Source organism: Ciconia boyciana, chromosome 3 (genome assembly GCF_034638445.1).
Source record: "Ciconia boyciana chromosome 3, ASM3463844v1, whole genome shotgun sequence".
Lineage (NCBI taxonomy): Eukaryota > Metazoa > Chordata > Aves > Ciconiiformes > Ciconiidae > Ciconia > Ciconia boyciana.
The window spans coordinates 114,330,496-114,474,674 of record NC_132936.1 but is presented as its reverse complement, the minus strand read 5'-3'; the positions used below and the strand labels follow the sequence as shown (position 1 = coordinate 114,474,674).

At 47.3% G+C, this 144,179-nt stretch overlaps 1 protein-coding gene across 3 annotated transcripts; it reads right to left on the bottom strand.

Annotated features, from left to right (window-relative positions):
• Window positions 1-38,717: 38,717 nt before the first annotated feature.
• On the bottom strand, window positions 38,718-122,056 carry SYNDIG1 (synapse differentiation inducing 1). Of its 3 annotated transcripts, XR_012041921.1 has the most exons (5): window positions 121,934-122,056; window positions 105,826-106,395; window positions 92,501-92,638; window positions 39,364-39,636; window positions 38,718-38,923 (listed from the first exon to the last, which is right to left on the bottom strand). XR_012041921.1 is itself a non-coding variant. In XM_072858487.1 (4 exons), the coding sequence occupies exons 2-4, from the start codon at window positions 106,303-106,305 to the stop codon at window positions 39,478-39,480; spliced, it is 777 nt and encodes a 258-aa protein (XP_072714588.1). In that variant the 5' UTR covers window positions 106,306-106,395; window positions 121,934-122,056; the 3' UTR covers window positions 39,335-39,477. The 3 variants fall into 3 exon arrangements, 2 of the variants coding, with proteins under 2 accessions (XP_072714588.1, XP_072714589.1); XM_072858487.1 differs by lacking the exon at window positions 38,718-38,923 and having other exon boundaries at window positions 39,335-39,636; XM_072858488.1 differs by lacking the exons at window positions 38,718-38,923; window positions 121,934-122,056 and adding an exon at window positions 106,573-106,616 and having other exon boundaries at window positions 39,335-39,636.
• Window positions 122,057-144,179: the final 22,123 nt, after the last annotated feature.

Here is a 144,179-nt window from a genome sequence, read left to right as displayed (position 1 = left end):
ATGTGCTCAAACAAACAAACTATCTGCAAAAAGGCAGAGGGGAGTAGCTGCCAACTTCAGAGGGGTTTTGCTCAGGTCCTACTTTGTCAGAGCTTCCTCAGCTCTATTTCGGGGGGGCGGGCTGTGCAAAATGTGGCTGATGCAAAGCAGCCAAAGGGATCTCCTCTGGAGAGCTAAGGTAGCAATTTGCCAAACAGTCGCTTACTACTCCGGGGCGTCCCTTGCCACCTGCTAACTCTGACATTTCTGTTGTAGGCACCTCCTGCTTTGGCTCCAACTACCCCTGAGAGCGCGGCACAAGAGCGCCCAGAAGAGCTGGGGAGCCCTTCGGAGGAAAGAAGGTAAGATGAGCTCACTTTGGTCAAAGCCAGAACTGACTCCAGCGGATCGATGCTTTCCCTCTCTAAACGCACTGTGGGACGGAAAGGTTTGCAGGCTCTCCCCGGGACAAGAACAAGAGAAACAGAAAGAGAAAAGAGGCCTGGGGAGAGGAGAGGGAAAGGCAGGCAGAGAAGAAGAGGAGGAAGAGAGAAACCGTTTCTGGCAAAGGACCAACGAAAAGATGCAGGAAGGTGCAGAAGGTGAAGAAGCCCAGGTGTGTACCAGGCTCTGCTGCCCATCTTCCCCAACTCTGAACACTGCTCTCAGCCCGTGCAACTCGCTGGCAAGGGACGGGGAGGGAGGGTGCTGCGCAGGGTTTGGCAATAACTCCGCGGCAGCTCCCCAGGGGCTCCCCATGGAGCCCTGCTGCGTGGCACAGGGGCACCGCGCATCTCTGCACGCTCACCCGTCTCTAAGGGCATTACCCGTGGGGGTGAGGCGGCAGGGCCCTGCCGTAGGCACTGCCAGCAATAGCTCTCTCCTCTGGGCCATCGACAATTCCTCGTCAACGGTGTTCCCCAAAGACAGGGGAACAACATCCTGCCTCTTCCTGCCTTTAGGGACTGAGCCCAGCTTTCTGACTCTGGCCTTGCAGGTGCTGATCTCCTGGTACTGCCTGAAGCGCTGCGACTCCTGCTGGGCTCCCGCACTTGATGTCCACAATAAAAGGATCTTTTCTCTCTTCTGACCGTGTCTGCCATATGCTGTTGTGGGCTAGGTAGACGTTGTTTTGTGATGAATCCTCGGGGAGGAGTTTGGGATCCTCCCTTGTCCCAGCATCCCTTCCAGCGGGCATCAGGGCTGGGCTGAGGTGCTTTAGGAGTCAAAGCAAAGCTCAGAGTGACACAGGAGGGTGCAGGTTGGAAGGGACCTGTGGAGGTCCTGTGGTCCAAGCCCTCTGCTCAAGCAGGCTTACCTAGGGCATTTTGCCCAGGACCATGTCCCAATGGGTTTTGAATATCTCCAAGGACAGATACTCATAACCTCCCTGGGCAATATGTGACAGCTTGTGACCCCCCCCAGCTGCAGAAAGTTGTTTTGTCATGTGCAGCTGGAATGTCATGTGCTTTAATTTGTGCCCATTTCCTCTGGTCCTCTCAGTTGGCACTCTTGAGAAGAGCCTGGCTCCCTCATCTTCATTCCCTCCCAGCTGATTTATATATATATATTGAGAAGACACACACTGCACATGCACACCCAGGTTTTCTCTTCTCCCAGCTGAAGTGTGCCAGTTTAAAAGCACCAGGGAAAATCGGGCTTCCTTGAGGCTCGTTGTCTTTTGTGTAATGTATGTGTCAGTGGTGTGTCCACCATCTTACATAGTGCCTGCAGTGCTGCTCCCCTCTCTGGAAATGGCTCAGAAGGGAAACGAAGCTAGAGAGCAACTTGTGCACAAAGAAGCAGCTAACTGGCCTAGATTTCTTCAGCTGGGAAAGGAATGGCTGAGGGAAGACATGCCAGAGATATGAGGAATGGTGAATGGCCAGGAGAGGCCATAAAGGGACTGCCTTGCATTTCTACTTCCAGCAAAAGCCCTAGCTGTTGTCTAGGTCAGAGGGAACACAAAGAGGTGGTTCTTCATAGACCATGTAGTTAAACTATTTGCTGCTAGACACTGTAGAAGTTAAATGTTGTACAATCCCAGCTTTTCTTGTTAAAAATCCTTGCAGACAGAAATTCTTCTTAAAGGTAACCACACTTGGGAACTGTGAGCCCCATTCATCCACCTGATTTAGGAGAACTGCCCACCTCTCACTGCGCAACAGCCTGGAGCCACAGCTTTTTTCTCCTCCAAGCTTGGCAGCTCATACAACTGAAAATAGAAAATGGCTCATATTAAAACCTGAACATTTTAATTTATGCGTCCGATTGATATTATGCTGTAATTAAATTATATTCCCATGGTGCGTATAACATCAGGGTTGTAGTAATACAAATAATTAGTAATTAACTCTAATCAGACCAGTTAGCAAATGGCAGATTCCAGATGAATAAGCTGCCCAACAGTGTGTGTGGTGAGGAAAGCCAAGGAAGAACGAAGAAAAGCTAATTTGCGCTGATGGATAAGGGCAGAATTGAAAATAACAGGAAATTCATTTCCAAGAGAACTCCCTGCCAAAGAAAACAAGGATGCAAACTTAAAAGATCCTTTAGGCAACAGTCATCACCTTGCAGCTCATTTCTTGGAAGTTACTCCACTTTGATCTGTCACACTCTGCCCTTAGTCCCTCCCAAATGCTCATGCTTCTTACTATGCTTTGGGGCTGCAGTAAATGAAAGGCCAGTACAGCAGCATGCAGGGAGTACCTGCAGCCAAAGGGACCTTTCTGAGCCGCCTCTCAGCTGACAATCCCTTGATGATGACAAGTGATGATGGCGCTTCAGTGCCTTCCTCAGCGTGCCAGTGCCACCTTGGCATGGGAATTTGGGAATGGGCTCCGAAGCAGTTGCTCCCACTCATCTCCAGGTAACTGCAGTGCCGCAGTGGCAACTTTGAGCTGCAGAAATGGCTGGAATAGGAAGGCCCAAGCATATGCGGTGGGAAGAGCAGTCTGAAAACGCACCTGGGCATGGGGCTTAGCAAGGACTACAGCACAGGTCACAGGAAATGAGAGTAAGTATCTTGATCGTGCCGCAGACACACAGAGCCCAACTTGAGCACACTAGAGTATGTCTCCCAAGGCTTCCTCTAGCCAGCAGAGGATCACAGCCCTCCAACATGTAATGCAGAGCATTAACCTCTTGCTCTGAATTGCCCTCAGGAGGCACTGATTTCTCTCTGTTAACTACTGCAGGAGTCAGCAGAGACTAGCCCTCCTGGGCTAATCCCTTCCCCTGAATGAGTCCAACAGGAGTTCAATGTTCTGATGCAGTACAGGCCCCAGAGATACAGGCATGATCTTCATCTCAGCTCTAAGAATGCTGAACTAGCTCCTGAGCAACACGAGAGCTTAGCAAATAGTTGCAAGTGTTTGGAGTTCAGGGTCTGGCAAGATCCCAAAGGCAGCAAAAATGCTGCTGCCTGTTGACCTTGCAGAGCCAGATCAGCTGAGGGCATTGTGTCCAATCTTCAGAAGAAGATTGATGCTAGGACTGGATAGGAACCAGGGGCCTGGCCAGGGTGAGCTGCAAAGAGGGAGTGTGTGTCTTGGTGCCTGCACCTTCTCTTCTGAGAACACCAGTGTGGAGCTGCCCCGCTGTGTCCTCGGTGCCACGAGGCCCCAGCTCTGTCCAGCGCGAGCCTCATCGACCAGCATTGAGGTCTCGTTTCTCGGAGCTTTTGTTTTTGCTCCAGACGTGTGGGAGCAGCCCCTGTGAGGGGAGGCCAGGGAATAAGAAGAGTAGATGAGGAGAAGGACATAATCAAAGGATTCCGCTTGGAGCCTTTTCCCCAGACAGATTGCTCTCAGGCCGCCCTGGCAGGGCTAGGTCCTCCTCTTCAAACCTGGGGAGCCTTTAGGGTAGGGAAAATTTGTGGAAGGTATATGATAGCAAGCAAAGAGGCCCTACCACTGCACGCACTGGGGAGTCTTTCCCAGGCAGAAGTAAATACTCCTGGAGACATAGGTAGCAGAGGTCAAATCCTGGCACGGGGAGCCTTCTCAGTGCTTCCCTCACACTGTTGCTGAATGGGTCAGCTGATGATACCTCAAGATGTGTCTTGGGTCGGAAGCAGCCTGATGCCCCCTTTACATCTTCCACTGGCCAAGAAGCTCATCCCATTGCTCCTTCTTTCCCTCCCGAGTCCCTGCCCCTCTCTCTACCAGGTGCAGACTGACCCTGGGCAACGTGGCTTGGCCCCACTGCCAGCTGTGCTGTCTTTGCTTCCCTTTCACAGTTTAACACACAACACAAGGTGTTAGGAGACCATCCTGCGGTCCACACCACGGTGGCACAAGGAGGGTGAAAGCAGCCAGGTCTGCCTCTGCAGCTAGCCATAGCAGAAGTCCAGCTCCACGTCCCTGCTCAACAGGGGCACGCAGCACACCCAGGATCTGACACAGATGACTTGGGATAGCCTCTGCTTTCTTCTTGGTGCAACAATGTCTGTGCTGGTTCAACATGTTTTACCTGTCCTCTTTCTGCCTGACTATATCTGGAGGGCATCAGTGCATCAGTCTGCTAGAGTCTAAGCCTTCAGCTCCAGGATCAGGATCTTCACTGCAGGAAAAGAGGAGTACGTGCTTCCAAGGATAGACTATTCAACACAGAGAGCTTAGGACAGCTATTCTTCACGGGGCCAGGGAGAATTTCTCTACACACCAATGAAGTATAAAAGATCTGGGGATGGGACTTCCTATGTGATAGGTAATACTACAGTCTGAACATCTGCTTCTGGCTCAAAACAGCAAAAGATTGCATTTTGGCAGTGCCCTCAAAAAAAGTAAACAAACAAAAGATTTTTAACAATTTCAGTTTGGATCTGTCAAACAAAGTCTCAATTGAAAGAAAATTCAAGATGTGCTCTTGCCAGCTGGACTGCAGTTTGACCAGTATCAAATATTTGAGAGACAAATACTTCCAAAGGAAAATAGTCTGTGGTCCATCTCAAACAGGTCACTGTGAAATATTCTACCATTGTGAAAGGGTTTCACTTTTTGTTTTCTCAATTATAACATGTCCTTGAAACCGACATCTTCCTGCAGCCAAGCTTTCCTTTTGATTAAATGGCATTTTCTGATGGAAAATGTTCTAAGCAAACATCAAATTATTAGAAAATGTGACCAGCTCTCATCGCTGCTGTGTGCCAAGAGTACGCCAACAGGTCCTTTCTTGGAGGGCAGCAGGAAAAGGGAGGTTCCCTGGGCTTTTTTTAATTTGATGATTCAGCAACCCACTGGCTGCTCAAAAGTTACTGGTAAGAGTTCACAGGCAAGGCGCCAGAAGTGGTCAAAGGAAGTAATTAATCAAATGAAATAATAAAGGAAAGTGAGGACAGGTCATAACGCGTAGACTCATTTCAGTTCCTTTCCAGAATCCTACAAAAATAGGAAGAAATGGGAGAAACATAGATTTGTGTGTAGCATTTAGGGCGGGAGCAATGCTCTACAGGCCCATATAACATAATAGACAGTGGTTTGCGGAGGCGTTTGCTGACACTCCAGAACGGAAAGGAGCCTTGCAACAATGTCTATAGGTACATCTCTCTACCTGAACGTGCAAAAGTTCATTGAGCGATTTGCAGAACCCAGGACCGCCTGCATTTTCAGGTCTGTCTCCCTTCTTGGGTAGAGAGGGTCTCCACAGCTTTGATGTGATGAGGGAAGCTGGCGTAACAAGAAATTGCAGTACCCCAGCCTGCTACCAGAGTCAATGTCAATCACTGTTCTCAAGGTTCAGGTCACCTAATTACTTTCAGATACGACTTTTTCTGCAGCTTCTACTTAACCGACTGTTTCCACAAGGGCCACTGTTAGGTGTCATCTTAAAAGTTCTTTTCCTCTTGCATGCAAGCAAGTGTTCAGCCTTCATGAGACGTTTTGGGTTACTTATTTCATGGTTCAGTTTTGTGGGTTGCCATTGGCTACCAACAACATTTGTCCGTTGCATCCCTGTGGCATGGGAGTTTCTGGGGGCTACCGGAGCCCATCGTCCCTGGGACCACTCCTCAGGGGCACAGGGAACTGGGACTTGGGATTCCCAGCCTTCTGACTGAAATCCAACAGGTCAACCCCTTCTGGCTTTCCAGTGTTTCACAAAGGAGTAGAAACCAACAGCAGTGACAGAAAATTCCTGGGATCATCCTTCCCACAGGGATGCTGGTAGAATTCTGCCTTAACCCCACATGCCAGAAGATCCTGAGGGAAGAGAATGGTGCAGTAGTTCATACTCGCTTTTTCCTCGGGCATGGGCCACCAAGCACTGGAATAAAAGTTTTGCTCCCATCCCTAATCTACACGAGAGTTGCATCTGTCACCCAGGGGATAGAGTGGGACACAGCAGCTGGTGGGGTCCCAGAGACATGCCATGGGGTTTGGCTATGGGCGACCCCGGTGACCCGGGCTCTAGGATGCTTCTCGTCACACCCAGATTGGCAGGTTAGCGTCTGCAGCTGATGATATTCACTGTTCCTCAAAAGGGCTTGGCAGCAGGAGGGAAATGCCCTTTTTACTGTGCCATGGACCGAGGAATTTGCAGCTTCCATGACAGCAACAGAGCATTGCGCAGCTGGGGACCAGCCTGCGACCTGCAGCCAACCCAAATGAAGACGCAGCTAAAGAAGGAGGGAGGGATGCGCAGAGTCAGCCCTTCACCGTGGGACACAAGAGGATAATTTTCTACCAACCCCAAGGGACTGTACAGACCTTGCTGCAACAGGGAAAGCTGTTGGAGGGAGGCTAAGGGGAAGAGGAAGGTCCTGCCCTACCTAGACATTGGGAACGGGGTGATTTTTCTACAGACCATTTTATTTTAATTTCTCATGTGAGCTTTTCTTGTTTGACTGTCCACCTCTGCTAGTCGCAGCGGGGACACCCCCAAAACTGCGTGTTGTGCCCCAAGGAGGTGGTCGAACACAATGCTGTGTGACCATATCCACGCTTTAGAGACTTTTGAGAGAGCCTCTTTGAGAGCCGGTTGCTTGATGACTGTCCAGCAGTATTTTTGCAAGCATGCTACTTCCTTTATGTCAGCGTAGCAGTTGTACCTATGTCCTTTCTGGTCTCCAGCATGGCTCACTTCCTTGATGAGGCTGTTATTCTGTCACAGCTGTTAAGCTGCTCATAACCAACGCACTTTAGTTATAATACAAGCTGTTGCTTCATGAGTGTGTTTTTGAAAGAAAATCTATATTACTTAGCGTGCATATTGGCTCATTTGAGCATTTCTTTATTTATTGTGATCAATCTTGCCTCTTGGGTATGTCTCAAATGAGTAGAAAATAATGAATATGCCAAAACTATAGTAGGTGTTCTTAAAATATAATGGATTCTAGGACAGAATGAAGAAATGTGGCCCCAGTTCTAAATGTGAGTCAATCACAGTCCCCTGGGTGCTGAAATTGTCCTTCAGCTTGGGGGAACTTCAAAGAGAAGAGTTGCAACGGTTTGCGGAAGAGCACCTGCAAAAATGGTGGTCAGCCCACATGCTTTTTGTCTTTTTCCTCTGATTTACGCAGGGAAAATGCCGTTTCTGTGGGCCATGCAGCAGGTTCGTGGAAGAGGGTGGGGGAGCAGGCAGTACACTGGAGGGCAGAGCTGCCTTTCAAAGGGACCTGGACAGGCTGGAGAAATGGGCTGATACGAACAGAGTGAAGGTCAGGGAAAGCAAATGTGAAGTCCCGCCTCTGGGACATGATGGCCCAGTCTGGTGAAGTGTGTGAGGGAGTTAACCAGGGGTCAGCAGGTGGCCCTGCAACACAGGAGGTCAACTGGCTGTGTCCGCAAGAGTGCAGCCAGCAATGTGAGGGGAGCAATTCGAGTGATTATAGTGATAACGCTGATTGCAGTGCCCTCTACTTGGGACCGGTGGGATCCCGCCCAGTCTGAGGCTCCCCAGTACAAGAGACAGAGGGACAAACTGGAGTGAGTCCAGTGGAGGCCACCAAGCTGGTTGGGGGCTGAAGCACAGGGCATATGTGGAGAGGCTGAGGAAACGGATCTGTTCAGCCAGAGGATGAGCAGGTGAAGGGTAGGTCTTACCACTGCCTATGGCTACTTGGGCAGTGCTGACGAGACAGAGCTAGAGTCTTCTCAGAGGTGCACGGTGGAAGGACAAGATGCAACAGCAACAACTGACATCAAAGGAAATTCTGATTAGATGTAAGGAAAACTTTTCTCACCATGGGGGTGGTCAAAGAGTGTGGGATCTCTGTCCCTGGAAATATTCAAAACTCAGCGGGACAACCTGCTCTATTTGGCCCCGCCTTGAACAGCCGTCTGGAGTGGAGACCTTCAGAAGTCCCTGACAAGCCGAGTTATTCTATGGTCCTAGATGCAGACCACCATCTCTCATTCCTAGAGATTTCAGATGGCAGGATGACTCCAGAGAGTCAGTAGACAGCTCAGGTGAGCTGCCAGTCCCTGGAGGGTAGTACAGACTCTGTTAAGGCTTATCTAAACACACAGAGGAAATCCATGGCGAAGCTGGATCCAGACGTGCCTTCCTAGGGGACGGGTCCTTTCTGCTGCAAACTAGTGGGCAGCGTGCTGCTAAGGATGTGTCAGTACCACTTCCATGCACGACCATCTGCTTGCCCCCACCCAATGCTAGCAAAAGATGCGTCGGGCAAAGGTGGCAGGGAGAAAAAGCAGCAAACAGCTGACTCAAAGGCATATAGCAGGGAAGCAGCAAAGCCTAGCTCTCATGATCTGTTGCCCATTTTGTAGATGCTTATTGATCAGTATTGTTGGGGTTTTTTCTGTTGAAATCCATTGCAGCATTCTCCTTGATGGAGAACAAGTCCATCGATTTCTCTGTGCCTTTCTGTTCGGTATCTCACATAGACATATCTGTCAGAGAGCTATATGTGTATTTGTATGTACGTATACATGTATATACGTATGTATATGTATGTATAGACGTGTATGTGTACGTATATGGCACTGACTAGGAAATGGCATGAGTCTGAAAGAGGGGAACATCTCTGAGTTTCCTGGAAGGAGAAATTGAATCTGAGAGGTATGCAAATACCTGACCTTGGGTTGGGAAGGGAAGGCTGCTGTAACCCACCTGGTGCATCACTTTAGATGCTTTACCTTCGCACAAGCACAGTCTGTTACTGGTCAGAAAGCCTGTAGAGGGAGGGTTTTGACCACAGAAAAACAGCCCACTGTAGAATTATCGGCCAAGAGAAGGTGGCTTTCTCCCCACGCACAAGGATGTAGGAAATTACAGACCCTCTCCTACCTACCACCTCATAAAATCTGTCTCGCAGAGCCCTTTCTCACCCCTCGCTTCCTTCCACAGACAGCTCTACCCTGAGAAAGCTAGAGCAGCCTGTCACAAGTACACTTGGACGTGTCCACAGAAGGAAATGTGATGGCACAAAGGACTAGCACCTACCTTCTGACCACTGAATGCAGCAGGAGCACCAGAGCCGGATCACGATCAATAAATGTGAGATATATGTTGTCCTCACCATATCACCATAAACTACAACAGTGTTGGCAGCTCCTGCTTTCATTCCCTTGGCATGCCTGTGATCCTGGTGTCTGCAACACTTAGTCCTGTCCACGATGTCTGAAGCAAAACCCAATGTTCTGTATTGCGCAAGAGACGTTGGACCGTGGGCTGTGGTGACCAGACTGCCTGAGGAACCCTGCTGTGTTGGTAATGCAGCTATGAGCAAAGCCACGCAGCTGGCAAAGAGCATCCTTTGTGCTGGACTGATACAGAAAGCAAAGCCGGTGCAGGATGTTGAAAAGGGCCAGGTTTGTTTAGTTGAGAAAACCGACACTGCTCGTCGTCCATCTCCATTTCTGCCTCTTGCCTTGGACTTGAAGTTGTTGGAGCCCCGGATTAGCTACTTGGATTAGCTACTCAGGACTGCATCTTGCCCTGAAGAAATCAGGCCCAATAACAAGGTCTCCTAGGTACAGCCCTTCTGCAGATATTCACCCTGTGGTCTTGCGTTGCTAGCAGGCAAGTGTAATGAACTCTGAGACTAATGAAACCTCTTCTCCTACAGACTCTATGTATCATGGCCTGTTGTGCACTCTGACAGAAACTCTACCACTGGCTGGGGCTTTTAGCAGCCTGAGTATGTGTTCTCTGATGTCTAGTACACAGTGCACTCTCTCTTTGTGCCCTTTCTCTGGGGGCAATGATTGGGTGCATCTCTTCTGTTGCATTGCTCCTTCTTGTGAAGTTTATAGGCACTTAATTGTACTAAAGATGTCCACACCCTCTGCCAAGTTCCATTGAAAATGGTTACTAAGTTAAAAAGTCCCCAAGCCCACAGGTCCCTCAGGTTAGAAACACCCCCTGGCCAGCCATCATTGTATGGACTGACGCAGGAAGAAATTAAGGGGAGATTACAGAGGACTCGCTGGTTGCTGGCTGCCTGTGAATTTCCTTTGCAGCTCACCAGGTGGCATTTCCCAAGCTGTGATGGGTGCATGGCAGCCAGCCCAGAGAAGGTGGTTGCCACTGCCACGGGCAGGGCAGGCTGGTCTCTGCCCCCCATCTGTTCCAGCCTCGCTGTACAGGGATACTCCCAAACAGCCTCGCTACGCCCTCTTCTTGCCTCAGCAGGGAGCTCCTGCAAGCTAGCCCTATGGTGGGTGTTGTGTGGAAGGTGGGACAAACTCATTGCAGACTGACAGAGCAATAAAAAATGCTCAAGGCTAGCAAGATTCCCAAATGAAGGCACCGAGAATCAATGTAGGTATCAGGGGGTTACGAAATCCCGTCAGATGGCAGACGTAATGTGTAATTAGTCTCTGACCCAGCACGTTATTTGCTGAGAGTCTCTCTGTCCCCTTGAGCTCTGAGACTTTCACAAAGAGGATTTTTTTTTCTTCCCTCTCAGTAAGTCTCCAGCACTCCCCATGCATCTTTTGAGGTTCATCCACAATGACATCCTACATTATACAATTAAGCTGGAGCCTTCCGACCCTGGACTTTACAGCTTGATATTTTTCCTTGTAGCAAATCTTAGCTATCACTACAGCTTTTCATCTGGTTAAGATATCAGTGTCACTTCTTTGACACCTCCTGATTGAGCCAACATGGATGAAGATCTCACTTCAGAAGGGGAAGGAAGCAATGAGGCAGCTGTAGTCTTTGGGAGACTGGCTTCTCTCCTGTCTCTCTGGGGTGGCAGAGCTCTTTCATAAAGTAAACAGGATCTTCCTGTGTCCAAACACAGGAGGGCAGAGCACTCCGCTACCACAGCAGTGATGTTTATTAAAAATAAAGTTGTCTTTAAGCCTGGAGAGAGCATGAAAGGAGCAATGGCTTCTGAATAACAGGTAAGTTTAAGGGGCAAGTTCAAGCTGAACTTAACGACAAGTACGTTAACTCAGTTCCAAAAAGCTGCTTTGAAAAAGGAAAGCACCCAGAGTCATTTTGGCGTCCCTCTATAGATAAGTAAACTTTCAAGGGTCTATCTTTGCCTGTCAGTAATTCCTCCTGACTTCTTCCAATTCATCATTCACAGCAGATTTAGGATCCCTGTCTCTCCTCCCTGGTCACACAACCCTTCCTTTCCCAAAGGAGGGGTTACAAACAGAGAATAACCATCAGCAACAAGCAGCCAACAACGAATAATGATCGTTTGCGGAGTGCTTTCTTAGTTCAACAGTTGCTGACAGCATTTCATAGCCAGTCTTGAATAGTATGGCTCTAAACAGCAGGAGTAATTGCTATAGCAATTTATGAACTGTGATTTCCCAGTTCATACAGTTTTGTACACTGTGGCATCACCTAGAAATACCAACCTCATCTGGGTAAGGCAGATGCACATACCGGTCTTTCTGCCAAATTTGCCTGAGCGCACAATAGGAAGTTCATGCCAGATTTATTCTGGCTGGGGGAAGACAGGTGGGACCTGCTCTGACACAGAGCTTATATGTGGAAAGATAACGGGACAGCTTATTTTTTCATACAGCTGAACCAGTGGAGCGCTTGTCAGCCACGGCCTGTCGCAGTCTGGAGCTGGTACTCAGAAAGCAAAAGCTGGTGTGTGGTTTCAGGTGCAGTGTGCGTCACACAGGCTGTTCTCTGTGAATAAAAGGACATGAATCTCACGTGGCTGCCCAGCTTCAGAGCTGTGTTTCCAGCTTAAGCAACAGGGACTTGTGATTTCATTTGCACACAGACCCTCCTAGCTTCTGCTGCTAAAAAAGACTAGAAATCCCCCATGTGTGTTTGAAAAGCTGTTTCCTCACTTTGCCATCCTAAGGTTTTCATCAACATCAAACCACATCAGAGGCAGCCCAAGGCATCACTTTTACCCTTGGTTCTTGCTGTTCCTCTTGCTCTCAGATATCTTACGAGAGCCCAAAGCACGTTTCTCTCAGCTCTTTGTATCTGGGCCCATCAAGATGGTAGGACTTTACACATCTCCCAAGCTGATGTGGAAAGAGGTATTGGTATGCAGTAGAAAAATTTATTTCCACAGCTGGCATCTTCCAGGAGTATCACTGCAGATAGTGAGATATATAGCACACCCAAAATCAGGGTAAGCCTCTCTTTCTTCAGAGAGGCCACGTATGCATGCAAACCTGAAAGCGTTTGATGTTCCCTGTGTGTGCGAATGTGCACTGACTTCTTGTGAAACCATATGTCTGCAAGGTCACCCCAGTCACCTGCCCTGCTCCTCCAGCTCTCTGAGGGTCAAGCCCCTTGCTGCCAGGATGGCCCCACCAGCGTGCTGGCCCGAGGCTGGCCTGAGGCCCAGGAGACACCACAAACCTACAAGAAAGTTTGTTTCAGGGGCACAGGGAAAGCAAAGATAGATCCTAAAGTCTGTCTCTGCAACAGGCTGCTTCAGTGTCTCAGATGGGAGATAGTTTATAGCTTCCTTCTCAGTCCGGTGCGCTGAGGTGATGTGGACAGCGTTTTGAGAACCAACGTTTAGAAAGGCAGCAGCTGAAATGCTGTATCAGCTCCTCACAGCCCGCTGCAGACTGAGCAGAAGAAGATACTCTTGCAGGAAGAGAATCCTCCGAGGCAAATGCATCCTCCTGCAAGCTGTGAGAAAGCACCAGCGCATCCCATGCGGTCCTTCTCGCATGGTCCTTCTTGCTCTTCCACCAGCTGCCCCTGCTCAGAGGTGGTTCCTCTGCTTCAGCCACATCACAGCATGTGGCAACCCTAAAGCCTGAGCTGAGGAAACCCTGACTCAGATGCTACCTCTGCAGCATTTCCTTCAAACTCCTCCTTCCTTCATCAGAACCTGCCCAACATTGAGGAGCAAACTTTCCCCACCCAGCTTCAGAGGTCCTTGCTCAGCAGAAGCTCAGGCTGTAGCACTGGTGTCAGTGGCTAGTCTTAAGGCCATAGATTTTTCTTTAGAGGATTGTATCTGTTCTGCTGGGCAGAGATGCTGCAGCGCACCATGCCATCATCACTTACCTTAAGAAGCAACAGGTGCCTGTTCAGCTCCTGGCTGACCCACAGCCCTGGCTCAGCCATACTCAGTGCTGCAGATATTCAGCGAAGAGGACCCATACTAAGGCATGAAAGCTATCAATGGGAGCTTTATCCCCACTTCGGGCTTCAGTGAGGCCCAGGTCTACCTCCTCGGGATGCAAGCCCCCTTTATGTTCCCTGCCCACCCCCCTGGACTGCCATGCCAAGTGCCAGCCCCATGTAGCATGGTGGGTTGCTCCAGCATGTGCAGCCCAGAGGCACATCCTCAACTTCCAGCCAGGGGATGCTCTCAGGAGTGCTCTTGCTAGGCAGGTCTTTCCCACAGTGCTGATCCTGTTTACTGTCTCTTGGGGGTTCCTGGAGACATGCAAGCCTGCACTCCTCAGTTTGGGATGCTATTTTTAAGGCTAGGTGCAAAGGCTTCTAAGGCATTTTTCAGACTGCCCATCTGGGAAGGTTTCTTCTAGCTCCAGAGCTGGCTTTTGCTTCTCAGGTCAATATTCAGCCTGCACAACCACCATCAAAAATCATAAGGCAGATCCCTCAACCACAAGATTGGTTTAAAAATGACATTATTATTATTATTTTGGGGCATGTATAATGACCTTGGAGTCTCTGTATTTGCTTTTTTATTTTTTTAACTCCAGGTTAAATTCAGATTGGGGCCAGGAAATATCAGTTCCTTTCTTTTTAAATGAAAAATCTGAGTTTATTCTTCAATACCATGTGCCCTAAAGTTCAGACTTTGAGAGAAAGAGCTAATTCCCCACAAATCATGCTGACATAAGGGAAGAGCATGTTACACATGGCAATGCACTTCCTTGGCTGCATGGTTCTTCAGGCTGACCTGTGTGTCAGGGGGAAAGCACAGGAGCCTGTGGTGAAAGCCAAGTCCTAACTGAAATGTGTTACCTTGCCCAAATTCAAGCTCACTGGGCACCTGCGTGTTGCAAAAGCGAACGTGTGTGCTCACTGCATATCTCGCACGCTGCAGCATTTAGGGCCTTCACACAGGGGTAGGGTGGTGTTCTGGGCGTGCTATCTTGAACCCCAATCATCATTCTCCTTTCTTGTGATAAACCACACCCAAACACACCTAAATCTGAGTTATTTAGCAAATGGATTAGTTGTTGACATGTGGTGCTCAGCTTTGGCATCTTGGATGGGGCTTATATGCCCCCCAAAGACTCCCAAGGTGGTGATGGATGAACAGGAGCCCGTGCTCCCCCGCCTGGATGTCACCTGTGGGCTGAGTGAGACAAGAGCTCTGCTGGCAAAGCATGGGGCTTTTGCTGCGAGTTGATCCCTCACGCTGATATGTAGCTCCCAAGGACCTCCAGCCATGCACGTCACCTACCCAGCTGACTAGCACAGGAGTCACCACGTGGAAGGGCTGCGTCTCTGCCCTGTAACAGTGCGACACCTTGGCCTGGCTGCTGAGGAGCATGAGGCAGAGGGAGATACCCACACCTGAATGCACAGGACCAGACAGCTCTGCTGAAGCATGCAGGACCCTGAAGGGCTCCTGTGCTGTACCTCAGATGAGACAGCCATGGCAGTACTGCTAGGGGTGCAGCTGAGGGTGATGTGCCCCATACTGCTGCACCTCCTTTTCACCCCAGTCTTCATGCTTATTTTAGATTAAAAACAAATGGGAAAAGGCCCAGATGGAAATCTCTTCATTTAAGTTAAATAAATAATCAGTATTTCCAGTCCTTGTCTTTGCTTGTTAAATAAGGGCTTTCCTAGCCTCAGACAAGGTGCTACTACATTATGAACTGAGGCAAAATAAGATCTGAGCTGAGATATATGTTTGACATAAGTCCAGGCTTAGGGTACGTGTGACCTTGTTGTCATCCAAGTCTAGCAATACTTCACGCCACCCTTAAAAACAACCAAGAAAGAAACTTCCCATTCTTTCTGAATGGGAAGAATAGTTTGAAATGGGGCAAATGTGAACCAAAGCGGTCACAGCCACCTTATTTCCAGGGGTAAGTGAGGCAAGGACTACAACACATTTCCCAGGTTGGTTTTTAAAGCCATGACACACTGCTTTGGAGAGCCTGCTGCAAGCACTGTAACTGGAAACCCTGTGCATTCTCCTGGAAGAATAAGGAGGCAGCAAATTGTGCCCTTGTCCCTCACCTACCCAAACCCAGATACTGCCCATTGGAACAAATACAGAGTGGGGACTCTAACTTGCCCAGTCACTACTGCCTTGCTTCAAAGGGAAGGGGCCTCCATGGAAGTTGCTAGAAAAAAAACAGTTGAAGGGGAAGAACCACAGAACTGACTTTACCCTAATAGGGCAACCTGGCCAAAGACCTGCATTTACTGGGCCCTCAGCTTTAGCGCTGGCTCAGAACTGACAAAGATGACAATGAGTACATTGCTAGTCTCCCGGCTTAGTTTGAAGCCCAACAAATCAATGCAAAAGAAGAATTGTCAGTGACTGCAATACGCTTTTGGGTCCAGGTACAGTATGGAATGGTCCATATGGGTACTTCTCCAGGTAGCTGAACTCAGGGTACTGGGGCAATTTTCACTCAGTCTAACACTTCACATCCGTCCAAAGAAAGTGTCACACGGAGCATCAGCAGCTGTATACCATGTGTTTTAATAAACTGTATAACTAGCAGAAAAATAGTTTTGGATGTGTTTGTCCTCCTCCCCCTAAAATAAAAAAACTCAAGTTAAAACCAAAATAGCGCCAACCCCAAAACAGAAGAAAAAAATTGTCCCAGAGCAAAGCTGACACACAATACAGAGTTGGAAAAAAAGGTCCTTGACGACATTCTTGGGTAAAGAAATTCTGTTTGTAAAACACAAGGTAGTGAATAATAAAATGCTTACTGTTTTGATCAGTTTCTCTCTCTCTCTCTCTGTGTATATATATGTAGATCCATATATATCTATGCTGATACACCCTTGGGGATGTATGGGATGAAATGGTACATCTGTAAGACAAAAAAATAAAAGGGTGACTATGGGGAAGGAGTAAAGAAGAAAATAAATGTATCATTTCAGCTCTGCAGACACCTGGGGTCATGGTGGAGCCCAAGGTGACCACCTTGGAGCTGGGAAAGCAGCTCTGCAGACCCCTGGCGTCATGGCGGGGCCCCAGGTGCCTACCTTGGAGCTGCAAAAGCTGCTGTGCAGACACCTGGCGTCATGGTTGAGCCCATGGTGACCACCTTGGAGCTGGGAAAGCAGCTGTGCAGACACCTGGGGTCATGGTGGAGCCCAAGGTGACCACCTTGGAGCTGGCAAAGTGCCCTTGGGGCAAAGAAGGCTAACTGCATGCTGGGCTGCGGTAGGGAAAGCACGGGCAGCAGGTGGAGGGAGGTGGTCCTTCCCCTCTGCTGGGTCCTGCTCTTCTGGGCTCCCCAGCGCAAGGCAGACATGGCCATACTGGAGAGAACCCCCAGCCCAGTGCCCCCCCACTGCCCCTCCCACTTTCCGTTGGCCTCGGAATGTTGGGCACTTGGAGCCAACGGCCACCAGAGACAGCAGGACGGAGCTGTGCTGGCACGGAGCAGCGCCGGGAGGAGGCAGGCTCTGGCCCCGCAGCGCTGCCCCGCCACCACCACCAGCACCCCGCTTCCCATCCTCGCTGTCGCCGTCCGGGCCGTGTCCTTGCTGCCCGGCGAGGGTCCTCCTGTCCCGGGCGGGATGGGCCAGGCCAGCTGCTGCTGCGGCTCCAGGTGGGCTCCCCCCGCGCCTCGGGGACACGCGGGCACAGCCGGGCCCGCAGCCGGGCCCTTGCTCACGCCCGCCGCTCTCTGCTCCGCAGGGAGGCTCTCACCGATATCGAGCCGGTGCTGAGCACGGACGTGCGGCTGACCCGGGGCCGCAAGAGGAGCGAGAGGCGCCTTCTCCTCCTCCAAGAGGAACTGGCCATCGCCAAGTTGCAGTAAGAGCCTCAGAGCCCAGCTGCCTCTCCCCCAGCCCTGGCCCTGGCCCCAGGGCAGGGACAGCCTGGCCCCAGCCCCAGGCCCCGCGACCTTGGTGCTGGATGCACCCATGTCCGTCCCAGTGGCAGCTGGGGGACAGGGCTCTGCCCGGGGGGACCCCAAGGAGGCCACCTCCAGCCCACCGCCTGCCTCTCCTCTCTGCAGAGGTGGCACCAGCCTGCGCCCACAGCTCCGCCTGGCCCTGGACCAGCTGTGGGTGCTGAGCGGCGGGAAGGAGGCGGCGGGGGAGGAAGAAGAGGAGGCAGGCAGCGATGAGGACAGCACCTCCCTCATCCTCACCTGGCCCACCGGCTCCTGCCTTGCCACTTTCAGGTGAGTCGTGCTGCCAGGTCCCTCGGCAGGGCAGGAGAGCTTCCCAAGCACGCCCAGGCGGCCATCCTGCGAATGGCCTCTGCCCTCCGTGCAGAGCCCGGGCAGGGAGCAGGCAGCACGCCGGCAGGGACGCATGGGGGGGCATTTCCACCTGCTGCATCCCCTGCTCACCTTTGGGTCCCCAGAAGGGAAGGGCACAAGCGGCTGCTCTGGCAGGACAGAGGGAGCCAGGGCTTGGGCAGCGCCTCTGTCCTGCTCCACGGGGCTTCGTCCTGCCCCTGCGTCCTTCCTTCCCCACGGGGCAGGGCTGTGCAGGCGCCCGCCCCTGCCCACGGGCTGGGCGGCAGCGGGGCCTGAGGCTGTTGCTCCTCTCTTTCTGCAGCTCCCGGGCGCTGAAGGAGCTGTGGCTGGGCACACTGCTGGGGTAAGCCGGGGGGATGCTCCAGGCGCAGCCAGATGGGGGAACACAGCTCCCCAGCTGGGGAGAGATGCCCGCGCAGCTGCGGGCAGCTGTCGGGCAGAGCTGCCCGGCAGGAGAGTAGAGGCAGCTTGGGGCTCAGCCGGCTCCCTCCCTGTCCCTTCCCGCTGCACAGGACACCAGAAGGAGCCAAGAGAGCCCGGGTCACCCGCCTCCCTTCCATCAAGTTCCTGCAGAAGGAGCTGAGCCGCCGCCGTGCCGTGAGTGTCTCTCTGCTCTGGGCTCTGTCCCCGAGCGCTGGGCCTCCAGCCCAGCAGCAGGGGCATCGCTGCTCACCTTCTTGCACTCCTTCTCTCTCGCCCAGTGGAGGACATTCAGCGCCAGGAGCCTGGAGAGGCTGATGGAGGGCCAGGCAGAGGTGAGAATGGCTGCCTGTCACCTGCTGGGCTGTGCTGTGCTGGGGTGCCAGGGGCGTGCGGCAAGTGGGGTGAGCTTGTGTGGGAGGGAGGGAGGGAGGGTGCCACGGAGGGTGCCACTCGGGCAGCGGAGAAGCTTGAGGAGCCAGCAGGAACGCCAGCACGTCCTGGCTGGCGGCGCTGGGAGGAAAGCTGCCGTGTGGGGCAGAGAGCCCGGGAGGGCAGAGGGTCCCAGCTCTGCCGCGCTCAGGCTGCTGGTGCCGGCTGGCAGCTGGCCGCTGGCCCCTTCTGCTGCAGGGCTGCTCTCTAAGCGCAGCCCGGTTCTTGCAGGATGCTCCCAAGCAAGGGCCTGCACCGGCCCCATCTGGCCACGGAGGGGGACTTGGCCGCTTCCCAGGTGAGTTTGGGTCAGAAAAGCAGGGAGGGCCGCCTTTTCTCCTGCCAGCGGCACGCCTGCAGAACTGAGGATGCTGCTGCTGCTGCTGCTGCCCTTGGCCCAGAGGAAGTGGGTGCCCATCACGCTGCAGCGGAAGAGAGCTGAGCCCTCGGGAGCCTTCGACAGTGCTGAGCGCTCGAGGTGCTGCCTGCCTCAGCTCCGTCCCCAGAGCCGAATGGAGCTGGATGGGTGCCCGCTCCTTGGCCCAGAGGAAGTGGGTGCCCATCACGCTGCAGCGGAAGAGAGCTGAGCCCTCGGGAGCCTTCGACAGTGCTGAGCGCTCGAGGTGCTGCCTGCCTCAGCTCCGTCCCCAGAGCCGAATGGAGCTGGATGGGTGCCCGCTCCTCGGCCAGAGCCGGGAGGAGCTGTGCTCACTTGTCCCTTGAGTGTCGCCAGGCAGGTGTGGCAGCCCGAGGGAGGACGTCAGCCGGAGGAGCGAGGACACCCGCTGGGCAGCGGCCGCTGGACGTGGTGCTGTGGGGACACGGAGCCTCTGCTGCTGCCCACAGCGTGGAGGAGGGCAGGGCGAGGGCTGGCCCAGGCTGTCCTGGTGGCACGCCGGCTCTCAGGAGCCTGCCAGCCGGAGCCGCTGAGCTGGAGCCGCGCTTCCAGCTGCCGCCTCCCTGCCCGTCCTGCCGCACCGCTCAGCACCGCGCTGCAGGCAGGGCCGGGCAGGGCAGGGCAGGGCAGGGCCGGCTAGGGCAGGCTCCGGGAGCGCTGGCCTGGTGCTCTCCATTGACGAGCTCTTGCTCTGTTTTCCTTTGCAGCAGGAGGGAGCAGCGGGAGGAGGAGGAGGGGGCTGCCCTGGCCCTTTGCTCTGCGGCGGAGCCCGCACGCTGCCCAGGCACCCGGGCAGGCGGGCTCCGGCTGCAGCAGGGCGCTCTTCGGCCAGCCCCTGGCAGCCCTCTGCGGGGAGGACGGCACGCTGCCCCGGCCCATCCAGGTAAGCCAGGCTGCACAGGGGGTCCCCAGCCAGCCCTCCCTCGGGCTGCTCCGCAGAGGCGGTGGGTGTCCCCAGGAGCTCCATGGACGGGGGATTGGGCTCTTCACCCCCAGAACACGCTTCTGGTCCCAGCCCCTTTGGGGGGCAAGGAGCCGCAGGCGGGGCAGTGCTCTGGCCACCGCTGTTGCAAGGCAGCTCCTCAGCCAAGCAACTCTCCTCCTGCCTCTCCTGCAGGAGCTGCTGGCTGTCCTAGAGAGGGAAGGGCCGTGGACGGAGGGGATATTCCGCAGAGCTGCCGGCGGGACAGCGTTTCGGGAGCTGCGGGAGGACCTGGATGGCGGCGCAGACGTCGACCTGGGAAGCCAGCCTGCACTGCTGCTGGCTGTCGTCTTGAAGGTGAGCGCTTCTGACCTGCAGCTGGAAGAGCTCCTGGCTGGCCGGGAGTGAACACTGGAGGCTCACCTGGAGCCCTTGGCATTGCAGGACTTCCTCCGAAGCATCCCCGCCAAGCTCCTCGTGACAGACCTCTACGAGGACTGGATGGCAGCGCTGCAGAGCACCAGCAAGGAGGAGAAGATCACAGAGCTGCAAGCGTGAGTGTGGGCAGCAGCCTGCCTGTTGAGCAGGAGCCCTGACCGCCGGCTGAGAGCACCTGCAAAGCCGCGCAACACAGCCGCTGCCTCCCACCTGCCTTGGGCAAGCCTGGGGGACGGCGGTGGGCAACACCTGCTTCATTCACCTTCCTGCCTTCCTGTTCCCTCAGGGTGGCCGAGAAGTTGCCCGCAGCCAATCTCCTCCTCCTGAAGCGGCTGCTGTCCCTCCTGCAGCGCATCGGCCACAACGCCTCCACCAGCAGGATGACCCCCAGCAACCTGGCCATCTGCGTTGGGCCAAACCTCCTGAGCCCAGCCAACGAGGACCTGCTCCCGCTCGAGGCCATGCTGGAGGTGACGGAGAAGGTACGCTCTATGGAGCAGCCAGCTGCAGCCTTCCCGCCCCATCAGAGCCTGGCTCTTCACAGGTCCCTGCCTGCCTCCTGTCTTGAGCCAACGCTGGTGGGCTGGCTGCCTGCAAGAGCAGCCCCACAGCCACAGCCTTCTGCACAGAGGCAGGGCTCAGGAGTGGGAGAGGCTGCTTGCTCCATTTCCAGGCAGCTGGCTTGAGAGCAAGGCTTTGATGTGCGCAGGTGAACGTGCTGGTGGCGTTCCTGATTGACAACTGCAGGGAACTCTTTGCGGAGGAGGCAGCGGACCTCTCCCGCCCAGCAGCGGAGGAGTCGCCAGCACCCGCGGAGAGATCCAGAGGTAACAGGCGGCATTGAGGGTTGTCACAGACTGGGGATGGGGACAGCAGGAACCTCAGCGTGGTTTCTGGCGGGGCCGGGCAGCGAGTGTTGTTTTCTCAGCCCCGCTTGTCCCGTGGCCTCTGTTTGGCCACTGCCTATTCCGGGCACGAAGGCTTTGCTCTGCCAGATGAGCTGAAGCCTGCGGACAGGTCATCAGAGGGCTGAAAACATAAGTGGTGTAGGGCTTTGGGTGGGTTTTGCTTTAGCTGCTTTTGACTTCCAAGAAGTCACTTTGCTGCACATGCTTTTGCTTTCCAGAACGGCGGTTGGAAGAACAAAGTGTTCCTGCAGCCACAGCAGCCACCGAGCATCAAGCAGAAGCCTTGCTGCATGCACCCCCCTCTCTGCTCGGTGTCCTCCAAGAAGCTGGGGAGATAGGCTGGTGGAGCGGGAGACGGGAGAGGTATGTCAGGTCCCCAAACACCCTGACAGCGTGCCTGGCGTAGGAGGCGAGTTTCTGCTGCGGCCGAGTCGCTGCTGTGCCTCTTCCTGGCAGCAGCGCTGGTGTGTGCCTGGGTTATTCCTCCACCCGCCGGGACCATCCGTAGTAAGGAAAACTGGCAGGGTTGTTTTGCAACTGCAGGAGGCATGTGCTCAAACAAACAAACTATCTGCAAAAAGGCAGAGGGGAGTAGCTGCCAACTTCAGAGGGGTTTTGCTCAGGTCCTACTTTGTCAGAGCTTCCTCAGCTCTATTTCGGGGGGGCGGGCTGTGCAAAATGTGGCTGATGCAAAGCAGCCAAAGGGATCTCCTCTGGAGAGCTAAGGTAGCAATTTGCCAAACAGTCGCTTACTACTCCGGGGCGTCCCTTGCCACCTGCTAACTCTGACATTTCTGTTGTAGGCACCTCCTGCTTTGGCTCCAACTACCCCTGAGAGCGCGGCACAAGAGCGCCCAGAAGAGCTGGGGAGCCCTTCGGAGGAAAGAAGGTAAGATGAGCTCACTTTGGTCAAAGCCAGAACTGACTCCAGCGGATCGATGCTTTCCCTCTCTAAACGCACTGTGGGACGGAAAGGTTTGCAGGCTCTCCCCGGGACAAGAACAAGAGAAACAGAAAGAGAAAAGAGGCCTGGGGAGAGGAGAGGGAAAGGCAGGCAGAGAAGAAGAGGAGGAAGAGAGAAACCGTTTCTGGCAAAGGACCAACGAAAAGATGCAGGAAGGTGCAGAAGGTGAAGAAGCCCAGGTGTGTACCAGGCTCTGCTGCCCATCTTCCCCAACTCTGAACACTGCTCTCAGCCCGTGCAACTCGCTGGCAAGGGACGGGAGGGAGGGTGCTGCGCAGGGTTTGGCAATAACTCCGCGGCAGCTCCCCAGGGGCTCCCCATGGAGCCCTGCTGCGTGGCACAGGGGCACCGCGCATCTCTGCACGCTCACCCGTCTCTAAGGGCATTACCCGTGGGGGTGAGGCGGCAGGGCCCTGCCGTAGGCACTGCCAGCAATAGCTCTCTCCTCTGGGCCATCGACAATTCCTCGTCAACGGTGTTCCCCAAAGACAGGGGAACAACATCCTGCCTCTTCCTGCCTTTAGGGACTGAGCCCAGCTTTCTGACTCTGGCCTTGCAGGTGCTGATCTCCTGGTCCTGCCTGAAGCGCTGCGACTCCTGCTGGGCTCCCGCACTTGATGTCCACAATAAAAGGATCTTTTCTCTCTTCTGACCGTGTCTGCCATATGCTGTTGTGGGCTAGGTAGACGTTGTTTTGTGATGAATCCTCGGGGAGGAGTTTGGGATCCTCCCTTGTCCCAGCATCCCTTCCAGCGGGCAGCAGGGCTGGGCTGAGGTGCTTTAGGAGTCAAAGCAAAGCTCAGAGTGACACAGGAGGGTGCAGGTTGGAAGGGACCTGTGGAGGTCCTGTGGTCCAAGGCCTCTGCTCAAGCAGGCTTACCTAGGGCATTTTGCCCAGGACCATGTCCCATTGGGTTTTGAATATCTCCAAGGACAGATACTCATAACCTCCCTGGGCAATATGTGACAGCTTTTGACCCCCCCCCAACTGCAGAAAGTTGTTTTGTCATGTGCAGCTGGAATGTCATGTGCTTTAATTTGTGCCCATTTCCTCTGGTCCTCTCAGTTGGCACTCTTGAGAAGAGCCTGGCTCCCTCATCTTCATTCCCTCCCAGCTGATTTATATATATATATTGAGAAGACACACACTGCACATGCACACCCAGGTTTTCTCTTCTCCCAGCTGAAGTGTGCCAGTTTAAAAGCACCAGGGAAAATCGGGCTTCCTTGAGGCTCGTTGTCTTTTGTGTAATGTATGTGTCAGTGGTGTGTCCACCATCTTACATAGTGCCTGCAGTGCTGCTCCCCTCTCTGGAAATGGCTCAGAAGGGAAACGAAGCTAGAGAGCAACTTGTGCACAAAGAAGCAGCTAACTGGCCTAGATTTCTTCAGCTGGGAAAGGAATGGCTGAGGGAAGACATGCCAGAGATATGAGGAATGGTGAATGGCCAGGAGAGGCCATAAAGGGACTGCCTTGCATTTCTACTTCCAGCAAAAGCCCTAGCTGTTGTCTAGGTCAGAGGGAACACAAAGAGGTGGTTCTTCATAGACCATGTAGTTAAACTATTTGCTGCTAGACACTGTAGAAGTTAAATGTTGTACAATCCCAGCTTTTCTTGTTAAAAATCCTTGCAGACAGAAATTCTTCTTAAAGGTAACCACACTTGGGAACTGTGAGCCCCATTCATCCACCTGATTTAGGAGAACTGCCCACCTCTCACTGCGCAACAGCCTGGAGCCACAGCTTTTTTCTCCTCCAAGCTTGGCAGCTCATACAACTGAAAATAGAAAATGGCTCATATTAAAACCTGAACATTTTAATTTATGCGTCCGATTGATATTATGCTGTAATTAAATTATATTCCCATGGTGCGTATAACATCAGGGTTGTAGTAATACAAATAATTAGTAATTAACTCTAATCAGACCAGTTAGCAAATGGCAGATTCCAGATGAATAAGCTGCCCAACAGTGTGTGTGGTGAGGAAAGCCAAGGAAGAACGAAGAAAAGCTAATTTGCGCTGATGGATAAGGGGAGAATTGAAAATAACAGGAAATTCATTTCCAAGAGAACTCCCCTGCCAAAGAAAACAAGGATGCAAACTTAAAAGATCCTTTAGGCAACAGTCATCACCTTGCAGCTCATTTCTTGGAAGTTACTCCACTTTGATCTGTCACACTCTGCCCTTAGTCCCTCCCAAATGCTCATGCTTCTTACTATGCTTTGGGGCTGCAGTAAATGAAAGGCCAGTACAGCAGCATGCAGGGAGTACCTGCAGCCAAAGGGACCTTTCTGAGCCGCCTCTCAGCTGACAATCCCTTGATGATGACAAGTGATGATGGCGCTTCAGTGCCTTCCTCAGCGTGCCAGTGCCACCTTGGCATGGGAATTTGGGAATGGGCTCCGAAGCAGTTGCTCCCACTCATCTCCAGGTAACTGCAGTGCCGCAGTGGCAACTTTGAGCTGCAGAAATGGCTGGAATAGGAAGGCCCAAGCATATGCGGTGGGAAGAGCAGTCTGAAAACGCACCTGGGCATGGGGCTTAGCAAGGACTACAGCACAGGTCACAGGAAATGAGAGTAAGTATCTTGATCGTGCCGCAGACACACAGAGCCCAACTTGAGCACACTAGAGTATGTCTCCCAAGGCTTCCTCTAGCCAGCAGAGGATCACAGCCCTCCAACATGTAATGCAGAGCATTAACCTCTTGCTCTGAATTGCCCTCAGGAGGCACTGATTTCTCTCTGTTAACTACTGCAGGAGTCAGCAGAGACTAGCCCTCCTGGGCTAATCCCTTCCCCTGAATGAGTCCAACAGGAGTTCAATGTTCTGATGCAGTACAGGCCCCAGAGATACAGGCATGATCTTCATCTCAGCTCTAAGAATGCTGAACTAGCTCCTGAGCAACACGAGAGCTTAGCAAATAGTTGCAAGTGTTTGGAGTTCAGGGTCTGGCAAGATCCCAAAGGCAGCAAAAATGCTGCTGCCTGTTGACCTTGCAGAGCCAGATCAGCTGAGGGCATTGTGTCCAATCTTCAGAAGGAGATTGATGCTAGGACTGGATAGGAACCAGGGGCCTGGCCAGGGTGAGCTGCAAAGAGGGAGTGTGTGTCTTGGTGCCTGCACCTTCTCTTCTGAGAACACCAGTGTGGAGCTGCCCCGCTGTGTCCTCGGTGCCACGAGGCCCCAGCTCTGTCCAGCGCGAGCCTCATCGACCAGCATTGAGGTCTCGTTTCTCGGAGCTTTTGTTTTTGCTCCAGACGTGTGGGAGCAGCCCCTGTGAGGGGAGGCCAGGGAATAAGAAGAGTAGATGAGGAGAAGGACATAATCAAAGGATTCCGCTTGGAGCCTTTTCCCCAGACAGATTGCTCTCAGGCCGCCCTGGCAGGGCTAGGTCCTCCTCTTCAAACCCGGGGAGTCTTTAGGGTAGGGAAAATTTGTGGAAGGTATATGATAGCAAGCAAAGAGGCCCTACCACTGCACGCACTGGGGAGTCTTTCCCAGGCAGAAGTAAATACTCCTGGAGACATAGGTAGCAGAGGTCAAATCCTGGCACGGGGAGCCTTCTCAGTGCTTCCCTCACACTGTTGCTGAATGGGTCAGCTGATGATACCTCAAGATGTGTCTTGGGTCGGAAGCAGCCTGATGCCCCCTTTACATCTTCCACTGGCCAAGAAGCTCATCCCATTGCTCCTTCTTTCCCTCCCGAGTCCCTGCCCCTCTCTCTACCAGGTGCAGACTGACCCTGGGCAACGTGGCTTGGCCCCACTGCCAGCTGTGCTGTCTTTGCTTCCCTTTCACAGTTTAACACACAACACAAGGTGTTAGGAGACCATCCTGCGGTCCACACCACGGTGGCACAAGGAGGGTGAAAGCAGCCAGGTCTGCCTCTGCAGCTAGCCATAGCAGAAGTCCAGCTCCACGTCCCTGCTCAACAGGGGCACGCAGCACACCCAGGATCTGACACAGATGACTTGGGATAGCCTCTGCTTTCTTCTTGGTGCAACAATGTCTGTGCTGGTTCAACATGTTTTACCTGTCCTCTTTCTGCCTGACTATATCTGGAGGGCATCAGTGCATCAGTCTGCTAGAGTCTAAGCCTTCAGCTCCAGGATCAGGATCTTCACTGCAGGAAAAGAGGAGTACGTGCTTCCAAGGATAGACTATTCAACACAGAGAGCTTAGGACAGCTATTCTTCACGGGGCCAGGGAGAATTTCTCTACACACCAATGAAGTATAAAAGATCTGGGGATGGGACTTCCTATGTGATAGGTAATACTACAGTCTGAACATCTGCTTCTGGCTCAAAACAGCAAAAGATTGCATTTTGGCAGTGCCCTCAAAAAAGTAAACAAACAAAAGATTTTTAACAATTTCAGTTTGGATCTGTCAAACAAAGTCTCAATTGAAAGAAAATTCAAGATGTGCTCTTGCCAGCTGGACTGCAGTTTGACCAGTATCAAATATTTGAGAGACAAATACTTCCAAAGGAAAATAGTCTGTGGTCCATCTCAAACAGGTCACTGTGAAATATTCTACCATTGTGAAAGGGTTTCACTTTTTGTTTTCTCAATTATAACATGTCCTTGAAACCGACATCTTCCTGCAGCCAAGCTTTCCTTTTGATTAAATGGCATTTTCTGATGGAAAATGTTCTAAGCAAACATCAAATTATTAGAAAATGTGACCAGCTCTCATCGCTGCTGTGTGCCAAGAGTACGCCAACAGGTCCTTTCTTGGAGGGCAGCAGGAAAAGGGAGGTTCCCTGGGCTTTTTTTAATTTGATGATTCAGCAACCCACTGGCTGCTCAAAAGTTACTGGTAAGAGTTCACAGGCAAGGCGCCAGAAGTGGTCAAAGGAAGTAATTAATCAAATGAAATAATAAAGGAAAGTGAGGACAGGTCATAACGCGTAGACTCATTTCAGTTCCTTTCCAGAATCCTACAAAAATAGGAAGAAATGGGAGAAACATAGATTTGTGTGTAGCATTTAGGGCGGGAGCAATGCTCTACAGGCCCATATAACATAATAGACAGTGGTTTGCGGAGGCGTTTGCTGACACTCCAGAACGGAAAGGAGCCTTGCAACAATGTCTATAGGTACATCTCTCTACCTGAACGTGCAAAAGTTCATTGAGCGATTTGCAGAACCCAGGACCGCCTGCATTTTCAGGTCTGTCTCCCTTCTTGGGTAGAGAGGGTCTCCACAGCTTTGATGTGATGAGGGAAGCTGGCGTAACAAGAAATTGCAGTACCCCAGCCTGCTACCAGAGTCAATGTCAATCACTGTTCTCAAGGTTCAGGTCACCTAATTACTTTCAGATACGACTTTTTCTGCAGCTTCTACTTAACCGACTGTTTCCACAAGGGCCACTGTTAGGTGTCATCTTAAAAGTTCTTTTCCTCTTGCATGCAAGCAAGTGTTCAGCCTTCATGAGACGTTTTGGGTTACTTATTTCATGGTTCAGTTTTGTGGGTTGCCATTGGCTACCAACAACATTTGTCCGTTGCATCCCTGTGGCATGGGAGTTTCTGGGGCTACCGGAGCCCATCGTCCCTGGGACCACTCCTCAGGGGCACAGGGAACTGGGACTTGGGATTCCCAGCCTTCTGACTGAAATCCAACAGGTCAACCCCTTCTGGCTTTCCAGTGTTTCACAAAGGAGTAGAAACCAACAGCAGTGACAGAAAATTCCTGGGATCATCCTTCCCACAGGGATGCTGGTAGAATTCTGCCTTAACCCCACATGCCAGAAGATCCTGAGGGAAGAGAATGGTGCAGTAGTTCATACTCGCTTTTTCCTCGGGCATGGGCCACCAAGCACTGGAATAAAAGTTTTGCTCCCATCCCTAATCTACACGAGAGTTGCATCTGTCACCCAGGGGATAGAGTGGGACACAGCAGCTGGTGGGGTCCCAGAGACATGCCATGGGGTTTGGCTATGGGCGACCCCGGTGACCCGGGCTCTAGGATGCTTCTCGTCACACCCAGATTGGCAGGTTAGCGTCTGCAGCTGATGATATTCACTGTTCCTCAAAAGGGCTTGGCAGCAGGAGGGAAATGCCCTTTTTACTGTGCCATGGACCGAGGAATTTGCAGCTTCCATGACAGCAACAGAGCATTGCGCAGCTGGGGACCAGCCTGCGACCTGCAGCCAACCCAAATGAAGACGCAGCTAAAGAAGGAGGGAGGGATGCGCAGAGTCAGCCCTTCACCGTGGGACACAAGAGGATAATTTTCTACCAACCCCAAGGGACTGTACAGACCTTGCTGCAACAGGGAAAGCTGTTGGAGGGAGGCTAAGGGGAAGAGGAAGGTCCTGCCCTACCTAGACATTGGGAACGGGGGTGATTTTTCTACAGACCATTTTATTTTAATTTCTCATGTGAGCTTTTCTTGTTTGACTGTCCACCTCTGCTAGTCGCAGCGGGGACACCCCCAAAACTGCGTGTTGTGCCCCAAGGAGGTGGTCGAACACAATGCTGTGTGACCATATCCACGCTTTAGAGACTTTTGAGAGAGCCTCTTTGAGAGCCGGTTGCTTGATGACTGTCCAGCAGTATTTTTGCAAGCATGCTACTTCCTTTATGTCAGCGTAGCAGTTGTACCTATGTCCTTTCTGGTCTCCAGCATGGCTCACTTCCTTGATGAGGCTGTTATTCTGTCACAGCTGTTAAGCTGCTCATAACCAACGCACTTTAGTTATAATACAAGCTGTTGCTTCATGAGTGTGTTTTTGAAAGAAAATCTATATTACTTAGCGTGCATATTGGCTCATTTGAGCATTTCTTTATTTATTGTGATCAATCTTGCCTCTTGGGTATGTCTCAAATGAGTAGAAAATAATGAATATGCCAAAACTATAGTAGGTGTTCTTAAAATATAATGGATTCTAGGACAGAATGAAGAAATGTGGCCCCAGTTCTAAATGTGAGTCAATCACAGTCCCCTGGGTGCTGAAATTGTCCTTCAGCTTGGGGGAACTTCAAAGAGAAGAGTTGCAACGGTTTGCGGAAGAGCACCTGCAAAAATGGTGGTCAGCCCACATGCTTTTTGTCTTTTTCCTCTGATTTACGCAGGGAAAATGCCGTTTCTGTGGGCCATGCAGCAGGTTCGTGGAAGAGGGTGGGGGAGCAGGCAGTACACTGGAGGGCAGAGCTGCCTTTCAAAGGGACCTGGACAGGCTGGAGAAATGGGCTGATACGAACAGAGTGAAGGTCAGGGAAAGCAAATGTGAAGTCCCGCCTCTGGGACATGATGGCCCAGTCTGGTGAAGTGTGTGAGGGAGTTAACCAGGGGTCAGCAGGTGGCCCTGCAACACAGGAGGTCAACTGGCTGTGTCCGCAAGAGTGCAGCCAGCAATGTGAGGGGAGCAATTCGAGTGATTATAGTGATAACGCTGATTGCAGTGCCCTCTACTTGGGACCGGTGGGATCCCGCCCAGTCTGAGGCTCCCCAGTACAAGAGACAGAGGGACAAACTGGAGTGAGTCCAGTGGAGGCCACCAAGCTGGTTGGGGGCTGAAGCACAGGGCATATGTGGAGAGGCTGAGGAAACGGATCTGTTCAGCCAGAGGATGAGCAGGTGAAGGGTAGGTCTTACCACTGCCTATGGCTACTTGGGCAGTGCTGACGAGACAGAGCTAGAGTCTTCTCAGAGGTGCACGGTGGAAGGACAAGATGCAACAGCAACAACTGACATCAAAGGAAATTCTGATTAGATGTAAGGAAAACTTTTCTCACCATGGGGGTGGTCAAAGAGTGTGGGATCTCTGTCCCTGGAAATATTCAAAACTCAGCGGGACAACCTGCTCTATTTGGCCCCGCCTTGAACAGCCGTCTGGAGTGGAGACCTTCAGAAGTCCCTGACAAGCCGAGTTATTCTATGGTCCTAGATGCAGACCACCATCTCTCATTCCTAGAGATTTCAGATGGCAGGATGACTCCAGAGAGTCAGTAGACAGCTCAGGTGAGCTGCCAGTCCCTGGAGGGTAGTACAGACTCTGTTAAGGCTTATCTAAACACACAGAGGAAATCCATGGCGAAGCTGGATCCAGACGTGCCTTCCTAGGGGACGGGTCCTTTCTGCTGCAAACTAGTGGGCAGCGTGCTGCTAAGGATGTGTCAGTACCACTTCCATGCACGACCATCTGCTTGCCCCCACCCAATGCTAGCAAAAGATGCGTCGGGCAAAGGTGGCAGGGAGAAAAAAGCAGCAAACAGCTGACTCAAAGGCATATAGCAGGGAAGCAGCAAAGCCTAGCTCTCATGATCTGTTGCCCATTTTGTAGATGCTTATTGATCAGTATTGTTGGGGTTTTTTCTGTTGAAATCCATTGCAGCATTCTCCTTGATGGAGAACAAGTCCATCGATTTCTCTGTGCCTTTCTGTTCGGTATCTCACATAGACATATCTGTCAGAGAGCTATATGTGTATTTGTATGTACGTATACATGTATATACGTATGTATATGTATGTATAGACGTGTATGTGTACGTATATGGCACTGACTAGGAAATGGCATGAGTCTGAAAGAGGGCGGACATCTCTGAGTTTCCTGGAAGGAGAAATTGAATCTGAGAGGTATGCAAATACCTGACCTTGGGTTGGGAAGGGAAGGCTGCTGTAACCCACCTGGTGCATCACTTTAGATGCTTTACCTTCGCACAAGCACAGTCTGTTACTGGTCAGAAAGCCTGTAGAGGGAGGGTTTTGACCACAGAAAAACAGCCCACTGTAGAATTATCGGCCAAGAGAAGGTGGCTTTCTCCCCACGCACAAGGATGTAGGAAATTACAGACCCTCTCCTACCTACCACCTCATAAAATCTGTCTCGCAGAGCCCTTTCTCACCACTCGCTTCCTTCCACAGACAGCTCTACCCTGAGAAAGCTAGAGCAGCCTGTCACAAGTACACTTGGACGTGTCCACAGAAGGAAATGTGATGGCACAAAGGACTAGCACCTACCTTCTGACCACTGAATGCAGCAGGAGCACCAGAGCCGGATCACGATCAATAAATGTGAGATATATGTTGTCCTCACCATATCACCATAAACTACAACAGTGTTGGCAGCTCCTGCTTTCATTCCCTTGGCATGCCTGTGATCCTGGTGTCTGCAACACTTAGTCCTGTCCACGATGTCTGAAGCAAAACCCAATGTTCTGTATTGCGCAAGAGACGTTGGACCGTGGGCTGTGGTGACCAGACTGCCTGAGGAACCCTGCTGTGTTGGTAATGCAGCTATGAGCAAAGCCACGCAGCTGGCAAAGAGCATCCTTTGTGCTGGACTGATACAGAAAGCAAAGCCGGTGCAGGATGTTGAAAAGGGCCAGGTTTGTTTAGTTGAGAAAACCGACACTGCTCGTCGTCCATCTCCATTTCTGCCTCTTGCCTTGGACTTGAAGTTGTTGGAGCCCCGGATTAGCTACTTGGATTAGCTACTCAGGACTGCATCTTGCCCTGAAGAAATCAGGCCCAATAACAAGGTCTCCTAGGTACAGCCCTTCTGCAGATATTCACCCTGTGGTCTTGCGTTGCTAGCAGGCAAGTGTAATGAACTCTGAGACTAATGAAACCTCTTCTCCTACAGACTCTATGTATCATGGCCTGTTGTGCAACCTGACAGAAACTCTACCACTGGCTGGGGCTTTTAGCAGCCTGAGTATGTGTTCTCTGATGTCTAGTACACAGTGCACTCTCTCTTTGTGCCCTTTCTCTGGGGGCAATGATTGGGTGCATCTCTTCTGTTGCATTGCTCCTTCTTGTGAAGTTTATAGGCACTTAATTGTACTAAAGATGTCCACACCCTCTGCCAAGTTCCATTGAAAATGGTTACTAAGTTAAAAAGTCCCCAATCCCACAGGTCCCTCAGGTTAGAAACACCCCCTGGCCAGCCATCATTGCATGGACTGACGCAGGAAGAAATTAAGGGGAGATTACAGAGGACTCGCTGGTTGCTGGCTGCCTGTGAATTTCCTTTGCAGCTCACCAGGTGGCATTTCCCAAGCTGTGATGGGTGCATGGCAGCCAGCCCAGAGAAGGTGGTTGCCACTGCCACGGGCAGGGCAGGCTGGTCTCTGCCCCCCATCTGTTCCAGCCTCGCTGTACAGGGATACTCCCAAACAGCCTCGCTACGCCCTCTTCTTGCCTCAGCAGGGAGCTCCTGCAAGCTAGCCCTATGGTGGGTGTTGTGTGGAAGGTGGGCCAAACTCATTGCAGACTGACAGAGCAATAAAAAATGCTCAAGGCTAGCAAGATTCCCAAATGAAGGCACCGAGAATCAATGTAGGTATCAGGGGGTTACGAAATCCCGTCAGATGGCAGACGTAATGTGTAATTAGTCTCTGACCCAGCACGTTATTTGCTGAGAGTCTCTCTGTCCCCTTGAGCTCTGAGACTTTCACAAAGAGGATTTGTTCTTCCCTCTCAGTAAGTCTCCAGCACTCCCCATGCATCTTTTGAGGTTCATCCACAATGACATCCTACATTATACAATTAAGCTGGAGCCTTCCGACCCTGGACTTTACAGCTTGATATTTTTCCTTGTAGCAAATCTTAGCTATCACTACAGCTTTTCATCTGGTTAAGATATCAGTGTCACTTCTTTGACACCTCCTGATTGAGCCAACATGGATGAAGATCTCACTTCAGAAGGGGAAGGAAGCAATGAGGCAGCTGTAGTCTTTGGGAGACTGGCTTCTCTCCTGTCTCTCTGGGGTGGCAGAGCTCTTTCATAAAGTAAACAGGATCTTCCTGTGTCCAAACACAGGAGGGCAGAGCACTCCGCTACCACAGCAGTGATGTTTATTAAAAATAAAGTTGTCTTTAAGCCTGGAGAGAGCATGAAAGGAGCAATGGCTTCTGAATAACAGGTAAGTTTAAGGGGCAAGTTCAAGCTGAACTTAACGACAAGTACGTTAACTCAGTTCCAAAAAGCTGCTTTGAAAAAGGAAAGCACCCAGAGTCATTTTGGCGTCCCTCTATAGATAAGTAAACTTTCAAGGGTCTATCTTTGCCTGTCAGTAATTCCTCCTGACTTCTTCCAATTCATCATTCACAGCAGATTTAGGATCCCTGTCTCTCCTCCCTGGTCACACAACCCTTCCTTTCCCAAAGGAGGGGTTACAAACAGAGAATAACCATCAGCAACAAGCAGCCAACAACGAATAATGATCGTTTGCGGAGTGCTTTCTTAGTTCAACAGTTGCTGACAGCATTTCATAGCCAGTCTTGAATAGTATGGCTCTAAACAGCAGGAGTAATTGCTATAGCAATTTATGAAGATATTCCTCTGACTGTGATTTCCCAGTTCATACAGTTTTGTACACTGTGGCATCACCTAGAAATACCAACCTCATCTGGGTAAGGCAGATGCACATACCGGTCTTTCTGCCAAATTTGCCTGAGCGCACAATAGGAAGTTCATGCCAGATTTATTCTGGCTGGGGAAGACAGGTGGGACCTGCTCTGACACAGAGCTTATATGTGGAAAGATAACGGGACAGCTTATTTTTTCATACAGCTGAACCAGTGGAGCGCTTGTCAGCCACGGCCTGTCGCAGTCTGGAGCTGGTACTCAGAAAGCAAAAGCTGGTGTGTGGTTTCAGGTGCAGTGTGCGTCACACAGGCTGTTCTCTGTGAATAAAAGGACATGAATCTCACGTGGCTGCCCAGCTTCAGAGCTGTGTTTCCAGCTTAAGCAACAGGGACTTGTGATTTCATTTGCACACAGACCCTCCTAGCTTCTGCTGCTAAAAAAGACTAGAAATCCCCCATGTGTGTTTGAAAAGCTGTTTCCTGACTTTGCCATCCTAAGGTTTTCATCAACATCAAACCACATCAGAGGCAGCCCAAGGCATCACTTTTACCCTTGGTTCTTGCTGTTCCTCTTGCTCTCAGATATCTTACGAGAGCCCAAAGCACGTTTCTCTCAGCTCTTTGTATCTGGGCCCATCAAGATGGTAGGACTTTACACATCTCCCAAGCTGATGTGGAAAGAGGTATTGGTATGCAGTAGAAAAATTTATTTCCACAGCTGGCATCTTCCAGGAGTATCACTGCAGATAGTGAGATATATAGCACACCCAAAATCAGGGTAAGCCTCTCTTTCTTCAGAGAGGCCACGTATGCATGCAAACCTGAAAGCGTTTGATGTTCCCTGTGTGTGCGAATGTGCACTGACTTCTTGTGAAACCATATGTCTGCAAGGTCACCCCAGTCACCTGCCCTGCTCCTCCAGCTCTCTGAGGGTCAAGCCCCTTGCTGCCAGGATGGCCCCACCAGCGTGCTGGCCCGAGGCTGGCCTGAGGCCCAGGAGACACCACAAACCTACAAGAAAGTTTGTTTCAGGGGCACAGGGAAAGCAAAGATAGATCCTAAAGTCTGTCTCTGCAACAGGCTGCTTCAGTGTCTCAGATGGGAGATAGTTTATAGCTTCCTTCTCAGTCCGGTGCGCTGAGGTGATGTGGACAGCGTTTTGAGAACCAACGTTTAGAAAGGCAGCAGCTGAAATGCTGTATCAGCTCCTCACAGCCCGCTGCAGACTGAGCAGAAGAAGATACTCTTGCAGGAAGAGAATCCTCCGAGGCAAATGCATCCTCCTGCAAGCTGTGAGAAAGCACCAGCGCATCCCATGCGGTCCTTCTCGCATGGTCCTTCTTGCTCTTCCACCAGCTGCCCCTGCTCAGAGGTGGTTCCTCTGCTTCAGCCACATCACAGCATGTGGCAACCCTAAAGCCTGAGCTGAGGAAACCCTGACTCAGATGCTACCTCTGCAGCATTTCCTTCAAACTCCTCCTTCCTTCATCAGAACCTGCCCAACATTGAGGAGCAAACTTTCCCCACCCAGCTTCAGAGGTCCTTGCTCAGCAGAAGCTCAGGCTGTAGCACTGGTGTCAGTGGCTAGTCTTAAGGCCATAGATTTTTCTTTAGAGGATTGTATCTGTTCTGCTGGGCAGAGATGCTGCAGCGCACCATGCCATCATCACTTACCTTAAGAAGCAACAGGTGCCTGTTCAGCTCCTGGCTGACCCACAGCCCTGGCTCAGCCATACTCAGTGCTGCAGATATTCAGCGAAGAGGACCCATACTAAGGCATGAAAGCTATCAATGGGAGCTTTATCCCCACTTCGGGCTTCAGTGAGGCCCAGGTCTACCTCCTCGGGATGCAAGCCCCCTTTATGTTCCCTGCCCACCCCCCTGGACTGCCATGCCAAGTGCCAGCCCCATGTAGCATGGTGGGTTGCTCCAGCATGTGCAGCCCAGAGGCACATCCTCAACTTCCAGCCAGGGGATGCTCTCAGGAGTGCTCTTGCTAGGCAGGTCTTTCCCACAGTGCTGATCCTGTTTACTGTCTCTTGGGGGTTCCTGGAGACATGCAAGCCTGCACTCCTCAGTTTGGGATGCTATTTTTAAGGCTAGGTGCAAAGGCTTCTAAGGCATTTTTCAGACTGCCCATCTGGGAAGGTTTCTTCTAGCTCCAGAGCTGGCTTTTGCTTCTCAGGTCAATATTCAGCCTGCACAACCACCATCAAAAATCATAAGGCAGATCCCTCAACCACAAGATTGGTTTAAAAATGACATTATTATTATTATTTTGGGGCATGTATAATGACCTTGGAGTCTCTGTATTTGCTTTTTTATTTTTTTAACTCCAGGTTAAATTCAGATTGGGGCCAGGAAATATCAGTTCCTTTCTTTTTAAATGAAAAATCTGAGTTTATTCTTCAATACCATGTGCCCTAAAGTTCAGACTTTGAGAGAAAGAGCTAATTCCCCACAAATCATGCTGACATAAGGGAAGAGCATGTTACACATGGCAATGCACTTCCTTGGCTGCATGGTTCTTCAGGCTGACCTGTGTGTCAGGGGGAAAGCACAGGAGCCTGTGGTGAAAGCCAAGTCCTAACTGAAATGTGTTACCTTGCCCAAATTCAAGCTCACTGGGCACCTGCGTGTTGCAAAGCGAACGTGTGTGCTCACTGCATATCTCGCACGCTGCAGCATTTAGGGCCTTCACACAGGGGTAGGGTGGTGTTCTGGGCGTGCTATCTTGAACCCCAATCATCATTCTCCTTTCTTGTGATAAACCACACCCAAACACACCTAAATCTGAGTTATTTAGCAAATGGATTAGTTGTTGACATGTGGTGCTCAGCTTTGGCATCTTGGATGGGGCTTATATGCCCCCCAAAGACTCCCAAGGTGGTGATGGATGAACAGGAGCCCGTGCTCCCCCGCCTGGATGTCACCTGTGGGCTGAGTGAGACAAGAGCTCTGCTGGCAAAGCATGGGGCTTTTGCTGCGAGTTGATCCCTCACGCTGATATGTAGCTCCCAAGGACCTCCAGCCATGCACGTCACCTACCCAGCTGACTAGCACAGGAGTCACCACGTGGAAGGGCTGCGTCTCTGCCCTGTAACAGTGCGACACCTTGGCCTGGCTGCTGAGGAGCATGAGGCAGAGGGAGATACCCACACCTGAATGCACAGGACCAGACAGCTCTGCTGAAGCATGCAGGACCCTGAAGGGCTCCTGTGCTGTACCTCAGATGAGACAGCCATGGCAGTACTGCTAGGGGTGCAGCTGAGGGTGATGTGCCCCATACTGCTGCACCTCCTTTTCACCCCAGTCTTCATGCTTATTTTAGATTAAAAACAAATGGGAAAAGGCCCAGATGGAAATCTCTTCATTTAAGTTAAATAAATAATCAGTATTTCCAGTCCTTGTCTTTGCTTGTTAAATAAGGGCTTTCCTAGCCTCAGACAAGGTGCTACTACATTATGAACTGAGGCAAAATAAGATCTGAGCTGAGATATATGTTTGACATAAGTCCAGGCTTAGGGTACGTGTGACCTTGTTGTCATCCAAGTCTAGCAATACTTCACGCCACCCTTAAAAACAACCAAGAAAGAAACTTCCCATTCTTTCTGAATGGGAAGAATAGTTTGAAATGGGGCAAATGTGAACCAAAGCGGTCACAGCCACCTTATTTCCAGGGGTAAGTGAGGCAAGGACTACAACACATTTCCCAGGTTGGTTTTTAAAGCCATGACACACTGCTTTGGAGAGCCTGCTGCAAGCACTGTAACTGGAAACCCTGTGCATTCTCCTGGAAGAATAAGGAGGCAGCAAATTGTGCCCTTGTCCCTCACCTACCCAAACCCAGATACTGCCCATTGGAACAAATACAGAGTGGGGACTCTAACTTGCCCAGTCACTACTGCCTTGCTTCAAAGGGAAGGGGCCTCCATGGAAGTTGCTAGAAAAAAAACAGTTGAAGGGGAAGAACCACAGAACTGACTTTACCCTAATAGGGCAACCTGGCCAAAGACCTGCATTTACTGGGCCCTCAGCTTTAGCGCTGGCTCAGAACTGACAAAGATGACAATGAGTACATTGCTAGTCTCCCGGCTTAGTTTGAAGCCCAACAAATCAATGCAAAAGAAGAATTGTCAGTGACTGCAATACGCTTTTGGGTCCAGGTACAGTATGGAATGGTCCATATGGGTACTTCTCCAGGTAGCTGAACTCAGGGTACTGGGGCAATTTTCACTCAGTCTAACACTTCACATCCGTCCAAAGAAAGTGTCACACGGAGCATCAGCAGCTGTATACCATGTGTTTTAATAAACTGTATAACTAGCAGAAAAATAGTTTTGGATGTGTTTGTCCTCCTCCCCCTAAAATAAAAAAACTCAAGTTAAAACCAAAATAGCGCCAACCCCAAAACAGAAGAAAAAAATTGTCCCAGAGCAAAGCTGACACACAATACAGAGTTGGAAAAAAAGGTCCTTGACGACATTCTTGGGTAAAGAAATTCTGTTTGTAAAACACAAGGTAGTGAATAATAAAATGCTTATTGTTTTGATCAGTTTCTCTCTCTCTCTCTGTGTATATATATGTAGATCCATATATATCTATGCTGATACACCCTTGGGGATGTATGGGATGAAATGGTACATCTGTAAGACAAAAAAATAAAAGGGTGACTATGGGGAAGGAGTAAAGAAGAAAATAAATGTATCATTTCAGTCAGTGAAGTAAGGACAATGCTCAATTCCCTTACAATGTACCATTGCACTGCTTATCGAGGGACATGCTTGTCTCTCCATGGCTATACTGTGTCCCTGGTCCACGATGAGCTGTGAGCTTGTAATCTGAGTGGTCTCCTTCACTGCTCTGTGTATGAGCAGTACCTCAGAAATGTATGAAGCATTCTTTCCCCTGGTTAATTCCCATGCTTTACCATGATTTTTAATTTAAAATTGATTAGTATTTCAGTTTGCATTTTTTACCCCAGGTTTCTTGCATTGACTGCAGGTCTCCACAGTAAGGCCGAGCAACCCAGACGAGCAATACACCACAGGAATGTGCCATTATCACGATGTGACTGGATGGAGGAATTCATTTTACAACGGATCCCATGCTACTTTGACCTCACACTCAGTCTGCAGAGCCAAGTCATGCAGTAACCTCAGCTGTTCTGCATTGTGTGGGCCTGTGGGTCACATCTTAATCCAAAAACAAGGATAGGAAAGAAAAAATATTTTTTATTTCCTTTTCTCTTTCCATGGAAACCTACCCACACAAGAAGAGTAGGCAATACCATTCTATGCTGAGGTCTCTGCTTCGCTCTTAGGCAAATGAGTCCTGCATTCAAAAAACAGAAAACATATTCTTCCTCCTGTTGTTATATTGCTCTTTCAGAGAACCAGCCACTGTCCATGCTTTCCCAGATCTCAGTGCCGTGCTTAACAAGCAAACTAAGCACAAGCTCATGCTGGCTGCAAAGTTCAGGTGACCAAGAAGGTATTAAGAGAACAGCTCAGTTTGCCAGCTTCTTGTAAACACCATATTGCAAAGAAGACAAAGGCAAAACACCCCTCTCCACACCTCCCCCAACTGCCTTCCTTATGTTTTTTTTTTTCTCTCTCTCTTTTCTTTTTCTTTCTCTCTTTCTTTCCTTCTTTCTTTCTTGTATGGGGGTTCATGAAGAGAAGCAAGACTTGTGCATCACAAATGATGGAACTATCCCCCCCCCAGCCAGCTTCCCACCCTACAATAATGCACAAGCCCATCTTATCCTGTACCTGCCCCCAGAAGGTGTTTGTCTCTTGATCTTTTTGGAAAATCATGCAGTCTGATCTGCTGGGGAGTTCTGCAGCGCAGGTGCTGGGTGGCTGGTTCTCCCCCTTTCCTGAGGCTCATAAGTGATTGTTTTTGGACAGATAGGCAATAAGAGCCACGGCCACCCCAACGTAGATGCCAGTTCCGATTGTGATGGACAGGACAGCCAGGAAGAGTGCTCGCCGGGAGCTGGAGCTTGCATGGTGGAAGTCCCCCTTGGCTACTGCTTTGTTTGTCTGCAAGATATACAACAACAACAATGCAATATATTTATTTGTTTCATCTGGAAAGGAAGATGTGATGCTCATTTGTTGGCTGAAACATGATCCTGGGATATGACAGTAAACTGGTTGGAAATCAAATACTTTTTTAGTCGAATGAGGTTATTTGCACAATTAGGATGATGGAACCACTGGCATGTCAAGTGGTACTTTTAAGTGCCTTTAAGCTTAAACATATCCTAGGATTTAATACTATGCATCACGATGACTCCTGAGATGGTTCAGCCTCCCCTAAGAATGTGGACAGATGGGCTGTGAGCCAAGGGTCTGCCATGTCCCCTCCAGACAGAGCTACAATCCTGCTTCTGTGAGGTGGCTGGATTCCAGCCTGGCTGGGAAAGGTAACAAGGGAAAAGCCCTTTAAATGTGCCACTTGCACAAAATCATTCTTCCAAGTCAGCTGAAATGGTCAATCTGTTCTTACCTGGACAAGGACAAGAGAGGCCGAATTCTCCCTTCCAGTGCAGTGCTTTTGAGCATAGTGACTAGGTGGAACAACTGGCCCAGGGTTCACCACCACAGAGAGGCCAGACACCACCAGTTACCTTGCATCCACCTTAGGCCTGAGCTTCAGTGCAGGACAAACACCTAGGAAGCCAGAGCTAGTAGACACTCTTTCAGCCTTGATTCAGATGAACACTTACGCATACAAGCAGGGCAGTTCCCTTCATTATCAGAAGAATGACGCACATGCTTACTGGGGCCATTGGTGTTGCAGCCATGGTCTTCTCTCTTGGGGGTGGTGCATTCAGCTGGATGGTGTTAAAGTGGCTTTCATGTCTTTTGCTATGGTTCCCAGTATCTCAGAAGACTAATCCAAAGCTCTGGTAATTGTATCACATCTTCTATATAGCTCTGAGTACCCAAGCAGGTGCCTTGAATTCAACCTGATCAGCTGGAGTTCCCAAAGTTATATGCAAGGCATTTAGGCTTGAGCACAGTGAACCTCACAAAGTTACAGCTTGTTAGTACAGCTGTCAATAATGAACACAGAAAGCGGAATCACAGCTGAGTGGGGACTGTCTCCTGTGATGATCCCACAGTCACACTGACATCAACAGGATGGCCACTGCAGAAAGCTACATCTGGAGTTTGAGAAGTATACAAATACCAGTTCTTCTAACACACCTTCCAGGCACCTTCGAGCCCAGGAGCCAAGACAAAGCAAAATCCCTGCACAAAACAGGCAAAGGAAAGCTAAAATTGGACTGGACTGATCTACCCATTGACAAGACCACCTAACGCCATTTCAGTGGGTCTCAGTCTTGCAGCATGATGAAAGGAGGACATCATTTTTATAGACCATGGTGTGATATCAGCAGGGTCACCTGGCAGCCAGTAACAGATCTGTCACCTACAAGAAAGGTCTTGTAGAAGCATATGAGCTCCATAAGTTCTGAGATAGCTTTTGTTCCCTTGTTACAATGAGCAAGGAATTTGTAATGCTTTAATTGTATGTCTCCACAAATGCTCGATTTGCTGGGACACTTTCTGCTTCAGTGTCATCTATTGCTCTATTTTTGTCTTTTTTTTACTATCTTGCTATTCGGAGCAATTTACAGCAGCCAAATGACAAGCTTCCACACTGAAAAAAAGCCTTCTGGCCTTTCTGTCAATGACTTTATTAGGAGAACCGTCTCTTCTCATTCATCAACCTAATTTTTTAAGCATAATGCCTTATAAATATTTCAGGCAGAAACAATGTCAAACAATACACATGAAAAGAGAGGGAGACTAGGCTGCATGCAGGAGGAAAACAATCATTTCAAAACAGTAATATATAAACAACTCTCAGGTTTACACCTAGTGTCATGTCCTTTAGTTTAGATGGGGAAGGCATCCTACCCACGTTGCAAAGGACGTCCGGCCAGGTCTCTCAGCAGGGTGACCAGGAATTTCATGAGCTTCTTGTCTGGGACCTCAACAAACACTCAAAAGAAGAGCCCTTTCCGGAAGAATGCCAGGGGCTTTGGGGATGATGGAAATATTTCTTAGGGTTGCTTAAAAGTCTTGGCAAGGAAAGCAGAGAAAGCTTTAGAAAGAGTTGGTCATTCAGCTCTCCTCAAAGATTTTCTTCAGGCATCTGCTACCCATCACAGCATTAATAAAAGGCTTGAACAGAGAGGTTCCTATTCACAGAAGTTAGGTCAGATTTGTCAGGTGAAGGTAAATGCACAGCACTGAAGCTATTTGAGCCTTTGGATAAACTGAGGTAAACAGTTTCAACCCACAAAATGGAGGGAAAGTTTGAAAATGCTGGAACATTTCAATTTGACATTTCTGAAATGTCACATTATGTTATGGAAAATTCTGCAACACTTTGGGCTGACCTCTTTGAAATGAAACTTTGTACAGTTTCAAAACAGTATTTTTTCACTTAAAAATAGATGAAAACTCAAAGGGAAAAGAAACCATTAACCAAAATGTCAAATAATCTGAAAACCTGACAGTATATCTGGATTGGTTTCAATAAAAGAGGTCAGATCTACCCAAAATGATGTGTTAAGCGACCCAAAGGGATTCAGAAGACTGATTTGTTGAGCACTAATAGCCTTTTTTCTGATAGGATCTTCAACCTAGCGACAAACCTGCTCACAAAGAACAGCTTTTTTTCTTGATGAGCTCTTTGAGGACAGCCCTGACCTTTGTAAAAGGATTGCACCTATGGTGAAAATCCAACTTCCCATTAAAATTTTCAGCCCAGCCAAAACCAGATGTCTTGTATTAGTCACGTGCTGCCATAGAGTTGCTGAATTTTGCAGCTCCTGTCATTATGATATAGCTTGATTTTGCTTGGGGAATAGGCATGCACTTTCACAGAAGTTCTAGTTTCCCACAAATTACCTAATCCAAGTGGGTTTTGTTCTTTTAACCTAATGCATACTTTGTGACTTAGCAAAATCAATTCCCTCCTATGTCAAATTCTGAATGTAGAGTGCATAGGTAAGGGCACACGGGAAAGACAATTTTATATTCCTCCTTTAATCCATTCAGAAAGGTTTCCATTGAGATGGAGAAATCACAAACACAGAAACTATCCTCCATCGGTGTACAACCAGTCTGAAAGGATTTGCTTATCACTAAGAAAATTCTTTGTTGCTATTTCCTAATTAGCAAAACAATCCCATTACTCCCCGATGTCACTATATGCAAATTACAGCATTTCTGCAGGTTTAAGCTAAACAGATCTGGAAAACAGTTAGTACACAAAATGCAATTGAGGCCAATTTTAATATGTTAGCATCTGGCAACTAATAGGCAGTTTTTCTTGAACTTTCTTTTAAAACATGGATCAGATCTTTGGTATCTCTGTGCATTTTGAGGAACTCCCTTGGTTTTGGTACTCATCCAACAGCTTATGACCCAGACCCTTTGATGCCTGACACAGAGAAGTGACACTCTGTTTGGGGGCTTCCACACCAGGGATGCCTGTGGTCTAGCAAACTCCACGAGGGAAATGAGGACAAGAAATGTCTTGTGTATATCAGAGAGCCCAGTCAGACCCCGTTTCACCAGCTTTTCCTTGTTGTGGTAGAAAAGGTGAAAACAATGGTCATTAAACCTAAAAAGAAACCAAGACATCTAAATGCAGACAGTGGTCAGGCTGTTCACTTGTCTTCACAGTGTCTGTATCTTGGGTACTGCTAGCTGAAAGATAAAACTTCCCTATTTAGACAAGTCCAGTTCTCTACTTAGGACTGGCCACCTAAGCCCATGATCAAATACCACAGACAGAGAAGCAGATGCAGCAATTCAAGTCTCCAGAGCCAAAATAGGTGCAAGTGCAGAGAGCAAAATCTGTTGCGGACCCTTCTTGGTAATTGCTGCCAGCCACAAGACTTGGGACGTCAGGCATCAAAACAAACTCAGACTTCCTTTCTGACACATGTTTTTGGGTCAAACGATAAATGTTTTCACAATGCCACTGTGGTTAAAAGTGCTCAGAAAAAGAAAAAAAAAAATCCATTTTAGCTAATTTAAAAAAAAAAGTATTTTAGATAAAAATATTAAGTAAGGAACCAAATTTTGGTTAAAAATGAAGTCACATTTATGGCATGCTAGTCTGCAAACTAGTGCAAGGCAGGATGTGTTAGACTGATGCTGTCTCCGTTTTCACTAAACAGCCCCATCCTGGATGCCCACAGTGCCCGTGATGGACATGCTATGTGCACCCCTGGGTGCCACAGGTGCCCCAGTCTACTCAGAAGCCGGGCGGGAAATGACAAAGCCCTGCATCCATCCAGGTGTTTCTACTCAATTAGAGGTGGGGATGGGGTAACATGCACCACCAGGGCCCTTGCCAAGCCCCTGGGGCTGATGTGCCAAATGGTACAAAGGCACTGTTTGTCCAGCCATTCATACCCAGCCTGGAAATGGGTTTCTGTGAGCTCCTCTTGGCAGACTCAGCTCCAGCCTCACTAAAGCAATATTTGCTTTTGTTACTTCTTTCCCCTGAAAAGCAAGCCCCAGCTATGAATATTACTGTGCTGAATACTTGGCTGGTATTAATTCATCCATCATGCTTGACTCTGAGGGTAATGCAGCCACGACTGGTGCAAGAATGAAGATCCAAATGCCCTACGAACAAAGGGCTTGATTCACTACAGCCTCTTCAAGCTAAGTGCCTTAATTTAAGTAGTAAGGAATACAAACAGCTATTCCAATGGGCTTAAAAGTGGCTGCAGAAGTAAGCACTTTTCCTAATCAGAATTATATTACCTGTGGAGTTTTACAGTACTTCTATCCATTCGTTTCTTCCCTTCCCTGGCAAGACTGTGGCTGGCAGCCAGATGATTGATGAACCAATTTAATACAGTCTTTGGGCAGCAGCAGGACCAACAGGTTTGATAAACAGAGCAGGGGACGAGTGCAAGACATGGGATGAGTTATGAGTGGGGGATATTCATCACATAGCACCAGGCAAGTTCCCTCACTGCACAGCCAGAAGATGAGATACTTTTCTTGCAAAGGGTTTGTATCACTGGACTACCCCTGCGTCTTGGTTTTCCCTTGGTTTGTGTCCTCTGGATGCCCAGATATGACTATCAACTTGCCAGCTACTGGCACAGGTTGTGATGAAGGCTTGGTACTCCAAAGCTGAAAATAGAGGCTTGAGCAAATACCAGCCCCCAATCAATCCTCTCTTTAGAGGCTTTGGAAGTAAGCCAGGAAAGTGCAGAGGGGTGGGGGAAGAAGAGTTAAGGAGATCTGGAAGGTTTATCTTACTTTGTTTAACTAACAAAATGAATGTCTTGTTGTTTAGAAACACTTTCAAGGAACTTCCCTGGAGTTTCCACTTGAGCTTCTGCAAAACATATTCATCATGTCTCTGGGCTGCATGTTTTATAGGCTGAGAGAAGATGAATACTGTACCTCCACAGCTGCAAGGCCAAAAAATTCTGCTGCATTACACAGTGACTCATATATCATACTCACAAAATACCTTCTGGTATGCTGTATCTGAAAACAAGAAACACATTGGTCACAATTATTAATCCTGCCTCATCTGCCTGAGGCTGGATAGCAGGAATGGCTCCTGGAGAAGAGGGTATCCTGACCCCTTTGATCAGGTGATGGGAGGATTTCTTTTCACTTCATGGGAAGAAATGGCCAGCAGGGAGCAGGGGTGCACAGTCTCTGTGCAGCCACTGGCCAGACCCTGACTCTTAATTCTTCAAGTGGCATGCAAAAAAATGCCACAGAATAAGGAGTAACTCATACAGAAAATGCTTCTGCTCCCATATCTTCTCCTATATCTCTTCTAGTCAAAAGCTCTGGCTGCTGTTTTTAACTTGCCCAATTTCTACTTCTGCTGATCTCAAATTTCTGGGCAATATCTTTCACCTTCAGGCTTACACCACTTATTTTCACTGGTGGTGAGAAAAAGACTCCAGAGTCTTTGCTAAGCATACAGATGGGAAAAGGGTGAAGTCAGGATTTGCCTCTGAACCATGAATGACAGCAGGGAGGTGCCAGTCAGCAGGAGAAAGCGTGGGGCTGGCACACACCCGGCGTAGGGGTTGGGACGTGGCAGGAGAGTTTTCAGTCCTGAGGAGAGCATCAAAGGGACTATGGAGTCCCATCAAACAGCTCCACAGGCAGAAATTATGAACTAAATAAATCACAAATGGTTCTTTGCTCTGTCAAGCATTTGCAAATTCCATTATGCCCATAGTATAATAGAATCTTCAGCCTGTGGCAACTTGCCTTTTAGGTACCAAAGAGCTCTTCTGGAGGTTTCCATCATTTCTGCTGGGAAGCTGGCCAGGAAATGGACATAAGTCTCAAGCAGCCATTCCCTGTCTGGAACTTACTGTGGAAACAGTGGGAGCAGGTGTCACCTGAAATGCAGACACTTCTAAACAGATAGGCACTTCTAAACACAAACCTCCTAGACTCAATGTTGGACTTAATCTCTACTGATGCTTAAGTTTCTTTTCCTCTTCAAAGGAAGGCATCCAATCTAGTCTAATCTAGCCTTCAGACTGCAGTGTCCAAAACCAATTGCTGGATTATCTTCAGGAAATTCCCATCCACACTCCAGTGTTGATAGGTAGAGACTAGATAACTTGCTTGGGATTGATGTCCTTCCTTCAGTGAGGGATCAACCCCACCTTGAGCATTTAGAAGAGAAAGAGCATAAGATCTTGACCATAACCTGCTCTCTCACTGTCTGGTAGCACTGAGATCCAGTTGAGATGGCTGATAAGGACCTTGAGACAGTAAATGCCTAGCCTACATGGAACTTCCCCTGGGGCAATGCTGAGATACTATGAGTCCTTGGGTAGCAGTGACAAAAGGATGATACAGGGATGTCACCAGAGTGTCATTAACACACGGAGAGGGGATAAACTGGCATATGCAGCTGCTGCTGCTGCTTTGCTCGAGGCTTTGCCAGATGTCTTAAGTGCTCTGCTGCACCTCAGAGTGACAAAACAAAATCCAGTGTGAAAACTTACCCCTGAAGGATTTCTTTCAACAATTAATCCTCATTCTAGTAAATAGGCTTGTGCCCTCAGTGGCCAGAGCATAGCACTGTGCAATGTGAGTGCCTTACAGCAGACACTTGCTGCTTCCCATCAGCAGCCCCTCTGACCTGCCTCACCCCCTTCCTTACAATGACTGTTCAGCAACGCAATGAAACAAACAACAGGAATCCACAGTGGAGGCATGAACAGCCACCTGTGTGCGGGCAGTGAAAAGGACAGGCTGGTGGTCATCCTGTGCCTGGAGTAGTCTCTTGTATTGCACTTCAAGGACAAGTGTAGTTTAACCAAATGTTACTCCAGCAAGCCCTTCAAGTGGCATTTCCTTCTTTGTAAGCATCACCTTCTTTGCTCTCCAAGAGCATAGGAACTTCCAGACTGGCCAAAATCTCACCAAGCTCCTGAACGGTGATGGGGCAGATGAAAACAAGTGGCGTGAGTAAAGGGATTTCTACTGCCACCAAATTAAATGATGCTGTGTTGGTGGAAGGAGATGTATTGGGAGCAATATTTATCCCTGGAAACCCATGAAAGGCTCAGGAGAAGAGAGTGTGAATGGGGAGAAGAGGGTGTAAATGGAGACCAGCATGAGTCTGCCTCTTCTGCATGATCAACTTTCGTAACATCTGGGGTTGAGCCATGAGATCATTTTGGTATCAGTGTTTTCTGCTGGAATTTGAAAATATGACATAGATGAGGACATGATTCAGCTCCCGGCTGGTGCTGCCTGTGGCGTTTGATTGTGTATTCAAGTGCAGATAAAACTATAAATGTTCAAGTGAGATTTTGGCACTCAGAAAAACAAGAGCATAATAATGAGAACAGCAGGCGTAAAAGGCCTGAATGAGCAGAATGCAGAGAGATGTTTTTAGACAAGTTCCACAGCGACAGCAGTTCATTTGATTGCACTTGAGAGAATGAGACCTCAGCCTGCGATATGAGGGCAATTCTGTTTTCCTGGCATATACACGAATTTGGATGTTTATGGTAAAGAAGATGATTTTGCCCCTCCACTTTCCTTCTAGCCCTCAAGCAGATGCTACCATTTTGTAATGAAAGAGGAGAAGAAAACTTGAGAAAGGTGACATGTGATGAAGCCTAGTTTACACACACAGAGACATGTGCCCACACAGCCTTACACACCGCTGACATGGGTTTGTGTCCACACACATAGACATATACATGATCTGCCTAGAGGTTGGATGCAGCTACCTACGTACCACTTAAGTTTATCAACCAATTATTAGTGACCAATTCAGTCCCAAGGGGCTCCTTTCTTTTTCCCATTTAGATGGCTGTTTGTTTCTTCATTGTTTGAAGACAGAGAGTTTAAAATGTGAGCATTACTCAGGAAGGGAAATCTGGAAGCAATTCCTAGTTTTCAGATTCCATTTTGTGAGTGGCAAGAAGTTGCCCTCAGCTCAGGGGACATCACAAGGTACATTTGGCCCGTGGTGCCCCTACCCCTGTCACAGGGTCTGGATTGAGATGAACTGGACAGTGCCATAGATGAGTCTGCACTTCAGGACTGTCAGAGTCTCTTTATATTGCATCTGGTGTGTGGTCAGCAACAGAGGTCACCAAGAGGCTGTGGAGTCTCAATTCTTGGAGATATCCCACTGGACATAGTCCTGAGCAACCTGCTCTACCTGACCCTGGTTGAGCAGGGAGGATGGTCTAGATGACCTCCAGAGGTCACTTCCAATCTCAACCATTCTGTGATTTTGTGAAGACTTGATAGTTGTACAAAGTTGTGCAAGGTGTTATTCAACTGTCAATTTGTTTATACACAAATATGTCTGGAGAAATTTCTTGCTCTGTTTCACAGGCAAAAGCAGGGCTTTTAGAGCCCTGTGATGACTTTGTCAGGGCTCTGCTGAAGGACCTGCTGGAGATAGGTTTTGGAAAAAGCTGCATTCATATCTTTCTACCTCTATCTTGTTATATAAGGTTGGTGTAGAGAGTGGATTCCCTCTGTCCACATCCAAGCCTTCTGCTCCGTGACCCTCCAACTCCATTTGTATCAAGATGCAGTGCATGATCCCAACCTGGGTAGTTGTGGATCTTAGACTTCACCATTGGGACCTTTTCTGTCCATAAGGATGGCCACGTGACCCCACACCAAGCCATGTGTCTCGTGTGGAGCAGTGGCATCAATCCCCAGTTCCAAGTTGGGGGCTCATCATTTTGGCCCAATTTGCCATCCCTTGGGGTAGGTGAGCAGCCCATTATGTGGTATCGTTGCAATTCAAAATGTCCACAGTACCAAGCGAGAGGAACACGGTGAGGCACCAGCTCTGTGCCATTTGGCATGACCTGTCTTTGTTTTGCTCTGGTTCCTTCTATCTGCCTCTGGTCCTCTTCCCCATTTGTGATGGAAGGAAGACCATGTCAGTGGGTACTTTACATTCACTGCAGTGGCCCCAAGCTCTCTTCCCTCCAACATGAGTCACACAGCAGAGGAAAGGGTAGAAGATGCTGCATAGTGCTGCCGGAGAGGATCTCAGCCCTGGACCCCCACCTCCCACCCTGGGAACAGACAAGAAAGGGGTGGTGGGATAGGGAGGTGATGGGGGTTTCTGTCTTGGGCACCCTGAGCCACAGCTGGGGGAGGACAAGAATAGGGAAAAAGAGTCAGAGACCCTGCAGGTTTCAAAGTGTCTCTGGGGTAGTTTCTCCACCTGACAGGAACAGATTTGATCAGAGAATGAGTTCCACCAGTTATGAACTCTCAATTTTCTCACCTGCAGGTGCCCCTATTTGAGTTGAAACTAAATCTCTGCATTTTAAGTAAGTGAATTATACAATCTCCTATCTAATAGGTCATTAATGACATTTTGGGGCAAGATTAAGAATTCTTGAGCTAAGATTCACCCTTGTTGGTTGATATCAGTAGCTTTCTCAGCTTTGTGTCACAATCACCCATGATTTCTCTATATGTAATCTGTGTTACACTGTTCTTTATCTACTCCCAATTTCATGTGCTGAGAACATTCAGAGTAGCTCTTTCTGATCTGTTGTTTGCAGAGCCTGGTTTCCTTAGGACAGTTTTTTTTCCCAGCATGTGGGGTGGGTACCACATCAGTTATATGAAAGTGTCTCCAGAGGATTGTTCCTTGGGGTACCATTTGCCAGACCAGCCTGCAAGGTCTGCAATCCTCTGATCCCCACTGATGCTGTGGTGGCACCTTTCTAGGCAGGAGACTCAACCCAAGCCATTTCTGAGAAACATTTTGTCATTTGATATGTTAATTAGTAGGGTAAGAAGTTATCAGGCACTGTGGACTCTGCAGCATCTGACAGTGACTGTGAGGTAACTTACTCCTCTTTCTCCAAGGAGCAGATTTACCTTGAAAGAACTCAACTTTTTGATAGGGTACTTAAGGCATGTCCATAAAGTCACCAGAGATCAAATGATGAAGACTACCTCTTTCATGTGACAAGACCCTTTCTCCCCTTTCCATTCTTTCTACTTTCTTGAAGCCCACAAGAAAAACAGTATTGAGAACAAAACCCAAAAAATATATTTTTTCTTGTATCACTTCTTTGTTCTCTTTAAACCTTAATGCTCTTTTCTCCCCCTCTCCTGGAGAGGCAACATAAGTGATGCAACTGGCTTTAGCAGACAGACATAAGGGACCACATGACCAGAGGGGTGATTAATATGGAGCAACAACCCTGCTGCTCCAAGGTGCTCCATGTATTGTGTTGAGTGGGATATGAGGAAAATGCCTGACAAGCACTTGCTGGGAGAAAGCTCTTCTTGGGTTCCCAACACATTTAATCCAACAGAAAAAATCCTGGCGGCAACCAGGGTCACAGGCTGTGTGTGTTTTAACATACCATCTCTTCAGTATGTCAGAAAGTTCAGTGGATTTGCTTTATAACTGGAGACAACAGCAAGTAATTAAGAGCCTGATGATCCTGCAGCACTCTTGCAAGGAGAATAACTTGTGGGGATATACTCCTCTTCGAGTCCAGCCTGAGTAAAGCATCAGGAGTTTGCCTTTCATTTCCATGTGGACAGGAATGAGGCCAAACTGAAAGAAAGTTTCCTGCCAATGCCAGTAGGCCAGGTTCTCAGTCCTTTGGAGACACTGGAAAGATCCATGTTGATCCAATGCGGCTACAGAACAGGGCTCGAAATTACAGTGTTTCTGAGCTTGCAAGATCCTCTGGAGAGATATCCGTGTCTTTTATATACTTCTCATTGGAAAATGCTATTACATCCCTAGGACCAAATTCCCACCAAGATCAGCTGCTGCGACCTGTGGTGGCTGAGGATTTGCATCTCAGTAGGTAGATGGTAAGGCTTGATGTTGCAGTAGTCACTTTCTAGCTCAAACGGCATCGAATACATAGCATTAGTAGCAAGGCTTGCTAAAGCCTTAGGCTGCAAGCTGTGAACTTTCACCTAGATATGCTGACCATATACTGAACTTTTACTTAGCTACATGAAGGAAGGCCCCCAAACTGGTGAAAACCAGAGAGATAAGGAAGCTACAATTGTCAGCAGAAGCTGCAGCCTTAGAGATAAGAAAAGAAACAGCCCACCTAGAGACAATGAAAGGACCCAATGAAGAACGGGAAGACCCCAGACCCTAATATTACTATTGGTCCGAACTGTCGCGTGAGGGAACTTAGATTGTAAGGGTATAATTGCCCAGGGATTTCTTCGCTCAGGGTCCCTCTCCGGAGGCATCCAGCTTGAGCTGTTTTTACCGCTGTACCACTCAATGAATTTATCTGGCGCACGTTGTATCAGGGATTCTGCTCTGGGGAAATCTAGGGTCGAGCCAGAGGGGAGAAAGTGCCCGAGAGTGAGTGTGTGTGTGAGCGAGGAGTTGAAAAGGGGCACCCATCAGCTCAGTGGAGCTGCCCACTGCGAAGGGACTCTGGTCCCAGCAGTTAAAGTCTCGGGTGGTGTGTGCATGCTTGGGCAGCAGCTTCTCCTTTAACATTGATATCAAGGAGACTTGGAAGTCTAGCCTTGCTTGCGCTGGGGAGTGCTCCAGATGAGCAGAGACAGAGCATACTGCTGCACGGAGCCTGGATCACTTGCTGGCATTAACCAATGTCTCTCCAGCCTCTCCATTCTTCACTCTGGTCCCTTGGTTTCATTTAAATTAAAGAATAATGCCCAGTTTTTATTCAGATTTTTAAATCAGCCAGACCACCTTCATGTAAAAACAGGGAAACGGAGGCAGGGAGTGAGAAGTGGTGTGATCCTGCAAGGAAAGGCAGAAGCTGCAGCAAACTCAGGCTTCTGAAAGATATCCCGAGGCCACTAAACTTCTTTTATTTTAACATCAATCAGAAAGAAATCTAACTAAATTGCAAAGGTTTCAGAGAGTGTCTACACAGAATATTTGCTGGTTTAATTGTATTGCTTTAAGAGGGAAATCAGTTTACAGTCCCAGAGCTTTTTGTATCAGCCAGCTCTGCAATAAGTTAACCTCCAAAGTATGAACGAGGCTGTTCTTCCCTGTGAAGACAGACTGTTTTTGAAAAGAGGCAAGGAGCTTTGCTGAGGAGCACCCAGAGGAAAATGACTCTGAATTAATTTGGGGTCTGCTGTTAGAAGGGTGCATCTGACACAGTGGGAAACCCTGAAGGGACCCCCCCTTGCAGGAATGCCAGATAGCTAGTGTGTCCATGCAGCTTGGATGGTGGGGGAGAGCTGCCCAGCACGAGGAATGGGATGGGCTGAGCATCCCTCACCTTGCCCCCTGCTTATCTGGACAACAAATGGACTTCTTCATCTATGGAAGCCCTACTGTTCTGCTTACCTGATGAGCAAAATTGGCCAATGGATTGAAAAGTTATCAGTGAGGGCTGATGGACAGATGGACAGGCAGACAGACGATTACAAAGGCCACAAAAAATTAATACAAGCTGCAAATTTCCCAAGTGTATGGGTTATGAGTGTATGGTACCAGCAAGGAAATGCCTAGCCTTGATTTGCTATTGATTGCATCGGGAATGCCCTTACAGATGATAGAGCTGCAAGATAGCTGAATAGCAGCGAGCTGTAAATTCAATTCCTGCAAATCACTGATGGTCTGCTTTCCCAAGGGCAAGTAGGAAGCGCCAGGCATGGCCCTACAGAGCCCAAGGGAAAAAAGCAGGACCCTGCTCCAGTCCCTTCTCTTTCTACCCACCACCATTGCCCGGCACCAGCAGCAGCTCCCTGCTCTCATAGTCAGCACTTTCCTGTCTCTTGACTTTGGTGTCAAGCCCAGATGACAGCAGCAAACCCAGCAGGGTGTCATGAAAGGCTTGTTTCAGGTGTCTCAAAGCTCTGGGATCCCCTATGAGCAGTAACAGAGAACAGCCCTGGGCAAAATTAACTCTTTCTGGCAGACACTTAGGTGTCTTGCTTTGATTTTAAAAATTTGATGTGTTTACCTTTCTCTTCTGTTTAAAATGATTAACATCTCCTCCCTACATAAAACAAAATGTCTTGGTTTGGTCGAGTAAAACATTTCATTTAACTGCATATACTTTTTTTTTCTTATGCATGATTCCCTGAAAAATATTGAAGAAGTGCATAAAGGACTCTGTTATCTCCATATACTGCTGCCTCTGACAACGGAGATGTGAAACTGTATTTTTTTTTGCCTTTCGAACTCAGCAGCAAAGTGTTTTCTTTCAAGGGACTGTCTCAAAGGGGAAGTTCTATTAGAAGCTGTACTTCTGAATTCATCATTGAAAATTTACCAGTGCACATATCGTGGATATTATTTGGAACAACATCATGAAAGTATTACAGAAGTATATGCTTGCTCTGTTCTTAAAACCCTCTCTTCCTATCTGCTTATGGCACCACCAGAGACAGGTTATTGGGTTGGATAGACTGCTGGTCTGACCCAGAATTTTCATGTATTCTTAGGAGGGTTCAGCATTGTTGGTTTATAATGCAGGGTGATACGCTGAGTTAATCTGTTATGCTAATATGCTATTCCTATATTTATTTAACAAAGGACTGTTGATTTTGCTAACATAAAAATTGCACCTATTGAGTGTAAGAGCTAAAGTCACCACATTTTGATCAAAAAACCCTGTCTATTCTTGATTGAAGTACACAAAAAGCACTGTGAACTACTGGCTCCCTTAAGCTTTCTGCTCAGATTTCTGTTCCCATTTTTACCGGAAACTTCTGAGCTGGTAACAAGTATGGGAATAAGGCAGTGGATTTTTGCCTTTCTGATAGACATACTTATTTTAAAACAAAAAGTAATTAATTTTCTCTCTCTTTCTCTTCTCTCCTCCATTTTTTAAATGTTATCACTGCTTTTACAATAGGTTCTATATTTACATGGCAAAAAATTATTGACCCAAGTCCCGTGAAAAATACAACTGTGACATTCCAGAAGATAGAAACTCAGGAGGAAGGTTTTAAAAGCTCTAGAAGAGAAGAAAAGAAGAAGGAGGAGATCTTTTAATAATCTTAAAACAACTCAAACTGCATTCAAGATTAAACAGAGATACAGACAAGGGACTGAGCACGAAAAGTGACATTTCTTTCTGACCAAAGGCAAGAGACAGTGTCAAAAAATGTGTGGAACACAAACGTGTGCTACCAGAATTTTTTAAAAGTCATGGAAATTAATTTAAGCAGTTTATATAGATAGCTTTTAAATACTTCATGTTGCTTTTGAGCTTTTGTGTTTTTTTCCTATATATACACATTGACCAAACCTTTCGGATGAAAAATTTCTTTCCAAATGAAAAAAGCAGAACTGTTTTGTTCTGCTTGAAAAATGTGTTGATATGGGGTGCTCCAACCTTTTCAAAATGTTTTTGAAAACCTTCTGAGACAAGAAATTTCTCAAAACAACTCTTTTCTGAAATGCATGCGAGAGATATATATATATGCGCACACACAATCTTAACAGATCAACACAACTTTGGTGCATAAATTCTCATTTGGCTCAAATATTTGGCTCCAATTGTGCATTCAATTTTTAATTGCTTTTCAGTAACCAACACATGTGCTTCTTCATAAATGTGACCCTTTCTGAGGAAGCTGCTCGTCTTGTCGGGGCTGGGAACAAACCAAGTCAAGTGAACAAACTCCTGTGGAGTAGCAACCCTCCTGAGGTGGTCTGGACCTATGGGGTATTTTGCAACTGCTGCTGGATGCAGACCTGAAGCTACCTTGGAAAACACCTAGAAAGGGGATACTAAGGAAATTATTTCTGGCTAGGCTGCTTGTATTGTGGGAGAGACCTGGAAACTGCCGTTGGTAGGTGGTGTGATCACTGCAGTACAAAGAAGATATTCTCCATCCTTCATGCCTAGCCCCCAAAACCGTCCTTGGATGGGAAAAGAATGAATAAGGAGAAAAAAATGTGCTGTAAGACAGGCATCCTCCCCAGACACCTACCAGCATCTACTAATGCCAGCAACACCTCTGCGCAGGCTGAATAAACTGGAAGGCACGCTCATATCTTGACTCAACTCCATACGCAGTAGAGGAGGACTCAACAAGATCTCATTTTTCACTACGGGGAAAGTTCATCAGCTGACCTGGAACAATTCATTTGTATTTGTCACCGTTGCTGTTGGCATGGAAATGGAAGGTCTAACCTTGTATTAAGCTGTCAACACCCTGAAATGACTGCTCTGTCTTTCCTGTGACTCAGCGTCTGCAAGACAAGAACTCCATGTTCTCCAGCAATAGCACATCGCAGTGTTGTCATGCCAGCAGATACCAGCCCCTGATCTCTTGTGTACAAAAGTCCTCTCTCCTACAACTACAGTACTCCCAGGCAGATGGTCCTGTTTTTCAGTGGTGCAGGGCTTGCATGTGTGGTGAGTCTATCAAAGGGCTTTATCTCAGCCCTTGCTCTTGCCTGGTATACTTCTTCCCCTTTGATCTCCTGTAACTCATTTCTGCTCCTCTTGTTGCCCTTCTGCTCCTAGTTCACCCTCTCTTTCTTCTATCCAAACAGCAACCCTACCTTTGCCTTTGCGTTTTGTGGACATTATCTCCACCCTTTAAAAGGGTGCATTCTTATGCTGAGTGTTTCAGCAATAAAAGAGCTCTCTGCAGAGCTGGGGCGTGGGTGTATAGAAGACATCCAGGAAGCAGCACTACTTTCCCAGAGGTGGGCAGCTGGAAGGAGCCCAGCAGCAGCCAGAGTGAGCTGGAAAGGCTTTGCTCATCCTTCTGCTGCACGGTGAGCAGGGCAGAAAGAGAGATCAGGGGAGCTCTCTAGAAAAGCTGCTGGTGAGGAGCAAGTGACCTGCCCAAGCACTAATAACAGCCTCTCCCAACCCAGCTTGTCTGCTGGCATCACAGAAAGACCAGCGAGCCTCCACACTTGCAGTGCCTTAAGCAAAAGAGTAAGTGAGGGACCCCTGCAGGTCTTGCAGAACAGAGCTGCTGGTTTCACCTCCATGATGGCAAGAACATCCTGCTAATGTGCCTCCATCGTGCCTGAGTGAGCTCTTATTCCTGCCCTCAGGAAGAAAGCAAACTGGCTTGAGCCATGTATCCCCAAGGATTCTCTAGCTTTGGTACTCTCTCTTCATCCAGCATCTTACTAATGCCTGCAATAACCACCTTGTAATACTGTTTTCTTGCTGCAGGCTTGCTCCCTGAATCTCCTAGAAAGGAGAAGGATGGAGCAAAGCTGCAGCAATTCTTACATTGGTGTGCTGGGACCATTTTATTTTTGATTCATGGGGCCCCCAGTCAGAATATTTGCTGCTTTGATGATAACTGGTGGAAGGAAGAGGCCATCCCAAAGGCCTCTTCTCCCTTTAACAAACTGCTCCACAGGAGTAGAGCTCTTCCTCAGTGGAAAACCATTAGCATACAAACATAAGTTCTGATTGTCCAACAGGGAGAGCACAGATTGCTAATAAGGCTCCTTCTTAGTGGCTCTGAGGGGTCATCAACAACCTGGCCAAGTTTTTTAATATCAAATTATTCCAGAGTGTACAAACAAGAACATGAAGTCTGTTTCTTTTCTCTTTCCCTCTCCTTCATTCTGTTGCATACATACAGCAAGTATCTCACTCCGCACGATTTAATTGGCATTGCTGTGTCTGCCAAAAGTAATGAAAAATGAAAATCAAAAGCTCCCCTCTCCAGCCGGTTGGCTTGTCCAGCAGCAGACAGGTCAAGCCTGAACAGTGGCGGCTGGAGACGCCAGGTCCCTGTCAGCAGGAGGGCGGTGTATTTGTGTGCATGTCCCTGTCTGCACGTCCTGCGCTGAGTGGGACTGCTGCGGAGAGGCAGGGAATGCACAAACACACTCACTGCGGGAGGATGCGACCAATATGCCACACTTTCTGTGAAGAGGGATAAAAGCCTCGGCAGGATACCCAGGTTGAACAGAGGCCTCGTTCTGTGAAATGCAAACCTCAGGAGTCAGAGCAGGCTCCCTTTGATTTGAAAGGACTTTGCTTCTTGCCCTCCAGTCCCTTCCCTTTAAGGTACTGGGAGCAGAGTGTGCTACGCTGGGCATCTGGCAGGATGACAGCCACTACAGAGAAAATCCCTTTCACATATAAGTCCCTTTAGTTTGGCCATCTCATGTCCAGGACTACTCCATCACATACAGGCAGGCAGAGGAATGCTATAAGGCTGCATTTGCTTTTCCTGCAAAACCCAGTTGAATGGGTTGAATGGGTTGAACAGTTTTGAAAACCCTTCAGGCCTGTTAAATGCAGGATGCCACTTTTTGTGGTAGGGGTCAGCATGCCACACTACTGCAGCATGAGTTCCCATCCATCAGCTGAGCTGCTGACAGTACACAAGTCAGTGCCCTCTGCCTGCCCCAGCTTGCAATAACGAGTGCACAGGGACAACGGCCTGCATTGGTGGGCTCAGCTAATGGGCTTTATCTCAGCCCCGGGCAAGCTAGGAACCAGTGTGCCTTGGGATCTGACAGCTCACGGACCACGTATCTTGAGTTTACTCGTGCCAGGGTTTTCCCAAGAGCTCAGCCAGCTGGGGACAGAGGGAGGATGCAGGCAATGCCAGACTGTTGTTAAAACCTGCCTCCTAGGTGGGTCCCTGAGTAAGAGTAGAGTAGCGAAAAAGATCTGGTCTGCCCCGGGACCAAGTCTTCAGAGCTCGCTCAGAGAGATTTCAACCGTGTGGTGAGGGGAGACGAGGAGCAACAGACCCATCTCATTCACGCAGCAGCAGGTTTACACAAAGGATATGGGAGAGGATGGGCCACATCCAGAGGTGGTGGCAAGTGAGGAGGGTGAAAGTCTGCATGCAGATATAAACCGGGTGGATTCTTAAACATCTTCCACACTGCAACAGTGGAGCTACAAAAGGAAGGCTGCACTAGTGAGGCACAAAGCCTATCCTGGTCTGATATCTCTGTTGCATTTGTCCATCAGAAGAATTCAGCAAGAAGACATTCACATAGGGAGGCGCTTGATAACTAATTATTTCAGAGTTGCTCGCTCTCCTCTCCTCCTCCCCCTTCTCTCTCTCTCTCTCTTTCAACTCTCTGCCCACTAGGCTAATAGATGCTTCATGATTGAAATACATACTTTCTGAAAATATTCCACTAAAATATTAATGAACTGTTTTCATTATTTACTCAGTGCTAAATGACTTCATGATAGCTATGCAGCCAGAGGTCTAAAGCAACTGTCTGCCATGGTGACCAGTGCTCCCCCACTGTCTCCTTCTGCTCCCTCTCTGTCTCTCTCACACTTTTTCTAAGCTGTAAGCCCTTGGGGACAGGGTCATGCATTTTTCTTATCATTTCCAAGGTGTTAGCTTTGATTTGTAGAGCACCTAGCACAATAGGGATCCTTGTCCTGGACAAGTGCTGGTGGCAGTAAAAAAGATACTGATGTTATCAAGGGCATCCTAGCGACACTAAGTTAATTGTCCACACTTTTCTCCTCCACTAGAAAACAGCACAAGGCCAGGCTCTAACCCTTTTTGGAACAGGATACAAATGTTATTACAAGGTGCTCTCTAAGTCTTTGTTCCCTTTCAGTTCAGAGACGAGGTTCTCACAGTAGCAAGGATGCTAACTGCAAAAACACTCTGAGTATCAGGTAAGATATATTGCACTTTTGCTTACATTTCTATCTCCCACTACAGAAAAGTTCTCTGCTGATGGAGGAAATATTTCTTTCTAGTATAAATATAGGTAGAGCTATTCCTGCTCAGTGGAGTTACCTTGTGGTTCCTCATGCAAACAGCAGCACCATATGCAAAACTTTCAGAGACGGGAAATCACTCTCCCAGGGCACAGCTGCACCACTCCTGATGGGAGTGAATGCTGCATGACTTTGTCCATGACTCCCTCAGCAAATGTCTCCGTGACATTTCAAACGTCCAGCTGATACAGATTTAAGACGTGGTCTGTGGTGTCTGCATGCCGGAGGGTGAACAGCAGTTAGTATCCAGTTGAAGGAACCCTTTCAAGGAATGTGAACAAATATGTCCCACAGGCTGGTACTGGGCAGAAAGAGGGACTTCAAGTGTCCAGAGACATCTGGGATGATGGGGAAGGACTGGAGTGCCAGGAAATGGAAGGGTTGGAAGCCAGAAGGCCTCCTGACATCTTTGTAAGGTGGTGTGGAACAGCCACAACTGTCTGCAATTTTGGCAGCCTTGGGCAGCAGGACAGATTGCTAGTGAGTGGTGTGCACACCACTAGAGATGCCTTGGTCTGTGTGTGACTCCAGAGTGGACTGGATGTGTCCCCTACCTCGCCACTGTGCTGCCTCCCCTCTTGGGCAGGACCGCAGATTGAAACTTCCCTTCTGCAGTTCAGTGTTAGGTAACACGGCAAAGAGCCCTGGGCAGGAGAAAGGGGAGGTTGCGGAGACTGGTGACAGCAACTTGCAGAAAAAAATATTCTGTATGGCTGTCTCTTCAGTGCCTAACACAAGGGGGTCCTAAGCCCAGCAGTGAGATCTCAGTGAGGTCAGGTCCCTACTGCCAGCAGATGACTTTCATGTGCCCATACTTGGCCCAGGTACACAAGGATGATGAGGGGCCACCAGTTCATTTGATGGGAAATGAACAATCACAGTTAAGCAGGGGCTGCCCTGCTCACCCCTGAGGAGGGAGGTATGTGTCTGCGAATGTGGTTTCCCTGCACAGTGCAGGAGGAGCTGGGTAAAGGAGCACAGCATCGTGCTTTGGGGCACACCTTTGCAAGGAAGGGAACTTGGTCTCTCTCCCAGCGCTGTCCTGACTCAGACCCACCAAAACTCCTCGCTGAAGTTCTGTGGTGCTTTTAACTCGGGCTAGCTGCTGGAGTTGCCGAACTATCCATGGGAGGCTGCTAACAACACTTCTATTGTTTCTTCTCCTGAGAAGGCCCGGCGGGCAATATGTTCCCCTGGTGGGAAAGACACTCCTGGAGGTTCACCTTAGTGGAGCACAAAGGACTGGAGGAAGTGCTCTCCAGGCTCCTGGGAATGCAGATAGGAGACTTGGCCCCAGACAAGGCCAGGGATGTAGCAATGAGCATGAGTGATCAAGGTTCATACAATAATGTCTTCTGCTGGATGAAAAACTGGATGAGATATTGCGCGTGCAGGATCTTCACGGCGAATGAGAGAACATGTGCATGGTTTTGTGGATCAGCCAGGCGGCAAAGGTACATTGCTAAGCTGTTCACTGGGTAATGAGAACAGGGTACCTTTAACCCCACATATGTACCAAAGCAGGGGAGCTGCTTTCTGGCACATCTACATGGGCACTTCTCTGGCCATCACCGCTTTTGGGCTGGACAGTGTGTGACCTGTGAACCGGATGAGACACAGGCAGTGACATGGCTCCACAGAAAGAAAAACATCAATAGTGGAAATAGAAGCAGCTGTGTCACCAGGCTGGAATGAGTCCCTTTTCAAATGAGCCCTTCACTAGGGAGAAAGAGTGGTTTTATTATTTGCAAGCATGTGGCTTGGAGCAAAGCACCAGGTCACGACAGCAATCTCAAGCATGTTTCAGTTGCCATCGCTGCTGTTGGAACAATTAGGCTGAGTCACTTCAGCGCTCTTTAAAAATCATCTTGCTTTCTCTTTAACTTCATGTGAGAGAGAACAAAGGTTGGCCCTTGCCCACAGTAAGGAAAGTAATGAAAGGGATGTCTACAGCAATTTGAGGCTACCTTACTCTCTGCTTTCAGATTCCCAGTGCTTTTGGAAAGCCTTAAATTATTTCCAGAGGAAAACACTGGCTTTCTGAAACACTGGAGTGCTAGTACAAGGGCATATCTTCTCAGACAGTTATTTGCTTTCTTTCTCCCTCTCTCTTTGGTCCCTAAAGGTTTCAGTTTTGCAGAAATGCCATTGGGAGGCTAAAGCAAGGGAGCTGTGCTTATTTGAGTGGAACAAGGCTGATTTACATTCATCATTGTGTTGTCTCCCTGCCTTTCATGCAGCAGCATCTGACACCCTAATATATTGTGGCCCTGCATGCAAGTTGGATGGAGGGGTGTGAATTTACATCACCAGTCTCACAGCCTTTGAGGTATGGTTGCTCTTTGATACTTGCCAGCAACAGAGCTTGTAAGGTCTACTGACTGGCTCTAAGTGGGGTCCTGAGCTCTCAGGCCCTTTCCCCAAGGTGTTCTGTTCAGTTCTGGCTTTTCTGGGGTCTGATCTGAAGCTAGGTGAAATGGATGAGACACTTCCCAGTGGCTTGAGAAACTTTGAACAGGTTCCTTAGAGGAGCCCTTTAAATCTGATTCCTTAGAGAAGCCCTTTAGATCTGAATTCCTTTGTAGGTTTGTGCCCATTTTGGGGCCAGCTCTTTTGATATCTCCCAGCTTCAGTCTGGAAAATCACTGTTTAATCTGGCTGGGGTGGCAGAGAGGAGCTGGCTGAGTGTACATAGGAAATGATAATCCTCTTGAAGCTGTCCATGTGTGACTTCTTACAGTCTATGATTATATGTTGATGAGAATACCTTTGGTCTTCAGCTCTAATGCTAATTTCTTCCTTCTTCAGTTCAGCTGCTCCTTTCTAACACTGGATTTCCTACTTCAGCAACTGCAAAGCTAGACTGACTAAGTCAATTACAGACAAGAGTAGCGCTCAATTTTCCCCTTTCTACTAAAGAAGTGCTTTCCTTGCATAGTAGCAAGGGCAATGTGAAGCTTATCCATAATTGAGCCTTGCTGGAAAGGTTATTCCAATAGGATATCAACCTCTTCATGTCATAAGGATATTCACCTAGGGATAGCATTTCTCATGCCCAACTTCTTTCTTTACTTCCATTAACATTTTGCTGTGATTTACTGTTGTGTTTGCAATTTCCAATAAAAATTCTGATGTTTTCAATGCCTTGTCCAAAGAACAGAGATGTCTGGGGGAATATGGGGGGCTGGGGAGGGAGGACCTCACATGTTTGCATGAACACTTCCACCTACTGAGCCCCAGTGAGCACTTTTTATGGGATGTACAGGCAGATGAGGTGGGACATGCACGTGGCATTGCCCAGGATGGGAAGCAAGGTGGAGTGATGCCTACAGCAAAGCATAAAAGCTGAAATGCATCTTATGAGACTATATGCCACAAGGTCCTGTAAGGACTTAGAAAACAAATATATATTTAACAGGGAATGTAATAACTATAGAAAATTGGACATGGGCATTGCTGAAATTATTGAAATCCAAGCAAACAAGGGTATGAAGACATGGGTAAACCTAAAAGAGGTAGGTGACAGTAGTGACCTTTATGGCCGAGGGTTCCCCCCATTGGCATCCCTGTCCCTCTTGCACTAGGTATTCTGCAGAGCAGAGAGATTCTCCCTCCTTGGAGCACTTCCTATCAACAGCCATCAGTTTAATTTTGCTGCAAGAAAGCCAGGAAGGAGTTCATGCCTGAACATCCAAGGGCAGGAGCCATTTCACATTTGGAAGAAAGCCCTGGGTTTATCCAGATCTGATGCAAAGCTTGGTTTCTTCAGGATGCAAATGCAGGAGACCGCTAGCACACCCAACATGGCCTAATGGCAGGTGAAAGGTGAACCAGGTTTAGTGAGACAATTATAGACGCTAATTTTCAAACAATGTGCATTGAAATGTGCCACTCTTGACCTTGAATAAAACATCCATATTCACATTCTGCATCAGTGCAAGTCTATGTGCTTATAATGTGATTTAAGTTAAACAGGAAAACTTCTCCTACATGAAAAGAAGCTACCCTCTCAGTGCTGCCATCCTAAAGCTGAGTGGCAAAACATCATTTTCCACATGTTGGAGGATGCAGATGGACTTGGAAAAACCATCTGCACAACAGTTTATTGAAACATACTGAAAAGCCAAAATACGGCCATTAATACCTGGCAATATTTAAACATATGTTGTGGTTTAACCCCAGCCAGCAGCTAAGCTAAACATTTGCAAAATCAGGACTTGTTTATGTGTTTTATTAACTGACTGTTACCACCATTCTATGGCTGGCTGAAAGTTAAGACCATTTCTGCAGTTTTGACATACAGACTGATCACCGCGTAGAAACACCAGTTTTAAAAGCAGGATTTTTTAAGAAGAGAAGAGAGCTCATTATTCAAATTATGAGTGGATGGAATTTCAATAATTTATTTTACACTTTTTTCCAGTTTGTACAAAATATATGCATTTGTATAGCTGTGGCTTTCAAGGGTAGAAGGCATTTTTAACCAGTGCTAGGCTTCAAGTGGTAGAATAACTGCATCTCATGGAGTATTGAATTCAGGCCAGCTACGCACAAGAGTAATGTTAGAAACATTCCTAGGTCTGTATCTTAATTAAGGGTCTCAGTTTTTATACTCACTTGTATTACATTGAAATGAATAATGTATCTATGGAAAGAAGGAACAGTTTACATCCCTCTAAAGGCAATGCCTGTCTTGAAGTGAGGGGATGAGTGACAGATATTATCAGCAGTGTAACCGGTGTCACTGTAAATATTGGGCAATAGCTTTATTAACACAGTTGGTTAATAATACATATCGGTTTCCTTCTTGAAAAGGATATAGTTATTTAAGTTGCAACTGCTGCTAAAATTTTTAATTCTACTAATTGCCTTATTAATTCCAGGCAAGCTCTCTTCTAGCTTGTAATGGGCCAGAGCACAATATGTACTTTTCTTTACATGCTACAGGAGCACAGGTGAGCAAGCAAGAAAGCTCTTGGAAGGGTTCCCCAGGGTCTAAGGATACAGAGTCTTCCAGCTTTCAACATTTCTGCTATTAAAAATAATGCTAAATTACCTAAGTAATAACATATTTTTTTTGCATGCCAGGTGCCACAAGATTGCTGAGGAATATAAGGGAAGTGGCATTTTTGGAAGATGCATGCCCTCCTCCTCTCTCAGTAAGTCAGGCTTTTCATGAGCTTCTGAGAGCAGAGCTGTATGATGGCTACAAAGTCATGCTTCAGCAACACATGCTTCAGCCTACCCATGTGGAGCCAGCCTGAGCATCCAGGACATATGTCTGCAAACCAAAATCATGTGAAGGTCCTCCAAGGAAATTCAAGGATGTATAGGCTAGAAATCAAGGCTGATATCCTGATGTGAGAAAGCAGAATCTTCTTCTGTTACCAGAATTTCTACTTCTGAAACCAGATGGACGAGTTAATATGGTGGATGGGTGGTAGTTACTGCATTGGGTCTGGGCTTGAACCCAAAGATGTCTAAAACCTGTTGCCTTACAGGCATGTGAAGCTTTTTCTGCTGCATAGGGGTACCTGTCTAGCTCTAAAGCAGAAAGGTGGGTGACTGAAGAGCAGCCTATTCATGACAATGTGGAAAAACTGTCAGACAGGTCTCTTCATTGCCATTCCCTGAGTGGATCTTCATTTATCTGTCTCCATGTGCCAAACCTGATATTGCTTCTTGCAAGCAAAGAGTGGAAAGGAAAGGTTGGAAATCTTGCTGACAGACAACCCACTAACTTGTTGGTCGCCTTATGCTGTTTACTCCAGTCTTCTGGGACAAAGAGGGACTGGAGCTGAGTCTCTGGGAGGAGAAGAGCCACCAAGCAAGAGAAGTCAAGGATGTTCCCTGAAGACCAAGCCTGCATTTATACCAATCATTCAGGAGGTCAATGATACTTCCCCTTCACATGCAGATGGTTAGGATAGTATCGATATTTTCATTTTACATGTAGCTGCTTATCTGTGAGTTGAACAGTGTCAAATGCAGAGAGGACAGAGGTGGGTAATTGCTTATGTCAGTCAAGATTTTAGTGAAGGAGAGAGGAAGTGAAAGAGAAGGAGGGAGAGAGAGAGATAAATCAGTTTATGAACTGACTGGGGAAGTACTCTGTAATTGCAAGAGACTGAAAAAAAATAAAAAGCCCTGCTGCAATTAAGGGCCCAGAATAAATAGCAGGAGAGCGCAAGCAGCTCTCTTTGGTGCTCCTTAACTTCTCTGGAATTTGACATTTATTGTCATTTGTATGCTATATCAAAAAATCTCCTACGAGCAAATTCAACAGAGTGGGAAGGTCGTCATACCACACAGTGGACTGGCAAGAGTGGTTTGATCCAGAAAAGCAATGAGCACTTGGCCAGCCCTGACTTCTGTCTTGCCCTACGGCAACCTTCTCAAACCCATGGGAATGCCAGCACTGAGTCTGTGTCACCAGCATCAGTGGCCAGTGGCAGGGGTGTTCTGGCACTGGAACTTGACTGTTCACACTTTTAGATAGTTAGAAAAGTCCTTGGTATGGTTTTGGTTGTGCCAGATATCAGCGTCCCACACAATGCCTCTGCATGGTGAAGGAGTTAGAGCAGAGCAGGACCAATCCCAGTGTTCATCTTTGATGTGGTGACCCTGATAGAAGGTAAGACAGCAGAATGGGCATAGACCGTTCCTGCCCCCAGACTTTAGCACCAGAGAACAACCCTTGACACATTCAATTTATTAGCAAGGATGTAGTCAGTGTGGTCTAATCCACTGGTTCCCACTTCACTGGGTCAGGGACCACCACCCATCCTCAGAGTTTCTGGGAAAGTGCCATGCCAGACTCAACAGTTTGGTCATCACTGGTCTCACGGGCAGAGTGATCTGTGATACCCAGGACACGGCCTGCATGCAGGTTCAGCAACCACGTCACAGTTTTAAGTGTGGATAACTCCCTTCAGCTGTTCCTGTGCTTGACTTTTGAGACTGGGCCACGGGACATATCCAACCCTTGCTTGAACTAATTGCAGGGGAACATCTTGGGTGCATATGAATGTATGCACACGTGGACACACACACTTATACATATATATATATTAAAAAATCTGATGTAAATAAAATCTCTGTAAATCAGATGCCAGCTTTGGAAAGAGTTCAAAACCCTTTGGATCAAGTTTTGAGTGAGGATCGTTCTTGGGCTTAGGGAAGAAATTACAGCTTTCCTGCCATTGTCATCTGATCTCTGTGCCGAGCGGGGGTGGCATTCGTGTTTTGCAAATGGGCCTGGGCTATTTGCATGGAGCTGCAGCTCTTCTGACTGTTGTTAAGCTTCCTTTGAAACTTTCTGAAACAGTTTTTTTACACCCACCCACACAGAGAATGACACACTCCCAGGGCTGTTTGGGGAACTTAGCAACACACTTCTGCTGGGAAGCCACACAGGCAGCAGCAGCCAGATCCGAGACACCTCTCGGTGCCTGCACCAGCTCTTCCCCCACCTTCCCTTAGACAACTGCAAGGACACTAATGCGTCTTGTCAGGGGTCTTGCCTCAAAGAACAGGATCTATCTGTTGCACCAGTCATCTTAGGGTGCACTGCACAGAGGGAGGGGAAAGAAAAACCTCAGACCACACAGTAGAACCAAGAACAGCTTTGGGTCCCGTAGTCCCAGCCTTGAGCTGGGGTGGCCTGCTCTTGCTCTGGTTGGTGTTTGAGCATAAACGGGTGGAAATGGCAGCTCTTCAGAGCAAGGATACTTGGTGATGAGGCACAGCTGCAGGTGGGACAGGATACAAATGTGGTAAAGCACCAGCCTAAACTGCACTGGAGTTTGTCCATGTCTTCGGTGCGCAATGCTACCTCTGATTGCTGCAAAGGCACGTGGAGGGTTTCTCAAGCTCCTTCCATGCACACAGAGGTCAGGACAGGCTTCTGCAGGAGGGGAAGGGAGGCGAAGGGCCAGTGTGCATCAAGTCTTTCAAGAGGTCTGGCAAAATGTGACTCAAAAAAACTAAGATCCCCTATAAGCTTAAGCATCATTGGCAGCCACATAGAGGGGAGGTCCCTATCATGGTCCCTGCTAAGGGAAAGCAATAGATGAGTCCTTGTGGGATAACAGAAAACCTACAAGAGGTTTGGGGAAGAAAGAGGCAGGAGACGCAGGCAGACTTCACAGGTGCACCAACCATGACAAACCTCGCTCTTTCCCCAGGCTCTCCTCTGGCATCCCCTCACCCAGTCTGCACAGCTGGTGGAGTGAATGCCTGCCTCTTTGAAGCAGAAATCTCCCAGAGACCTCTGCCAGTGCTCTCCCAGTTTCCCCAGTGGTACAACAGAGATGTGCCATCTGTGGGGCAGACCTGAGGTGGCCCAAGGACAGGACACCTCTAGGCAAGTTTGATTCTGTGGTTCCATCTTACAAAACAAACCCCAAACGGTGTTCAGGCTGCTTTTTTGGTACCTGAGAACCCAAGTGAGCCTTGAATGTAGTGCTCTCATTTCATATGCGCTGATTTGAATCCTTGGAAACCTCATCTCTAATGCTGCCAGGCTTGGAGGAGACACCACTCTGAGATACAAAAAAGCTGGAGATCACTGCTTACTCCATCACCTGTACTGCTGTCCCTCAGCAAGTCTGAACCAGGAAAAACTAAGAGCTTGCATAACATGAAAGAACAGACACAACAATGAGGCAAGGTTCCCCTATACCTGGTCTCCAGCAATGGGAAACAAGTGATGCCCTGGGAAGTGTAAAAGAGCAGGGCAAGGACATCATGCTATTTCCCCTAAACAGTCCTTTAGTCTTCAAGGAAGGTTGCCATGGAACAGGAGTGATTTAAAGATCTCAGATCCCTTTGTTCATTTTGTTCCTTTATTCATTTCTTTTTGCAGTGAAGATCTCAGCGGAAACATCAGCCTGGCTAATATAGTCACTGACAGATCTTAAATATTAATAAATGTATCTGCCTTCTGTAATTTGAAGCAATGTTCCAGATAGGGGTGCTGCAAAAGCAGCTGTTTGCTTGCATGATCTGGTTGAAGAGGACGTGCACGTCAAAAGGGGGATGTGCAGAATGCAGAATTTGCAAAAGACCATGATGAAAATAGCTGTGACTGCTAGTGGAGCACACAGTAAAAGTGCTCCTGTTGTAAGTGGATAAGTTGCAATGGAGCAAATAGCTGTCAGCTGGCATAGATATATAGCCCCAACAGCCCAGAAAAACAGACCCCCAAGGGGGAATTCGTCATAGCCCTTTCTTCACCAGTAAACTTGCAAGGCAGAAGCTTAGATTTACAGAAGCACACAGCAGGGCCTGGCTGGGAATTTTCTCTCAATGTGTTTTATGTTTGTTTGCCTGTATATGGAATTTGACAGAACATGACTGCTCTCTGTGAAGATTTTTCTGGGGATGTGTAAAAAAAGTGCCGAGAAAAAGGAAAATACTTCACTTCCAATACTCTGCTGCAGTGCTGCTTCAAGGCAGCTGCAGTTTGCCTGCCAAATGTCTCCCTCTCATCTGAGGACCAGTGTCCCCACTGGGACTGCCTCTCCACCATGATGCACCATGGCCAGGAAGCCCCAGGATGCTCTTGCAGGGAGTCCTGTCAACACTCGAGAACACGAATATAAAGCAGGATAGTAATTCTGTATGGAGACATGTAGCCTTTTAGCTGCAAAGCTGGGTTTTCTTTTGTTTTGCTTTGCCTAGTGCATTCTCACCAAAGCGTTTTTTCTTGTTGTTGAACTCTTTTTTTCAGGGAGCTAAAAAAAAAAGGAAAAAACCTCTGCTTTTAGACGAGCTGTCAAACCCTTTTTGATGGCTGTAAATATAGCAACACAGCCAGCTGCTATGAATTGATAACTGTTTTTAGTCATTCAGTATGGGTTTACTGAATATTAAGAAACCCACATGACAGTTTTCCTCCTGCTCGAGGAAACTACCTTTTATTTTCAGAGTATAGGGGGTTAATACAATAAAGCCCTAAATAAGTAAATGTTACTCCAGAAATACACAGTCTTGAACTCAGCAATCCTGCAAAAGCAGTTAGCTCACCATCTAGGAAAGTCACCAAAATAGTACGTTATATACAGTTTCCATATGACATCAGACCAAGGAAATCCGAGCAAGTTACAAATGTGACAGAGCTCTCTTATCAATTCAGTGAGATTACCAATCAAAGGACATAAAACCTGCAGGAAGAAGTGAGACATAGAGTATCATGCAAAGATGAACACTATAACCGAAAGCAAGGGAATCAAACAAAGTCTGACAGTGTAGATGGCACAAAGAGCAGCTCACAGATAACAAGAATAATTCAGAAGGAACCAGTCCAGAGTCCTGATCTGTCCCATTACTCAGAAACAGTATAGAACTTAAGTTGAAAACTAAACCCTAGAGTCTTAAATGCACATTTATGGCAAATGGAGAACCATCACCTGGTAAGGCAGGGTCTCCAGATCTGCAAACTGTTTTTTAATCATCAGACCCACCTCTTTCCCATCCCTTCATGAAAAGCATCAAAACTTCAGAACTGGAATGTCATCCTAAGGCAAATTTTTGAAGTCTGGAAAGACCTCTCAGGACGGAAATTTATTTTTTTCCTCCAGTTGATGGAGAAACTAATGACGGGAGGAAACAGGCACCAGGTCTTTACTGCAAACTCTACCCTGGTCCTTGACAAAATGAGCTACTTCGCAGTCCTATCCACCTGGTCCTGTGGCTTGAAAGAGTGCTGGCATTATGCTTTCTAACAAAGTTGACTGGTAATCTATAGGAGAGCAAGTAGTCTCTCACTCCAAGATTTGTAAATAGGCTAGTTCAGAAAAGTCTGCAAACGCACCAGTTATCAAGTAGCCAGTAAACTAATTCAAGACTGAGACAGATTGCTGCTGTGTAAAATTAAACATTATTATGCTTTTTTTTGGCTGAAATTAGTTACAGAGCACAGAGCAGAGGCATGTTAATAAATCAGTTCCAGTGTATATCAAACTAGCATCAGAGAGGATTTTAGCAAAACCAATGATAAGCTATAGAAATCTTAAGCTCTGCCTACAAAACCTGCAAAGCCATTCCTGACTGTTCATCTAAACTGTTCTCCATCCTCTGCCCAGGTAAAGTGATATTGCATTTCCCCCTCTTTACCTCTAGAAAGCTTCTTCTAAAACTGAACCCAGACCCACCTCACTGCAATCTAGGACTGAGGTTTTTTAGCCATCCTGGAGTGGATGTGGAGAAGAGTCCCTCCCTCTTTGCATCTGCCTTTCACATACTTGGAGAGTGCTCCTGCATTTCTCCCTGTTCACCTCTTCTCCAGACTTTTTCTCTGCTCTGATCTACAGCAGCAAGGAGTCTTAGCTGGCCTTCAGGAGCTGATAACACTGCTACACACTTCAAATGTAGGTAGGCAACAGCAAGAAGGAAGGGCTGGCACAGGCAGAGATAATAATGTGTATTATGCTGAATTTTATGTCAGGACCAGAAGGCTCTTTATTACATGATTTTGTTCTTTACAGCTCCCAACAGAGCAGCAAATGCATATATTACACTGTAAACCTCTACAATGCAATCTATGTAAATCACAAATATAAAGCCATGAAATGTTCCCTCGCGGTGATCCAACATCAGCATCATCAGCACTGTCAAAGCCAAGGGGGACCCATTATTGCTTTTGCTGGCATGTCTTCACTAGCAGAGATAACAGAAAGGACTTCTCCTTTGCTTGAGTTGCACCCCCCAACTCATCCTAGACAGCCTCTGCTGGCTAAGGGACCAGCAGCTCATTCTGTCGCAGAGACGCTAGCATGAAAGCTGACCCACAGGGGCTGTGTAAACAAAGCCCTGCAAAGTCATCCCAAAAAGTTCCTTTGTTGTCTCCTTCTGGAGGTACCTGGGAGCTGGAGGCTGAGCTAAGCCCTGGAGAGCAGGAACCCCTCCCTCAGGCTCATATAATGGCTAGTCAGTGGCTACTGCTTGGAAATTTCCTTGTGGTCAGGAGAAACTGAAAGAGATTCAGTGAAAAGGATTTTCTGAGGATGGGATGTAACTAGTGGAAGGGACCAGGGGTATCTCTAGGCACAGCCATTTCCAAGATAAGGAGATTTACTCAAGAAATTTCGGAAGATGAACAAAGGAAGTGCCAAGACAAATGTTACCCTGGACGTGAGGGAGAATCAAGCCATGACAAAATGGGTTTAGCAGTCCCAGAGGACTTGCCTCTCTTCCTAGCTGGAGTTTTGCACCAGAAATGAGTTCGCTGCTCCTAACCTGTACACAAACTGCCCAGCACTGCTGTGTTCATACCACCATGGAGCAGCAGCGGGTGGAGTTTGTCACTGCACCATTGGCTTCCCCTCTGAGGTGGTAGGTCATTGTAACCCCCTCTTGAGTTTTGGGGGGACCCTAAACTGGCCTTCAGCCCATTTCTTGCCCATTTTCCCACCTGGGGCTTGAAAGGAGGTGTGAAGGGGGCAAAACAGAGGTATATATACCATTGCATGGGAATGCTTGCAATCCAGGACGCAGGTAGCATTTTTCCAGCATTTGGGATGTTTGTGCCTCTTGCAGCACCTGCAGGGAAACTGCCCACAGACAGCTATTCGTTTCACATTCGCCTCTGAGGAAGTGATTCGCTTGCTGTGAAAGATGCTGTTTGAAGACATTTCACTAGAGGAAAACTGGCTTGTGAACCAATCAGGAGCCCTGGCTGCTGAAATGATCAGTGGTACATAATTTCATGCTAAGAGGCATTTGCCTCCTGAGGGCCATGTTAATGGAGTCCGACTGGGTGTTGATTTGGTTATCCTTCGCTGCTAGGTATACAGATACCATTTTCCAGAGGCAGGCAGGCTGCATGTTAATGATCCTTCCTCGCAGGGGCTCCGAGGCTGCAAGCTCTCACAGAGATCCCTGCCACAGACTGCTAATCAGAGAAGTCAGGGCATCCCCGTGGGGGAGGCTCGGTGGGAGGGCAGTTGTCCCAGTCACTCGTGCTACAGAGGGAGGGCTTAGCCCATGTCCACATGCTGCTGAGGCCACAGCAAAAGTCGTCCTGGGCATTGAGGAGTGAACTCGTCAAGTGTCCTGAGAGCAGAATAGATGCATATCATCAGAGATGTGTTAGGCTTTCACGTGTTGTCCTGTGGATAACAATTTCCAGTGAGTTCTCATGACATCAGAGAACACATGTGGCCAGAAAACAAGCGAGTTGAAAAGGTAACTGTGCAAATGGACGTGCCGGCATTTGCTGATGCAAAGCTGTACTGCCAGCTCCTGCAAAAATGCTCTCAGGACAGCAGCCAGAGGACGTAGGCTTGCAGTCAGTAGCGACAGCAGAGATGTCAGAACAGCAGTAATGAATGAGTAAGGAGGAGAGGCAGGGAGTATGACTGGCTTGTGTGTGATTTCAGCTCCTAACTGAGAGGCACCGGTGCAATGCACCTGCTGAATAATATACCACTTGGCTGTACTGCACTTAGGAGCCCCAGATGTGAGTTGGTATGCCACAACCCTGTAGCCCTGAAGGATGGTCCCTGCCCCACAGAAAGGCAGTGATTTGACATGCATCCCTCAGCCTTGTCTCAGGGGTATCAGGGTCCAGGTATGGCAGGTTCTGTACAAAGGTGCAATAACAGACCCTTTTTCCTCCGCCAACTTTTGTTTCAAGGCCTGCCTCTCATACTCTGGATTTCCAGCAGATTGCCTTTCTTTCTAGCAGCCGTATTCTTGACTGTTCAACCTGAGGTGTTTCCAGTCACAGATGCCCCCCCAGGGATGCTCTAGGGCTTTATTTTTCCCAGTGAGTTCATGAAAACCAGTAGCTCTGAAAAGTAATTCACTAAATCTAAAAGGAAGTCACCAAAAACAACATATGACAAAGCAGTTGTGGGAAGAGATGTAAGCAAGAAGAAATGGGGGGTTATGGGTAGCGGTGGAAACAAGCTCTTTTCCTGTGGAAAGACTCTTTCAGCCCAGAAAGGCGAGATCTGTTTCAGCCTCATTTGATGCCACATGGCATTGACTTCATTCACATTGACTTCATGGTACCTGGTCTCAGACCCAGAGTGATATACACAAATGACTAAAAAATATCTTAGTACTCCCCATTCTTTAAGAGAACATTGTGTCTCTCTCTAACGTGGTTTTCTTGTTTGCCATTCTAAATAACAACCCAGTGGTGGCAGACAGATGGGCAAGATGAACTTAAAGGTCTTTGCCCATGCCTCATGTCTATGATTTTATGAGTCATTTCAGTCAGAAAAAGAGGAGATGAAATGTTTGAATGGAGCTAAAAAGACATGACATCATGGTTCTGTTTCCTTTCTTTGGAATTAGTAATAAACTGAATTATGCTCAGCCACTTATCATTAACAAAAAATCTTTAACTTGCTTTCTCCAAAATATGTTTCCCCTCTCTCCTAAATCAATTCACCAGAGAAAAGCAAGAGGCTTTCTCTTGTATACGCAAAGCAGAACAATTTGGTCTTTGAGCAAGTAATAGAATTTCAGGCATCACAAACAAATCAGCAATGTCTCAGCCATGCGTACATCCAAACAGCAACTAAAATACTTAACTGCAGCCTTCAGCAGCACTTTTTGTTCTGGCTGCTTAGTTGAACATCGTGTCCTGTTGGGCTGGCTAAAATGCCCTGGTGAGATCCTCTTGGCGTGGCTGTTTATGCCTTTCAGAGTACTGCTTTCGCTAGCTTATTTCATTTTAAGGTGAGAAGTCAGGATTTTCCTCAGCAGACTTTATGGTACAGTGAAACTCATAGCGACGCAAAATTTCACATGAAGCGCTATTCACCCACAAAGGGACCTGAGCTAGTTCAAGGACTCCACATCACTCACAAGCCTTTCATGGATAGGAGCTCACCTCCCTACCAGCATGTGCATCTCCTTTCTCTGCTGCCTTGGAGCGCAGGAGCCCTTCCTCCCAGCACAGCCCGCTCCCTCCTGACACATCCTCACCTCAGCCCTGCTCCAGGTCTTTGCTGCTGAAAAGGAGCATCACAACCTGCCAAGAGTGATGGAAGGAGAAGCATTGCCCATCTTCTGCTTCTCCCACGCTCCAATGCTGGGTGAAGCACTGCCTGGTTACAAGAAGAGGTTTGAGACAAAGACACAGCAGCAGACGATGGCAATCAGCTATGAGCTGCAGTTGCATCTGTAAATGCTTGCTGTGACAGTACAGTGATATTGAAATATAACTCACCTGCTCTTGAAAGCCTACCCTTTCACTTCTGACAGCTCAGTAACCCTTGAGACTTTATGTGAGGAGAGAGGAGATGGAGCCTCCCAATGCAAGCATAGGTTGCGTTGGTTGACTTGCCCCTTTTATAGTGATTAAAACGCTGGCAATGAGGAAAGAACTTCCCAGGTCATGTCAAGGTTGCTGCTTTGATTTTTCTTCTCTGCTTGTCTCCCAAAACAGACTCCGTGGTTCTGCTATGCACATGGTGCAGAGAATAAATAAAAATAGTTACTATATATAACACACTATTTGCTTCTGTAGCTGCAAGGCCGTAAAACCAACCACAGAGATGTCATACCTAAACATTATGTCTTACCTGGGCTTCTTGTCTTCCCTACATTGCCAGAGCCTCTTAATCAAAATGTACAGAAATCCCTTCCCCACACATGGCCAGGTTTTCCTTTTTGTTCTTAGAGAAGTCTCCCTTTGTCCTTGCTGCTTTGCACCACTCACACCAATGCCCTTGCTTTTGGACAGGTTTTCTACCACAAACTCTCCCGCTCAAGCTAAAAGAGCAATTTGTTTTCAGGTGTTCACAAGCACAGGCTGAAAGTAAAAAGCAGACACCAGACACCAAACTCTGCAAGGCATCATCTTAATCTACATCCATGACCAGGTATGAGGATATGCTAAAATGGCAATATAGCAAGCAGGTCTCCTGTATAAAGGAGTAGATGGCCATTTGCTCCTGCTGCTGAATAACTCTGAACTATTCATGGCCAAGTAGGTTTCAGGTCTTATGGCAGGTGTCATCTTGTAAAAGTCCAGACATTACAACTCACCTTATCCGTACCCCCTACACACAGGAATGCCTTCCCAAATCAGTGATCCATGTCTCCAGGAGACCTCATGCTCCAAATATCATTTCTCCAGTCTCTGCAAAGGTAGAAGGGTAGGTACCTGTTGTCAGGGCTTTGAGTGCAGCAATGGGCTCTGCAGTCAGGTGCTGTGGGACTGCTCCCTGTGAAGATGAGGACACTGCCCTGCCTTACTGTCACCCCTGGCCACCCCTTCCCTTGTAGGGTGGCCATGATCTTGCTACTCCCTGATGCCTCTGAGCAAGGGAGATCACCGGGAAACTATTTTCAAGGGATGAATGGAAATTTGTGTGGAAAAAAGGTATTATGTAGCCTACGTAAGTTTTACCCTCAGATTTACCTATGCTTGTGGCATCAATTTGAGGTTATTCTCAGTATTGACATTAGTATAATTCCTGCTCCATCTGGTCACCCTAAAATGGAAGCTCTGGGATTCCTAACCTGGATGCCCAAGAAAGACCTGAACTAGACAACATTTCCATCTCTGGTCAGCGAAATAAATACCAGACAGGGTATCTAGTCGTCACCACTTGTAGTAGCACCACTGCCTTCAATCTCCCAATTCTCTCCTGATTAACAACACAGTCACACAGTGCAAAAGTGGTTGTTCCCAGCAACCCATGCAGTGGTACAGAGCCACGTCCCTGCAGAGCCATAACACATCCTCCTGACTGTTATAACAGATGTCCCCAGACTGGACACCTAATAGCTCACATATTTGCCAGGGTTTACAAATGGTGGCATTTCTACATTTTACCCTTGATCCTCAACATAGCAATTGCTAGGAAGAATGATCTTACTTGCTTTGCTAACAGATGCAAGCACATACGGTGAAGACTCCAGATTGGTGAGGTATAGGCTGGTAGATTAAAAGAGAAGTGGAACATACTGGAAGGGTGATTTAATGCCGACAATACTGTCACCACCCTGTGCTCATACTGGAGATAGCAGATGATGCACATTCTGCCAAAGAGATTTCACAGAGGTTGTGATTTTCCTTTGCACAGAGCTATGACAGCAATCTCTCAGCTTAATTAGCAATTGCTGAAATATGTCACACTTGGTAGGAGGTAAATTATTTTGGCCTTATCAAATCATTTTCAAACATGCTGTTTCCTTTGTGGTCACAAAAATATTACAGCCTCAAATCCACAAGGGAGCTGTTACAGAGGGGGAAAAAAGTTTTTGTGATAATAGCAGGGCTCTGTAACAAAACAGTGAATGCAAGGAAACAGGAATCTCTGTTCCAGGTTTCACTGTGACATTGCTCACTGTGAGATTGTTCAGGTCTGGTTGACTTCCCAAAATGAGTGGAAGCAGCTATTTCTCCCAAATCACGTTATGGCAAGCAGCAAGTCAACATAATCTTCACACATATCCTATTTCCAAAACAAAACAGAAACCCCCCCCAGCTCCAAATGGAGCTGCAGGTCTGATCTGCAATGTTGAGAGAAGTTCAGATTCCCATCGCTTAACCCTTTTTTTCCTAAAGACATCCTGAATTTATAGGCTTGATGCCAAACCGTGGCATCTTTAACATCTAAAGCTAGGAACCTCAGATATGACTCTGATGCCTGCATCGGCAAGCTTGGCCTGTACAGAGGAAGTGGCTGTTTCTCTTCCTTCCCGCTGTTCATCCCCTTGGCTTTTTTAAGAACTAGCTTGGACTTTTGGTTGTTGCACTCCCATGAAGGACCCGTTCGAATGTCTTGAGTGCCTTTGCTGTGCGGAAACCTTCCCGAATCCCTACTAAACACCACACCACCGACTGACTCTTTCCTCCCTCTTTTCTAGGGGGCCTTCTCTGATGTGCCAGGTGACCAGAGAGAACAAAAATGTCTCATCTTCAGCGGGTTTGCTTTTGACACTTTTTGCCTATGAAGTGGCTAATGAATACAAGGTTTCTTTTCAAATGCTGACGAATAACTCAGCAGCTTGAATCCCACTGGCTTTCAAGGTGATCTGTGTTCCTGTGCTTCTCTGGGGTTTAAAGATAAGCAGGAAGGTCCCTGGCACCAAATGACAGGCGCTGGTCTCAGCACTGCAGGCGGCACGCTTCCATCGACGTGCCCTGCCATGCCTGCTCCTCGCAGGGCTCCTCAGCTCCATGGGGCTGGTCTGCTCATTTCCCCTGCGAAGAACGTCTTCCTGTGTGCAACACATCATGAAAGGCTGATTTATTCCCCTCTCATGCAGCCGCGCTCCGGTTTCCCCATTTCAGCTCTTCCCACACTGTCATTTATATGGTTCTCACCCATCACCCCAGCAGCATTCAGGATGGCAAAAGAGGAAAGTAAGTTCAACCTACAGATTGGCAGTGGTATAACTGCACCCAGCAGGACGCTGTTTTCTCTTTCAAGCTAATTGTAGCAGAGCATGCCAGTATATTTGTGCTTCCTGAGCAACAGATTACTCCCTTCTACACATTCTCTTATATCTGGGAAGATCTTTTCTGGTATAGAGGACATTGATACTAAGCCTGCATTACAGGGATGGGCTGCCTGAAGTATGCTGCTTTAATTAAAACAGTATAACTTCTGCTTGTAATTAATCCCTAATGAGTTTTGAAGATTGGATCGTTCATTTATCCTGGGCCACAGTAAATGGGAAATTTCCAATTCAAGAAGCACTGGACCCAAGGGGCAGAGAGAGCAACACCAAAGCGTTCAGAGCCTGACTGCAAGGATAGTAACACAGGGAAAGTGAGGCTGTACCATCGCCAGAGTGTCTTAGACACGGTCCCCTTCCAAAGTTATCCTGTAGATGCCCCTCCTTTTGTCCGCTGCAAATGAAGAAGAAGCAAGACTCAGGCTCAGCCCTTTCTGAGGCAAAGCTGTACCACAAGCCACCTCCATGCCAAATTTAGCAGAGGCACAGGCAGCCTTCAGATGTACTTACTGCTGCTTTATGTACTGACAGATAAAAGAAACGCAACTGAAACCTGTGCCATTATTGAATGCATTAGAGGTTGAATCACCATATAAATTCAGGAGAGTACAAGTACTTCCAAGACCGAGTGAGTGCTGTGATTGCAGTATTCCTACCACAGCTTGTTCCTGCTACCAGGAGGAGCAATGTCCCCTCTTGGCATATTGGCAAAACTGCTTGATGAGGTAAGGAACCTCCAGCAATAATGAACATTACAGAAATTCACTGGTTTTGCTCAACTCCCTTTTCTTGAATGCTGGAAGTGGTCATCTGCCCAAGCATGGGGTGTCCTGGGCACCCAGTGGTTATGGATGCAAGGGATCCTAGAGAAAGGCATAATCCGCAGAGAGCTGCATCATGGGGAGATGCAGGAACGCTCTTATAACCTTTCCAAGATGAAGGCATTTCTGCTCCTGAGACCCCAGTTCCCTTAATGAAGGGGAGCCACTGTTAAGCCCCATTTAGACATAGTGTGTATGGAGCAACGGTTGAGTTGGGTCCCATGTTCACACAGGAATACAGGAACCCTGTAGAACTGAGACACTCATCCCATGCCACAACGGAAAGTTGCTCCTTGAGCTTACCTTGAATTTTGCTTAAATGCCACTTCATTCTTGTCTTTTTTCAACACTTCTGCTAAGTAACTTTAAGAAATGTATGGAGAACATAAACCTCCACTTGCAGTTCATCGGCAAAAAACAGGCAAATAATGTTACCAATTGCCCAGGCTGAATCCAATGCCCTGAAATACTTTGAGATTCCTTGCTGTTGATAAAGAAATGAAGGGGAACTAATGCTGCTCATTCCTTTTCCAGCCAGAGTGCATACATGCGTTGGAAACCTCTATGATGATCTGTTTTCCAATCAGCAGATATATAAAGTGTGTATTATGGTTTTGTTGTTATTATACAATGCAGAAGTTATTAGAAATGGGGGAGGGAGTCATAAGGCATTACTTCTATGACACAGTTAGAATATCTGAAGGCTTGAAACAAGGTTGATGGGGGAAAAATGCTCAAGTGTTAACAGAACAGAGTGAGGTATGGAAGAATAAGAGCCAATGCCCATGTAATTTAAATATTCATTATCTTTATGGGAATACTGAACGCCCTGGGAAACAAGAAATTTGTGTTCACCACAATTTAGGAATAGCCAGTGAATGTCACAGGACAAGGTGGTCTTCACCAGGGAGGAAGGAAACTTTCAAATATAAGTGAGACATCCGAAAGACACATCAGGAAAGGCCCAGATGATGCTCAGGGTGAGTCCAGCTTAAGCTGAGCCAACCTGTCACTGCTGTGATTCAAACTGAGACTAGGTGGATGCACTGAAACTTTAGCAAAGACAATCTCCTGGACAGTCTTTGGACCAATGCTGTGGCAAGGTCCCATAAGGTCACTGAAGTTATTGCTTTACAATAGCTTCTGTGTAAGTGCAAGATCCTAATTAACTGCTTAATTAATTGTAGCCTGTAGAAACCTGCTTAGAACAACACCATCTGTGCGACAAGGTCAAGGAATGAGGACGCATTGAGCACAATTACTGAGTGAGGTGTCTTGAATGAAATCCAGAAATCCCAGTCTGGGACAATTACTATTTAAATTAGTTCAAAGGCCCACATGTCTCTGGAGACCAAATCCCATTTCCTGGGTTATCACACCTGGGAGGGTTTGGAAGCTACTCTGTCTGCCACTATCAGCCCAAGGACCACCTTCAGCTTTTGTAGCATGCCCTTGCCATAGCAAAGGGAAGTGCTGGGAGCAGTTACTAGGCTCTGAACCGTGGACAGGGAATTCTCCACCAACCTTTGGTCCCCATTGTGAAGAGAGGACATGATTCCTTCCAGAGATCCCCCATCAGATGACTGAGCAACAAAAAGTCCAAAACCCAGCCAGAAGTGTCTCCCTGAACAGGCCTGGGAAGAAAAGATTTGGTCTTTCCTGTTCCCACCATCACATTTCTACACCCCTTGCTAGAGGCAGTAGCTGTAAGGAGAGGTCCCTCATGGTGATACACCTCATGATGCTGGGATGGACACTAACATCCATTGGCCATCTTTGGGACTGGGGCCTGGGAGTTCTGGGTAACAGCTGGTTTGAATTGCATCCTTTCTCCTGGACTTCATGATGGCAAACTACTCACTCCTAGGAAGGCAAGATGAGGAACGTGGTCGAGCAGGGATTGCCAATTCCATCTCTCTGGCTCAATGCTGTGACCTCTCTTCTTTTATCCCTGACATCCCTCACTCTCTTGGAGGAAGCTGAGTCCCTCTGTGAACATTCATGGACTTGTGTTCACCCAAGCAACCACGGAAATAACACAAGAAATGCCAAGATGTGGAAATGTCATTCATAACTCATTGCTCATCGTGACCCATAATGAGTGTATTTTAATACTAAACTGGCACAGGGGAAGGGAGAAGAAAGATTTTCACAATATGAAGAAGTTGGTGTTTTTCCCCCCCAAGCACATAAAATACTACATTAGTTTTATTACCAAAAGTACATTAAGATCATGTGTCTTGATAGGTGCATTTTAATGTCCTGCCTACCTCTGTGGATACAGCTGGAGGCAAAGCATCCAGCAAATGTTATTGTTTAGATTAGGAAACAGTGTTTGGGAACAATGCAATAATATTAGATAATTAACTAATCTTTCACTTCTTAGAGAAATATTTCAACCCCTTTAGGCACAAATGAAACAAGGGCTGGAAACAGGGTACCAAAGAGACTGGTAAGAGGTAGGGTAAAGACTGTTACAGATGGAGGCCAGAGCTATTGAAGGAAGAGAGTACCTGTGTATCTGTACGCCCCTGGCAGCACAAATTTCTAGTGGCTGCCTCAGGGAAGCTGTTCCTGCTGGGCTCAACATTTTGCCCAGAGTCATGGGAACAAAGTGCAATCTCTCCATCTACTTTAATGGGACAGGGGGTTTTTTTGTTGGTCTTGTTGGCTCTCAAGCTTTTTGGCTGGCACAGAGCTTAACTTTACAGAGGTCCCCTTGGACACTGCCACGAGCAACAGAAATCTGTCTTTTACTATGCTGCCTTCCAGAGTCCAATGATATGACTTCTTTATCTGTTTTAGTTTTCACTTGAAGAAACCCTTGCACTCAGTAGGAAAGTCTGTAGGCTTACTGCTGGGACAGCCATAGCAACCATTTGCCCCGGAGGAAAACCTCAGCACATAACCACTGGAGATGTGCATGCTGCTCAGGCACAACAGCTGAGAACAGAGAGTCTTCTCCCTTCCTATCATCTCAGATGTTGTATCAGTTTATACAACAGCTGTGTTCCTTTCCCAGGTTCTGCCTTGCAGTGGGTTCTGAGACTCATCTATTTTGATACAACGGATAATCCAGTATTTATTTTAGGCTGAAGAGCATAGTCATTACTCGTGAAAAGGCAGCGTCCAGTTTTAGATACAAACTGCACAGCTGCAGGTAGGTCCTAGTCCCTTCCTTTTCAGCTGGTTCTTGTAGTTCATCCCAAAATAAAGATATAAAAACTTTATTTCTTTTCTGCTGCTGGGAAGTCAATTGAATGAGGAGTTACAATTGTCTGGCAGGCATCTTTGGGTGCCTAGATCACTAGACTCAAGTCTTCACTTCGAGGTGTTTTTCTGCAGCCCATTTGAAAGAGATATGGAGATTGCAATCAGAACTGATCAATTCACTTTGCTGTGCATCCAAACAAAGTAGTAATTCAGCAGCCCTCACCAGAACAGCTGCTGAGAGATAGCGAGCTGTATATTCAAGATTAGAATATAGCCCTGGGTCTCTGGTACATGATGTTGATCTCTGAGAAGAAAATAAATACCTGAGTATTCTGCAGACTGATAAAAGGTTAACCTTAAGTCTTTGCTGTTGAAAACATCCATTCATTTACTGCTGCATACATGAAACTTCAGATGTGCGTGCCTCCTTTCATTTGTTTTTGTTTTGGAAAAGGGTGCTGTCACCACGCAAGACGAAATAAAGGTCTATTATATAAACAGCACCCAAGGAACTAGTCTAGACACAGACTCTGTTCTCCTTGCCACAGGAGAATTCAAGGGAGATCATTTACCACCTTGGATGTGAGGAGCTTCATCACATCACCAGGCTTCTGAAGCAGCCACTGAAGCAGCACCCAAAGCTTTTTGGCTTTTCTGACAACTGAAGCAGACATTGGGATGGCCAGAACGGGGGGACCATGCTCCATTCCCAGATCTGCAATGGGGCTCTTCTTTTCTCATGCCTCTTTCAGCAGGGTGACCTACTAGGGAGGTGCAAAATCCTGTGCCCTGTTTTTGCCCTTGGACTGGGAGCATGGTCCTTCTGCGTCCTCTCCTGGAATATAATCCATCACAGAATCACAGAATTGTATAGGTTGGAAAAGACTTTTAAGATCATCAAGTCCAACCGTAAACCTAACACTACCAAGACCACCACTACACCATGTCCCTAAGCACCTCATCCAAATGTCTTTTAAATACCTCCAGGGATGGTGACTCCACCACTTCCCTGGGCAGCCTGTTCCAATGCTTGATAACCCTTTCAGTGAAGTAAAATTTCCTATTATCCAGTCTAAACCTCCCCTGGCACAACTTGAGGCCATTTCCTCTTGTCCTATCACTTGTTACCGGGGAGAAGAGACCGACCCCCACCTCTCTACAACCTCCTTCCAGGTAGTTGTAGAGAGTGATAAGGTCTCCCCTCAGCCTCCTTTTCTCCAGGCTAAACAACCCCAGTTCCCTCGGCCGCTCCCCATTAGACTTGTGCTCCAGACCCTTCCCCAGCTTCATTGCCCTTCTCTGGACACGCTCCAGCACCTCAATGTCTCTCTTGTAGTGGGGGGCCCAAAACTGAATACATCCTGGACACTCTACCTTTGCAGATGTGAAAAATCAAGTATTTAGCTGGGACATGTGAGGATTACTAACAAAAGCCCCTCCATGTCCCTGCTAACAATTCTAACTCCATGTCCCTGCTAACAAAATGTGTTCTTGCTATCTAAGGTAAAAAACACCCAAAAACCACTGCCTAAGACTAAAAAGTTGTTCAAACTTAGTGAGAATTGCCTAAATGTCAGGGGGCCTGAACCCCCTGATCAATTGCTGTGGAAGATTTACTACCCTACTCTTCAGATGCCTACACCAGACAGGCCTCTGAATGATTCTGTGAATACTACAGACACACCAGGCTTAGTGGCAGGCATGCAAGTAAGCTGTTGAAGATGCATTATTCTGCACTGAAACAATCCTCGCTGTCTCGTAAGCCTGTGAAATAATGAGCCAATAGATGAGCAACAAAAAGTAACAGCAGGATGAAAAGAGGATGCCAGGAGGGAATAATGTTTTATACCCTTGGAGCATGACTATATTGATACATCTCTGGGCTCTGGCTGGCTAAGCATAATGTGCAAGGCATAAATGTCTGGCACAGAATAATTCCTGTACAAAGTTTGCCATTGTGCAGAATGTTCTTGCTAATAAAAGAGACCCCTCATCTCCTCAAACATTTCGAGTTGGTCTCTCTTCTGTCCCGAAACTTCCTTGTAATTAAGCACCTGCATAATGAATTAAACTCTCCAGGGAATGTTATTTGCGAGCTACCTTTCCAATTATTTAAAATTAGCTTAAGGGCTAAAGCAATCAGGCCATTCATTAATCTAATCCCTTTTTGTAGCTGTAGTTTGTGACTCGGAAATGTGACCACAAGATCAAAAGGACAAAGAGGAATGAAGAGGAAATTATACAAGACACTTATAAAGTTCCCTGGCCCAAGACCTCACCCACAGCGCATTGAAATCAGCAGCTGCTGACACACAATGCACTCTAAATGGCCATTTTCTTGTGTGCACAAACATCTCTCTTCTCAGGAGACGTCTACCCCGAAGGGGAAAGTTGGCAGGAGCGAAGTCTACCCACACTCAAACCACTGGCTGGGAGCCAGCTCCCGCCTGGAAAGCAGAGAATTAGAGGTTCTGGTAGTTAATAGACCCCATTTTAGTGTCTAGCATGGTCTGAGGCAGACCCTAGGGATCAAAGGGCCATGAGACATGCTCTGCCACTCTGTCCAGGATGAGGCCTTCCCTCTCCTCTGAAAGGAGCAGAAGTTGCAAACCTTGAATGTACTGAACCATGTGATGAGCTTTTTGCAAAGCCAAGGGATGTCACCCAAATGTCCCTAATCAGGGGCCAGGGACATCCATTTCAGAGCTGCTCTTCCAAGAACAAGAGACCCAGCACTCTCACACAGCAACATATGTTCCTGGCTATCTCAGCAGGTAGTTTCTCTCTGTATCACAGTTGAGAACAGCAGCCATGTTATTTTATGCTGGCACAGGCTGTGCTGTTCCGTATTCACTACCATCCTCTGCCCGGCAAATCTGCCATCTGCCTGATGGGAGCAAGGGAAGGAGTGTGGACAGGCAGCCAGCAGTGACTTTCTGCAGACCAGCCCATGTGAATACAGCTTTGTCTGTGCTCTGGCCATGCACGTGCTCTGCACACCCCGTGGGCTCTGCTGGTCTGGGGCATTATCCTCCGAGCATTTGACTTTCACTCTGAGCCTGCACAGAGACACTCAGTGTCGAGGGAAAGCTCCAGCCCCACACAAAGCTGTCCTAGTTAGGACAGAGATTATCATACCAACCTATTTAGTGCCCATAGCTGCAACCACCTGTCTCATGAACATGCTGACGTGTGAGCCACAGTGGCAGAGAAAGCCCCTTGCAGCATTCATGCAATCTTACATTTAATCCTTCTTAACAGGGGAAATCTTTTAACCTGCCTTTCTTCAAGCAAGACCTACCTGGAGGAGTAAGCTGGCCCTACCCAAGCTCTCGCATCCCATGCCACGCTCCTAAATTAACTCTGCTCATCACAGCCTGTCTCCCACTCTCAGTTTCCCCATCCAACACAGCATATTTCCTGCTCCTTGATGCCCTTTACTCCTCCTCAGAAAGGCTGAGGGATCCTCACTCTTGGGGCAGACTGGGTCCCTGAGCCCAGGTACTGGAGGGATCCACATTGCACAGGTGTGTGTGTGGATATATATATATATATGGGGGGGAGAGAGAGATTCTCACTAGTGGACCTCCATCGTGCTCAGACAGAGAGAGGAGCAGGATGAGGCTGCTGGTGACATCTGCATTTGTTGAGTGCTCTGAGTGTCTTTCTGTGATCTGTGTGGCCAGCCACGTACGTATGTAAATACATGGTATACACGGTGTATATGTGTGATCCACGTGTGTGTGCGTGCCAGGAGTGCATCTTCAGCCTTGCTGCTGGTTGGACCTGCAGGCATGGAGCAGCAGCAGCTTCGCCCCTCTTGGGCTGCTGGATCTGGTATGACATATTTCCCTCTAACAGACTCTACCTCTGTGTCTAACGAACGTGCATGGTCAGCAGTTCACTGGGCTTGTGTCTGTTGCTCACGGACCAGTTCGTGCTGCTCAGCCCGGGGAGACCAGCGTGCACAGCACTGCTCCCTCCCCCAGGGGCAGACCCACCTCCAGGTTAGTATCAGTCCTGCCTACAGATGTGCCAAGGGCAGGATGCCTGCATCACATGCAGGTAGCCCCTGCCCCAACCCCCTGAGTGGACAAGGTAGACAAGGGGTGAAAGCCGTCAGCTAAAAGTGATCAGCATAGGCCATGCTCCTCAGACATAGGCTCGAGTATAGATGCAACTCAAAGCACAAGATATGTATGTCTGAAGAGCCATACGCAAGTACAAGACAGCTGTCTTGTGGTAGCTAGAATTATGGTGTCATTCAATGATCTTAAAGTGCTTATCCTTGCAAGCACTGTGTTTTAACAGGAGTGCACACATACGCACTCATACAGACAGACAGTTTGCAAGCGGAGCTGTGCAAGCAGTTTGCAAGCAATGTTCACCCCACATTTCCTCATATAAAACCTTGTCTTCAATGGTTTCAATCTCTTGCCAAACCTCAGGCCTGAAATCTAATAGCCTCCACAGCTATTCCTGTGTTACGAATGTGGCTGGAAGAACTCAGCTCTTTCTTAAGGTGATCACTGAGGAAAAGTCCCAAAGCATACAGCTCGTCCCAGCAAGAAGCTAAGCCCCACGACACAAGGTCTGAGAGCCATAGGCACCTAGAGGTAAAGTCATGTAAGCATGGACTGCCCCATCATCGGTCAGGCGACCTGACCCTCTGTGTGACTCCCTGGCTTAGTCCCGTCCTTGGTAAGACAGAATGGGCAAAGCCAGGTCTTCCACACAGAAGTGAGCAGAGAGGGGGTGATTTCCAGCAGCTGAAGAGTTGGCATGTCAAGAAATAATAAATATTAACTAAAGAGAATCTGTATTCATCAGCTATTAAGATTGAAACAGGCTCAGAGAAATGACTAAGTCATGGTGTCTGCCATCTACCTTGCAACTGGGACACAGCACGGTGAGCAGTGGACCTCCCAGGGCCGGGGCTCTCCTGCAAGGACAGCGGCCATACAGTCAGCCCTTGGCCACCTCATCAAGACACTGGCACAGAGGTCTGCTGGGACGATTTCTGCCACAAAACTCCTTAGCAGTTCCATGTGAGGAGGAACTCATTTTGACTTATTCTGACTCATTCCTGACACAAGAGGGTTTAATTGTCCAGAGGTTTTATTCATAACCTTTTACAGCTCAAAGAGTACAAAACTTCATCAGAAGGCTGCCTGCATGTGCCTGCACTCAGATGCACACACAAAGCCAGACAAAGAACGCAGAGATTTGCTTTTTGCGTGATCAGCACAGAGCTCAAAGCTTTGCATGACCAACAGCAGAGACAGGGCTAGGCAGCTCCAGAACACACCCGGTACCATACATCCAAGCTGTGTGACCCCAAGCAACGGCCCAGCTTCAACTCAGGGATTGTGTTATTTGGTATCCTGGTCCAAGACACCAAAAAAAGGACTTTTTTCCTGTTATATTTAAGGAGGTTAAAGCTCATCTTCTTTTGACAGTCAGCTCTTTTGTACAAGAGCTACTTAGTCCAAGAAAAGATGCAGTGCTGAAAAATCAACAACTTCTCTTGAAAATGCAAAAGCCTGCTGTCTGCTTTGCTAGCATTGCTTCAGCAATGCTGATCATCACGTCCTGCAAGTATACAGCTTGGCCTGTTACTGCACATATAACAAGTAAAGAAAAATACTGCAGGTTTGTGGTTTTGCCTGTGCCTTTTCATCTCAGATACAAGGGGATGCAGCATCACCAGTACAAACATATGCTCATTCAACCTCTTTATAACCTGTTATATTCTGTTTTCTGATGGAGAAAAGTGGGGCAGAGAGGAAAAAAAAAACGGGTGGGCTGGTAGAGCATGGAAAGGTCTTACCAGCACTGCCAGCCAGTTTGGCGGAGCGTGGCACGTCACACTGCTGTCCTGTCTCATGGTTTTCCCTGTTGACATGGGGACTATGAGCCACATTTCTAATGAATAAACAACAGATAACACTTGGCTGTTATTTCCCTGTCCTTTTCAGCAGTGGCTAGATGTCAAAATCTGATGCAGAAAAGCAAAGAAAGTGAAATCCATTCATGTGTGCTGAGCATCTAATCTCTAGTCTCTGATAAAGGTTAACTTCATACAATCAAAGGTTAAGTTCATACTGTCTTCTCCCTCCCAGTGGGGACACGAACATTATTTTTTTCTTCTCCCCAGTGACCACTGAAACATGTCAAAATACAGTTTTTTCAAAGCCTCTATCTCTGAAAACTAGACAGAAAGTAACCAAATGGTTCAGAAGTTATCATGAAGAAAGACAAGCTACTCCTTTTCCTGATCACGTATGCCTTATGTCCGTATGAAAACTGGAGAAAATCCTTTTACCCAGTGCACAGTCCCTACTTTTCTTTAAAGACAATCCAAGCGATGATATTTGGAGCTGTGCTCACCCAAGCAATCCAGGGGCTGGGGAAATAATTACAGAGCCGTACATCCCTCAATCACCATGTGAGGGAGGTAGTTATGGCGCGGAGTAAGCCCAGCAGATGGGAAGCGATTGCACTGTGCGCTTGGCTTGCAGTCTCTTGCCTGGCAGGTCTCACATGCTGCCAGGGAGGAAAGCGGGTTTGGAGGCTACTTGAGCACCTAAGCATACCGAGAAGTGTCCAGTGGGATTTTTCAGTGTGCGTCTATGCCAGCCTGACACAGCTCCATGGAGGTTGCACAGAAGCTGGATAGAGGTGTTGTACGTACTCTTGTTTCTGTCTGGCCTGCTGGCATCTCTCGGATGCTTTGGTGGAGACTTACCGGGGGGTGAAGGGCTCCACGACCACCCACGTCCCACAAGAGAGCAGGTACAAAGTGAAGCTCATTCACACCAGCACAGACTTAGGTCTCTGATAATGAATTTCTTTTTACAGGAGGGAAAGAAATGTGTGCCACGGTATCGCTCTCTTTCCTAAAAATAAATGCAGGGAGAAAAAGAGGATTCAGACAAAAAGACCTTGCAGGATTATCAACCCCCACCAAGCAGAAATCCTGACAGGCCCCGATAAATCATCTGATAGGTTTAATGGTAAACTTGACAAGACAAAAATATTTCTTTTTAACTTTTCTCTGACTTAAGAAGCTTCAGACTTGCCTGCAATCTACAAAGCTAAAAACTTCTGTAAAAATGAAAACTGAGGTACCTGCAGGACTCCAGAGGGTGGAGATTTACAAAAAAATAAACATAATGAGGTTTTTTTTGATCAGACACTGTTTGTGGAGGAGAGTTTCATGGTGAAAGGCATACGACATTTACCTTTTCCTCTGCAAAGGCTTCCCTGCAAACTGCACAAAAACCCCTCTGACTGAGCCCTTCAGACTCAGCTATAAGCTGTTAGGAAAGCAGCTAATCCAAAAAATTGCAGTTGTAAAAACTCACATGCCTCATTTGCAGAAAAGTGGAAAATTAGCCAATAAACACTGTCTGCTGTTAAAAATCAGAGTACTCAGAGACGTTATCCCTCTTGAGAGGTTTCCCTAAAGCACTGGCCTCTGGACAGGTCACCTGAATGGCCCATGTGCACAAAGCCCCTGTAGCTTAGCTGTGACAGCTCAGGCGAGACGGGGACCTGGCCACCACTTAGCGTGACGCCAGCGTGACCAGGACACCTTGTGGCTGTGAGGCAATGGGAGTCACAGCCCGATCTCATGGTCCGAAGAAGCAAGCATGATGGAAGACAGGATACATGGGAAGAAAATGGTCTGGTCCTGACAGCGATTTACTGGTAGCTGAGAGACAGAGCAGGACTTAGCAGCAACAAGCAGTGGGTGAAAGTCTCTTGTGGGAAGGAAAACACAGATCAAAACAGAAGCAAGTAAATGAGCAAGTATACAACACAGTGATGGCCTCAGGCTCTCTGTTTTACTGAGGGAAGATGAAAAGCAGCGACTCTCGGCGCTGCTTGGGATAGGAAGATCACCAGGTGATGCCCTACTCGTGAAAATCAGATATCCCAATGGAAAGGAACTGCTTTTGCTTTCATAGAGTGCATTTCTGAATCCACTGCTCCTCCCTGCTGTCTCAGCTAAACATGATGCACATCTTCGTTTCCACCATGCAGGCAGACCCTGCACAGCTGTATTGTTCGATACAGATGGCCTCCAAGAAGCCCTAAATCAGCATCAGATTGGCAAGAGCCTTGGTGCAAAAACTAAGTCCCACACAGAGCAGAAATGGTCCCTGCAAGGAAGCACATTGCTTTTATGGAGCACAGGGAAAAATAATCTTCCTATTTGTAAAGAGCATCTCTGAAACCTTACAACATTGATCCTTGCATAATGCTTTTGCACCATGACATAGACATATACAGCATAAATGTACTGCCAGGTGCTGCAGGAATAAACTGAGAGCACCTGTCCCTTTGGACTGAGCTGCACTGCAAATGTATCTTCTGCAAATCAGGCCTTCATCTGTAAATGTATTGCACACCTAAAGGAGACCAGGTTTTTAAAGAAAGTTCACCACAAGTGCTAAATTCTAGCACAAAGAATTCATCCACCACCTTTGAAGTTCCTATGTGTTACAATTTTTTCCCAGACTGGGCCTTTTTAGTAGAGCTACCCAGGAGGCTTTTGAAAACATGAAATTTTCAAGAGCTCAAGCAACTGCAAAAAAAGGTTTGAATTCAAGTGCCAAGTTTTGATCTTTAGTTATAGTTCTGACTTTTGACAAAGGACGGGGAATGTTAGACTACCCTTTTGTATTACAAGAGATCTCAAATGTTATTCAGAAGTTTAAGTTAAAAGACCTATATAAATAGAAATCACATACTAATAGGACATAATGTTTTACTATCTCACATATAAAACATCATTCTGAATGGTTTATGCTCCATAAGCATAAGTATGAACTGATACCACTGTCAGTATTAGCTTAGCTAGCTGCAGGATTTTGATTTTTATACCAGCTATTAGAGCCAGTTCTCAGCCATAGAAGGTTTTGGCCTTAATTTGAGCTTAATTTTTCCACTGGAAAATGCCAATTTGTTGGATGTGGGGTTTTGCAGAAGTGCCAGTTTCAGTGAAGGCTGGTGGTTTCTCAGGGCCATGACGGACCTGCTGGAGGGGAAGGCAGGCAGCAAAGGTACCTGCCTGGGAACTCGGGGAGCGGACAGACTGACGTGCCTGTGCTGGACTGGGACGAGCAGGGACTTGAACATCTTTCTGCGAGAGATTTGGGAAAGGAGTTCTCAGCTGATTCAGCTGTAGGAGGGAGCTAAGAGGAGAGATGGGAGGAAAGGAGCATGCAGGGGTGGTGTTATTATTATTGCCATTTTTTAGTGGGGAGAGAAGAAAAAATTTCTACTTCCAATGTGAAAACAAAAAGCAGAAGTTAAAACTCCTCAGAAGCACAGTCCTTCCTCTGTCTGGATTTAGCCACAGCTTGCCTTGGTGAATCCAAGGGGTCAATTAACACAGATTAATTTACTGCCTCTCAACCCAATCAAAGCAAAGCACCTGCCTGACCTTTCTTGCTGACAGCTCCTAGTTTTAGGCAGTCACATTCAGCAGTTCCCCATCGTTGTGCTAAACCAAACCAACACCCAAGTTTCCATTTTCCAGGGCCTAAATCCTTCAGCACAATATCATCATCTTTCGCTGCCTTTGTGTGAACTTTTCCACCTTCCTTACACTCCTATCAAGGTAGTAGGGTCTTATGGATTCATGCTGGCCCCTGGGATCAGTTCACAGCTATTGTGGATGCCCTGTCCTTCGTACACTGGCTCTCAGCACATTTAGCTTCTCAGGCGTACTGCTTTTCAGTACTTAATTATGTTGTTTATTTTGCATTTATTGGACTGTGCTGTGCTTTCATTGCTTAGATAAAACTAGCCAGCAATCCCCAGGCCTCCTGAAGGAATGCTACCACAGGAAATTAATGAATGCACTATTTTCCCCAGCCCAGAACAAACATACTGCTAATAGTGACAAACTCTCAACCCTTCCTTGGCTGCAGCCTTGGTGAAAAATCCTGCCTAGTCCATGCATATGAAGAGATGTGGCCATTGAAACTGCTGACGAATAGCTCTGCCTGAAGGACCAAACAGCAGGATACTAAAGCACGTGCGGATCCCACCCGATGCTTTACTTTTTGCTGTCATCATCATCAGGCAAATCCCTTGACCCAAACTGGAGAAATCAATAGCACTCAAACAAGGAAACTTGTTATTTTCCACTGGACAAACTTTAATTGTCTCAGAGGCTTCCAAGTTCAATGACAGACACTTCATTTAAAGCAAAAAATAGTAGTGCTGTGTCTCTTTCTTTGATATTGTAGACTAGGATTCTTCAGATCTGCAGTGCCTGCTCTGTCTTGACAAATACCCAGCACTGGTAGATGTTTAGAGCAGGCAAATTAGAAAGACAGGCGAGAGGGTGAATGATTTTGGTGCTGTGGAGTACAGACTGTAGTTTGCGATAGGCATTGCTACCATCAGCAGATAGAAATATAAGCGAACGTTTCCTTGCAGTCACTGATGAGACTTCCAGCGTGACTCCTTTTCTGTCATGTTACATTATCTGCCATGCTGGGAAACTCAATAATTACTCTGCAGGCACTTATGAAGACATACTTGTCGAAACAAATGATGGGGCATGAGGTGATTGTTAAGGCACAGGCTGGAAACCAGATGCCCGACTCATGAAGGAAACAAACCAGAACACTGTCACTTCTCTGGTAAAAAATTTTTCCATATTAAAATTGGACAAGAAGAACAGACTGAGCAATTTTTCAGGGGGAAAGGAGACGGTTCCTGTAAAGCAAATTCGCTTCTGCAGAACAGACATTATTTTTCTGCTCTTGGAAGAATTTTACCTGGTTTGCTTTTCCAGATGATCAGCTTGGGAACCAATAGATCAGTTTTCCCAACGGGAAATCCACATGTTTGAGATAGCAAGGGTGTTTTCCACTCAAAAGTCATGTCCACAGAAAATCCCTACCTGGACACTGTATAACCTGACATGGAACCTGACCATTGCCAACTAAAACGTAAAATATTTTGTAGACTCCTCCCTCAGTAAAATACCTCACAAGGCAACCACCACTATCACAGAGACATATCAAGGTGTCTAAAAACACTACCCTGTTTAACCACCTCCCACTACCCTGGACAATGTCTTGCCCACATGTCTTGTCTCACCAATGTCTTGGTGAACTTTCCTTGCTGCTGTGGGGTGATGGCTGCTCCGTGGATGCAAAACTGAATTAGCAGGAGACGTTTTAAGATTACCTCATGAGACAGGTAAAAGGCAGCAATTCCCAATGGCCAGAAGCAGCAGAGCATGGAGAACACAGTGAGGCCAAGATGATCTCTTGGTGGCATCATCAGGAAATTGTCTTCGCTTTCGGTGTCACTTGAGTAATCGCTCTGGAATAGCAAGGGAGAGAGAAATGTAGAGGTGCTGGTTAATGGTATCATTATTTCTCCTCTGTCATGGGCCAAGGCTGTGATCATCTGCCCATAAACTCTCCCCAGTCACGCCAGGGCAATTCCTCAACATCAAGACAGGCCTCCAGCACTCATGGTGGAAGGCTTCTGGTGACCCACCCTGGGGTCTCTACCATGCAGGGGTCTCTAGACAGGGCCAGCTCTGGGGGCAGTTGTACCCCATTCATCAGGGCCCTTGCACCCATTCTGTCCTGCTGTGGCTCCACAGCGACAGGACCACAGGAGTTAGCCTGCCCTCCTGCAGCGTCCACACCAGTCGGTGGCATCCTTCAGGACTTCAGGATTGGGACTGTGGCCGTGGCACATCTCCCTCCCTGCCCTGCTGAAAGGCTCACCAGGGCACTAACCCCGTTTTAGCAGCACCCCGAAGGGACGCTGAGAGACCCGAACCCTTATGTCTGCACCAAAACCAAACAGGAGAGAAGTGGGAGCACAGCTCAGAGGCAGGGTTATCTCTGCATGTTGCAGGCTGGGACTGTAGCTGCCCTGTCAGCACCAATGCCTGGGGAAGCCACCCCAGCCAGCGTCACGAAGTCAGCCCTGTTTTTCTCTCCTACTGCATGCACGGCACTGGCTATCAGGTGTCCTCCTTATGAACACCAGGGGAATCTCCATTCCCCGACTATGTCACAGCCTCCATCAGTATTGCATGAACTTGAAAGCAAGACATGAGAAATGACAAGAGGTATTGGAAATCACTGCAGGGAGCTGAAAAGGGCCCATTTTACATGTTCATCTTTCATGAACGAAAGAAAGCAACTCTCTAGCCAGATGAACCAGGGTGAACCCGGGTGAGCTGGCACTTTGGAAACATAATGCCACATATCTAATGCAGAAGGAGCTGTAAGCATTGGTTGCTCTGCATCTCCCAACTCAAATGCCAGTCTTCTGGAAGGTCACTGCTCAGGTGGCCAGGAGAATGTCAGCCAGACATTACCCTATGGGGACAAGGTGACAAATGTGGTGCAAACCTAAGCATAAGGAACCAAGGCAGCAAAAGCTGAAAGAGAAAAAGGCATGAGTTGCTCCAGCAGCAATGGGATGCTGCCAGATTTACAGTGTGTAGGCAGAAGCACTTGCCCAGGCATGTTTCTTAGATGCCACATGGTCACGCTGCAGCAACCCTGACCTAGCAAAAGTTTCTTTCACAGTGATTACTAGGACTGGTCCACAGGGACCTGACTGCCCCACTGCTGAGCGAGTACAATTCTCCAGCAGAGCAGGAGCGGAAGAGAGCCTGCTCTCTGGTGGCTTCCTCCGCACCTGCAGGGAGTGCAACAACAGGCACTGAGACTGTGGTTATTCCAGGCTTTGGAGTTACAGCTTTGGTGCAAGAAGCGCCCTGCAAAGCTAACCATTCTCAGGGTGGTGGTGTCACGACATCTCAGAGAGCTTCCATGCCGACTGGAGAGGTAGATGTTAGATTGCAAGAGGATAATTGCAGAAGTTTTCTAAGTTATGCTAACATAAAAACCCTTACTGGGGAAGATTTAAGTCACTATAGGCTCATACTAATTGAACAGTAGAGTTATAATGTGAATGCCATTTTGATGGACAAAGTCCCCGTAGTACACACTGGATCAGATGACCTGACTGTCAATCACCAAGAGTGACAGAATAATTCTGATCAGAAAGTCCTGACTATGTAGTCCAGATATGAACCAGAAGGGGGGGGGGGTCATAAATCACAGAAAGAAATCCAACAGCAAAAGGCACCTCTTACCCCCTCCACCTAAACACTCATTTCTCCAAGCAAACCTTCCTCCCTAATGTTCTCTCTCTTACAACATGATACCCAATCCCGAACTTACCGAGAGATCCTCCCTATCCAGAAACCTTTCTCACATTGGGAAGCTTTTGACAATTTGGCTGCCTAGCTGGCTGTCTTCACTTGTTCCTGGTTCTGCAAGAGCTGCACCCTGACACTGGAGGAGCTGGATGTTAGGGGTGCTGAGAAGTCAGAATTACTTTCACCAATTACAGTCGCTTTGGGTTAGCAGACTAATCCTGCATAATCACTAATATTCTTGTCCACAGCACTGCTCCTTTCGTGTTTAACAGTCTCTTTATAAGTTTACATAGAACTTTTCACAATTACATCATAATTTCACTAATATGATTGAAAGCTTTTAACTCCTGCAGAAGTTAGGGAATAGCATAACTAATTAATTTTCAAGGTTTGGGTGGTAAGCAAGACTGCACAGACAAACTTTTCTTTATTTAATATTAAGCTAGATGAGTTTAAGCAATCTGAAATATCAAACTATCAGGTTTTTCTTTCTACAGGTGTACCACCAATGCATACTCCAACCAAATAATAAGCAATCAAAAGAGAACTTGTGCAACCATTAAAAAAAATACCTGGCAAAGAGCATCCCTTTCTTGGTTGAGATGTTCCATTCATCAGCAGAGCAAAGATCCCTAATCGTTACTCTCCTAACAACTCCCAGTTACTCCAGGCTCTTTGCTGAGGTGGTAAAGACACAATCGAGTTATCCTCTTTGAAAAAGCTCTTCTATCCTGTCAGTGAGACAACATCACTGTCTTCATGATGCTAGAAAAATCTTAGGATGAAACAAGGCAAAAATACATCCTGATGCAGCTGCAACCACCTAAGTGACAAGAGACAGGAGGATCACAGGGTGCCAAGGAACAGCAGCAGCAGCAGATGACAGTCTCTTCAGGATGTTGAGGAATTAACTCCTTTTCAGACATGATATCTGGTTCCAGCAGTTTCCACTGCAATTGCACAGCCACTTCTAACCACAACACACAGAGAATATTTACAGAAGGCGGCGCCTTTCCACTGCAAGTCAGGCTCTGTCTTGGAGACACATCTTTGTGCTTTAACGTGAAAGATATAATCTCAGCAAGGTCCACAGTCCTTCCCCTTGCCAAGTGAGCTGAGCTCTCGGCAGCCCATGCAAGGTGCTGCTGTGAGAACAGATACCTGTGCAAATGGCCCCGCAGCAGAAATGACACATCTCTGAAATTACTAAGCACACAGTGGGGATTTCCTGCTTCCAGTGGATCCTTTGTCACAAAAGCAGTTATTGCAATGACAACAACCCTCCCCATCCTCGCTGACTACTGCTGCATGTCCCTCACCAACACACTTGGAGTTCAGCTGAGAAGACAGCACAGGATAAAGCAATCTCAGTCTCAGTTTATCCACAAGCCTTTTTGTGGCTGTTAGAAGGAAGAGATGACCTCAGGAGTGCAGGCAAGACTAGATTTACAAGGAGATCAGGCCCCAGAGGACATCTCCCCAGAGTATGAATTCCTGCAGAAAGTACAGCGCCCTGCCCAGATGAATGTTGGATTACAGTGAATGACAAAGAAGGCAAGCAGCTCCTTTCCTTTCCTTTCCTTTCCTTTCCTTTCCTTTCCTTTCCTTTCCTTTCCTTTCCTTTCCTTTCCTTTCCTTTCCTTTCCTTTCCTTTCCTTTCCTTTCCTTTCCTTTCCTTTCCTTTCCTTTCCTTTCCTTTCCTTTCCTTTCCTTTCCTTCCCTTCCCTTCCCTTCCCTTCCCTTCCCTTCCCTTCCCTTCCCTTCCCTTCCCTTCCCTTCCCTTCCCTTCCCTTCCCTTCCCTTCCCTTCCCTTCCCTTCCCTTCCCTTCCCGCAGGAAAAGGACCTGAAGACAATGACCTGTTTCCCCAGAGGACTAGATGACTCTATCAGGAAGGCTTTCGCTGGGTGAACCAGCTGAGATGCCCCCACACAAGCTCTTCAACGCTGTCTTATTTACGCATGTTTTTCAATGGTGCACATCTCTGCAGCCCTAAAATGGATTAGGCACAACCGATGTGGGCAGGATATAAACTGGATTTCTGCAGAAACTGTGGATGTGACAAAGGATGAAGAGGAGAAATGAACTTTGTTGGGTTAAGGGAGGTGTCTACTTCCCAGACACGGAGTGCATGGGATTTCGCAGCACCTGAAATTTGGATGCTAGACAATCCAACAGGGAACCTTGACCTCTGTATTCAAGGGGACTGCTTCTGATACTTCCCAAATGACCTGCGCAAGAAGTCAGCCTTGAACGTAACCACAAACGTGGCCACCCTGGAGACGGATAGAATGAAGCTGAAACGTCAATGAATTTTAGTCCATGAAATTCAACCAGCTGCTTCAGTTGATAGCGATGCTTCCTCAGCAAATGAGCGCAGAAGGGAGGGGAGAGAGAAGAGGATATTTAAGATGGGATACTGAATCATGTAGACACCCCATTCCTGAAAGGACCATGGCTTGGGAGCAGGAATCACCTGGCACAAGAGCAAGGCTGGCTGTACACAGATCTGAATGCGGGGTGCGCACTTTGAACTGTGTTTCACAAGGCAGCGATCCCGAGAAGGACCACTAGACCAGAGTGTTCAGTCAAGAGCAAGCTGAAAATAAACCTCTGTGATGCACCACAGGAGGAACAAACATGATCCACGGAGAGCGAAGGAACAGTACAGTACTACAGACACGTACATAATGGGTCCAGTTCTGGTACCACCATTTCTCAAGTATGTTGGAGAAATCAGGAATCAGAAGGCAGGTACATGCGTTATGCCGCAGAAAATCATCTACACAGGAAGAAAGTAAGAAGCCAACTTCACTTGTAAGATAAATTTAAGACGCAATTTCATCACAGTCTGTAAGTGCCTGCACGAGTAGGTAATTTCTGATCAGAGACAGCTCTTTCATTTGGCATAAAAGCAGAAGAAACCCCAGTGACTGAAAGGAGAACAGATGAAGAGCAGGCACAAGGTGCAGATTTTTAACAGAGATGGTGATGAACACTTTTCTGCAGTTGTACTGGATTTTCTATTACACGAAGCCCTTTCTTAAGTTGAGGCTAGCTATCCCTAAAAGCTATGTGCTTTACCTCAACCGAGATATTATGAGTGAACAGCGGCTCTGCAGATAACCTGCCATGGGCTGCCTGCAGCATACCGGAGGCTGGACTTGATGGTCACTTAGTCCCTTCCAGTATTAAAATGCTAGGCACACTGGAGAAGTCAGACAACAAGGTCTGCTGTGATCCACAGCTGCCAGCAACCTTTGATGGATATTCAGGAAACAGCCCTTTTGATATTACTGCTTTTTTCCTTCAAAGCAACCAATTCAGCAACATGCACACACTGCATACAAAACTAATTTCTAGTATGGCCCTGTGGGATCTGCTTCAAATCCAGATGGTCCAGTGGTCCGTTTTTGACAAAGACCAACACATGATGCAACTATAAATAATATGTGCTCTGTTTCCCTCCACACCATGCCTGTTTCAATAATGCAGTTAAACATGATGCCCTATTCTGACCAGCACTCTGCATCCCTTTGCTCTTCTGCAAGCAGTCTGACTTCACCTAAATGCAGCAGACGTCAAAGGCAGCATGCTAGATGGTAGCTCTCCCACCAAGGGCTGTAGTTTATCACTGCTCTGCCTCAACACACTTACTCGTCACTGAGCAGCATCTGGCTGATGCTTACTTAAGAGGTGATGTCTCTAAAACCTGTTGCCATCATGGATTCTTTGTCCTGGTGATGTATTATTTATTTATTTTATTTTGCCTGTTTATTTATTTCTTTTTACCATTTTGAGTTTTGCAGTTGCTCCCCTTCAATTTTAAAGGTATTTAAATGATCCATAATCCACTAACCCTGACCTTGTCCAGCTCCTCTTTTTTCCCCAACTCCCAGTCTAAATTGCCTTGTCAGTCGAGCAGCCAGCCTTGCAGAATGGGCTCACAGAGGTCTCTCCTTGCTTGGAAAGCTTTTCATATACAACCTTGCAAAACCAAAACGCATCAGGGGCAAAAAACCCTGGATGCACCTGTCCAAGCCCGTTCTTCCTCCTGTCCCCCTGGATTTTGATCATCTCCCTTGTGATGTTTTCTAGTCACCCACAGCCAGTCTGCCTATAGCTCATCAGTAACTTGCATTCAACACATTGCCACTGGAAGAGGATTTCTGCAGACAGCAATAAACAGATCCATACTAAAACAGGCCAGCTGTTTTAGTCTCCTAAATCACACTCTTTCTCTGGGAGACCAGTCATCACAGCCATAAAGTAAATAACCCTAATCTTTGTGTGAGTGACAGGGGCTCACAACAACCCTTTGAATTCATGGGGAAGGCAGGTGTGTATCGTGGCACACTCACGCCTTTGCAGGTGGGCCAGCAGCCACCACAGAGAAGTGGCTCTCAGCAGCTTATGCTATCAGCTGTTGAGAAGGGTGAAGATGCGGTGAATGCAATGCACTTCATCAGTGTTATTCTTTGTGGCATGGGGCATGACTTTAGGGCTCCCACGCAGGGAGAGGAAGACCCCCACAGTCTGCAGACACAGAGGTTCCTGCCAGGAGGAGCAGAGCAGGTGGTCCCTGCAGAGCAGATGGTCTCAACACTGCCTGTTGAGGAAGATTAGGGAGATACCCCTCTTCACTGAGCCACTTCAGCAGGAAGAGTAGCAGTACACCACTCAAGCTGGGGCAGCTGGGGTGGCCCTTCACAATTGTCCTCTTTTTGCTTCAGAGCTGACACAGCTTCCTTTGTGGTGCAGTCCTCAAATAAGTGTGCCACATCCCCACCTTCTGCAAATGACAGCGTGCAGCTCATCCAGGGCTCCTGCCACTTACAGCCTAGAGCCTAGGGACCTCACTGCATAGCATCAGTCTGAAAACTCAGGGAAGTGATGATGAGAAAGGGAATCGCTCTGGGCCCTGGCTGCTATTAACAAGATTCATAGGAGGGCACTTGGAGACTGCTGAAGGTGACTTCCCAGCCATGCTCCCTTCACCTAGGGCTGGCTAATAAAGGTTAATATCCCTTGGCAGGGCTCAGTATCTCCAGACTCCAGTGGCTTCTCCTTTAATGGAGAAAAATAAATCAAATGCAAATGAAGTGTAATCACTCTTGTAACCTGTTAATAATGTGAAGGAATCCAGGGACATAATCTGTGTCCTATGGGGTCACCAACGGCTCATTGAGCCCCATGCTCTACCTCTGACAGCAGCAGCAGGACATGACATAAACCTGGACACTTTGCAGTCCATCCCTTCTGCTCCCTCAGCACCCACAACTGTTGTGTAAGAGGTATTAGAAAGAAAAGCTTTGCCAATTCCTTTTAATATCTGTTTATGGATTCATCATCCATGAATCTGTCTAATCCCTTTTGAACTTGCTGATCCACCATAACCTGTAGTGACAGCAAGTCACCAAGTGTTCACTACCCCGTATGTGAACAACGATTTTCTGCTATCTTTGTTAAGCCAACCTCTTACTAGCTCCCTCAAGTGTCCCCTCTAATATTGCAGGTTCGCTGAATGGTGGGTCTGCATTCACCTCATCCTCCACCTTCATGCTTTTGTGCAACTGGCTCATACGCCCTCTGGCCACCTCCTCTACAAAATGGAGAGTCCCAACCTTCTTCACCGCTCCTTGTAAGGAGGCTGCTACTTCCACTTGATCATTTTCTTTGCCCTTTTCTATCTCCACAATGTCCTTAAGAAGTGGGGACCACAGTCACCCACCCCACTTAAGAAAGTGGATTGAACTGAGCTTTAACACAGTGGCAAAATGCTGCCAGCACTCTGTCTTGTTCTCAACACCTCTTTAAGATACCCCACATTTTGTTGACTTATTGGCTTGCCCTGCACACTGTTCTGTGGGACTTCACAACACGACAATGATTTCTCCACAGTCTCTTTCCTGAGTTGTAGCTCACAGTTACAGGCTCAGCCTTGAGTTCACATGGATTATATTATTTTTCCATAAATGTACTAGTTTCCATTTATTTACATTGAAATGCATCTGCCACCATTTTGCCAGTCAGTTTTGTGCCATCATTCCAGAGTTCTTCTCCACTGGCATGCCACCTGAGTACCCAAGAGAAACTAACACAATCCACAAACTTGGATGGGTCTAAGAGCCCAAATGCCTCCATATTTCCCTGTGACCTTATCCCATGTCCCTGTGTTCTTCTAAGCATGTGCCACAGGACAAAAGAAACCAAAATGACATACCCAGATCCACAACACTTCCCTAGGTGAGCTTGGGCAAGACATTTATTGCACCATTTTCTTCAGTTCCCCAGGTGCAGAATGCAGAAAATACTGTTTTCCCACCCCACAAGAGCGCTGCAATGCCTAGTGAAGTAATTAGTGAAAACAAGGTGCAAGATCCTGAAGGGAAATGGCCATACAAGTACCTAAAGCATGCAAGACCTGCCTTGGATGTCATCTGTGCTACAGCCTCCCATGTCTGCACTAAACTGCCTCTTCGCCCATGCTGCAGAGCTCTCAGGAAGGGGAACCCCACCATGCTCAGCTCCCCAAGGAGGTGTCCGAACATGCTTTCTGGATACCTACTCCCAGGGAAGGCTGAGAACACGGCAGCTCGGGTCTTACCAGCACAATGCAGGACCATCCAAGCCTGTGCAAGCTGGAAGCATTGAGAGAAAGCATGCATGTCATGGGGCTCCACATGCATAAACCGCTCCAGGGCCTTCTCTTCACATTGCAGAAGAGACACGGCCAGGAGGTGCTTGGGAACATTGAGAAGAGGGGTTAGATAGAACAGGACATGGCTTAGGATCCACCTTCTGTCTCTACACGTCCAAGTGATCAGTTTCACAGCAGCATCCAGCAGTTTGTAGGGGAAAAAAAGAAGGAAGGTTTAGCTTGAAAGCACTACATTTCCTTTCTTCTTTCACTCCCCAGAACATTCTATTTATTTCGTTTTCAGAGCCTGTTTCAGACATTGCTGGGAAAAAGAAAAAGGGTTTTAAGAGAGACCTCAGATGCATTCTTTTATGCGACACATATGAATAATTCAATTTGCTGCCATCAATAGCTTGGGTTTCTCTAAATAAGCCATCTATCTAGGGGTTAGGAGGAAAACTAGCAGGAGTGTAATATGACAAATGATGTTTCTGGATAAAAGATGGCACTGCATTTACACATGAACTCTAACAGGAGGGTATTTCAGCTAGCAACTCGTGTAATATTTCACTGCCGCCACATTTGACAAGTTGTCTGTCCGTTAGTTGTGGCGTAAAGAACTCATAAGATATTTATAAGTGTTCCAGAGATACCTAAATAGGCAATCATTTGATTTCAGGGATGGGCACCGAAGAGAGAAGTTTAAAGCTTTGACAGAGTGCGCAGCCTTCTGCTTTCATGCCTGGTAATTACTGGAGCAAAGTGGGGCTGTATATGCTAATGAGAGCTGTTTCAGAAATGTTTTTCCCTCCAGACAATAATGATTTTTGTAGGCAGTCTGAATAACATTACACCAGGACCTGAGAAACGCTGCTAGCGAAAAAAAAAAAACAGTTAAACACGTCCACATTGTTGCAGCAATGTGCAGGACCCCTGCTTAGGATGTCTCCTGCTCCTCTGCTACATCTCCCAGGTTCTTCAGAGTCCCCGGGTTTGGGGAGGGAAGAAGGTGCCTCCTTCAAGGCAACTTGTCAGAGACATTGCTGAGCTGGATAGACCCATCCTGAAGGGGATGACAGGTAACAGAGCAGCAACCCCTGCAGACTGGCTGGGTCAGCTCTTCAAACCAAACCCAAATACCTGTCAGTCAAAATAGCTGGGTTTTTTCAGAAACTTTCTTTTCGGCAAAGTTTTCTGCAAGACAACAACCTTTCTGGTTACCAAGTTCCCAACTCTCTTCAAAAATGAAACCCTGGCAGAAACACACTGACTAGCAGTAAAGCTATTTTCTGCATGTGTCCCCGGACTCTTGCAAATATTGCATGGAGGGGGTCACTACAAAGGGACGAGTTATATTTTTCTGCATTTCTAAGAAACTAAATACCCAGTCCTGAAAACCCCTAGGCAGGCACTCTGCAATAAGAGAGGCAGTGCCAGAGAGACATGGGGGAAGAGAAACAACTCACAACCTGAGAGTTGTTCTGTCTCCCAGAAGGCATTTTACTGAGATGCCTGACTTGGGAATCCACTTGCCCTGCCCTGACACGTGGAGAACAGGCGGTAGCCCTCAGGTTTCAAGAAACAACAGCTCTTCTGCACAAAGCTCCCCTCTGTGCTAATGTTTGCAAAAAGGGGCTATTTTTAGAGTTTTCTCCCAGAAAGAAGTGCCAAAGCAGATATCTTACAACAAAAAACCCTTACAAGAACTGAACCCTGATCTGCTCTTACACTATGCAGCTCCCATCCCTTGATGAGCTGTGGCATGACAGTCAATGTGGCAAGATACTCAGAAACGTGCTGTGCATCCTTGATGGCAGAATCAAATCCTTCAAGGCTCTCACAGTGGGGAAGCAAAACGTTGCACCTCTGCTGTATCACCCTCTCTCACTGTGCTCCTTTCAACTTCTGCTCCCAGTCCTGGTGCTAACCCTTTCCACCCCACTTCGGGTCTATTAGTAATTTAAAAAAGGATTTGCTTCTTGTCAGTAACTGGTGGAAAAAAAAGCTTTCTAGTGGGCCAGACTCATGCTGTGTGATTCAGGTGCTGTTTTTCTCATTTGGACAGATAGGCAAATTTTTATGTAGTTAACAATCTGGCATGGTTCATTCCCCTACTCAGTGACTGCTGTCCTCAAATACTTTTCTTCCATTCCTGGAGTCTCAACACGTCAAGCTATGTCTCTAATGAACTTCTGTACTAGCCAAGCCCAGGACGCCCTCATGCATCTGGCCACATAGATATAGCATCTGTCCACATGGGAACCAGAAGAACACAACACAGCAGTCACCTTTTTTGCTGGTCTTGTGCTGTCAAATGCATCTCTCCTCTCCTCCCCATCTTTCTGCATGACCGGCTGCATCTGCAGAATTTGGACCTTCCTGGGATGGAAGTTACTCCCCATGCTGAGACCCCTTGTGCTGAGTGCAGCTGCTCAGCAGGTTGGTCATTTGGGTGTGGTTCATGGAGAAGTGTGAAAATTGCAGCGCTGCACTGGTTTGGCCAAGTAGCACAGCGATGGAGACTGACACTGGGCTAGAAACAGGAGCTTCTAGCAATTCTAGCAATGCACGTTTCCAGTCAGGCCGGTCCTTCCCCAGACCTTGCCTCATTTTCTCCTCCTTTGCTCCATTCTCCTGGTGGAGGAGAAACCCTGATACAGAAGGGAGGAAGATGCATGGGTGTGTACTTTGTGAATGTCGTCCTCTTCTGAGCACTTTGTACGTGTAGGTCAGGATGGCTGTCCATACATCTCTCTGTTTACTCTCTGTCTACTCTCTGCCCAGTAACATCCCGCAGGGTTAAGTGAGGCTGGGAATCCCTGGTGCCGGATGCAGTACACCCATTTAAGAAGGGACGCATGTGACCTCAGGAGGCTACAGGCCAGAGAAATAGGTCAGGAAGAAGGAGGACCCAGGGAAAATGATGCACAAACTGTCACAGCATGGTACCAAAATTTGCAAAGACTCTCTCCTTTCTCCCCTTGGGATCTGAGGAGGGGAAGGATGAAGTCACTTTCCTCAGACCTTGTTTTACAGGTGGTTTTCTAGAAACAAATATTCTCTATGAAAAGCTGATCAAACTCCTACAGTACCTCTTTGAAGAGACACCCAGATCGAGGACCATACATTGCAAAAGCACCTTAAAAATTCCACCAAGAAAAGGGAAAAGATTTTTTGTATGAAACATTTTTTCCTTGTCCTGCTTATTTTCCCAGCCTTTTTTAGCCTATTCTCCAACAGTTGGCTAAAGAAGGTCTTCCTGGACTTGGATTGACAAGAGGGAGACTTTTTTTTTTGCTGCCTAAATGTCAGGCCAGACGTGTCAATAACACCATTAGGCAATTACATGCCTGCTGCAGTCACTTGCCTCACTACTGCATGAGAGAAACTAGGGCAAAAAGGCAGCAACTAGGGATTTTGTTTTGATTAAGAAAATGAGACTTCCCACAGCCAATTTTGAAATGCTGTAGAAGGGTGTGATTTGAGCTAACACCCTCACATGCCTCAGAGAGAAACTTTTTGTCTCCCTGCGGAGGCATTGAATACGGCATTACTGGCACACACTCAGAAAAACACATCTCTCTTCCTACCTTATCAATACAGAGAGAAAAGAGAATAAAAGAGAAGTCGGGCTCTTGTTGTGTTGCCCCTATGCTGATCACAGGGTGAGACACTGGTATTACAGAAGGTGAAAATAGAAGTTTTAGGACTTGTTAGGTCTCAGTGGAGAAAACCCCTGCAACAGAGAAACAAGAGCAAATAGTCTCTCGATCTCAACTTGGACATTCAAGTTGAAGTTATGGCTTTGCTCCAGACAGTCAAACAGTCCTTGCTAGGTTAGGAGTCTGTGACCAATGCTGCAGAAAGTTTTGGGATCAGCAGCATTATGCACACCCTCCATTCCCACACACACTGGCAAACACAAATCTGTGCTGCACTTGGGCAGCTGGTTTCAGCCAAAACCAAAAAGATTTCTTAAAGTAAAAAATGCATCATTTAAGAAAGAATGAAGTTGATTTCCATAGTTTGCCCCATTTGGAGAACAAAATGTATCTTACTTTACTGTGAGCTATCAATCAAGCATGAGAACCTAAAAGAAAACATTGCATTTGGGATCTAATGAAGTGTTTCACTCCATCAGAAAAAAATCTTTTATTTCAGAGACACGGGATTCATTGCCGCTTGAAACCCAAAGACTTCTGATTTGTGTTCATTCGGAGACAGAAATGTTTCGTGTTTGAGCCAGTATGCAAAACAATCTGCTTTATGCCCAGCTCAAGTCAGGAGAAAGTAAGAGATGATGTTGGCCTGCTGAGTAAGACAAGCTCCATGTACATGGACAGAAGCTCCTGGCCCCGACCTTACACAGCATTTAAGCACATGGGTCTTCTTCAGTTTCTGACCAGCCCATTCAGAGGCAGGGAGGAAATCCTGATCTCCGTTAGGGCAGTGGGAATTTTGCCATTAGTATCCACACAGTTAGGACTTTACACAACAAATAAAGATGAGCGATCACTCACTGTCCTGGCCGGAGGAGAGAGTGATACAGCTGATCCCATGCAGACCAGCTTCCAAAGCAGCTGATCCCCTGCAGACCAGATCTTGGAGGCTCTACACTTAACCCCAAATATGCCCTCCTCCCCCCAGCCTTCCCCACATATCGCAAATGACATCTGACCTCTAGCTCCTGGAAATCCTCCTCTTCCTCCACATCATAGGAGAGGGTGTGAATCTTGATGTCATCCGCTGAGAGATCGATGAACTTGCTGTCCGGGTACTCCAGGCTGTCTTTGGTGGGAGAGCGGTCCTCAATGAAGGTAGTTTCACAGCACTCTGAGCCAATGCTTTCGCCCCACGAGCGCAGCACATTCTCCGAGTAGAGGATGATGTTGGGCCGGTAGTGAGACTCCACTGTCTGCTGCAGCATGTTGGGGTCCAGGAGCTGCTGCACAGGGTCATTCCTGCCATTCTCCAGGCAGCTTAGAGAGGAAAGGCTGCCCGCTCGGTGGCTCTGGTACTGGGGGGTTGGGTACACAGAGACCAGACCATCTCGGCTCTCTGCCACTAAGTTCCTTGTATTAATTAAACCATTCCTTTTTCCAGCTTCAGCAATCTTATTGTGCATTAGCACACTGTTCTGCTCAACCAAGCCATCCATACTGGGAGGCGTCTGAGGGAGTGGGACGGGCGGTCTTTATTTTGTTGTACCTTAGTGACAGGTCACACTGGGGCAGTGGCTTCCATTTTCCTGATGAAGAAAGGAAACAGATACCAAGGTGAGGACAAAGGCAATGAATAACATATCAAGGCACCCAAATCAGCTTGTCTTTGGTATCACCTCATGAGGAAATACAGCCCCACATATGCGCACATCCTGCCCTAGCTCTCCAAATATATCCCCACTTGGAGAGGCAAAAAAACCCACCCCAAATCCATGGGGTGAACAGGAGCAGATGACAATGTGTGGTGACGGAGGACTTCCTGAGATGTCTTGGTAATGGTGGGCCCCATCAGAGAAGGGCTATGATGCCTCCTCCATAATCCCACAGGTACACCACTGTCATTCTGGAGACAATGTCCCTTTCCTCTAAACACTCTGATAAGAGAGATGGGGAAAAAAACCAAAGATAAAAGAACCATTTTCAGTTCCCAGAAATCTGCAATTGCGAAGGGCAGGCAGCTGGTGTGTTCAGCTGCCAATCTCTGCAGCCAACCTTCACCCTTGGCAAGCACTCTGCTACCCTTTGAAAACCCAGCTGAAGGAAAAGAAGTAGGCAGCACTCTTCAAATCCACTGAAAAAACACCACCTGAAGGCAAGATCAGATCTGACCCAGAGGAATTGAAACTCCTCCGGACCGGGTCTCAAATCCCCTGTGTTGCCCTGGGTGCCCTACTTCTTCCGATGCCTCCGAGGCTACCCTGGGGTGACAGATTGAAGGGCTGTGATGGGGCTTGTCAGTGTGATCATCCCCATCCAGGTTCACCTGGAAGACAGGGAGGCACAGTCGCTTGAGCCCCAGGAGCTGGCTGTCTCCTTTTGCACAGGAACAACAGCCGTCCTCTGTCTCACCAGACCACCAGCCTGGCTCTGTTTTGTGTGGGTTGCACTAAGGCGTGAGAAATCAAAGGGACAGTTCAGAAGGCTAAAAGTACTTTGTTCCCAGCCCAAACACTTTCTCACCAGGACACCAGTTTTGCTCAGGTGCAGCCAAAGGAAAATGCTTTTTGAAATACAGATGGATCCGCCACAGCAACCATGAGCTCAGGGTTTTGTTTCTGGGTCTGACCATAGAAATCAGAGAAATGCTCCTGACTTCAAAGAGCTTCATATTAGATCCTCTAAGGCCAAATTCTTAAGGCAGGATTACCTGTCCCCAGTGTGCTGCCTGGAGGAAAACAAGAATTACGCATAGAAACACACATACATACGTATTATTTTTACTTCATGCTTTCTCTCTATTTCCCTTTTATATCAGAGATCCTCTAACAGAGCAATGGCTAGCAAAAGCCTAATTTTATTTCCTCTGAATAACTCCAGACTACAAACATCTGCAGTCTCCCTTTTGGCTTGCAAGAGATATTTAAACCATTGCTAAGAGCTGGTCTTCTGTTCTTACACTACAAATGAAGCAAGAAACTTGTTTAACATACAAGAGAGCTTAACTAAGTATGCTGCAATGTTTGCATTCACAGCACTTGGTTTAACATGTAGAAAACGTGTTATTTTATTTTGTTGTCATTTTAACACATTTTATTGTGTTGTCAAATAGTTCAGGGCTTGTCCTAAGTGAACTGTCGGGAAAGCTACACAAGTGAAAATACACCACAGTGGGATCCCCTGGAATTTACACTATATGGCTCTCAGCCCCAAACCTTGGGAACCTGCTGGCAAAATTAAACCAATTTGCAGATTAGCTTGGAAGCTTGGACTCAGTTTCACCAAAGAATTAGTCCCAAAGCCCTCAATCCCTTTGCAGCAGATAAGACCAAGAGCAGGTGCCCTGCCTTTCCAAAGATAACTCATTTCCATATGCAACCATGCCTGTGCTAAATGAACAGAAGACCATGCCCTCTTCCCGCTCCCGGTGGGGTAACATCAGCCTGTGTCAGCACAGATGTATTGGTGTGAGGTGGAGCTGCTTTTGGAGGAAGCAAGCAATGTTCAGCAGGCATGAGTGGGTTAGGAGGCCAACATGTTGACATTTGCCTTAGGACTGGTGCTTGCAAAACAACAATCTTTCATCCGCCACTCCCCACTGAGCACTGGCAACCTGCAAGATCTCCTGTGGGCTGCTAAGCTGTCCCAATTTTGCTGTTTAGGAGGCTTCAGAGGCTGGGTGGGACCCTCTCACAACCTCAGTTGGGGAACACCCGCTGCTTTACCCAGGTTGGGTGGGACCACTTGCTTAGGAGATCATTCTGCTGTGCCTCCAACAGCTTGGCCACAAAGCTTCCCGCTCTTCCTCCCACCCCTCCCAAAGAAACGAAATGAAAAGTACATCACCACAGGCAGAAGCTGAGAAAAACTCAGCAATTTAAGAGTAAGTTGTCAGGAGACTTTGCTCAGTTCCCCCGGAGCTGGCTTGAAAAATGAGCAAGGCTCCCTGACATGTGTCACCAACCATCAACCCCACTGAAGCCAGAGAAACTTCACCCAAAACTGTAAACCATCTCACAAGCATTCTTGGTCCTGTCGTTTGTCTAAGCAAACTGAAATGGTCAGCAGAAATATGCCACAGATGTAGTAGAAACTGGAAGAAGATGCACAAATCAAACAGGTCCCCTCCCAGAAAAATGGATGAAGAGGTCAATAGTTGGTCACTGCATCAATGGCTGCAGCAAAGCTTGGGTCAGGCCTCGCACCTCCATGTGGTCACATCATTCCAACAAATGGGTATTGTCTGGCTTGAGCAGCACTCAGGAAAATGCCATTTTAAGGCATCTTTATCATGTGCCTTCAAGCTGTGCTGTCAGATTCCCTTCACGTTGTCTCTGCACTCACCTATCATCCAGATAATGCTTGGCTCTGGAAACCCAGGTCTCACTCCAGGCAGTCCTCTGACAGCTGTACTGTCTTCATGGAAAATGCTCACTTTGAATGGGTGCAAATGAGGCTCTACAGGCACAGTGACACCAGAGGTAGGTGGTATATAGACTGGTACATGTTCCTCATGCAGTTTTAGGTGGTCATCTTGAAAGGGATGCAATATGAGGAAGGGTCACTCCCACCTCTTTAAAGTTGACTCGCATGGGGACACTCCAAAATAATGGGAAATTAAAACCATCCTTCAGTTCTTCTCACACTCCTCAGCAACAAGAGGAGAAAAGTAAGCAGAGGCCACAGGAGAAAATGCTTTAGTACGCCTTAGTGACCTGAGACCCAGGAGCATTTCAGAATGTCACTGGGATGTCGGTGTTGTCAGGAGTCAGGACTGCCCCACACCATCCCTTGCTCCTCAGTGTTCATCAGCTTATGTGATGCAGGAGCCAAGTCCATTTGGCTGATTAAAAGGAGGCCCGAGACTCAACATCATTTCAAAAGGTGACTTGGTTCCAAAGCAAGTGGAGTGCTGACAGATAAGATTCTGCAAAAGACCTAAACCAGGACTGCTCATAATGGCTTTGGCTATGGCTGATATCTCTACCATCCCAGGGAACTGAGAACAATTACGTTACAGGCTCAAGCATCCTCCCTAATCACCCACACCGACTAAGTGTTAGCACACCCCATAGCCTGGCTTCAGCCTGTGCCCTCTCCCAGACAATACCTATGCTGCAGTAAATAAGTGCCACGCATGCTCCTGAGAAGCCCAAAGGGCAAAACCACCTTGTTTTGGCAGGTAAGAGAGTTTAGCAGCATGGACACAGTCAGTGTTAGACCATTCAGCCTATGGGCGACAGGATGGATCCTGGCATGCCTCACTTACTAGACAGGAGGGAGTCTGTGGTGTTGCTCAGTCCTACCATGGATCTAAGCATCTATCTGGCCAGTGCTTACCTGCTGTGCATTTAAACCAGTCTTGTAAATCAATCTTGCAGATTCTGAGTGACACTTTCCCCTTGGGATGGGGGAGGAGGGGAAGAAAACATCCGAAACGAGGCAAGGACAAGACAGGGAGCATCCTTCCCACACAGAGCTCCTCCAGTAATAGGGCTAATGCATTGCTCAAGACATCCTTTCCGGAGTCCCATATAGCAGTGCAGCTTGCATGCCTCAGGGAAGGTCAGCAGAGAGAGATGCGGATGGCAGCATGCAATCAAGGAAAATTGTTTAACCCTAGAGTCATTTCAATCTGTAGCTGGCTGGCTACCTTACCAGAGCCTGACCCAATATTCTTGGCCCTGCAAGTGTATTGCTTAATGGTAAGGAGCTGGTGAGACTCTTATGCCTTTTCATTATAATATCTTAACATAAATTAATAATAATAATAATAATAATAATAATAATAATAATAATAATAATAATAATATAATGTGGCATTGATTTTTCTTTGTGGCATTGATTTCCAGGTGAAATTCCTGAGTGGCTGGCCATTAGGTTTAAATCAATAGCACCTTGATTGCCAGTGCATTTTGATGCATAGCTGAAACAAGGTCAATTGCTGTCTAGGGAAACTGAGAAACAGTTGAGGTACTCAGAGATTCTTCATCAATAAAAAGGCAGGATTAAGAGTGTTGTCAGCCACAAATGAAACTTCACATCCTCACGGATAAAAAAGAACCTCCCCTGGGCTTTTCTCTTCCCAACCACTGGCTGAAGAGAGTTAAATCAAATTTCCAAGGCCTTTGTAACCTGCTGCTACCTTGGTGTTCGTGGGCGAATTAGACTCAAAGGCTGGACTTCATTTCACCTACTACAGACACCCGAGGATGTTTCTTGGGAGAAATTAATTGCAGTTATGCAAGGTGCACAGGACCAGTGGGCTCAGTCTCCCTCTGGAGTAACAATACCCCTATAAAATGCAGGGGAGACCCTCTCAGCTTAATACTAACCTTCAGATGAGTGAAGCAGGTGAAATGAGTCCCCCAAGTTCAGATGGAGGAGCAACGGACAGTAGCACGTGGCCACAAGTGATGCTTAGGCGCAAAAGGCAGCAAGTGCTTATGCAACGGCTCAGAGCCTGTATCCTGCCTGCTGGGACTCCTTGGAGGCGGATTCAGTGGCCATTCTTTCATTAAGGGCTTTCACTGACCTGACCCACGCCAGGCTCACATGTTTGAGACTCACAGGCAGGTCCTAAAATTAAGATTGCCCAAGTTTCCAGGTCAAACTGCAGCCCAGAGGATCCCGGATGGCAGCACGACTGAGCAGATACCTCTGATAGACCACCTGAGGCAACTGGAGGATGCCTTCTCTGCAGGGTGCTAACACTCAAAGCAAAAAAGAGCCACTCTCATTACCTAGGACCGCAGTGAGGTTTCAGAATGATGCTGACAGGAAAATGAAACTCATCAGAGCCCCTTAAATAAGAGAGCTGTTCAGTCTGCTCCAAGATGCAGAGTTAATTTAACTGGTTTGATTCAGGTTTCATTTGTCTTCGCACAGTTTCTCACCACAAATCACTCGCTGGTACTCAGGCTGAGCAGAAATAATTCTGCATTGTCAGACTTGAGGCTGGAACTAGAAGGGAAAACCAAGTTCAAGCTATTGACAAATAGTACATCAAACTTCAATCTAATTTTTACCTTGGGGATTAGACATTTTTACCCAGGTCTCCAGTATTAAAAGTGAAACCATTAGTTATTATAATCTTTATTCTTTCCAACTTCTTGCATTTCTTTTTTTCTCTCTCTTTCTTATTTTAATAAGAAGCTGCAACCAGTGCCAAGATATTCAGTCTGCAATGCTGTGCTTTATTAAGCTATCACTTGTGTTACAGGAGAGCCCAGCTACGGTAGCTGCAATGAGAGCTACGCTCTGCTGGGTGTTCTGCAGACTCTTGCTATAATGACAGTGGCTGACAAAGTAATTAAGCAAAGGGTGTGAGGCAGAGAAATGCAAGCTGTAGAGAGGGCAAGGAGAGAACAGCTAAACAGCTGTGCCCGGGGCTCTGGCAGACAAGGAGCAGAAGCCAGCTCTGCTACTGCCCAGCGTCCCAAATTGCCTTCACTCTTCTGTGACCCAGCAGGACACAGTTGTCCTCCTGCCTCCATGGGTCTCTCCCCTTTGCACAGCTGTAGCACAGCCTCAGGGTGTTTCATCCTTCTGGAGACCCCTGCCAGGTACCAAAAGTCCTGTGTGAACAAGCAATTCAGTTACCTCTGAAATACAGGCTATGGCTGAAAAGCCTCAGCCCTTTCTTCACAACAGATCAGAAAGACATTCATCCAGGCAGACCAGACATCACCAGCCCAAAGGCCTGGTTTATTGGCAGGAAAACTTGGAGAGGAAGGCAAGCCATGGTGAGGCTGAAGGCAGAGTCCCCAACCGCTATCAAGGCTCATGGCTGTACCCACTGCCATTCCCTGCAGATCTTGCAGAGCATCAGCCAGGAGAAAAAGGGCTCAAAGAGCTCATGTGCCTCTGCATGGGGGTCTTGGATATAAGGGGAAATCTTTTCCCCATGAAGACAGTCAAGCATTGGAAAAGGTTGCCCAGGGAGGTTGTGCAGTCTCTATCCTTGGAGGTTTTTAAGACCCAACTGGATGAAGCTCTGAGCAACCTGGTGTGACCCCATAGTTGACCCTGTTTTGACCGTGAGATCGGACTAGAGACCTCCTGAGGTTCCTTCAACTTGAGTTACCCTATGATCCAAATCTCTCCGCTCCTAACAGATTCCCACCTGTCTCCCGTGCTCCCAAGAAGACATTCACTGCTACCAGATCCTTCTGCCAGCCCCTCAGTGACTCTAAATCTAATGCCAGCATGGCAAGAAGGGACCACCACCACCCTTTGCAGGGCTGTGCCACCAGCAGAAACTGATGCAGCCTCACAACTACCAGATTCAACAAAGTGCTGCTGGGTTTGATGCTGGTTCCCCCACTGCCGGCACACAGAAAGCAGAGGGAAGAAAGCTTTCCTGAAGAGCAAGCAAGCCAAATGGTGATACCCTGATAAAAACCACACTGAGAGAGGTTTGGAGGCTGCAGGTTTCCTGGTGCAAACTTTCAGATATGAGGGAGTTTTTAATGCATAATGCAATAGGCTTCAGCATGGTTTAAGGTATTTCAAACATTTAGAAATTGCAACAACACATATGGACCTTTTGCTTGAGAGAAATCACAGGCAATGTATGGATCTGGAGAGCTGATTACAAAGTGAAATATTTAAGGAAAGGAAGGAAAAAGCCTTTCACACTTGTATTTTTCTTCTTTGATTTATCTAGGCTCATTAAAATAGGTTTTGTTTTAAGGGAACACTGCTACTCAGCAGCTGAAATTCCTTTTGACCTATTAAATAAACTACAGGGAGTTTCATAAGGCAATGCAACTAACTCACCCTAAGAGAATTAGGAATGCATGCATTAGTGATAGCTAAATGTTTCATTGCTAACAGTGGAAGTAAAAAGACCTCCATGCTATTTTAGTATTACCAAGATGCAGCAAATCCACTGAGAGACATGGGCCTGTCCTACCCTGAAAAGGAGGGACTCAGAGTACAGTGAAATGCCCAAGGTCACACCAGACACAGTAGCAGAGCTGGAAATAAAATCCAGGTCTCTTGATTGCCTGTCCAGAGGTACATTTAAATGTGGAAACAATTACCATATGCATATTAGATCTGCCTGAATAATTGATTGTTTGATTCAGTAGCTGAACCAAAGAATGGCAGGGAGAAAGGAGGAATTACCTTGTATTAACTTACAACTTAAAATGTTATCCCTGCAACAAAATATTTCCTTTTGAGCAGATGGAATCATCTTGCCTGAGTCAAAATGAAATGTAATGTTTCATTTATTTCTTTTTAATTGAACAAACTGGCTTTTAGTTCAATTTGCCTCAAGTTGCCTCCAATAAAAAAATGACACATTCAGGCTTTTCCAGCAATCCTCCTTCCCGACTAATTTTGACAGCCTCAACTCTTTGCTAAGTTCAGTCCAAATTCACAACTTTTTTCATTTGACGGCAAAACTGCACTTTCCAGCTAATAAATAACTGACCTGAATAACACCACCTGTCTGTAATGTAAATAACCCTGCCTGTTGTGGAAGGCACCAGTATAAGAACACCTTGTCATCTGTACAACTTAGGGCAATTTCTTTGCAAAGTGAAAGCAGTCAAAAATCAGGCTCTGTGCCTTTTTAAGCGAGAAATTCATTTCACCAATGCAATCTTGTTCTCACCAGCAAGGAGGGGCTGGTGGGGAATGTGAAGCTCAAGGGCAGCCTTGGCTGCAGTGACCATGAAATGGTGGAGTTCAAGATCCTTAGGGCAGCAAGGAGGGAGCACAGCAAGCTCACTACCCAGGACTTCAGGAGAGCAGACTTCGGCCTCTTCATGCATCTGCTTGGTAGAGTGCCACGGGATAAAGCCCTGGGGGGAAGAGGGGCCCATAAAGCTGGTTAATATTCAAGCATCACCTCCTCCAAGCTCAGGAGCAATGCATCCCAACAAAGAGGAAGTCAGGCAAAAATGCCAGGAGGCCTGCATGGATGAACAAGGAGCTCCTGGACAAACTCAAACACAAAAAGGAAGCCTACAGAGGGTGGAAGCAAGGACAGGTAGCCTGGGAGGAATACAGAGAAATTTTCCAAGCAGCCAGGGATCAGGTTAGGAAAACGAAAGCCCTGGTAGAATTAAATCTGGCCAGGGATGTCAAGGGAAACAAGAAAAGCTTCTATACGTACGTCAGTGATAAAAGGAAGACTAGGGGAAATGTGGGCCCTTTCCGAAGGGAAATGGGAGACCTGGTTACCCGGGATATGAGAAGGCTGAGGTACTCAATGACTTTTTTGCTTCAGTCTTCACTGGCAAGTACTCTAGCCACATCGCCTAAGTCGCAGAAGGCAAAGGCAGGGACTGGGAGAATGAAGAACCACCCACTGTAGGAGAAGATAAGGTTCGAGACTATCTAAGGAACCTGAAGGTGCAGAAGTCCATGCAACCTGGTAAGATGCATCTGCGGGTCCTGAGGGAACTGGCGGATGAAGTTGCTAAACCACTATCCACCATATTTGAGAAGTTGCGTGGCAGTCCGGTGAAGTTCCCACTGACTGGAAAAGGGGAAACATAACCCCTATTTTTAAAAAGGGAAAAAAGGAAGAGCCGGGGAACTACAGGCCAGTCAGTCTCACCTCTGTGCCCAGCAAGATCATGGAGCAGATCCTCCTGGAAACTATGCTAAGGCACATGGAAAATAAGGAGGTGATTGGTGACAGCCAACATGGCTTCACTAAGGGAAAATTGTGCCTGACAAATTTGGTGGCCTTCTACGACGGGGTTACAGCGTTGGTGGATAAGGGAAGAGCAACTGACGTCATCTACCTGGACTTGTGCAAACCATTTGATGTTGTCCCGCACGACATCTTTGTCTTTAAATTGGAGAGACATGGATTTGACAGATGGACCACTCGGTGGATAAGGAATTGGCTGCATGGTTGCACTCAAAGAGTTGCGGTCAATGGCTCGATGTCCAAGTGGAGACCAGTAACGAGTGGCATTCCTTAGGGGTCGGTATTGGGACCGACACTGTTTAACATCTTTGTCGGCGACATGGACAGTGGGATTGAGTGCACCCTCAGCAAGTTTGCCAACGACACCAAGCTGTGTGGTGCGGTCAACATGCTGGAGGAAAGGGACACCATCCAAAGGGACCTTGACAGGCTTGAGAGGTGGGCCTGTGCGAACCTCATGAAGTTCAACAAGGCCAACTGCAAGGTCCTGCACATGGGTCAGGACAATCCCAAGCACAAATACAGGCTTGGCGGAGAATGGATTGAGAGCAGCCCTGCGGAGAAGGACTTGGGGGTGTTGGTTGATGAGAAGCTCACCATGACCCAGCAATGTGTGCTTGTAGCCCAGAAAGCCAACCGTATCATGGGCTGCATCTAAAGAAGCGTGACCAGCAGGTCAAGGGAGGTGATTCTCCCCTGCTGCTCCGCCCTGGTGAGACCCCACCTGGAGCACTGCGTTCAGCTCTGGGGCCCCCAACATAAGAAGGACATGGACTTGTTGGAGCAAGTCCAGAGGAGGGCCATGAAGATGATCAGAGGGCTGGAGAACCTCTCCTATGAAGACAGGCTGAGAGAGATGGGGTTATTCAGCCTGGAGAGGAGAAGGCTCTGGGAAGACCTTATAGCAGCCTTCTAGTACCTGAAGGGGGCCTACAAGAAAGCTGGAGAGGGACTTTTTACAAGGCCATGTAGTGATAGGACAACAGGTAATGGCTTTAAACTAAAAAGGGTAGATTTAGATTAGATAGAAGGAAGAAATTCTTCACTATGAGGGTGGTGAGGCGCTGGAACAGGTTGCCCAAAGAAGTTGTGGATGCCCCATCCCTGGAAGTGTTCAAGGCCAGGTTGGATGGGGCTTTGAGCAACCTGGTCTAGTGGAAGGTGTCCCTGCCCATTACAGCAGGGTTGGAACTAGATGATCTTTAAGGCCCCTTCCAACCCAAACCATTCTATGATTCTATGACTCTATGAATTGGGGAAAGCTCGGTGTTGGAAAGCTATTATCAGCTACCTAACTGCATCTGGACAGATGAATGCTATAAATGAGCCTTGACCAGGTGGCTGGTGAGCTCAGTGCGAACCTATAAAACACCTGGATCCTGTCCTAACTCTGCATCTCCACATGAGCAAAGCCTTTTGTGCACATGCCTAACACATGCTTCTCTCATGCCTTTTCCTTCTCTCCTGGCTGCAGATATGTACCCTCCACTCTAAGCCTGGTTATCCAGTAGCACACACAGCAAAGGATGCCTTTGCACCACCTTGTATCACCAGGTCCTTTGCAGCACTGCTGTTCAGAGGGTCCCCGATACCGCAGAACAGGATCATTTGACAACCCCAAATATATCCAGCCTCATCATACCCCTCTGAGCCTCCCACCCCCATTTCAAACTGGGGAGATTGAGTCATGAGGAGTGATTGTTGCTTCAAAAGACATATCTCTCCCAACAGAAGGCTAAGCTGACATTTCTTCTCTCTCCATCCATCCCAAAAAGCTGTTCTGTAAAACTCTCTGATTATGTCCAGCACAATAAAACTAACCTTCATGACATAATAAATGGAGAGACACATAATGAAATAGCTCAGGTCACTACCTTCAGCAGTGTGGTCAGGCTGAAGGATCCATTTGCCAACTCGAAGAGCAGAAAATTGTGCTGCCTTTCACTTTCAAAGCAAGTGAATACAGCTGTTCTCTGGGGTGTATAATTGCATCCTTAATTGTTCAGAGTGTCCTCACTGAGAAAAACTTCTTCCAAAGTTAGTCCCATGACTCTCCTGCATGGAGTGGAGAGCACTCCTAGCCTCTGCGCAAGAGCTGCTCCAGCTTCTGGGGAAAACTTGATTCAGACCCAGACTTATCATGCCAAGTTTGGGGCCAGAACTGTTGCTCTTGTGGATTTAACCATGACCCATGTTTTGCAGAGTGAAAACTTATGCACAGCTGAACTGCTTGTTTCGCTGCGTGTTTACTTGATAGACAAGCTACATTCTCAGGTGAAAAGATGCGATGCCTCAGTCTTCTTGGTCCCTATGCCACAGAGTCTGGATAGTTTCTGAGGGTCAATTGAGATTTAAAGGTCTGGGAAGGACTAAGTTACCACCAAAACCCCCTGCCTAATTTTAGTGATGCCTTGTGTTGCAACAGAATTAACATTCTCCAGCTTAGAAGAAGCTACCTAATGCTCTGCCCCGTAGAAACTTGCAGCAAGGCAAAATCCCTGCCACACACAACAGGGCATCTACATGAACCCCAAGAGGCTCACCCAGGAATATCAACATCACGGCATCACCTGGTCCTCTTGGTCTGTCTGCAGGCTGACTCCAGTGCCTCCCTTTGACCTAAAATCCCTGTTTAACTGTGTTTCTAACCAGGCTGGCCCACAGACAGAAAGACCCAGATGTGGCTCCAGCACTGGCCCTACTAACTCACTGAAGTCTCATTCCTGATGGGCACCCAAGCCCCTGTAGAGCCCAGTTCTTGCATACACCCTGCTCATTTGGCTCTACTCACGTTTCCACATTGCATGTAGAAAGCAAAGCAGGATAAGACACCTGCCTCACACTTGTTCTGTATGTAACACACCAACACTACGCTCTAGGCTGGGATTTGATGCCTCCTGCCCCAAGCAAAGCACCCCAAGGTTGTAAGTCACTTTGCTAGAAAAACGCTTCTGTGATACTGTAAAATTGCTAGTGCCAGTTCATCAGGGCGAGGATGATTAGATTAAGCAGCCACTGCTGGTGCAATAAAATCAGCCTTCCTTCATCAAGGCTCTAGAAGAATTACAGAGCCAGGAATACACTGTGGGACAAAAGCTTACAGAATAAGTGATTTAGGCATAGCTAGTCTGGCAGCTGGAGGCATATAGAGCAGGTAGGGAAACACTGAAAAGTAGCATCAGTGGGCGTAGATTGACCTTTACAGACCTTTCTTAACACCATACTCATGCCTCCCTGCAGAAATCAGAGTTGAAATGAATAATGGGGCCCATTAGACTCAGGGCATTGCCAAAGCCTGAAGAAAAATTGTGTAACCTCTTCCCTCCGGGAAGAGAAGGGACATAGGACCTAGGAGATCTCTATATGGGAGGCACAGGCATTTAGCCAGCAGCCTATTCATTGCCTCCACGATCTTGCAAGCCACATGCAGTGGGGAGAAGGAAGATCGTTTTGTTGCAGAAAGCACAAGAATAGGAGCTGGAAGGTGGGTGAGTGGCATGGGGACACCACGCACTGGGAGAGGACTGGATCAGCCATTGCATGCAGCAGGCAGCTGCTGTGGGAGATGTCCTGAAGAAGCATGCCGAGCACAGCTGTCCTGCAGGACCTGACACCAGGCTGGATGTCTTGTGGGACCTAGGATGGGCAGGTCCCCCCTCAAAGAGCTGAACTCTTTGATTATGCCATGATTGTCTTCCGAGCAAATTATCCATTTGCAAGCACCGTTTCAGAGATCTTCGTCCTCACTGGGGATTTTTAAGGGGTCTGAGCACTCAATCAAAGCACATAAACCCCATTAAACCTCTGCTCGAATTCTGCCAGCTTGATGTGAACAGTCAGTTCATTCTTCTCGTGCCTCAGTGAACTGAAGTCTCAGAGCTTAAGGACAGAAATACTTCACAGCATGGATTTGGATGGATGGTTAATGAGGGAACTTTACACATTCAGGTTTCATATAGATACATATACACAGATAAACATCTACAGGGATGCCATATATAAAACTGGGAATGCTAAAGGCATGCACGGACTCACACCTCTCATGTACTGCACCACTATTTTAAAATGCAGTCTTTGCTGGTGCAATGAAAATAACCAGAGTTTGTCACTCTTCTGATATTATGACACCAAATTCAAAGCACAAAATCTTTTGATTCTTAGGTGCTACAAGTTGGACCAGGTCCACCTGAATCCTCAGGGTCACAGACATTTACATCTGAAGAGAAGCTTTTTGCTGTGATCTCATTGCTCAAAGTAGTTTCCAACTTTTACTAGAGAAAGAGTATTCAGAAACATTTGATTTGATAGCCAAAGGATGTGTATTCAGACATGAGCAGATACATACTCACACACTTACACACAGACACTATTCACATTTGTCAAAGCAAAGTCACTGAACACGCCAAGTATTTTCCTCCTGTTTAAACCTCTGCAATTCTTTTCCATTTCTTCCCAATGGCACTGTACAAACAATAACCTGTAAAAAGTCGAGTCTTCAAAGTGAAGAAAACAAGATTTGGAAGTCCCAATATGTAATCTGCAATCTTATTAACCACATAGGCAGTATTAAAAACTCTCCTGGACAGAAGCATTTATAGCTGTCTGCAGATATGAATTTACAGTAGAGAGAAAGACAGAAAACCACATCCAACTATGTTGCACCTTTTCTCTAATACTATCCTCAGAAGCGAAAGCATTTTAAATCCAGAAAGCAGCCTTCATCAAGTTAAATGTGTTGTGGTGGTGCCTATGTACACTAGTACTGCATTACATCTGCATTTGTATAACGAAGAGCCTTCCTGTGCGTGTCAGATTTATTCCAGAGCGTATGGCACCAGTGGTGTGAGATGTCTGCTTGCCCACTTAATAAAAGGAAATTTCATTTAATTCCTACAAATGCATTTATCCTACCTACACCCTGGCATGACCTGTAGTTACCAAACTGCCAATAAAATGTCACCTTGGCCAGTAAAATCAGAAGTGGCTTATTCTTTGGAGCGAGATAATTTGAAACTAATATGGAGAGCATCTAAATGCAGCTACTTTGAAGATGATAGCTCATTAACTATAATTAAGAGCAAGTCATTTAAATACATGAATGTAGAAAAGTGCATACTCTGCTCTGACTGCATTTTATAATACACAATAATTCCCCTGAAAGTACCAGTTAACTCATCTTCTCGGGTTTAAGAATATCAAAGCATCTTTTAATTGTTGTTAATGCCCTGTTTACGAGGGATTAATGTATCATTATTTGTGATTTGAATATTTAATCTCCCTGAAAAGTTTAGATCTTTTTTTTGGCATCTTTCTCTCTCATTACACACTGAGGCTGCAGCCTCCCCTCCAGTTATTTTGAAGACACAGTTCAACAGATTGCTTTCCAGAGCAACTCCTGCCACTAGGTACCTCCATGTTCTTATGGGGGGACAAAACCCACCACCTCCGCCAGACCCGCATAGACCCTTGCACCTCTCCTCCTGCAGCGCGCTCTGGACCAGCGAGCGCTACCAGTCCTGTTCCAGGAAGGCTTGCACTCCTGCAGTGCCAGTTCCAGAAAGGTCTCAATGCATTTGCCAGCCTCTTCCTACTGAAGGGTTCTCCTTGATCCCTTGCGGGATGCTTTAGTGATACCCGACCCAGAAGGATGGGGCAGGCATGGGGGACTTACCCAAGGTCACCCCTCTCTGCCACGGAAGAGCAGGGACCACTCCTGTCCCCTCGCCTTAACCATCCCTCTCTCCAACTTAGCTGTCACTGCCCGCAAACTAAAGGATGGGAAGGAAGAGAAATTCAATCCAGCGCCTCTTGAGCAGGGTGGTGAGGGGAGAGGGCAGCTGTGGCTGCAAGGAGCCCAGCCTCCCTGCCGCCTGCCCCCCGGATCAGGCCCTGCCCCGGAGCCTGCACAGGGCCGTGCACCCCCGCACAGCCCCTCTCCCCTTCCCGGGGCAGAGGCTGCCCTGGACTGGCAGGGTGGCCGGGTGCTGGGAGGGAAAGATGCTCTGCCACAGTGAGCTGGAGGGGATTCCTCCTGGGGAAGGGAAAAGGAGGACCCCACGCACAGCTTCCCTTCCAGTGCTCCCAATCCAAACCTTGCCACGGCACTGGAAAAGCCTGATCCCTCCCCTGACCCCCGCCGGGCGCGCCGTGCAAGACCGGGCATGCTAATTTCGGCTCTCGGCAGGGCACCGGGGAAGCACCGCTGCGGGCGTCGCCCCGCTGCCTGGCGGGGGCAGGATCCCAGCCGCCCCGGCCCGGGGGCGGCCCCAACTCCCTGCGCTCCCCGGGGCTCCCCCCGGAGACTTTCCGCCGCGGCGGCTGCGGGAGCCGCGGTACCCCCCCTCCCCGCTCCGTGCCCGGCGGCCCCGCTCCGGAGGACAGGGGGGTGGGGAATTTGGTGCATCGCTCCCCGGAGGGGATGGGATGGAGGGCAGGGGAGGGGGGTCACTCACCTCCCTGCAAGGTGACCCGCAGCGCGATGCTCCCGCCGGGGGCTGCAGGAGGGGCGGCGGTGCTGCCGGGCCGGCGGCGGTTCAGCGCCCGGGCGCGGCGCCCGGCAGCATGCCGGCGGCGGGGGCGGCGGCGGGGGGCGGCGGGGGACCGGGGCCGGCGGCCGGGGGCCGGGCAGGGCGAGCGGCCGGCGGGGCTGCGCCGCCTGCACCGCCTGGCTGCACTGTGCGCCCAACTCGCGGGGAGGAGGAGGAGGAAGAGGAGGAGGGAGGGAGGGAGGGAGGCAGGCGGAGGGAGGCAGGAGAACCAGCCCTGCGTGGCAGCGCGGCCAACTTTCCTTCTGCAGCAGGAGCAGCCTCACGTCCCCTGGTGTGTACCCCCCGGGGGGGGTACGGCAACATCCGCCCCTCTCAGCCCCCCAGCTCCTCCTCCTCCCTGGGCCTTCCTCCCAGCCAGGGGGTCTCCGCTGCTCCCCACCCACCGGAGCTCAGCACCCCTCCAGGGGACACCGGCTCCTCTCCCCGTCCCCTCCCGGGCACCCGGCTGCCCCCCACACCTTGCCCTGCCGCAGAGGCACCCGGTGCCGGTCCCCCAGCCACACAGGCACCTGCAAGCGCAGAGCTTGACACACCAACTCCCCAAGGCGATGGAGAAGCTCCAGCAGGTCTGAGGAACTTTATTTTATTTGTGTGTTTTATTTTTCAGCATAGCGAACGAGCACACCGGGCTGCATGCTGCAGCATTGAGGGGGTGCTCCTTGCTTTCCTAGTAACTGTACATAATACAGGTAAGCAGGGTTCATTCATTCCTTTTGCCATCCCCAGCAGGCCTGCTAGCCAAGTCATTTGCCTAAAAGCTTTTCTGTCACCACTGCTTTCTAGATGCTTCAACATCTATGGCTCAAAATGCTGTTGGAGGATCACATGCCCAGTTTAGATCACTGCTTTCCTGTGCCACTGCAGGGAGAGAGACACGAGGCCTTGTAGCCCCGGTGCATTTTTGTTGCCTCCACCTCTCTCCCTGGGTTAAGGCTGTTTTCTCTCCCTGCTTGCTTATTGCTTGTTGTTATTCATACTCCCAAAATAACCCATGCCAAATCTTTGCTGAAGGAGAATGTTCAAGATTTAAAACACACATTAACTAACTTGAGCCTGCCTTGGGGATTTTCATCAGAAAATCCCTCCAGCCCCATTTTCCCCTCTTTCACAACATTTTAGTTCTCTTCCAAACTCTAACTTTGTTTTCAGTATGTCCTAGCAGTACTCGCAAAAGATTTTTCTCTCCATCTAAATATCTGGTCCCTTGTTTATTCTTGACTCGCTCCGGACTTCAGGGAGGTTTTGTGTCTTACAGAAAACAGTTTCTTCCTTAATGTAATAGACACTGGGAGAGAATAAATATGTAATCAGCAGAAAAAATAGCCCCAAATCATGATCACCCTGATTCTCCAAAGTGCTTTTCACCTTTCCTTTCTTGGGAATAGAAGCCTGTAAACCACATTCATTATGCCTTTACAGAGTAAGACTTTTAGGAAAAAGACTGTCTTTCTGTTCTGCTTGTACAGGAACAAAACTGTAGGGGGGCTGGCTTGCAACCAAATGACTTCTAGCTGCTACAGTGCAAATTCTTATCATCAGGTGTTACTGCTACTGGTTGGAGATATCAGCTGGCTTGGATGGATGGTGAATTCCTGGCGAAATACAGTTTCTTAGTGACCACAAGTATGTGTGAAATAGGAGGAAATGTGGCAAGATTTCCAAAAGGATTTGTTAGATTTTTCCTTGGAATAAAAAAATTGCATTTATACAGAATGGAGCAAGGAAAGGATTTCTGGGTCATCAAGTCAAATTTTCTGGCTTCCCGGCAGCCACATCCTGTGAGCCTGTTTGTTTCCTTCTGACACTTCCAAAATGAAGTGTTTTCCATGCTATTATCAAGGTGAGATTCAGTGACACCAGGGAAGTAATAATTTTCTCTAACACTGTTCCTCCACCTTTCCTATTCTTCCTGCACCAAACTAAGCACATTCTTCATTCAGTCGAGGAAGACCATGGGCCTTTGTGTCCATGAGGAAATCAGGCCTCATTTGGTTTAGTAGAGTTTTGCAGCAGAACCAAGAAAATCTAAGGGAGCAATCACAATCCAACAACCGCAGTGGTTGTAACTGTTGCTACAAACCAGGACATACTTCACCCCTTTTTCTTGTCACCCTCTTCTCTTGCCGAAAACCACCCAGGAAGGAGCTTACCAGTGCTCTAACTAGTGTTAATCATGCCACTTCCCTGTTTGCACTAAGCTTGCCATAAATTGGCCTATTCATGATGCTGGGAAGCTAACGACTATGCCTGATTTGATTTTGATATTTGCAGCTCTCATTGTCCACCTGGTAGCATGCTGATTTTTGGAGAACCGTTTTCAAAGACCACTAGAAAGGTGCTTGTGGTGAGGTGAATTGCAGCAGACTAGTTTGTGATTTGGGGGTTTCTCTTCAGGTCTAGCAGCATCACTGAGAGTCCTCTTCAACACCAGGTAAACATGCACAATGCATCCTTAATGCATTGTGCCAACACATTTCACAGCTTCTCGCTAAGAGCTGTGGGTGGGAAGAAATTGGGGAGATTCATCCTATTTGTCTAGCAATGGTAACTACCCCTTTCTTTCTGTTTCTAAAGGCACTTTTCATCCCTCCAGGGCTGATGCAGATGCACGTCAGTAGGAAAGCTTCTGTGTAGACAGAAGCGCAAAGCGCTGCAGTGACAGAGAGCAGCATGAAGAGATGTTTGAAAGGGGCAAAGCAGGGGAGGAAGAAAAGTCCACCTGCCTTGGGTCTGATGACTGTTGGAGGCTCACTGCAGCTGCCTGCTATTCTAAGTTTATGCCAGCAACCTGCTAGGACAAACTACATAGCAGCCAGGGACCCCTTCTTGCTTTAAGAACAGGGATCTGACTAATTGCTCCCCAGGGCCTCTGAGCAGGGCTCAGCTGTGGTCTGAGCTCCTGAGAAGCTACCATTCAAAGTCCTGATGAATAATAAGAACAAGAATAATCCTTGCAAAGAGCAACAGTGGAAGGCAAGACCGCCTAGAGCAGAGGGAGAGATGGGAGGGATGCAGGGCAGCCCAGGTTGGCTTGGGAGCCTCCATGGGTCCTGCGGTCTCCTGCTGCCTGTGAGGAACTAGGGATTTGGGAGCGATCATGGCAGGATGTTAAGAGGAAATGCCACCTGGAAGCAGAAATTACCAGAGACATACAAACAGCTTTTCCTGCAACACGGGGTTTTGCAGAAGTTAAGGAAGGGATGAGACTTTGCAGGCATATATCATTATAGCTCCAGGAAAATCAGTTCACCACTGGTTGCTCTGATCAGGGTTGTTACAAGGACTTACAATGACCAAGCATTTGACCACTGCCTTCAGTGGAAGCACCCTAAGTAACAGCACCTGGTTGGAGAGTAACACAGTCCTGATTGACTGCCTGCTCTCTGCCTGCTCTCTGGCTGCTCTGCGCCACCCTTAGCAGTCACTCTGTGAGAGCCCTTGGAGAGAGCTGCTCTGAAAGCCTCCTGGCCAAAACCACCTGGGATGCATCACAGTGTGGGAGCAGGAGAGAGTCCCCATCTGGAAACCACATGTCAAATGCTGCAGGAAGTGAGGGCAAGCTTTGTGGTAGCCACAAGGATTTGGGGAGCATCGTTAGCTGGTACATCTGTTGATGTGCTAAAACGCTTATGGGAGCTGGTGGGAGAAATGTTACGCTGTGGTCCTCAGCTGTCCAAACAAAGTCTGAGGATCTCCGGTGTGGTTTATGCTCTTGCAGGCCCAGGACACCCCGAGTAGGAAAATGGAAAGACAGTGACCTGCAAGTGCATCCCTGGCCTCTAGGAAGAGCAGCAGCACCACCTATCACCAGAGAAGGAAGAAGGAGAGAGGACAGACAAAGTGCTGCTCCTTCTCACTGTTCCCAGTACAAGATTGGAGCCCAGACCTTCTAGATGACCAAAGAGAAACTTCCTCTTCCAGCAGAAGAACCTGGCTTAAATCTTTCCCTGCAAGCTTTCTGCTAAAGGCTCCTGCTGGCTCTGTGGATGGTTCCTTGTATGTCCATGATCTAGCATCGTTCACTGCAGAGGAAACACAATGTCACTTAATGCCTCTAAAGCAACAGCTGCGTGGTAGACTGTCCCCCGAGGTCATCTCAAGCTCAACAGGGACAGACCTCAGTTAACATGGCAATGCTTGTTAGTTTTAGTAGGTAGCCCAGTCAATGTCCTCAGCCTTAACAGCTTGGGGGTGTGGTTGTGAAGTGATCTTGCTGTGGTGCAGAGCTAGCAGAGGGAGATGGAGGGGATGGAAAGGAGAAGGTTTGGGGAGAGAAGGGCTGAGAGCTGGTATTTACAGTGTTAATGAGCCAGAAAAAAAAACAAAAGCAAAACCAAAAAACAGGTCTACAAGACTGCAAGAACTGTTCATCCTTTAGAGGACACAGCTGGGCTCTAGGACCCTGTGCTCCAAAGTGTGCAGGGCTTTTGGCTTGCAGGTCAGCACATAAGGGTTCTGTCTGTCGAAAGTCCTGGCACCATAGGTGCTGGTGTGGTCTGAACCATATTTTGCTTGATTATAATTCAGAGTGATGGTACAGAGCAATCGGGAAGTAGCCCAAAATGTGTAATCTCTTCCTGCCAAAGGCAAGAAGAATCTTTCCATTTAATTGGATCAGACCCCAAAGGCGTAGCCAGGAGTGCTTTTAACTTTCTGAGAAAGAAAAAAGGGTTAGCTGAGATGGCTGAGCTGTGTGGGTGCTGAAGTTTGTGTTGATTTGTTTGCTGGTAGTTCTGAAACCAGAATAAAAATGAAAGCTTGGGTTAACCCAAGCTGAGCATTGTTTTTCTTATTCTGTATTTATGGCACACGGAAAAGTAAAATACATAATTTTTTGGCTGAGTGAACCATGTAGCTTAGCTCCAAATCAAATGTTTCATTGCTTTGAACTCTTCTTTACTCTTATAAACTGGATTTGCACGCTTACTTGCAACAGAGGAAGAATCTAAATGCAATCACTGCCACTCTTTGCCTAACCTGCACCAAGAAAGTGTGGCTGCTAGATATCATCTGCTAGGAGGATGAATTAAACAGGGTGTAGGACTTCACATCTGGTACTAAATCAATTTGGAAGGACCTGTTAGCAAAAGTAAGACAGGACCATCTTTTTACATACACAAGTCCTCAGCCCAGTCTCTGGAAAGGGTTGTCTTGTATCTCCTTTGCTCTAGATGAGTTACATGAATTCAGCTAAAGTGGCCCAGTTTCTCATATGTCCAGGAGCTGAGAGACTCAGAAGCTCGGAAAAAAATCGCATTGCTTTTATTTTGCCATCTGTGCCTCATCTCACTGCATGCAGTTCTCATGTTTGAACTTTTTGGGATTCTTCCAGAAGCCTTACAGCAAGTGCTGGCACCAATGCTTCCCTATTCATAAGGCTGCTCCTTGACCAGTATGGATGGCTCCAAGGGAGAGGGAACTGTGTCATTTCTGTGCTGCCTTGCATTGCTGGCCTTCCAAGGTAGCCAGGAAAGGCATAGGTTAGTGCTAATTGAGATGTGGCCATCTGTCAGACAGGAAACATGCCAAGACCACCTCGTGATTTTTTATAAGGGAAGGAACCAGTCATTGGTGACAATATTTAGGTGCTACAGACCTTGAACAGAGTCAGACAGATACCTGAGATGATAAAGGTTCCTCTTGGATATGACTAGGGATCTCCTGAGTTGTTCAGCATCTCACATTAAATACCTTTTCATCTACGGTGAAACTGCAGCATAACTGCTTTGTTTAAGTCAAACACCTCTTTGGAGCTGAGTGCCATGAAAATTGACCTATTATTTGTCTTATGGTACTGCTCAGGCTCCCAGTATTTAGGGACATGTATATAAACATGGTAAGAGATAGTCCTTTCCCCAAAGATCTGATACTTAAAGTAGCCAGGACAGGAAAAGTGGGGGGTGGAAGGAGGAACCTAGTCCCACTGGAGGTCTCAGACCTAGATTTATATGGGCATGTTGATGCCTAACTGGGCAGACATTAAGTTAAATTAAATGAGTTGCAGATTGTCACATTGGGTTGGTTCAGCCCCCTAAAGAGAGATGCCTGGGCCTGTGGAAAAGTCCTGTGTCATCCAGGCAGTGTCAATGGACTCAGCACAAGACATCTGGGAGAGCTGTACCTCTCTGGAGCAGTGGCTGGAGGCAGGAGGATGCCCCAATAGTTAGGGAGCTGAGCTGAGCCCTATGGGTCTTATTTCCACCTTGGCAACTGTGATTTAAGAAGTGTGCCAAGCCCTTTTCTTGCTGCCTGCAGCCTACATAGTGTGGGTGAAACCTCATAGCTTAGAAGCCTCAACAGCAGCTGTGCATGAAGGACATGATCGTTTCCAAATTCTCCATCATCCTGCAGATTTAAACTAGTCAGTGCCTGTCCTGTAATGCTAGGAAAGTGCTTTGGGGTTGGCAAGAAACAAATGAAAAAGCCTTTTCCTTTCTGCACTAACAGGCCATGAAAATAAAGAGAAATTCCCACCTCCAGTCTCCTGCTGCAGCTCCTGTGGCAAGGATGCAGTCCCACTGCCCCTCAGGATGTCTGCCAAGAGCTTGCAGGGGATGAGACTTATTAAGGCATGCAGGTAGATGATAGGACCTGGCCTCAGGTTTGGCTACCTGGCCAGACCCCGGGAAACTGCTGGACACGATGAGAGAAGATGCTGAACGTGAGAAATAACAGAGTGAGAAGCTGATGAAAGTTATGGATAGCTCCATGAGAAACGATGAGGTTTCACAGATGGGGAGGAGAACAATGCTGATATGAAAACTTGTGGAAGGGCAAACTTGAGGAGACAGGCCAAAATGATAGGACATTATGGTTAGCAAGTAGTGTAGTTGAGGAGAGATGGCTTGAATACTCCTTAATGAATGGTCCCACAAACATTTCACTACATTCACTAAAGGAGTTAATCTGTCTGGCTGATAAATACCAAGCTGCCAGGAATGCTCAGTGAATTAACTGATGCCACCTTAAAATGCAGAGGGGAACATAACTTTATCTTTCTTATTAATTTTCATGTGCTTACCTGCCTTTTATAGATGATGAGGGGTTTTTCTCCCCTGGAGTAGCTGTTAAAGAGAGAGGACAGTTTTTTCACAAAGATGATGTCCTAACAAATGCCCTAGAGGTGCCTGGCAATTCCCTGCTTGCCCTGTGCAATGTGTTCAGCATGCTGTAGCTCACAGCATGGCTCATGTGGCACTCTGCTCTGACTATGGAGATGTTTTTGAGGTGGGCGTACTCCACTTGTCCTAACCTAGCCAGAGCTTTCAGGCTCAAGGCACCTGGGGGTGAGTAGGGATGTGTACAGGGAAGCTCTTCAGGAAGTCTGGACCCTCAAAGACCCCTATCATTCCACGAAAAAAGGCATGATCTTGAAAAAAAGGCAACTTTTTGTCTCTTGTCCTTCCTGTCCATGGGAAGAGGTCTGGATTCCAAACTGCTTGTGCTTGTCCTTTTCACCTTGCTCATCAGTGTCCCCAAAATCAGATCTCATTTTCCCCATGACAGTGATGGGATCAGCCATAGCTTCTGGTTCTCCGCTGGTCTCTTTTTGTATTCTTATAGGCAAGCAGAGTTTTGAGATCCCTTCTCACAAAAGAGATCTATAGTGGAAAAGGAAGACATTTTCCATGTAAAGACAATATTAAAGGTAGTCGGAGACAGATCAGGCCTTTGGTGTTCAAGGAACATCTCCCAACTGAAATCAATGAAGGGTTGTGCTTCCAAATTAATTGCATGCTTCTGTCCTTAGCATCTGGGCATGGAATCAAAAGTGATGAGCCAACAAAGCAGCACTGAGCTACTCCTGCAAACAGTCACCATCAATAATGAGAAATACTAGAAGTACTCTTTGAAATTCAAATCACAAGGAGCATCATTTAAAAGGGAACTCAGGAGAAGCAGAAATACCATGCACCACACATTAATTGTAATGCATGTGACAAAATCCTCTGTATTGCTGTTACTTACCAGCATTAAATTTATTCCCATATTATTAATGCCATACCTGGGATGAACTAATTAAACTGGCAGCCCATTTCTTCTGAACTAGAAGCAAGGCCTTCAGCTGGTGTAAATCAGACAAGCTCCACTGCAGAGACTTGGATTTACAACCAGCTGGGGAGCTGAGGCATTGTTTCTAAAAAGGGAGAGCTGAAAATGGACTCAAAACCATCATCACTGAATGTTGTTCCTTCTGCCCCAGAGGAAGTGTAAGCGGGGCTAAAGTCCCTGTTGACCTGGAACTGCTCCCAAAGCACACTGCAAGCAATCTGGAAACTCCTCCCAGCAGATTTAACAAATTAAACTTGGAAGGTTAAATATTTAATAACATGCTAGTGATTTCTTCCAAATGGGCACACTTAATTGCTGCTATATCCTATTGCTTTTATAACCAAACTCATCAGAAATACTCACAGATCTGTTTTGACAGAAATGCTATATTATGCGTGCAGGAAAAGAGCTGACGTAGAGTTCGTCACCCTGTCCTCTCTTTTCAAGCCCTCTAGCCACAGCTGCCTTTCGCCCACCTTGCAGCCTGGCTCCCAGCATGCTCGTACCTCCGCGACAACAGGATGACTCCACCTGCATCCACAGCACCTTTCACATCATGACCCCAAATGGCAGGTCTGGCCCATGGACAGGAGAAGCAGTCAAGTGGATGACTGCAGTGATAGCATGTCCCTTTCAAATTGTGGGTGTCCCGATGCCAGACACATCATTATTCAGTGGGTGGCACCTTGCAGAGCACAAGAGATTTGGGGAAAGCCAGAATCTCACCTGAGCAATCTAAGGCCTGTTCGGAAAATCCACTGAAGCTGAAGGAAGGAGCTTACTGGGAAAAGGGCCACATTTCTACTATGTAGACTGTTCCTGCCCTTCTTGTGTAGAGACTATAGGGAATAAAATATGCCTTTATGTGGGCACATGGAAGAAAAGGGGAGGTACGCTGATTAAGCCCCCCCTAGGCAAGAGCAGAGCAGAAGAAGGTGGATTTTGGCATATAATTAGGCTGATTTCTAACTACAATAGCTGACATCAAATGAAGATAAGAAGTGCCAAGTTTCCAAACAAACAGAGGGAAGGGGTTCTCTGTACAACAGGTTGCAGATCTGTGGAGCACCTTGCTGAAAGACCCTGTGGATGAGACAGCTTATATGGGTGCAGGAGGAGATGGGATAGGTTTATGGAAGAGGTTCAATGAAGGATATTGGGTAGATAAAGATTATGTCTGGTTTGGAAAAGCCTGGACCTGAAAAGTGCTGGGGGCTAGGATAGGGTTTAGGAGAAGTATCACCAAGTTTGCCATGTTCTTGTAGCTATCCCTCGGCACGTGCTTCTGGCCACATTTGGAGAAAGAGAGAGACTTTTGGTCTCATCCAGGATGGCTGTTCTTAAGTTTCTGTGGCATCCCAAACTGCCAGAGGTACTAGACATGCATCATCTTATCGTATGGGCACAAAAAAATGTGTGTGCATGTTCAACAGCCACCTCTTCCAGATTACTTTTTTGGGCTTTTTTGCATTTCTAAGGTAGAATTTTCTGAGGGTTATATACCTTTCTTTAGTCAAGGCTGAGTTTTACAGGCACCATCTGGCCCTTAATTAAAAATGGTAAAATTTTCCATTAAAATTGCTTTTCAGCGGAAATTGTTTGAGGGTTTGGGGGTTTTGTGTTTTTGGTTTTTTTTTCTTCTCAGCAGGTGTTTGTTTTCCTTGAGAACTTTTGCTTTTAAAAGGAAAGTTGAACCTTTCTCCACAATGTTTAGATGTTCCAACTTTTCACATGTTCATTACTGGAAAACTGCAGTGTTCAAGGTTTGGGACATATTTTTGGAAGAAATATCACAACTTCTGATTAAGAACCCTTCATCTTTCAGGGCTCTTCTGTTTCTGAATATTGTGTACAATGAGATACTGATGCAAATGAAAAAATCTTTATTCTATTTAAAGATGTGTTCCAGGTAGGTTTTTTTCTTATTTTAAAAAAAGGAAGCTGCCTTGGATGTTTGCACAAGGTTTCCTGTTGGTCTGAGTGGTGCTGGTGCCCAAATCTCTTAGACAGCTTTGGAATTCATTCCCAGGCATTTTGGCCTAAATAAAACAACAGAAGTCTCTTAATCTTATTGCTCCTTAATATACTAGGAAAAATTTGCCCTGGATTTGTCTTACATGCATGCACTTCAAAATAGCAGCTTCTTCCCATATTTGTGGGGCTAACCAATTAAAGATACTTTGGATGGGTAACCCAATACTTTTGAACTCCAAATGTCTGGCTTTTTGGGCTAGACCACTGCCAATCTTTTTCTTTTTCTTTCTTCTTCTACTGACAAAATACCAATACATTATACTAGTTTTTATGGGTGTCTTGTAAATTTGTCTTTGCTTGGTTAGTGCAGATTCTTTCTTACAAAATAACTTGGCTCCATTAAATGCCTCTTGCCTGCAAGCAGTTAGTCTGCCAGCTTTATCCACCTCTTGTAATCTACCTGTTCTATACATTACTGGAATCACTGGGACAGTAACACTCCTCTTTCTTACATTTCTGTGTAACACCAGAAGGGAGGCAGAAAGAGTTTAAGCTTTGGGATTTATAGCAGTCATTGCTTCATAAATAATGAATCTTAATAATATACAAACACTGACTTTTTTTCTTTTTTAGTCCAAAAATCTCCTTTACTCCAGGGAAATGCAGAGCAGGGTCCCATAGGGAAATTTTCTACTGATCAGCAAGAGAAAAACTTACAGCAGACTATGCTGAGCATACAAAATGCAGAAATCAGCACAGTCTGCTCAAGACAGTTGACAAAGCAGAGTTAGTGAATCCAAATTGGTATGTACAACTGCAGCTCTAACCTCAGGGCTGGTCAGTTGAAGCTTCCTGGGGCGTGCTAGTGCTATCACTTCAAGCTATTGTAATTTCCAACTACAGCACACCTACAGGTAAGTCAAGGAAGAAGACATTTGCACTTCGTGTAAAAACAGCTTCAGCTGGGGTGAATTGGCAGGGCAGATGAGATTAGACTGATTTTCTTCAGGCAATACCCTAAGGATCCTATGGCCCATGACCCTATCCTAACGCTTTTTGAAAAGCATAAAACATAAGAACAATTGGCTTTACATTTACACAGAAAACAGATGTATGACTATATTCTCATTGTTCCATATGCCAAAAGACTTGGATGCAGACTGCAGAGACTGTGATTTCAGGTGGTTTAGTAAGGGTTTATGTTTTGTCCATCTTTCTTCTCTGTCTGAACACCTCCTCTCCCATCATTATCATGACTTCGTGTCTTTCTGGAGGCACCTGAGGAACTTCAGTGGGATAATTCTCTGGGATGCACTGAAAACCAAACTGGCTTGATTTTAGGCCCAGTTAAAAAGGTGGGGTGAGAAGGTACTCAAACATCTTGCAAAAATCCCGAGGAAATCCTTATCTTTCGCCCCTGTGAACATCTGAAGCTTCAAGGAAAATGTTCACTGAAAAGGCAAATTTAAAAAACGCTGAGGAGTTCACACTTTGATGGAGTGTGTGCCTTTGGTGTGTGTGAGATGGCCTTTATCCTCCCACTACTGCTTTGCTACTAGAGAATGTCACGCCTTGGCTTCTTCAAACACAGATTTTCCAAGTGTCTCAAGTACCAGCTGGAGTATTCTCCAAAAATCACTCACTAGCATTCCTTGCTGGTAAGGACACAATCCTGCTCCCATTGATGGCAGTGGTAGAGCAGGATCATTAATTTCTTTAATTCCCTTGGACCCAGGGGTCTGCAGTTTGCTCCACAATGACCCTTGAGTATAGTTTTGTTCCAAATGTAGTCATCAGGGAAGGCAAATTCTTGTCTGCTTGATATAACCAAGACAGAGAGAGGTAACCACAAGGCCTCTGCCACTGGTTAGAACATCTCTTTGGGCTGGTGCTGCTGGTGAGCTTCAGAGATTTGAAGGCAGGGCTGGATGCACATAAGTGTCCATCATCCAGAAATGTGAGCTGGTCTCTGATCAACGCTTAAAACTCCTCAAGTCTTGCTGTCTGGTTTGCAATCTGGGTTAAGTACAGTCATGCTGCTTTATAACCAGCAAATACTATTAGTAACTCCTGTGGTGTGTCTCCAGCGTAATCCAGTTGCTCCTCTGGCATTTCAGTGTCTTGGATCCACATAATCACACTGGGAGGATAACATCTGATAGGTCTTCATGTGTGATGCCCAGCTGCAATGTATGGTCTATATACCTTTCACTGGGAGTCTGGCCATAGCAATCGTTCAGAGCCTGTCTGGCAGACATTTGCCCAGGAAACATTGCTTGAAGCTAATGTAAGTGTTTTCCCAAATGGAACCTCAGCAAGTTCTGCAGGAATTTTTCTTGTACACCAACTTTTGAACCTTGATCTGATATACTGACACTGACAATTCTTGGGCTACTTGATGCCTGTTCTAAAACCCAGGCCACGTCCATGAAGAGTATCCCCAAGTCAAAGATGCACCCTGTCTGTGTTTCTATTGTGATGATGAACCCAAAGGGAAATCTTCTTCCTGTCTTGCTGTTGTATCCATGTGAAGGTCATGCATCACATGCAGCAGGTTATTTAAGCTGCTGCTGCCTTGTGCACTGCCTCTCTGCCTGTGGAATCGAAAGCAAGTTTCCTATCTGTGAAGGCAGCATGTAAAGGGCAGCTGAGTTGCTGGTGTCTCTCTGCCAATAGCTGTAGGACATACAGCATGCACGGCTGATCAACCAGCAGTGAAACTGGATTGTTCTGTGTGGTGTTTACGAGTCAGCAGCAGCTGAATTTTGGCCAGGAGAAACTGGGCATTGCTTTCCCGGGAGCAGACACGGCTGCGATTGGAGGACAGCTGCTGCAGTCTGAGAGCAGACCTTTGCCTTTGGCAGTGATCTCATAGCACCCCCCTTCCACTCCGCTGGGGTCTTGCCAGATCCCTTGCCTCTCCAGAGCAGCTCACAAAGTGTGACTGTGGCTGATTCAACAGCGTAGGCTTGTAGCTCTGCTGAAACAGAGTCACACTCCGTTGTTTCAATGAAACTGAAGTTTCTGTAACATAACCTTTCCCACCAGTGACATCTCTGTCACTTCTGCAGTGGAGGAGATTTGTTATGTGCAAGATGTACTTGGTCCGTCTTCCCGTGCCACTTCAACATGAGAGTGGAGATAACCATCTGGCCTGTGGACTGATATGGAGCCGCTGCCAACAAATGACAGAGGTAGCTATTGTCTGCAAGTCAGCTGAAAGACATGATGAACATGAATGCTATGAAGCAGCCTCTTGTAGAAAACTTCTGTGCTTCACTTAGCTTTTGCTTTATAGTCTTTGTGGAAACTTGATTTCAGCCCTATCTTTGTCATTGTGGATTTTTGTTTTAATGCATTGGTCAACCATAGCTATTTCATGGGCTTTTGGAGCCTTGCAAGTTCATCTGCAGAAGTTAACTTTAGGACACAGCATTGCATTCTTGAACATCACAGCATGAAGTACAAGGGCCAGTTACACACTCCCTGAATGGGATAGCTCTTACGTCTTCTGAGCCCCCAAGGTGAGCAGGAATTTATATCAATGTTTGCTTCAAGAAGATCTATTTAAAATGCCAGGGCCATGAAAGATACAAGTTTTGTTGATGTCCCACTGGTGATCACTGTCTCACATGATCCTTGTCCATCAGGCTGTAATTCAGCAGCTGTCTCCACCAGGGCAAGTCTACCTTTCTGAGCCAGGAACATGTGGTAAGAAACCTGTGGGGGAAATGCAGAAGGAGAGCAGATGCTCTGTGCAGTTGACGCTCCTTCTTCAAGCTGCTGCCCAGTGCTTTTACAGCAGGGCAAACATGGACCAGAAATTCCACCTCCTGGGTAGCAGCTCAGAGCAGGGATGTCCAGGATGATCCATGGCCTCAGTTAGGTTATAAAAGTTGTACTTGCTTCCAGCAGCTCTTTGAGGAAAACATGCATTAGGCACTGAGTGCAACAGTGAATAAGTGTGTAAGTCCCGCCAACCTTGCCTATTTGCCAGGTGCTTTGCCTTTTCCATGACCCCTCCGTGATTCCCCCCAGACCTCAGCCACGGAGCTGAAAGGAAGCAATGGCAAACCTGAGCTGCCTCCTTGGCCTGCAGCTTGCCACTGATGTTACTGGAATTTGCAATAATGGGGACCCCTGCGTGGGAGGTAAATGTGAATCACACTGGTTAAAAGGCAGAAGTTAATGAAAACTTCACGAAGGGAGGTAAGATAATTTACAACTGTATATTTCAATCTTTCCAGCCCTTGGCTGAAGTAACAATTTCAAAGAATCATGGAATAGTTTGGGTTGGAAGGGACCTTTAAAGGTCATGTAGTCCAACTGCCCTGCAATGAGCAGGGACATCTTCAATTAGATCAGGTTGCTCAGAGCCCCGTCCAGCCTGGCCTTGAATGTTTCCAGGGCTGGGGCATCTACCACCTCTCCGGGCAACCTGTTCCAGTGTTTCACCACCCTCATCGTAAAAAACTTCTTCCTTATATCTAGTCTGAATCTACCCTCTTTTAGAATGGATTTCTTCAGAGCTTTATATTTCCTCAGGAAGGAAGCATAAAAATCACCTCAGTGCTAACACAGACTTGATGTGTGCAGGTGGGCTTTGCAGGAACCCCAGGTCCAGCTGAGATGCTGCTGCATCCTGCCAATGGACAGCAGGAGGGAGGGTATTGCTCCAGGAATTAATTTGTCCCCTAAGCAGACTGTAGGACGCTGGCACCAGTCTGCTCCAGGCTGAGACATGGTTTCCACTGAGAGCCGTAGCTCCCAGGGGACCCTATATTCAGGCCCAGCAAGCATACAGGGACACAAAGAAGCAGCAGTTACAGCATTGTAACTGCAGTCACAGCAGTTCAGCATGGGTATGGACTTGCCTTCTTTGCTGGAAGAAGTCAAGCTGAATGCTGAGGTTGAGAGTCCAGTTGGTCCCTGGAGTCGGGACAGTCCTGGCTGAGGATGGGAGGCTGTGTTAAAGCGGTGGCTTGCTCTTCCTCACCCTTCCCACAGGTCCCGTGTCTGTCCCAGTATGGCTGCTGAGCAGGGGCAAGTGGAAACATGCCGCCAAGTGCTAAATTTTTTATGCTATTGCCTGATTGATTTTAAACTGTGCTTACTTGGCAACACGCCTCTCAGGACTTGTTACATAAGATTAGAGATGTTTTTTCCTAATGCGGCACTGTGGCTTGTAAACCCGTTGTGCACCAGTAGCAGCTTAAGAGCCTGTATTTAAAACTGGAGCTGCAGCAGTGTTTGCCCCACACACCACCAGCTCTGCCTCTCCATCCCCACAGCCCATGATGGGACAGCGGTGTGGTGCACACCGTCCGCAGCCGCAAATCACCGCAGTGTGCAGTGGCCAAGTCTCAACTGTTCAGCTGCCGTCCTTCCCCTCCAAGACTGGCTCGAGCAAGTACGGGGAAGGGACATCCATGTTATGTGTGTTTATGTTAGTGGCCTCTTAATGTCTTCTCAGGTATTACCCCACTTCAGGGAGCTGGTGCTCACTTGCTTTTCACGTGGCAGGTGCTCTAGTCCACTAGGACCATTACTGGGTGGGAAAAAGCATTGCAGGACTCCTCTTGGGATGGAAGAGACCTGCTGTTGCAGGAGTCTTCAAAATCACCTTCACATGTGCTGAGGAGTGTTTCAAACCTGTGTGTACTCAAAATGATGTTCAGCTGGGAAAAAAGTCCAGGTGGAGAAGAAAAAACAAACATCCCTTGTTAATACCATACAACTGGCAGTAAATTTTGCTTCGTTATCTACAATGGTTACACATATTGTTTTAATTAAAAAGGGAAGGAGAGAAATAAGACTATGTAACCATGATGATATTGGTTGTTGTCTTGCCAGATTTTCAGAAGTAACCTCTGAGGAGGCTCAGAAAGGAGAAAGGATGGCATAGCAAATACAACTGAGTTGCAAACAGTAGCTTTGTTGTGTGAGATGGGAAGAGATCATTTCTTCCAGAAAATAATGTGCTTTTTATTGTACTTCTTCACAGTCCATTCAAAATGTGAAGGACCACCCATTACACCCAACTGCGTGTGCCAGCATCTTAGCTGTGATGGATGGCCAAGTCCATCAGTCAGGCTCAGGGAACAGACGTTTGCTCTTCTCAGCATCCTGCCAGGAGAAGTGCCCTGGCCAGACAGAGGTGTTGGCAGACTTCAGCCCTTTGCACAGCTGCAAGGAGGAAACCACCCCAGCTTCCTCAGCCCCTGCAGCCTACAGCAGTCTGTGCAATTCTTTCAGGTTTCTATCTCCGGGAAGTCACATTTGTGGTAGGTAGAAACCTGGAGCTACTGAAGGCAGAGGAAGTTTTGCTGCTGACCTGTCCATCTACCTTTTGCCGTTATTAGTCTGCCTGTACCCTTAGGGTCACTTCAAAGAACAAATGTTTCCTGCTGGTGAGTGAGATCGCCTTTAATTTGTGCCATGTGTCAGGCTGGGGTTTGAAGTTCCCTGGCACACTTTCCATTTGTAATTGGCTGTTATCTCTAGGGGGAGCCTAACTGGGAAGTTGCAATCTGATGACACTATCTACAGGGAGAATAGGAAGGGCCAACTCATTTTCTCTTGGTGAGAGAGGTTTGGCTGTTTGGGAGATGCTGTGAAACATAAGGAGGCTTAAACTTTTCTCATTAGCTCATTTCAGTAATTGAGACTGGTGCTGGCTGCATGCTTAAGCAGATGATCAATCTCAGCTCTGTATGCCACCAAATCTCTTAGAAAAGGGGAGAAGATGGGCCAGGCTGGAATAGTAAATCTGCCTAGAAACAAAAATGGGAGCTTCTGCTTCTTGAATGTACTGAGACATGGCTTGTGAGTGCAGTGGGAAGACTTGATGACTGGACATGATCTAGGTATGTTGATGTGAACTCCTCTCGTGAATAGCACAGCTAGCCAAAGAGTGCTTCTGGGCCCCTTTTCAGCCTTGCTCTATTAGGATTTGAGGCAGATGATGAGTCTGTTCTGCCTTACTGTCTCCAGGAGAGCAAGAGAAACTCTCTCCTGCATGATCCCATTACCATTTGGGTTGTTATCAGGAGGCTTGATGGAGCAGTGGAAGCAGTCACAAGAGCAGAAAAGACAATTGTTTAAAAATCATACCTTACCCACATGGGTCCCTTCAGGGTCTAAAAAGGAGCAAGATCAAGGTTGGAACTGTTATTTCTTCTTTCTTTTATCCCCACTCTGTGTTCTTTAAGCACTGAAGAGTTTCTTTCTCCAGTACATCATTAGATTAAGGGTTAGCTTCATGGGACTGCAGTTATAAATCTGGTTAAGAAGCAACACTCTAAATAAGGAGCATTGGCAGGGAGTCTTATCCATGTCAGGCAGTATTTTCTGAGTTGTCTCAGTATGGGAAGTAGGGCTGGGCAAAACATATCTGTTGAAACTTTTTACTAGACAGAAAAGTCATTTTTTTACAAGATGAAAACTTCTCTCCCCCCATATTTGTGTTACTTTTTTTTTTACATCACATGCTGTATTCAGCAATCAATATTTTCAGTGAAGTTATTTCCAAATCAGTTCCTTGTAACATTTGCTCTTTGTGGAGCTCATTCTTTCAGCTCTCTTGGTCTCCAGCTCGTGGCTGAGGGTCAAGGGACAGCAAAGTCTTCAGCACTTCATTGGGGGGTGATTACCCCCGTGCAAAAGAAGTGTTGCTTAGAAGCAACAGGGACCACAGCATAAAAAGAGTTAATATTTAAACCAACTGGGTTGTACTGACTGGAAGATCTGGTGATGCGTTCTGCTCCCCAGGAACCGTGTTAGAGATCTGGCTGAGCCATGTCCGTCTCTGTGTAGTAGTCCACTGAGGAGAAACCAGGATGTCTCTTTGGGCCCTGCAGACATGGGGATAGCAACTTCTGTGCAGCCCAAAACCTGCTGTGAATTACCCTCCAGGCACCAAGGTGGGCTTGGCTTGGCTCCCTCAGTACCAGCCTAGGAAGGCTCTTCTAGCTGTGCTCTGACTCTCCCCAGCCTCTGGAGAGACTTGGAGGAGGAGGAAGAAAAAACATTAGCTTATTCCTATGAACTGTTCCCTTCGCATTCAATTTTTTTAGACAGACACTATTGATTATTTTAGTATTAAGGATTAACAGTATTTTGAAAAGCTATTCGGACAAAAGAAAGCATCTGGAATAAAAACATCTGCAAAGGATGCCTTTTCCGTGCTTTCCACAAAGACAGTGGAGTTCATACTTAGCCACAGGACCTTGGCTGCCATCACCTCCAGCAGCGACCGCCCCAGGTAGAGCTACCTGACTCACAGGAGCGACCGGGAGAGCTGGAGAGAGTGCTACAACTGCTGGTGCTGGCTGGCCACGGCACCCACCCAGCACGCCGAGCTGAGCTGAGCCACTGGCCGAGGCAGCGGCAGGCACTGGCATGGCTGGCAGGTGAGGCACAGAGGTGGCGGGTGAGGTTGGCGTGAGTGACCAAGTGTCCAGCCTGAGTGGCAGCTGCCCACTGAAGCCTTCGGCCGAGCAGGAAGCCCACGAGAACAAAGCTGGTGACTGAAGCGAGCCAGTGCCCTGGGGTAAGCAGTGTCCTCTGAAATAGTCCCTGCACATTTTTATAGACTAACTGTTTTCATTGCATATGAAGAGATAATTTTTTTTTTTTTTTCACATTTTTGACAAAAGATCTGCAAGGAAAAGTAGCCTGTGTGCAACACTCCTGGTACGCGCCCAGTCCACCCTGTGCATCAGCAGGCCACCAGCGCACACGAGTGGGGTGAGTGCTCGACATGACTAATGGAAGGAGAAAACAGATGTGCCCAACTGGAACAAAACCCTGAGGTCCCTGATGGAGGCAACTCGCTCACGCAGTGGCTGTGGCATCTGATTGATTCCCCTGCCTGACCTGAGTCACGGAAAGACAACCAAGGGTTATCTCGGCTGAGTGACATGACCCACTCTGGAGGGATGCAACTGGGGTGACCTAGCTGAGAGGCTGCTTGCATGAATAAACTGACCCTATCAGCCCTGCTGAGCTGGTCACTGACATCATCTGAGACAATAACAAAACCCAGAACTACTTTTTATATCCAAAGAAAGAACCAGGCCAAATTCAATGGCCAGTATTGGATATTTCTGAATACATTAAAAACATAATTTTATTACTCCATTTTAATTATTTATTTATTATATCACCAGAACCACCTGGAATCCACCCAAAAGTTCTAAAAGTACTGAATGTGCTGAACTATTCACTCTAGTGTACTCTGACTGCATGAACCAACCTCATCCCAGAGGAATGGAAGGGGAAAAATATGTTTGCTGTAGTGCAGAGTAGAAGTAGTAAACACAAGAATGAGTGGGATATGTCAGAGAAAAGTCGACAAAACATCATGTCAAATCTATTTATGTTCTTGGGAGGACTCTGGATAACAGGGAGTCTTACGCAGTCTATGTTTCTTAAAAAATTAGTAGGCAAGGTCCCTCTACAAACATCCCTCATAAAACCCGTCAAGGAAAAACTGGGTCAAGCATGTCACAGATTCACAACCAGCTCAAGGTAGGGAGTAAGGGTCTGTTTTCATAGTTCAAGGAGATTACTGAAGATGTCTCCCCTTCTTCTCATTGACCTGTGCTACCCATCATATTCATAAGGGACATGAGGAAGAACACAAGTAGGGGAATTGCCAAGACTGCAGATGATACAGAATTACCTAGGATGGTCATTGCGATTAAGTGAAGAGTGGCACAAGGATCTCTTGAGTAAGTGGTTTGCAAAATGGCAAAGGAAATTCGATGTCAGCTGGAAAGAAATTATAACATGGGAAAGTAATCCTTACAATATAAGCTTACTGGCACTAATGGTGCACTAGCTATTGACACTCACAATGCAGATTTGGAGTTACTCTGAATAGTATGGTTATCTGAAAATACAGGAGAGGTACATGGATATATCTGCATTGCCTTCTCCATGACCTGGATTAGTGTACTTCAGTCTGCTTCAGCCTCACATATGGGTGGTGGGGCCTGTACCAGGGTCTGGGAGCAGGGCGGTGAGCTCAAATTTGCACACTCTGCTCTAGCTGGAGAGAGAGGTGTACAACTTATTGCTCAGATGTTTGGCTTCTTTTTCCCACCCAAGATGATGAACTGACTCAGTCTATTGTGGGAGAAGATATTAAGAATAGTGGATCAGTCTGCACATCTCTGCTTTGCTCCCTTGCTTCTCTCTGCCTCTCCACTTTCAGTAGGGATTTTATCAGCTGTCCTGCTCCTGTGCTGTTCACTGGTGAGGGCCCACTACACCCCTTTTCTGCACCAGTCTGTGGAGAATATAAGCTATCTCATCCTTCCAATGCTGAGACTTGACCTCTTCAGCTTGAGCTGTCACCCCATGTGTTTTAGTTCTACAAGTTCCTGGCCTGATCTTTGATATGTTGTGAAGGAAGAAGCCTTCCAAAACAGGGAGGTACCCAGCTTAAGAAACATGTTTTGTCTGTAACACTGCACACTGAATGAGACTTGGTTTCAAGAAGTTGAGCCAAGAAGAGATAAAGTTTAAGCATTAGAAAGAAGGACCAAAAATTAATTAAGAAATTGCTTTGCTTCCTCCTGCTGCTCTGATGTCTTCTGCTGACTTCTAACTCCCTTCTCTTCAGCATCCAGAGCCTCAGAGGAAACACAATGGCTAGGACACAGCTAACTTACACCAAGACAACAATGACCTGAAAGTACTACTACCTTCCTCAACATCAGACGTCCTCCCTGTCCATCAGTCTTGTATTTTGAAAGACCTGTGGTCTTACAATAAAGCCAAATTCCAATTTACACAACGTTTGACTCCCCAGCACAAAATCCCAGAACACTGCAGTCTTGCTTTTATGGACATCTTTGCACCTGCTAAAATTGTTCCGATTTGCCCATCGTTTCTTACAATCCCATGTGCCCCATGGAACAGGTTCTTTAAAATGCAAAGAAAAGCCCAGGGTCAGGCAGCATCCTGCCTTTTATCAAAACCTCTCTTTTATGTGTGTGCCTTGTATACACCTCATGAACAGTGACAAATGAAACATCCCATCTTACAGTTTGGCTTTTATTTTCATTTAATTTACTTGTGATGCTACGGCTTCTTTTTTATTTCTGGTCCTTATTTGTTGCAGAGCATCCCGAGTACATCAGTTTTGTCAGTATGGCCTGCTCACATATCTTGCACTCTGCCAATCATCTTTGCCCTAAAGAATCTCATGTTCACAGCCTGTTTCTTGTGGTACCAATAAAAAAAAACCCTCTTCATCCTTCCTTTGAGAAGTTACTCATGGTTTTCTACCTTCTTCTTAAGAATTAAAGAAAAAAAGAAAAGAAAAAAAAAAACAAATTCTCCTTATGACGTTCTCTTTTTCCAACAGTTCTTCACTATGTACCTCATTTGTTGTCTTTCTAATGTCTCCCTCCAGCAGGATTATGCTTCTTCACCAAAGTTTTGGCCTGTCAGTTCTCTACTGTTTATATAGTTATCATTAAATGTTCCTGTCATATCTTAACATTGCTGGTTTTTTTCTCTTCATCTTTCCCAGCAATATGTAACCTGCTCTCGCTTGAGTACATGGTCATTAGTATACACAGCACGGCTGCTGCTGTTGTTATTCTCGTTATTACCATAATGGCTGGGGCCAGAAGAGAGAAGCAGCTTTAGGCATTGTACAAACACAGACAATCCCTGACACAAACAAAAAGCTCTAGCGTTGTTCAAAATAATTCTGAAATCATTCCTGTGAGACCCTACTCTCCCTTTAAAATATTCATTTTTACCCATCGGAAAGCTACTACCAAATGCTATTTGTTCAGCCCTCCATTTTTTTGAAAGAGTTGACTACTTTGCATTAGCTTTTCCTCACCACCTCACTTTCCAGCTAGTTTTACTGACCACATTGCAGCTACAGCAGGTGAATCCCCACAAGACTTCACTCGCCAGAGGTTTCCTATGTACTTTGGGGAATCCAGCCATGTATTAAGTACTGCAATAACAACACACCGGTTCCCAGCTTTTTGAGAAAACTAACCTTCATTTCATTGTCATACAGTCATCTGTCCCCCTTGTCTAACCCCTGTGCAAAAAAATAGCCCTGCTGGATTGGCTTTTGTTTTATCAACAT

Bases quoted from the DNA above. Each gene is read 5' to 3' on its own strand.
- SYNDIG1 (XM_072858487.1), bottom strand. From the start codon at position 106,305: ATGGATGGCTTGGTTGAGCAGAACAGTGTGCTAATGCACAATAAGATT. The intron at 92,639-105,825 runs GTCAGATGTCAT...TTGCTATTCCAG, and splicing joins AGGATTTCCAGGAGCTAGAG to AGCGATTACTCAAGTGACAC. The intron at 39,637-92,500 runs GTAATCTTAAAA...TATATCTTGCAG, and splicing joins CCTTTTACCTGTCTCATGAG to ACAAACAAAGCAGTAGCCAA.